A 144,179-nucleotide genomic window follows, 5' to 3' on the forward strand; every position below is an offset into this window, starting at 1 on the left:
GGAGACAGCTAAAATAGTACCATCTTCGTTCAAGTGTGTAGGAGCATTATCTAGAAGTGAAAGATAGATTAGATATATCACCAGTCACAGATAAGCAGCAAGACAAGGCTTGTATGACTTGCTGTGTAGGAATTTAGACACAGAACTCCTCATAAAATAAATGCAGCCTACCTAGGCTGTATTTATCCTGCCTTCGTTGAGTGACTATGTCAATGCCCAGGCTGCATGGCATGTCCCTGTCACATCCACACTGGAGGAGTCCCAGCCTCCTTTAGAGCACAATAGCTACATTCACACTACGTTTTGCAAGAGTATCTTGTGGTACAGCACTGCATGCTTTCATGTCTCAGGCATTCAGATATTATTATTCCAGCTGTCTTGAAATGAAGGGCCACAGCCAGTACAGTCTCATGGCTTCTCTCTGAATTTGCTGTGCAGTAATACTGCCTGCGCCGGACAACAGACATCCTGCCTCAGGGCCACTCACATCAACCACAAGACAGCCAAGTGTTTATAACTTAGCAGTTTCTTGTCATGTTAGGCAAATTCTGGAGTAGAGCTGTGTGAGGTGCTACTGTCATCACAACAAAATGTTCACAATGATTCAGAACTACTTGGAGCTGCCACTTTACAGAAGTTTGCTTACATTTCCTATTCAAAGCGGGCCCACACTGGCAGGGCAGCACTAAATAGAGGGTACAAGGAGGGCAGTGAAGTCCCACAGAGCCGCAAGACAGGTTGGTGGAGCAGGAGCTGCCCAGGTGCTCCTGTATGCAGCAGGTTATTGCTTCATTGTCAAAAGAAAGCTCATGTGAGAAAACAGTCATTCCCTATTTTGTCTACGTTTTCTAAAGAGAGGCCACCACTCTCTTCCTCCGCCCCCATGGCTTTCCTACAAGAGTGCCAGATATTCAGCAACTGTGGCCTGCCTTACAGTAGGTAGCAAGTTAGGTGGCTGCAACCTGTAAAATCAGTCAGTACACATCCAGAACTGCAGGCAGACACAGAAAATTAGGAATGAGAGAAGAGGAAATATGTCATTCCTAAGCAGTACAAGGGGGTAAATGAAAAGCTCAGTAGGATGCAATGAGAGGGTACTTGACACTACTATTTCACCTGGCTCATGCTATGCTAAAAGCAGGTACTTACAGACTTATATTGATGAGATCACATAGTTTTTGCAATTATCTTGAATTTGGTCCCCTTGGAAAATGCAACATTCAAAACTCAGCCTTAAGGAAAGGCACTTAAGGTGCACTAGTCAGCTGGGGATCAAGTCCCGTGTATGCAACTACTGTCAAAATAATGCATACTGTGTCTGGCCAGCAATGGTCTAGTTTGAGAAGTCACTTGCTTCCCAGAAAAACTGTTAGCTAGCCTATCAAGTCCAACAATATCATGTCCCTGTCAAAGCAAGTATCTCTTATTTGCTTCTCCTCTCCCTACCTACACTGCCAGGGGAAAAGTAAGAAAGTGTGAATTGCTGCTGGAAGACTGTCCCTGCCCTCAGCCTTCTCACTCCAATACAAAAATACCTAGATTAACACACTTGTCTGTCAAGCACTCTCCGTGGCATGCACTGACCCAAGTCCTACTTATAGAATAATTCACAGATTCACAGAATGGTTGAGGTTGGGAAGGACTTCTGGTGGCCACCTAGCCCAAGCTACCTGCTCAAGTAGGGTCACCTACAGCAGACATTTGCTCCTTTGGATTCCTACCAGGGCAGTTAGGAACTGGGGCTTGGTCTAAGTCAGTCCTCAAGTCTAAAAGGCAGGCCACTATTGAAATTGTTCATCTTAGGTTCCCACATTTAACTTCAGAGATGCAAGGCTAAAGGTTCTCTACTCCATTCATTAGCTGCTTCAGCCTTTCAGAAGAAAACAGAGCTGTTTCTTAGCAAGTTTGACATGCCTTCATGGCATGTCAATCCCAAAAGCAGATGGAGTTGCAGTATGATGATGTACAACATACAGTAGAATAGCTTTCTACTAAGACTCAAGATTATAGTCATTTCATTATTAAATTATTATATTCATTAATACAGTCTGTAAAATATACTCTTTTACTTACTACAGTTAGGATCATTCTCAAAGATTATGGTCACTGCTTGGCTAGCATTTTTTCCTGTGTCTTATTACTTCAGTTTTAGTTTCTTCACTCCAAGTTGCTCCTACTTCTTTTCAGATACTTGTTTTAATATCAAAACTGCATTTAGTTTATGCTTTTCCTCCACATTTTGCTGAAGCTTCCCCCTTTGAGGAAAGTATAAACGTAGCACAATTTATATTTTGAATTAGTATGTATTCAGTTATCAATAGGAAGTTTTTGACTTACCAAGGTATCATCAGTTGCTGGGTTTTTTCCTCCCCACACAATCTGTGAACTGTTTCCATGCTCCTCTGTCCACCTCTAACTGTTCACATGAAACAGCTTCAGGTGTATGTCACATAGGACAACCTAAACAACATTTACTAATTAAGGGGCAATATACTGTTCTTCCTTCATCCACTCCCAGTGGTACCAGTGTGACACTTTAGTAAGATGACTGAACTCTTTAAGCCAGTAAAGAACTCACCCCACAAAAAAAAGTGCAATTTCCTGTATTCTCAGCTTTCCAAAAAAACCACACAAAATTGCTACAAATTACTGGCCCGCAGAACAACCAGCCTCTGTGCCAGTCAGCAATACTCAGTTTTTGCACAAATACTGGTGCCAAATATTTAAGGGTTCTGTTTGAAATATGACAACTTGCTGATGACAAATGATCGTCAACATCAATTTATTCAAGTCTGGCACAGTTCTATTTGTTTTAAAAAAAAACAAAAACAAAGAAATTCCGCATTTTCTTCAACATCAAAGTGCTCTGAGTGACTTCAAATATATGGATAGAAGACACTGCTATCAGTGATCATCTTGTCCATCTCTTCAGGATTACAGCTGACATTCATAGGTAAATATGAGTGTTCTTGCTGTATAGCTGTGCAAAAGGAGCTGCAGTGTTTACATGTTTTCTTCCATTTTAAAGTGTTTCCACATATAAAGCGTGGCATCTTCTGCTTATAAATCTGTGTACCTCCAGAGATAAAAAAAAAAAAAAAAAATCATTAACCCTCATTTCAGTTGAATTCTACAACTTGAAAATACTTGTTACATAGATGGAAAATATACTTGGATGATAGCTGCCTATGTATAGCAAGTGCTCTTAGACCTTCAACGGCACTAGCTGCATAAGCTGCAACTTGGGCAGTCCTTCCTCAGAAACAAGTGACTAGATTTAAAAAAACACACAAATTCTCAAGTCATATCAAAGCAAAGACTAGACACACACACAGTCTATGGTGGCCTCCATCTCCATGTCACTCTGCTTATTCATCTACGAACTGATAGTTCTCCTGTCCTTATGATGCACAGGAGATGTAAGCTTAAAACCCCTCCGACCTGAGAATGGTACGGGCTCCAAGTGCTCATCCTCTTGGGGGAGTGTTCTTGGCCCCGGGCTATCACCTACAACACGGGTATCAGCACTTTGCTTAGAGCAGCCACAGCTGCCCTTTGAACAGGACCTGATCCAAGCAGTGCGTTAAACATGCTTCCAGAACAAATCCTTCAGCCAGAATATTTCCTAGGTCTTCCTAGACTCTGAGAAGCTAACTGATGGCTAGATCTAGCTGAACTTTTGCAATGAAAGCTGAATTACAGATGTGTAAACTATTTTTTATCTCCTGAGGTGTAGAATCCCAATAAATAGATATATCTCAATAAACATCAATAACATATATTTGCCATGATCTATCATAAGTCATTCTGATAGCCTCAATAAGCACATAAAAAGTTTCAGCTGCAATATTTTAGATGGCAACAAAATGGCTTGTTTGTTCCTGGTCTTGGCAAACAGTATCTTAAAAGACACATCTTTATGCTATATTTGACAACATACTTAGTAAGAAGATTCCTCTCGTTAACCCACAGGGAACAATGATAGGGATACAAATTTAATGTAAAGTTTGTACATCAACATCTTCACAATGCCTTAAAACAATAGGAATCTCTCTTTACTCTTTTTATTTCTTTTAAATCAAATCTAAGATTTCTGTGAGAGGAGTTTACAGGCCTATGTTTACAGGTAACATAGGAGATGAAATAGCTATTTTTACTGACACTTTTTCCTGTAATGCAATCAGAAATCTTGTGAATTAATGTTGCCAGCTAATGAAAAATTCTGCTCTACAGATAACAGGAACCCAGAAGGGAAATAAATCAAATTAAATACAACTACAAATGAAAATAGGATTGAAAGAACAGTGGATGTGATACAAGTGTATAACAAAATAGACAAATCAACTAAATACTTACACTGTGTTACTAGCATCAAGCATCTAAAAATGCTGCTCATGACACAGTTCAATATCTGCTAAGCAAATACTACCTGGTATTTTAGAAGACTGATGTAAAGGCAGATTGAAAGAATGCATGCTTGGAAAGGAAAGACTTGCTCGATGTATTTTCCAGAAGTTTGCATCTTTTCTTCCTTTGCTTTTATTTATAGGTGGCAAAAGTCTTTGATCTGGAATGCTTTGCATAGATTGCACGGGAGAGCTTGGGAAATCGGTGTACCCAAGGGATTTTGTCCTTACATCTTTTACTTTACTTTTTTTCCCTCGTTGCCTCTTGAGAAGCTCTGGTACTTTATAAAGAACATTTTTTTCTTTTTCAATTTTGAAATTTTGTTTGTCATAATCTAGAGGTACCATTGACTCTTCTTGCTTTTGGCAGCTGGTTGAAGGATTCTTAGCTGACTCTTGAGGTATCCTTGATCCTATAAAGTTAACATTCATGACAGGAGTAGCCTTCTGGCTTGATCTTTTAATACCAACTCCTTCTATTAAAAGATCTGTTACGTTAAATGGAGGCAGATCCAAAGGAGCCTTGAGAGAAACAGAGATATGTATCACATTCAGATAGATTCAAAATATTAAGTGATAAAGATCCTGCAGTCTTATATATTAATTCTAAATGTATAGCATAGAATATGGCAAAACCTATGAAGACCTTGAGTCATAAGTCTTAATGTGAGCTAGATCTTTTGTTTGACTTCCCAAGCAATGAAAAAAAATAAAAACAACTCATGTCTACAACAAGTAGAAAAAATATGTAAGGAAATTTTAAGAAAACCAAAAGGTACATTCTATTTTGCTCATTTGATATAGGATGATATGTCAAATATTAATAGGATACAGTGATTCCATCTATTTATTGCAACCTTCACTGGAGGAAGTACCCAGTATAGATCAGAACTTCAGTCCTGGGTTCACACGCAGCTGAATGCTTTATAGACAAGAGTCCAGTAAAACCACTAAGCTCCCCCCAACCCAGGATTTATACAAATATAATAAGCAATTATGCCATCTGATTTCCTCTAAATAAAGGCAGATTTCTCCTGCACTGCACTGATTCCTGATCTATATATAGTATATTCAGTTTTACAGACTGAATACAACTAAATTCCACACTTAAGTAAATTATATGAAATTACATGAATGCAGATATAAAATGCATACTAAAAATGTGATAAAACTAATAATATCTTCAGTAAGATTAAAAAGCACAAATACTTTTTCTTCCATTTTAACAGTGATTTGGGGCCCAACTACACACTAAACCATTCCCAAATGGCTGATCTGCTTGAAGTCATTGTCTTTAGACTTAAGAGTAAAAGAAGGAATATTTAAATTTTGCACAAAGTCATAGGAGTATTCTGTTACACATACAATTGATTTAAGTGCTCCATTTTAAACTGAATCTCCTATGTCAATAAAACATTACTTAAACTTCAAAACAAGTTTCAGAATAAATTATCCTTAGACTGAATGTAATGCTATATCCTCCATACCTCTTTCCAGAGAAGTTCAAATTTTCCTGTATCCTTGTTTTTGCCATTTGTTTTATTACTGAGAACTACTTTGATTGTGTCTTCTTGTACTTGGGTACATAGTTCTGCTGTGACTGGGGTTGAAGGAAGCATAGTTGGGCTAGTGTTGATTTCAATTAGCCACGGTTTAAAGTCCTGCCCAAGAATAAAATCTGCCCCATATAACTCAAAACTGTTCTTCCTGTGTTCAACACTCTCTTGAGCCATCTTCATCGTGTAGATGATGGCTTTTTTCATTGATGGACATATAAGGTTTTGCCACACAGTGCTGTGACCTTTCTTTTCTAAGTACTCCTGAAATTTAGTGCTGGACCACATATTGTGACAGGGCAACAGGGTATTCCTATTTGAGGCATTTTTGTAATGCTTCTGGATAGAGTTATTGCAGAGATGAATCGAACTGTAAAGGAAGCAGATACAAAGTATTGCCCAGATGCAAACAGTAGAAAACTCAAAAAATGCAGGTTAAGGAGAAATGCAGAACTGATCACACCAGAAGCAAAATCGTCTTTGCCCTAAAAGCCATAGAATTTGGAGAGTAAATCCATTTTCAGGTTCTTTAATTTCCTCACATTTGAAATAAAGGATAATTTTTTATTAAAATGTCAGAGTGAAGAGAACTGTATTCACTTCCTGGGTCTTAGATAAGAAACCAGGGTACAGAAAATTTACTCAGTGAATTAAGTCTGGCTATGCTTCCATCCTCACCACAGCATTATCAGGATACCCAGTAAAGGTTGTAAAAGATTCCTTGTGTTGAGCAATGCCAGATAATCAGTGGAAAACACTAACTGTGGACACACATTCGTGATTCACCTCATTAGGCGCCACGCTTGAGACAGAGTGTTAGAAAAATACCAATTTATAGAATAATGCAAATTTTCAAATAGAAATCATACAGAATTTTCTCAAACTGTAGCAGTGTCCATCTCTATCTATCTAAATATCTAAAGTATTTGACTTTAAAAGTGTCATATATTTAAGAGTGAATCATATAACACTGTATTTTTTTAGTGACAGCATTCTAAAATGCCGCTAAACTAAACTTCCTGTATTACTCAAAACAGGTTAAAGATTCTTAACGTGACATGTTATAAAACACAGCCCCAGACTGATTTAGCAATATATAGCATATTAGCACAGATTGTGTTGAAATGCAACTACAGAAACTCCATAATAGGTAAAATATTACAATATCTGAAAATAATCATAATGTTGTATCTGATATGCTACAGACATTTCAGTGTAATCTTGCTCATTCACTTCTGTGCACATAAATTTTGCTTATCCTTCCTTAGTTACCTGTCCAGATCATCTAAGGAGAAATGTTGTGTAGAAAACCTCAGGTAGCTCTCTTTATAAAACCATATGGTTAGAGGATTCCAGTTGGTGACAAGAAACCATTGCCTGATGTCAAATTTTGTGTCATAGATTAACAACGGTGTCTCAATATATTTCTGAGCAACCCATTCATTTTCCTTTACTGAACATCCCTCTGTCACCTCTACTAGCCTCAGGATATCATCCAGTCTATCTTTGCATACAATATCTGAAAGAGGAAAAAAAATAATGTAAGCACTAGTGTACTGACAGCTGTTGAATGAAAGGGGAGGCAATATACATGTAAAAATTTCCATTAATTTTACTCACTTGTAATATACGGTACCATTATACTTGCACAGTAGAAGAATATTAGGGATTATCAAAAAAAAGATGACTTGCAGGAGAACTGGACACAACAGCCCTATCTGCTTACATGGATTAGATGAAATAATAAATACAAAATGAAAATAATTTTTTTACATTATTTGACGTCAGACTTTTGACTCTGATCCTTAAACATTTAAGCACATTCTGGTTCTCAAGCATACAGCTGGCTCCATACTAACACACTGAAGTGAATGAGAACTTACATGTTTTCAGCTCAGTATACGCACAGTATTTTGCTGGAAAAAAGTATTCCCCCAGAATGGGAAGCTCCTCTCTCTCTTAAGTGCACTGGCACACTTCAACCAAAAGAAGTCAGAGTTTTATAATAACAAGTCCCCATCTCAAGAGTAAGAGAACTAGATTCTGCTCAAAACTAAAGAAAATAAATTCTCATTATCCTTGAACAAACATATAAAAATTTTACTTTAAATGTGAAATAAAAGATAATGGCAATTTATTAAGTTAAGAATTTACCAAGTTTTTTCCTTCAACATGCAGACTTCTCAGCATCTTGTAAGGTACTAAACAGGTTCTAATTATGAAAAAGGAGAAGATCTAAATAAAAAGAACTATATGAAGACTATTTGAAAAAGTGTCAATTTTACAACAGGTACAAATATTGCTTTGCGAACATTCTCCAAAAGTTGATTCTGTAATCAGCTAATGAACTTCTCCAGTGAAAGATAAAGAAGTTATTACCTCTGCCACGAGATTTTGCTCCAGGTTTAATAATCCATATGTTGCGATTACCATCTATAGCTTGCTGTGGATTTGCTGACCTGATTTTGGATAGAATAGTTTGACACTGGCTAATATAACTATATGCATTGCAAATGACAGCACCTTCACTGCAAACAGAACAGTATAAGGTATTAGTTTACACATCACTGCGCTAAAAGCAATTTATAAGGACTTAGTCACATTTAACTTTTTCCTAACAACACAAAAAGATACTACTTCTTGTATTACAAATAAATACATCCACCTAAAATGAAACAAGCATAGAAAAGCAAGGATTTAGGGCTTTTTCTACATTTATGCTTTCCTCATTCCAAAAGGACTAGAAGAGTAATCAGGTGAAAGTCAGGAGTACTGTGGGTGAGGTTTAATTTTAAGAAGCAAGCCTTCACTCACACATTTCAAATAGTGTTATGGCCACATGACAAACATACTGCTATTCTTGCTGTATGGTGTCTTCCTCAAATACAAACTTAAGATTAATTTCAAAAGCAATTTTGAAGTGTCTAGGAATTGGAAAATTTAGTGATATAATGAAACCAAGGATTAATAAATATAACAGTGTCGGTCTTCTTTCCAAATAATACAGCTCCTGACTACAGATAACTGGCATATGAAAATTTGCAATATGGGTAGCATATGAAGTAGGAACAGAGCCAGGGTAGCTACAGGAAAGAGAAAGGGAATCATTCCTTACGTCAGACCTAGCAGACCAGAAATATTAACACCTAGGGAAAAAACAAACAAGCACACTAAGCATTCTCCTTATTGAGAGCACCAACCCTTTTGCTTTGTGTGCAGGCCCAAGTTAAGAGGCAAATGAATGAGTGTATAATCTAGTGGATTAATTTTTTCTGCAATGGAGTAAGTATATCATTCAAGTTTATCTTAAGGCTATGGTCTAAATCCACATCTGTTATACTGCTGATGAGTAGCCATAAGGCTATTCAATATTTTTGACCTCTTCCTCTGCCTTCCAAAAGAACTTCAGGGACCACTGCATTGTACAAACCAACATCTCTGTGAAAAAAATCCCAAACTATTAAATCAAAAAAAAAATCCAGTAGCCATAGATAAAATAATGGTATCTATCTGAAAGAATTTCATACTACTAAAATAAACTCTATAGTTTGTCCTTTCCATTGTGCATTATGTGTATGCTTATTAGTTTCACAAAAGGGAATACATTCCCTCTAACAGGCTTAGATTTTCATCTTACATTGTTTTGCAAGTTTCTTTGAGATGAATGAAGCTCTGAATGGCCAAAATAATTTCTTTTTGGTTAAATTGAACATTAGAGTTACTTTTCTGACCAGCTAGTTTCAACATTTTGAATCAGACTGTCACACAGACAGTCACAGAATACCTTACAGTAGCATGGGGCTATTTGCCCTGTAATGTCCTATTCATTGTTCTAATCTAAACTTTTAGCCAGGACTTGAATTTAAAGTAGTTAATTGTAGCAATGAAAACTTACTGAACAAGACAATAGTAGTGATCAAGTAGTTCATTCCATTTCTCTTCACTGAGTATGGCAGAACCATCAGCTATTCTGTCAATGTCTTTATGTTGCATCTGCTCAAGGTAGGTCTCGCACACAAGGCAAGCCATGTCTACTAGTTTTCCAGGAAGCTGTTTGACATTCATTTCATTATAACATTCAGAACCTTAAAAAATCAACCAAAAAAAAAAATAGGCCAGGGGGTGTTAATGGTATCTCCTGACACTTTGTATAAGCACAGATATAATTACAACTGAAAATGTTCCAGAGCTTAAGAACTTATTAACTGTAAGAACTAACCTTATATCTGATAGCTATCTTCATATTAAGGAGAGGATTAGATTTTGATTGAAAAGTACTTTCTTTGCTTAGGTTGGGATATTTTCTTTTTTAAAAGAGAAATCAAGGTAAAAAAATTACTTATATTGGTGTTCGTAACATCATGCAGTGAAAGTCACAAGGAGACTTCCATATTTAAAATAGGATCAACACCAAATTTGAGAAAAACTTGTCACTTCCTTAGAAAACACTGTCCTTCAGCCAGAAAATGACCCCTTGTGTATGGCAGTATTTCACCATTCTTCAAACATTGGGAGTCTTGAGGTATGAACTGGAGTTTATTAACAGCATGAAAATATGTGCTGTAAATATGGAAAAATTCACTCAGCAGCTCCTGGCTCAGTGAAGCATGATTAGATGTACAATAGATTCTCCGTGCAAATTTCTAGCTCCTCTAGTGTAAGACAATATTCACATCTGGCAAGTCTTTCCCAATCATCCACTGAAAGACACGAGTCTAAAACGTAAAAATGCTGACATAAATATGCAAAGCGCCCAGGCAGTGGAATAGCCAGGAGCTCAGTAAATGCCTGACTATACCAGGATTGGTTTTTACTCAACTTTCTCATAGTTTTCTTCTGACAAATATCTCTTTAGAATTCTGTATGTCAGTCTGCCCTTACTTGGACTGACATCCCTCTCTCGAGTAGATTTTTGATTTATTTCTGCAGTTCCTCACAGTCCTCCTATCATTAACCTGCCACCAAGGAGTAACTCATGCCAGTATCCACTCATCCTATCATGATTATCTTCTCAGCTCCCACTTCCACAGAATTGAAAAATTTTTGAACGGTATGGTTATATCTTGCTTATATCCAAAATGTAAACTTTCATCTCACAGTATCCAGGCATTTGTAACTGGCTCATTTGTTTTTCAGGAAGTCACAGGGCCTACACCAACATCATGGACAGCTGATTAAGTTTGCAGATAACAAGCTTCTGTGCTTATCCAGCTCTGGAAAACACAGCCATCATCCCTGATCTAACTGAACTGGAGTGGACAGCAAGAATTTCTGCTGCTGTCAAGGGAGGCAAGTGTAATCCCCGTAAGTTTTTTAAGACTTCTTTGCTTATTTAGAAGCCATTTTTATATATAAGATCTCAAGAAGATTAAAGACAACAAAAGGGATGAGGTAGAACAACATCAGCTAGTAAGGGCTGTGAAAATGTAACTATATTATGTGACATAGCACCGTGTGCTAAACCAGTGTGCGCTAACAGTAGGTAAGAGGTAGACTATTCCTTTAAAACCTTCCTTTTCCTCCATCAGTAAAACACACTGTGGACTGCAGCAGAATGGAATAGAAGCGCTAAACAGAGTCAACTTGTCTGTTTTTAAAATGTGATTTGAGTTACACTAAGAATTTGGGGCCCTCAGTAGGCTTTTCTAATACTTTTTGTGTATAATAATTTTAAGTGATGGAGAAAATGTGATTTCTCTGCTATAACTGCAAGCAGCTGTGACAATAATAAATTTCAAATTCCAAGTTATGCCAATCCAAAAAAAAAAAAAAAAAAAAAAAAAGTATCCCTTAAAAATGTACACTCTACAAACTATTTCCAGGCCACTTTTAAAAATAAAACACAATATAATGATGCTCAAGAAATACCTTTATCTGAGTGTACATCTCTCTTGTTGCTTTTTATTTCAGCCTTCTGTGCTATTTTACTGCCAGTATTGAGATCAACAACCCACTTTAGTATGCCAGAAGCTGCTGTGTTCCGGAAGTCCTCTAAAACAAATCACATTATTACAAGTTCTATTTCACTAAATCTAATAAATCTATTAACAATTCTAAAGGTAGTTCACTACCTTTTGCCCTCTAAAAATCAAACATTGGTAAAACTCATAATCTCTTGACTAACCCTCAATCAATATATGAAAAAATAATTAGTTTAGACAGAGGACTGGCAGAACTTGACTGTTCAGTTGAATTCTGTCCAGCCTCCTTAGTCTGAAGCAGTTATCTGAACTATATCAAGCTCTAAAATTAAAACCATGCAAAGTTCCTTTTCCTCATACCACTAACCATTCACTCATTCGAAATATAATTAAAAAGCCAATGCTATTCATGTGTTACTTAAAAAACCTTAACATCCATAACATTCACAAAAAAGTTCTATATATTTAGGCATACATATTTGGGAGACATTAAATCAGTGCCCATACTTTTTGAATTGTTGCATAATATCTCTGTTTTTATGCTTAACAACAATCATCCTAATTAAAGGACTCTGGGGAAATGCAGTGAAATGACCTATTATCCGGTGTGGCAGTGAAAAAAGGGAGGAACTTTTTGAATAAAGATTATAGGGTATATATACCTCTAAGACCTTCCTACTGTGGCCATTTTCCACTTCACCATCACTGAAAATCTAACAACAATGTGTTTCCTCTGTACACCAAAGCCTTTTAGTGGTGCAGAATCAGCACTGGTGTCTTTGGCCAAAACTTTAAAAAACACTAGGTGCTTTACTGTTCCAGATGGCTGATTCATGGAGCACATGAGGTCAAACAGACCTAAGGCAAAAGTATGTATTTCATAAGATAGGCTTCAAGTGCAACACATGCCTTACAACTTGTCGGTGTGCTGCTTATTCCCAGCCAAGTATTAGGATCTGCCATGGCACAAAATAGCAGTAAGATAAGACTACTTTAAATTAGCTCCTCAATTATTAAACTAAAATACCTTTTTTCCCTCCAATGCCAATTATTTACTTGAAATATCTAGCATGCTACCAACACTTTTCACCGGCAAGGAGTCTCTCTTACCTTGAAAATTAAAAAAAAAAAAAAAAAGAAAAAAGAAAAAAAAAGGCCTCATTTTAGAGCATATTGCTACTTTCAGCTTTAGTACAAATTAGCAGCATAACACTTTTAGAAAAGTAAGAAAAAAACGATGCCTCCACTTTTCAAGTAAAAGATAGGTTATGATTATGACCCACTAGCTGATCTTTCTCAAAGGTTCTGTAAATATTATTACAGGCTTACAATTTGTGCATTAAAGCTCACTTTCAAAAGGTAGAAAATTTCATTCTTTTCTGTCATGTAATAGGAAAAAAAGAATTTGATTTTAAAGCCAATCTTCTCTCCCATACCATCACGACAGGCAAGCTCAGGAAGTATGGGATAGATAAGCAGACAGGGAGGTGGACTGAGATCTGGCTGAAAGGCAGAGCTCAGAGGGTTGTGATCAGTAGTGCAAAGTCTAGTTGGAGACCTGTAGCTAGCTGTGTCCCCCAAGGGTCAGTACTGAGTCCCATAAGGGTCCCATAAGTTCAACTTATTCGTCAGTGACCTGGATGAAGGGACAGAGTGTCTTCTGAGCAAATTTGCTGATAATACAAAACTGGGAGGACTGGCTGATACACCAGAGGATTGTGCTGCCATTCAGAGGGACCTTGACTGGCTGGAGAGATGGGCTGAGAGGAACCTCATGACACTCAACAAAGGCAAGTGCAGGGTCCTGCACCTAGGGAGGAATAACCCCACGCCTCAGTATAGGCTGGGGGCTGACCTGCTGGAAAGCAGCTCTGTGGAGAAGGACCTGGGAGTCCTGGTGGGCAACAAGTTGACCATAAGCCAGCAACGGGGTCTTGCGGCCAAGATGTCCAGTGATATCCTGGTCTGCATTAGGAAGAGCATTGCCTTAGGAAGGGCAAGGGTGGTGATCCTGCCCCTCTACTCAGCCCTGATGAGGCCACATCTAGAGTACTGTGACCAATACTGGGCTCCTCAACACAAGAGAGACATGGAGCTACTGGAGTCAGTCCAGCAAAGGGCTACTAAGTTGATTGAAGGACTTGAACATCTCTCATATGAGGAAAGGCTGAGAGAGCTGGGCCTGTTCAGTCTGGAAAAGAAAAGACTGAGAGAGGATCTTACCAATGGGTGCAAGTATTTGAAGGAAGTGTCAAGAAGATGGGGCCAGACTCTTTTCAGTGGTGCCCAGCAATAGGAGGAGGCACTGGGCACAAACTGAAATGCAGGAAGTCCTCCGCAAGACGAAAAACTTCTCTACTGTGAGGGCGACTAACCCCTGAAACAGGCTGCCAAGAGAGGTTGTAGAATCTCCTCCCTTGGAAATATTCAAAAGCTGTCTGCACACAATCCTGGGCAACGTGCCTTAGGTGACCCTGCCTGAGCAGTGGACTAGATGATCTCTAGACGTCCCTTCCAACCTCAGCCATTCTGTGATTCTTGTGATTCTGTGAAACTTCAGTTAAGTAAATTATGCTTACATGCTAGAATTAGATTGCTGAATGACTAATCAAGCTACTTCACCTTTCTGAAAGACTCTGGAGATAAATGAGGCATTTTTAAAATAAGCCTTTTTGTACTCTCCAGTTGCATGGTAAGAGTGTTATTTTGGATTTCACCAGCACATCTAAAACAATAGATACTGCTTTTACGTATTATCATGTTGAAGGTCTTGCAGGAGTGAGGATACACACACAGTGAAACAGCAGAATTTGGGAGAGTATATTTGATGCTGTAAGGTGCTGAGTGGACCTAGTTTAACACAGTATTTTAGCACTTGTTTTAATGGTAAGCATATGACTTAAATGGTGCCATCCAAGTCATTTTACTAGATATAGGCAAGTGTCCAGTATTTCCTGGATTAAATGTTAAGTATATTAAAATATCCATGGTTGAACACTGAAATTATGAGAAGTGACTTACCTATAAAATCTTGCTTTTCATCTTCCATGCAAATACCATAACAACGAGGAAAGAAGGTATGAGGATTTGCTTCAGCATACCATGGTAAATTTCTCAAATTTAAACAGAGTCCAATCTTTAAAAAAATAATAGTAATATTATGCACACACACGTTATATACACATATATTCAATTATACACATTTGCTCTGCCTTCACCATGATACCATAGTACTCCTGAATGAAAAAGGATATTCGAAATTGTTTGACATTCACCAAAACTAAAATGGACATTTTTACAAAGCATGCAGTTCCTCTGCTCTGCTAATACAATTATAACCATACAGGTTAGACAATTCTAACTGCTTGTGACTGCAAAAGAAATAGGTAGTTCTCCTCTTTCCTTCAATCTCAGGCTTGCTTATCAGACTACCTGTCAATCTAATTCAGTATGCCAATCTCTCAGAAAATGAATCCAACACAATAAAGTGAATAACTTTGGGTCACCTGGTAGTTTAGCTGAGAGGAGGGTCAAAAACATGTACAAGAGCCTTCAGGAAAAGACAGGAACACATATCTGGAAGCAAGTCAATTTGATTAACCCAAGAGAGAGAAAAAAGCTTTTTTATTTGCTGCTTTAGTGAGTTAAACCAAATCATAGGACCACCTAAGCTGGCTCAAGATAATTGGCACTAGTGTATGGCAGGGAGAAAGGCGGGATGATGGGTAGGTAAAACAGAGCTTTAAGGACTAGGCCAGCAGTTAATTCAGGTCAAATCATCTCATGAAACAGTAGAGCCTATCTCCTTAAACTCCCTCCATAGTCAATGGAAGAAGATTAGATCTGAAGCTCCCTGAAGGTCCTGTTCTCCCATCTCACCATCCAGAGACAGAGCCTAATTTCCAAACTTGGCTACTGATATCAAAGTAACCCAACAAGTTTGACAATACAACCCAAAGCCATACTGCAGCACTGAGGCAAGACGCACAGTTGGGAAGTCTATGGAGAGACTGCCTGCTGCCTAACCACCACTTGTAGAGTGAGGGATAATCAGTTCAAGCACTTCTGCTGGTTGAAAACATAGCAATTTGGCTGAAGGGTGACATACTTTCTCAAGAAACCAGGTTCTAAGCCAAGAGAGGATTTAAAACAAAAAAAACTAACCCCTGGAATTCCACTTACTATAGCTGCTCTCTTCCACTTGTCCTTATTTCTCTGCTGTTGCTACATAAAATAGTTCTTGAGGTATTAAAATTGCAAATTAGTTAACCAATTAAATGATTGTCTTTTATCTGAGTCAAATAATAAAGCCAAATTTGAATTCTGAAGTTAAATTCAAATAAGCTACCTGAAGCCTCACCAAATGTTTTAACATACTTTGTTTTGTGTAAATGGGAAGCTAGTTTAGATACATTTGCGATAACTCTGTGATATCTACATTCATGTTCAAATACAAAATAGTGACATAAGTATTTGAAGAAATGCTAGTGCCTTTGACAGAGGATTACATCTATAAATAAGAATAAGCAGTTAACTAACTTTCTTTCAATCTCTCCCCTCTTTCCAAAGATTAATTATGACAAGGTCATGAGCTTAGCAAAATACACAGTTTCATATGGACCCTATTTGTAATTGTATCTGCATGTGCTCCGTACCAATAAAAAGCTCTGATTACAGTCCAGGGCTCTGCATACAAAAGCTAAATAAATTGATGTTTCTCTTAGAAACTTAGAAACTGCAAAAATCTAGTACTCCTTTATAACAGTCACTATAGAGAAAAACAAAATCAATTTCATTGATGGAAATGTTGAGTATGATCCCATTTTCATAGACAGCCTAGTATTAATTTCTTATCTCACTTATTGGTGACCAAGTTTGCAAAGAAACCAGATCCTTGCATATGCCTCTATGAAACCTAGAAGCACAAGTAACTGCCATCTGCAACTTGGGGACCATATGACTTCAGTAAGCAACTTACTTTAGTTGTAAAGGAGCCAGTTTTTGAAAAATGATTCAACATTTGGTCACAATGCAAGCTATGGCAATTAATAGCATCCTTTCTTACAGTCCAGAACAAAGAGGCATCTTCATTTCTCACCATCCTAGACTGGTGTAAAAAAAGAATTGTATTATGTTCATATAGATTTAAGCCCTTGGAAATTGTTAACCACATAACAATATTAGACTCCAAAGAGATATATACACTTTTTTTTTTTTTTTTTTTTTTTACAAAGCCTCAGAAATTCATGCTACTGCAATCGCTTAGTCAGAACATGTATTTTGAAGGACCATTTGACTGTCTTTTTAATGTATTTTAAGGTATATAGGCACTCAGGTATATAGGCAACTCATTCCAGACTGTAGAGCAGGCAATGCCAGCAGCAGACATGCTCACCTTGCCAGATGTAGTATGTTCTCAGTTTACTCACATATCAGTACACACTTATAAGGACTGTCCAGATTTAGTCTATATACAAATCCTGTCTGCCTTTGAGCCACACAACATTAGAGTGCTCTCTAAAAGATGATCCCGAAGGCCAACTTGTCAAGTCATCATCATCCTCATAATATGGCAGACACTGAAAGTGGTAATCAGCTGGACTAAGTGCAGGTCAAATACACCTGAAGGACTCAAACCATCTCTCCTCCCTACTCCTCACGTGCTCTGAAGCTCATCCAAAACCTGTACATGAGCAGCAGTTTATTTTTACATATTGTGACAGTAAAGCAAGCCCAGGTACATTTTTGAAATATGATACAGCCTATAGTATTGTCTATATATTGTTTGTATTGTTGAAGGAACCCTTTCAGTTCTGCCTGATCTCCAAGCACAATAAATCTTCATTTCTAGATGTGCAAAGAACTTCTGTCTCCCATTGTGGACAACAAGGAGATTGACACTGGCTTCTGCAAGTATACAATAAGACAAAGCAAGAGCCACAAGTGTTGCTTTGGGTAGTATATAACATAAGTTAACTGTTTGGCTGATGCAAATTAGGCACAAATTTCACCATCAAATATTAACTCTGTACTTATCAATTCAATTCCATCTGATATGTACTAACTGATTCAACATAGGCTCCATGGTCTTATTAGTATGATTTTTTTATATGCAATTGCTGGACTGCAGCATTACATGTTATAGAGAAAAAATTCTTTCTAGAATAAATATAAATACTGGCATCTCTTTCTGCTAGCCTCAAGGCAAATACATGTGTCATGTTCTGTGTCATGTTTCTGATTCTCAGCAAAATTCGGCCCATTGTGACTGTAAAGCAGAAAAAATAACTTTTACAAAAAGAAGAAAATTAAATAAACCGTTGTCATGACAAATTTTACAAGAAATTTAAAAATATGCTTCAAAATAGAAAACCAATAGACAGGTCTATTATCTTACCATTAAATCATGAATGTCATCTGAATTGCTGATGCAAGTCACTTCTTCCCGTGAGGTATTTCTCTTTCCTTAAAAAGAAAAAAAAAAAAGTCCACAGAATTAAGAAATAGACAAGAGACTGACAGTTCCTGAAGTATATTACAACAGTAGCTATACGCCCCAAGGCTAGTTCAAAATACCTCAGAGCACAGACAAAACTGAGTTTTGTCACCTGGAGGATGAAGAACCAGGCTGCAGTTGCACTAGGAGGAGATGGAATGATAATACAGAAGCCATGGGCACACTGGTTCATCACTGCTCCAGCTGCCAGAGCGTAAAGGAAAAACCCACTATTTTAGAACCACTATCTGGAACTACCATCACCTGCAAGCAAGAGTTCCAGACACATTAAACTTTTTCAAGAGGGCAAGGATGGCATTACATGGCTCTGCAAGAAGCATAGGTACATCTGACTACTTTGCCTATGATTGGAACTAGCACTGTTTTGCTGTGAAGGAAATATTTCATATTTTATTTCATATTTTATTTTCTTTATGAGTTGTTCCTCCCACATCAAAATGTGAATAGAAGTTGCATTGAAGGAAAAGTCTGAGTTCTTTAACTTTTTAGGCTCAAGTTGCAAAGTTCTACTTTTAAGTCAGTGTGGGGATAATATATTTCACATACATATAGTCCTCAATCTCTCCTGGTTTTCCTAAGGAAAAGTATCAGGATTAATTTCTTCGCACAAAACAAAGAATTCAGAATTTTCTCTAAGGGGAGGCAGATGTTAAAAGTAATATTCACAGATCTTCCTAGCCACCTTTCCAAACAGTTGAAGACACATTCTATTTCTAGCCCATCACACCAAACCATCACAGTTTAACTTCGCAGAAATTACCATGGGATGGTGATGACGGGCTAAACTATTTTGTCACTCTTCTGCTCCTTATGTAATTTATACCTTCTGTTCTCCAAACAGGACCGTTTGGAATTTCTCATCAGCCCTCAACATTAAGTCCTTTAAATCAGGAAGGAAATGCCAAACAAGAAAGCTATAGTTAATCATTTCATGTTGATCACTGCTATGAGAACTATCAATACCAAGAACAGAACACTTTCCACATAGATCTATTTTCTCATCCAAATCAGAAACGTTTTTGAGGTACCTTACCATTCTTCCCAGCATCTTCATGACAACTACAAGATTGGTCAACTGTACCATCCCGCCAGCCACTTCTATGAGGAAGCCTTTTCTCCACCCAACCTTTTTTCCTTAAACTTTCACGAACTACCGGGTATGATCCACAGATGGTAAAGATTTTCTTTTCCTAAAAATATCAAAAAAGTAATAAACATGAGTGTTCAAAAATTATGATTTTTTATAGGAACATCTATATCAGAGTTAAATCAACATTAACTTCAAGGTCAACAGAATTCGAAATTGCAAGCATTTTCTGAAAATGAGAGACAAAAGGCTGAAGATTTATTAGTGATGTACCAATAAGACCTACAGCTGAACAGACACACCAAAAACACCTTCCCTTTTCTGACAGCTGTCCTGCTGACTATTCTCTGATAATCAGCATCAATCTCTTCCCCCAAAAATACTGTTGGATAATGCAATGGAATACAAGCTAGCTTGTTACATTCATTTAAAGCTGGGCTATATATACACACAACTAGATATAAGTACATTACTTAATAATGTCAATTACTATCTTTCTAAGGTGTCCAATTTATATAGTGATCTTCATTTATTCTTTAATACACAGTTGTTCCAGGACAGAAAAAAGCCACCACATAACTCAAAGGTTTTTGGCAGCTACTGTAGATAGAGTCCACTGAAAAAGTGTTTTTCACTTGAACAGAGATGGATCTTGGGGCAAACATTTCTAATAGCAACATGATCTCTCAAGATAAAAAAAAAACCCACACATATAGTTTTCCAAACTTTCTGGTAGACAACCTATACCTTTGAGAACTTAAAGCTCAGAGAAACAAGAGATATTAGCAAGTACATACTTTTCTGCAATTAAATCAACTACCAAATATTATGTACCTTGATGGCCTTTTTAGCTAGAATTCTTGCCAACTTATATTTGTCTTGTTTAGGGGTAGAAAGTAGTTCTTGCATATTTCTGGGGGTTATTCCTGTAGAAGAAACAAAAAGCAATCATAATCTAAGAAAAAATCAAAAATGCAGCATAGGAAAGTTTTCTCTTATTTCAGTATAGAAACTGTATATCTATTTATTTGCTTTAACTGCTTAAATTAATTATGATGTACTGAAAGGCTTAGAGAGTTGAAATTTTTCAGATTTGATACAAAATACTTTTGCTTGGCCTCTGAAGCTGCTGACTGTTAGGTAGGAAGGATAAACCTTGTGATTAATCAGTTTCATAAGATGTGATTGTGTTTAGATTAAATTGTCTCAAAATCTGTCAAATTATTACATTTCTTGAGTTCAGATATATATACAGATTTTGTTACCATCAGTTATTCCCACAAGTACATAATGTTACAATATTAAGGTCACTGGAATGTAAAAGAAGCAATACTAAAAAAATACAACACAGTATCCTGACTTTATTATGCATTTACATAAACCTACTTAGTTTCTTAGTGAAAATGAAATGAAATGAAAATCAGATGACCTGGGAAAAGAAGGCCATTTAAAGGCAAGTTCTTTGGAGCCAATTTCCCCGGTATGAACTTCAATGCATATCATTTATCTTGTTTTCACCAGCTCACAGTTATTAGTGCAACACAATTAAATTAAATTTAAACAGTAAACCCTCTTCAGTACAAGCAATTGTAATGAGTGACAACAAACATATCTAAATGAATTTGTGGAGAATAATGATATACCCAGTTTCAGGAAATCTCTTAGCTCTCTGTCTCATTGTATACTAAAAATAATTCACCTCTGCTACTTTTACTGAAAATACACTGCCAAAATCCTATTGGATTGTTTACCATAATATCTACTTAATTCTAGTGAACCTCAGGCTTTCTGGGTTGGAGGGTGGAATGCGGGGAGGGAACAGGAGGGTTGTTTGGTTTTAATTCCAGAATTTTCTTCTCTCAGTGAAAACCCCATGAGTAAGATTATGGCTCACCTCTGAAGTCCTGATACATCATTATTAGGATAGACCAAAATTTATAGTGAGAAATTAGATGCTCCGGGATACTCTTTCAGATTTTAGACTGTATTAACACCAGGACCAAATAAGTAAGTTGAGTTACAGAAAGAAGGAAAGCTGCCTATTATCATGTTCTCCTGTGTCTCCAAATTTAGGAAAACTTCTTCCTGTGAAAGCCCAGACCAGTAGATGACATTGCTGAGGGCATATGGGAAAGACTGGCAGAGTGGCAACTATAAACTGTAGGCAACTGCAGTGTAGCCTGAAAAACAGGAAGTCTAATTCTGCATCTGAAGAGATAAAAGGCTGAAATGTCGCCATTAAGCAAGTATACAATAAAGAAACATGATGTTCACAGTGCTTTAAAAGACTTTCCAACATCTAAAATCTGCAAAAAAGTTTAAAAAAACTTAAAGATTTGCAAAAGGTATAGGTAAGCATGAAAGTTTTCAAGTCTAGCACTTAAACATACAAATCATAAATATAATAATACAATGCAAATAGTTCAAATCTGAGTGAAAGCACAAAATATATAGTTAAAAAAAGGGGGGGATGAACAAGCAAAAAGACACAGAACTGAGAACTGATGAAATATGTTTAATGGAAGGCCAGGGTTTGCATTCTTTGGACAGCTGGAAGTCATTGTGTCTGCACAAGCAACAAGGTATAGTCAGAAAAAAGGAATTTGTGTGAGAAATCTCACCAAACTGAATCTATGATTAAAAGTAATCAAGGATAGGGTTTGAAAATATTGTAAGCAGCAGCAATGCTGGCTTAAGATACTACCTGATCTGTTGTCCTTTGCTGTAGCATCTTATCCTCTCAGTTGAACTGAAGGTTTGGAGCCGTATTTTAATCTCAATAAGGAAATCAATTTTTAGTTTTCGTTTAAAAAAAAAAAAAAAAAAAAAAAAAAAACACTTCTTCAGAACAAAGGTTTTATTTGGGGTTGGGTGGGGGCAGAGAGAATATATGTTTTTCTAAGGCAGATAAGTTTGAAGCATCAGAGGTGTGCTGCTGGAGCTCCAGCTGTAACAGCAGATGGTATGGAGCAGTTTTTATGCTATCGTTTTCTCCCCAATTCAGTCTTCAGTGTTTATATAACACAGACAAAATCATTCTGATTTTATATAACTTTTCATATAAATCAGATGTTGGAAAGAACATAAAAATAAGTACAAAGACTCCAAGGTCCTGAACCATATTGAATTAAATGAGAGTCTTTCCATAGACTTCAGTGGTGCTGAGTAAATGAGCAGCAGCAAAACATGAATAATTTAAACCAGGATTGCTGGCTAAGAGGATAGATCTTCAGATCTGAGCAGAGCCTGAGTGAGTCAACGCCTCTGTCTAGAAAAACAGATTTCAGAGCAGTTGATATTAATCCTGGGTAATTAATATTGGTTAAATGGCAAGCTCAGGAACAACCAAGAACAAGCCCTGATCCCTGCGCTCTCAATAGGGGCCAAGAGGAAAGAAGGGCTACACATTACTACAGACAACATACAAAACAGCACGGAGGTGGGGCGGGGGGCATCTCCCTTCTGCCGGCATTTCAGGAAACGACCACTACTGGGGCAAGCTCTAGCAATGCACTCCTGCAGAACCACGCCGGCCTGGAAAGCAGACCTCAAGGAGCTGGCAATGGAGAACCACAGCTCCAAGTGCCCAGGCAGGAGGGGGATTTGGATGCCCCGAGTTTGATAGTTCAGAGCACAAAACCAGGCAATACCAGCCGATCCTCCTGCGAATACCCTGCTTTAACACTCTCGCTTTCCAGAGCATACAGGTGGTCCGAATTCCTGCAAAGTCTGACTGTCAGGACATCCGCCACCGCAATTCACATCGAGCACAGCAGAGAACATGGTCTGCTTAAACCTAACGTTCTGCGCTGTTTGAGGCAGCAGGCGCTTGCAGATCTCTCTAACAGATGTTTCTGAAGTTCGATTAAGAAAATGTAGGCGTCAGTTTTGTCTTTTTTTCCCCCAAACTGTTTATCTTCATATGATTATAACCTGTTCACTAGAGAGGATATAAATTTTGTAAGAATCAACACTGACCTGTAAATAGAAATTTTAAATATGAAATAAACTTTGAAAAAATAAACTCTGGGGAGAGCTTCAATAATCATTAAATTGACTATTGATATTTCATACTGGGGGACCTTTGCTGTTTTGAAAAAGAAGGAAGCATGAACATGCAATTTTCGCTAAAATTTCATAGTCAAAACTTGAAATTAACAAAATTGATTAGAAATTAATTGGCCAATACAAACTATTTTCATCTTCACTTCTTTCTTCATCACTTAAAGATAGCAGGCTTGGTTTTCCTTCTGCATGAATCTGATCCATCATCACACGTTTAGCTCTATCATTGTTACTTCATGCTTTGGCTGATTTCCCTATAAATTTAGAGGAATAAAGAGTTTATTGTAAAATATCTCATATTAGCATTAAACAGGTAACACCAGCATAGAAGGAAAAAATAATCCAAAATTTACCTTTCAAAGATACTTTGCCTAATCATTTATCATTCATTTTACCAATAATAGCAACACTTTCTTCAGATAGTTTCTCCCTGAGGGACTTCCTGCTCAGTAACAAACAAAAAACACTTCTAACATTTGAAAAAAACAGGTAATTATTATAAAACCAAATCAGTTGCCAAGGAAGCTTTCTGAAATTGATTTGGCCTTTTTTTTATTATTTTGATCTGATGGAGTCTCTTCAAAAATAAAAAACCCAGATCACAAACCATGCAATCTTTATTTGAGAAATTCCTTTAACTCCAACCAGAAAGTGAAATACACACACAGCAATTGATTAGTCATTTAAACATTATAATACCTGGTATGAATCACATACAAGTCTGCTTTTTGCAACAAGGAATGGAGAAAAGAAGGGGCACTTGACAAAACGGGTAAGGAATAGAGAAAACATAGGGAAGGGACATGATGGAAAGGGAGAAATGGAAGAATAAAAGCCAAATGCTGCTCTGTTGATCTAACACCAGTAAAATCATATCCAACATCTTACAGAGGGCTTTTCAGTGCTAAACTAGCACTGAAACTAAATCAGCAGAAACCTATTCATTTTTTATTTTTGTTATTTTTTATTTGTATTAATTATCCACCAGTTTAATAAGCTACCAGTCACAGCTTGCACAAGGGAAGAGGAGGAGCGTGTTGGCCAGAACCCACAATCCCTTTCAGCCCAGGGTTAGATCAGCTCAGGTGTCTTGTAGAAATCTCACTTCTCAGCTGCTGGAGATAAAGAATAGGAAAAAATCTAGAAAATTCATAAAAACTCAAAAGTACCCATGCATAACACATATGTACATCTGAAAATGTGTATGCACCATCCTTTTACATGGAAGACCTCTGGGTACAAGAAGAGATGTGTTTTCATCTTGCAGTGTAGGCAGTGTGCTATTTCTTCCAGATCTCTCATTTTAACTGAGCATCTAAGGCATTTTAAACCCAGGTTTACAACAGGACTTAGATCCCCTGAAAGACTACAGAAATACTTTTCTAAATGTAACTAGGCACATGTCTTAAAACAGCAGATACAAGCATGAAAGGTGAGACTTGATAAACTCACTAACAGCAGAGTTTGCCTCCTTTCATGTCTGCTCTTATGAGGCAGGCTAAAACTAAATTTAAATATATAAACTGTTAACTGTCTGTTCTTGTCCCTGATGAACTTTTACAAGAAATCTACCTGCAGAAACACAGAGGACAAAAAATCCTCTTGAAGTGCAGAGGAATTTTCCTCTGTCGTTTTCAAAGCTTCTTCTAGCTAATTGGGTAGCTGGGGAGGGATTCACCCACCAGACTCTGGGCACTAACAGCTCCCATTTGTGCAATAGTCTCAGGTGAGAGGTGGATCCTAGACTAGGATCCATAGTATCACATGAAGCAGTTCCCGCTTGTCCCGTTGAGAGAGAATCATCACATTTTGTTTTCAGAAGATGCTTCAGCCAGGTTTACATTAATTTATGGATCTTAGTTGACCTATTTATTTATTTACACTAAGGCTCTAACTCCTGGTATTAGCCAAGCAGTAGCATAACCACCTTTCTGATTAAAATTGATGAGGCAGAAAAAGGAATTCTCCACTCTGCTCCAAACAGAAATACTCACAACGTGGTACATACACCGTTATCTCACAAACCTGATCCCTGAGAGGTCTGTGATTTTTGTCCCTTGGGGTAAGGGACACTCGTGCACGGGTTTAAGTTCCTGCCTAGTCTCAAACGTATTATAAACATACTGCAGGTCTGTAGCTAATAACAGAGTTGTTCAATCCAGCATTTTAGGCTTATGGCAAGGATTGAGTCTCTCAAGTCCAGAGACCACTTCAGTAATCTTACAATTCTGAGTCCAAGGTTTTTAGCTTTGGTAGGTCACATCACTTCTGGAATACACTTAGAAGAAACGACCCACTTAGTCCCGTGGGGAAGCGCATGATCTACCAGCACGCACTAATTAGTGATACAAGCAACCAGAGCAAAGTTGCTCTATGTCGAACACCAACATACAAAATCACTTGGCCAGGAAGCGTAAACAGTAGCAGGGGGCACAGGGAAAATCACTTTCAATTAAAAAAACATTTACTCAGAGAGTCAGATTTAGAGCCAAGCCTTCTCCAGCTGAGAAAGGGTTTTCAGGTAGGGCTGCCAACCCTACTTTGTTGTTTTAAAAGCCTCTCTCTTACTTCCAAGATTTTCTTTTTTGCATTGGACTAGAAAGTTCAGACTCTGAAGCAGCATCCATGACACGGCTCTTGGTTACCAGGGGTGTGGGAAAGAGGCCTTGCACCTCGCACAGTGTATGGTCCCCACCATGGCACAAGGGCCTGTGGTCAGGCTGGGAGCCCCAGAGGGGCCAAGCAGAACCTATGGCTGGTAGCTCTCTGGTGACTTCCTTCTAGTCTCCCCTATTCCTCCCCCTTATGAATCTAAAATGTCAGATATGGTGACATACTCAGGCTCAATCCAAATTCTAACTTATTATTCTGTTTAGCCTATTTTTCTTTTCCTTTTTGATGAATGCCATTTTCTTCACCTCTTATTAAAACACTAAGGAGTCTAATGTGATATTGTTCAGTGATGAGTAAACTGGCCCTTTAGTAGAAAATCTTTAGAGGTTCCCAAAGAAAGTTAAATAGTCCCCACTATACCCTGTTATTAGCTCCTTTCTGACCATCACTGACAGAAAAAACAAAAATAAGTAGCCGTATAAATAGTTCGTGCTGTTTGGAGGAGAACATTTCAAACTATTGGAGTCTAAGGACCTTAAAGACTCCCAACACCTTGTCAGTGTAGGCTTTCTGTGGAAAGGAAATTCCTTAAGAACATATCACATTCTGTTATAGTTTCTTTTCCAATCACCTCAGTATTAAAAGTAGTATCTATTTAGATCTAAACTTCTGGACAGCCAAAGCAATCATCATTTGACACAAAAGATATCTCTTGAAAATGCAGATACAGATTCAGCTTTACAAGGGCAGTACGTTATCACATAAAAGGAAATAAAGAGTTAAAATACATTGAAAATATTCTACAGATGATTCTCAATCTTTTCCCTCTACAAAGATTTGTGAAGAATCTTTACAATATCTACATCCAGAGATGGATCAATCCATCTCTGAGAATTAAAATGTTGTTTGATGTTATTTTTTATTCTTAGGTAGACTTGTCACCATTTCTTTGTGACTGTCAAAAGAATAATGTACTTCTGTGAATGTTTAAACAAGTGCCACTATTAAAGGCATGAGATCTGGCAATATTTAAGGAAACAGCAGGTGCATCTGTAGTTGACGTCCTATCAGCCTAGTCAAAACTACATAATGTTTTAGGCTTATGGAGAGGTGGCTGTATAAATGGTTTTAAGAGTTACTGCTCTAAACTTGGAAGATTATTTCACCACATATTAAAATGCCATAATAAGTGTCAGTTTTTCCAAAAACAACACATCCTAGCATACCTGAAGTGCTCCACCTCTTTCTCACTTGACTTCTCCCCAAAAGCCTACAAAAACAAATGAGCTTTGCAATATGCCCTGAAAAATGGTTTGGGTTATTTCAGATTAAAGAGTGAATTTCACAGTCCAGAATCTTTCAAAGATACACAACAAAAGAAACATCACTTTGTCAATGGCCATCCTTAGTTAAATTAAAAAGTCTGTTAACACAGAAATTCTTATATTGTCCTAAATCTACTCATTCATATAGGTAACTGAGATAGGAGGAAAAGATAATCTGTATGAGAGATATCCCTTGTTTAGGGCCGATACATTTTTAAGTTTTGAAGATAGTGAGGAAAATAAATACATTGAAAGTAACATACCTAAAACCACATTTTCGTGACTGAAAATACTTCCTTCAGATCAGTAGTATCTCTTATTATTTGGCAGATTGTTGGTTTGCTGCTATTTTTTCGCTTTAGCTGGCAGGTTCTCTGTCTGGCCACTTAGTTTTAGCTAACTTCACAACAGATGAAATCGAAAACCCCTTACCCCTTTAAACAGCCCAGAAATGGAAGCTTAATGGGAGAGAATTTTCTGTTTTTACCTCTCCAATTATGACGTCAACCCACATTCTGGGTTTCCACATAACAGTGTCTTTTATTTTATATAAAAGCAATGAGATGCAAAACAACTTTACAACTCCTACAAAAGTGAAGTATAAGCAAAAATATCAATTATGACTTGTACTCATAACTTTACAAAAGCATTTACCAGTTACACTGACTGTACAACTGCAGTTGTAACAATCTCTTGCAAATATTTTGAAGCCTACTGCATATTGTCATATTTATTTATTTGAACTTTGCTATCAGCATAAATCCATGTGATTCATTATCTTGTTTCCAAAGGAATCTTTTAAGCAACACTAAGATAAAGATATCAACAGCAATGAAGTCTTTTACAGGTAAGACAGAGGTGTTAAGAATGTTATCAATGTATTTCAAAATTATTAGGAAGATACACTATTTACTGTTTTATTCATTGACTCCTACTGCTGTAACTATATTGCTGTTTATAAACTGAAAAGTTTCAAAGACTTAATTCAAACAGTTGTATTACGGTATTGTATTGTATTGGCTGCATTTGTAAAATCCAAGCTACTGAGCCATCTGCACCACAACTGCTTTCCAGGCTTTGTCTTTGTCAAAATCCTTTAAGGTATTATTGGAAACCTAAAAGAAAACAAATTTCAGATAAATGGAAACATGAAACAACGCAAATATTGTAGTTCAAGCGAGTAAATACTTGAGAGAATCCATGGGAAGGTAAATAGGAATACCTATAGCCTGAGCTATTAGCATGTTATATTAATTGTAAACTGTGTAATTTTGTATATTGTGCAGTATACATTTATAATACACAGCTATAATAATATAATTTGCATTCAGATATTCAGGTCAGTAACATTTGTCCAAATCCCTATTTTAAACATGTTACTTACGTTTTTTCAAGATTTTTGTGAAAGTGTGACTCAAAGCCCTAGCACCTAAATCCCTAAATCCAAAATCAGAAACAATCACCTATAGTGCTACTGAAGCAGGATTTATCTGCGTACACACAAGCAAACTAGAGTCTTGCCTAGGAACAATGTCTGAGAAGCCATAGGAACCGAAGTCTTGACCTGTAACATTATTTATGTGTCTAAATGTTACAAAATACTCTAAAAAGATGTTGTCTTTCTGGACAAAGTCCTCATTTTAGCATTTAACTCGCATCTAGTTCCTCAGCAGGTCATAAGCTAGGCATTTTACTCATGTGAATCACCAGAAGAGAACAATTCAGCCATGCCGCCACCTATACTCAATAACATAACTGGTAGCTATGTTACCATAACTATGTTACCATATGGAGCTGCTATGCTCCATTTTTTATATAAAAAGTAATTCTTAAGACAAAGATCCAGAAAATCAATGACCTACACTAAATGCCCTTAGTAGGCTGAAGGGACTTAATCCACAGCTTCCACTTCTCATTACCAGAAGTAAAATGACTGAATTTCAGTCCCTGCTCCCAACGCTTTTTACCCGATATCCTTTCTGTAGAGATGTTGTTTCCAGAGCAGAAACTGAAGTTAGTACTCTCCCTTTCCAGTGCTGAGCCATACAGTAAGCCTCCAGCTCACTTACTCTCTCCCAGGCTTTAAGAATATAGCATTTTGTTCTGTATAGCAGAGATGAGGAGAGTCTAAAGACTACAGTGCTGTGATAAAAGTTGGATGTAGTTGACCTATGCAAGCTGAAGAAAGCACTGAAGATGTCGTTCCCCAGTCCCTGAATGCACACTTTAGCCCCGAACAACTATCAGTATCGGTAATACTAGTATCACCAGGCTCTTTTAAAAAGTATGTGTTGAAGCTGTATCTGAATGAATAGCTTGAAGACAGAAGTGCAGCAAGGAAATGCAGGATATGAGTTCTGATCTTCAAGATCACCAATTTCAGTAGTGTAGTTAGGACATGGAAAGACCTGGGAGTGCAGCAACCCTCCTCTGCTCACCGTTTCATACTACCTGGCACAGGCAGCCACTCACTCAGTTTGCTGATTGTCACTCCTATTCGCTGGGTTCCCAGCTCTTCTATTCATAGTTTAGGGAACTTACACAACTAACTTGGGTCAGTCACTCCCCCACAGCAGGTCTTGGAAAGGTACAATACTGAGCATTCTCATTTCATAGCTCAAAACTTCTGTTTACAATTTAAAGGTTAAGTCCATTCCTTTCTTGACAGATGCCTATCTCATTATCACAACACGGGAATGTAGGGTCCATCATTTTTATATAGCTCTACACTGATAAATAATAGCTATTATGGATCTGTACCCTGTGGGGCAGGACTATCTTAGTATAATAATGGTCTTCATCCATAATTGGGAGGCTATAATACAAATAATCAGAACAAAGGGAGCTTTACCCTTACAACTGTTTTTTTTCTCATAAAAGGACTTGTCATACATTTACAGACAATGAGTCTGTCATGCCCCAGTTAGCATATAAAATAAAATATTACTCTATTTATTATGAAATTCATCACTGTATTAACATCTTTACATTTTTACAAGGCAGATTTTAATCATGATCTGAATTAAGTAACACCAAACATTGCAAAAAAATGTTTTTTAAATAAGATTTGTTTTAGAGGGGATACAAATGTATACCTCTGTTGTTCTGTATTCCTGTTTTTTAATCTGTGAAGTTCTCCATGATGAATCATACAATTTCATTTTTGTCTTGTAATTCACACACTGTATGACAGTGCCAAGAGTAAGGCATGCCTGAATTAGTAGCATCAGCATCAGGAGCAACAACAGCACATCGTAAGATTGCTAAAAATAAATATACAGATACTTGTTAACCACTCAAATAAAATACTTTTTTGCCTTTCCCACTCCCATATTCTTGAGATTTGTATCTAGATTTCATTTTTTACCTGAAAATATAATCTAAACCTAACTTAAACACAAAGCTTCAGTTAAAAGTTATCTTGCAACTGTGCCTGTCTTTGGTCAGACTAGAACTGATTGGGAATTTTTAACTAAATATTAATTTATCAGATGATCTTTTCCTCTAGAAATAGAACAGAACTGAGGAAAACATCATCTAAAATATAGAATTTTGTTCAAAGCACAGAGATTCCTGTACCTCAAGGACTGGGAGATTCCCTAGAACACATGAAACTAGACGTATGTCCCACTTCCTAGATTACTGGACAGCCTGGTAAGTGTAATTGGGTATCTGTCTTTTTCTTTAAGGAAACAAGAAAAGGAAAAAGCAGCTTGTTTTCCCAACATTGAAAGGAAGATTCCTATAATCTGAAGAGTATGAGAAATCAAAGAACAACTTTCAATTCATACCACTGATATATTTACACACTTCTATGTACTTTTCAAAAAATCTGAGCTGAATTTTGAGTTTGAATTAAACTAGAAATTTGGGTTATCTTTTCATGTCAGAAGATTTCACATTAAAAGGCTGAAATAATCTTTATTGCTTGTTTTCCATCTCCTCACAACAGCTTTCAGTTAACTTCATACTTTGGCCTGTACCTTCTCTTTGAACAACTTACTGGTAAGTCTTTCCTCCTGCTCTCATTTATGAGAAAATTTAGTGTTCTAAAATGATGAATTGACTAGACATGCTCTTTTGGGTTTTCTTCACTGATCTAAGACTAATCTAAAAGTTCAGTCTCATTTTATGAAAAAACATTTCATTTCAAAAATAACATTTTCCCTCTCTTATTTTGCATATAGATATACTCCTGCTTCATGATATTTATTTAATATTTATGGTAAAAAGAATTACAGTAAAATTTGGCTGAAGCATTTTTAATAAAAATACCTCTGTCCTGTTTTGTGCAAGTAGTTCAGCTCATTACATCTGACTATCGCTACAATTAAGCTCCAAAATATAAACTGTTTTCTAACTAGTACAAGTTGAAAGAACTGTTCATGTTGTTCAGTCAGTCTCTTTAATACTTATGCTGAAAAGTCTTCTCCTCTTCTCAAGAATACTATGTGGTAATAATCAATTGATGTAGAGAAGCTTCAGATGAGGCTAGATTCCAGTGACCTTACTCAGATCAAATACATCAGATATCAGAGCCTTAGCAAAGACTAAGAGGAAAGCCTGACTTACCTATCCCATTGTGCAAGTGCCCCTGAATTGCTTCAAATACACTCAAACCTCATAGATTACTGCTGGCACTGCCCCAGAAAAGGGAATACAAACTGTCATTAGCTATTGGAAAGATCCCTGGGAAGACAGTCACAGCACCAAGGACCAAACAACTGATAAAACATCAAGTGCACTGAGCATCAGAATGATTTGCTATAGCTCTACCAATGCCACAGAAACTCCATAAGAGCCACAGAACCTCACAGAAATTTACGGAATAAGGTACTGTTCAATATGCTTGAACACCACAGCCTGAGATGCTATATTCAGAATTTTACATTTTGTAATCTGAATCACTGATCAAAGTATCCCTTTTGGCAAAGTAGTATCAATACTTTCACAATCAAACTTTTGCTATCAAAAGAATTATTATTTTGAATTTGCATTTTTCTTCCACATCCTAACACTCAGAGAGCCTGGGTCCTGAATGCACCCACCTCTTTTCCCCTTCCTGGGGGGTTTTGCTGCTGGGTTTTAAGGTCAGCTATGAACTATGGAAATCTGAATCAGACTGCTGTGAAAACAGTTAAACTGTAAAAAAGCTTTTAGAACCTTGTTTGGGGCCTCCATCCTTTGGCTTGGGAGCTGCATTTAAGCTAAGGCCCTTGCTGTTGGTCCCTGCCTAAGCTACACTGCAGCTATGCCTGTGCCTGGCTTGTTCTGTGCTGACTCTGACCTTGCCTTGCTGAGTTGACTTCCTAGTTGACCTCAAACCTACCTCATTACCATGGGCTTCTTTGGCAATCACTGGCCTGTTGGCTGAACCTGGTTAAAGTGGCCAGGTCTGCTTTACTCTTATTTTTCAGATACTATGGGACTGTGTCTCTTGTAAATAAGGTCCCTGCCCCTCTTTGCCCTGTGTGCACCATAGCTCCTTCAGGAGCTCCAGCTCCTGTGTGCATCCTCCTTTGCAGAGCTGCCCACTCTTCCTGCTCCCAGATACACAGTATTACAAGAATGCAAGAAATGCTTTACGAGATCATGCCAATAGTCTAGATGGTCCGGTCTTCTGTCTCCAACACTTGCAGCAAAAAAGAGACCATGTAATGCTTGGCCACCTCTTGCGGTCCAACAATGCCTGTCTCCAACACTGTCCAGTGTCAGAACAGCACCACATACTCAAACCTGGATTTTCAGTCCCTAAGACCTCAATTTAATCAACAGTTTCCCTCTCTTGTTCTAAAATTACAAGAGATCTTAGGGACTGTGGGCACAAATGGGTGAGTCAAGGCTCTTCTTCTAACACTATTTTAATCCCCATAGATGGTCCTCTTAACATCATCGCTGATCTCTAAATAGTGTGAGGCTAGAGGTCTAGAAAGCTCTTCTTACCAATGAACTGGTAACATTTCACATTGAAATGCCTAAGTTTTGCAATCTTTTTCTTCTCTGCCCAGGTTGTGGCTTTAAATAACTCCAGATGTAAGTTTATGATCCCATTATGCCACCTGTTAGTAGACATTCTAAGAAACAGAAAATTGTATTCTTCAAGTAAAGCTAGAACCCTGAATTTATATACTATAATCTTATAAAAACCTCAAGGAGTCCAAAATATTACACTTTTTTTTTTTTAACTGATTCTTTAGAATAATATCCCATTGTCTTCAAACTAGAATTCCAGTGTGGCAGCAGACTGAACATTCTTTAAAATGTTACCTATAATTAAATAAGAGGTTTTGAATAGTTGTTGCAACATTTTATTCAGTCTCTTTAATGCAGTACCTCGTCTTCTTATATTTCCTATTTCATTCTCGAGTTGCTCCCTGTAATCCTACTTTAATTGGTAGATGTTAATTTTGCAATTTCGTAAGAATACTTACTTTAACAGCAGGCGGATCATTTTTAAAGATGTCAACAACTTGCATGATACTGAAGGATAAGTATGCAGAAGCTGTGAACAACAATGGAGAGGTGACACTGCTAATGGCGATCAAGACCTCAACCTAATGAAAATAAGATAATAAATGTTAAACAGGAAAAAAAGCAATCAACATTTTTTGTCTGTGAGCCGTGTGTCCTTGAAGCAAACATAACAGAGTTGTGTAACTGAGATTACATGAGACAAATCTTAAGAGCTATCCACATTGTACAAAGATATAGAAGCAAAACTTTGAACAAATTAAAGTTTCCTAGCCAAAACATTGTTGTTTTGTAATTCATTTTCTATTTAACATAGATGAAGGGTTTTTTTGTTCATTTAAGTGTCTTTCATATGCAGATAGAGGAAACAATACCAAAGTCAGTGAGCTAGTACAGAAGGATCATTATTTTTCAGTTTGTATGAAATAATGAGAACTAACAGCAGATATTACAGGCTTACAACCTAAAATAACTATGCAAATAGATTTGAGTGCTTTGAGGCAAATTTATTACAATACAATAGCAACCTAGCTTTCATTCAAATAACATCCTACAGGATAAAATTCCGACTTCAGTTATGGTGATGCATCACTACTAACTTAAGTATGGTCGCATGACTGTAACTGAGAACAGATGTACTATGGAGTCTTAATTACACATCCAGGACTTAAGGGATAAATACACTATATTGAACATTCTTAGTTCTGGTTGCCAGTCATGCAGATCAGGATTTTGTCAGAATACGTTCCAGGTCTATTGCAGCCTGCACACTTGATTTTCTTCTTTTACAAAAGACCATGGCACGTAATAGCAGGAAAAGGGAAGAAATTTAGAGAGGGAGAAAGCAGATACGTACCTCAGTCTCACACTCGTATCATGTTGGAAGCCTTGCATGAACCTTTGTATTAGAAGGGTAGGCACCTCAGCTGAGGAGCATGAAAACACCTCCAGATGCACCCTATGAGTTATGTCCATTTCATACAATAATATATAAAACTTTACCAAGGAACCAATACAAAAGAAAGTCTTTTGACTTCTTTGCCAGAATTGAGGAACTAAGTTACTAAAGGACCTGCTGGATTCCTTTTTATCAGCTTATGCTTCTGCTATGTATTTCAAGGGGATGGGGCTAAACTCTTTCCAGTTGTCCCATGTGAAAGAACTAGAGGCAATGGGCAAAAACTGAACCACAGGAAGTTCCGCCTGAATACAAGGAGGAATTTCTTTACTGTGAGAGTGACAGAGCACTGGCACAGGTTGCCCAGAGAGGTTGTGGAGTCTCCTTCTCTGGAGATATTAAAACCCACCTGGACGCAGTCTAACATGCTCTAGATGACCCTGCTTGAGCAGGAGGGCTGAACTAGATGATCTCCAGAGGTCCCTTCCAACTTTATCCATTCTGTGATTCTCTTACAATTTGTAAAAGTAATTAAAAGCAAATGGACAAATATGATTAACGTCCACTACCAGAGAAAGGCTTTTATAGGATTATTCCACTCTAATGAGAAAATCCAAGGATTTGCACACTTACCAAACATTTACTTGGATATTCAGCAGCTACATGACTTGCAATAGCACTTGGAAAGCACTAAATATAAGACAAAAAAAAAAAGCATAAAAAGATGAATCTCTACCTAGTTAAAAAAAATACACAAATTACAACAGAATTACACAGATTCTCACTAGTCACAGATCACATCCTGACTTTCCTGAAAAGAAAAAAAAAGCATATATGATTTTTTGTGACAGTATTAGGAATCAATTAATTAAATAGAAAGAAAATGAATCTCCATTTAATTTGCATTTTATGAGTATCACGTATTAAACCTACGCATACTGAGATATGAGTATTATCCACATAACTTGATGCTTCTGCATGAAACCTTTGTGAATCCTACTGAACTTTATGAGTTCTGAATACTGAAGAACTTTGCTGTTATTTTGTCCACTTCATGTTAAGGGATTTTCTAGGCATAGGAGCCACACAAAGCCTAGTATTCACTGCCTTCTTTCTCAGCCAGTCTCATCTGTGGGAAGCAGGACAGCGTATCATGCTTTCTGAATCCATGGCTCTAAAGTACAAGCTCTTATTAGTGACAAGGAGTGGCCATCACAGTCTCAGGCTTTTAAGTAAAGGTTCACAGGCAGAAAGTGATTTCCTAAGAATTCTGTGATGTTATAACGCAATACAGCTTTCTATTTTGCAGCCAGACATATTCTAATAACTATGACTTGCTTGACAAAACACTTTTAATATTTTAATATCCTTATTATTCATCTCCATTTTACTGAACTGAGGATTGATAATTTATCAGAATATAAGGACCAAAGTATTATAAACTGAAATAGAACAAGAATATTGCATAATATATTAAGCATAAGCAAGTGTTAATTTATTTGTTAAGCAGCACTGTCAATTAATATTAGGGCCAAATAAATGTCATGCTAGAGAGAAAAAAAAATAAAATCTAAGTCATTCTTTTGTTCACTTTGCACTACTTACAGCAACTAAGATCCAAAAGAATGTTACTGAAAGATATGGACCTGAGACTAGAACATCCATATTCAAAGCAATTATTCCACCAAATACTGATGAAATTCCAATAATCACCTCAACCACCTGGAACAATGTAGAACACACAGATTATTAACAGTGCATCTGAACAGCAAATTTTCTATCTGTATATAGAAAGAGACTCACTGGAAGAAGAAAAAAATGCATTCATGATATTAGGTATGTATGAAGTCAATGTTTTGCTAACATAAATGTAAATATATTCATTAGCTCCACTGAAAAACAGTATTGTTTAAACTATTTATCCTCAAGTCATTAAATAGTCTCTTTCCTCCTGTACATGGTAGTTATTGTTTATTTTGCAACACTATAAAAGGAAATATTTTAGGATGTATCTCGTATTTCTGTCTCTAAATCTGTTTTTTTCCAGTTATTACCTACACTGATCTTTTCCTGGCTTAGAACTACTTCAGTATGTGGAAGGATGAAAAATGAAATAACATTTAATGAAAGAAGATAATTCTTTTCTTACAGAGTACGACTTCAGGATTCGAGTTGGAAAGGTGACATTGCTCAAAACAGTGGTATTGTCATACGCAGTATTCTAGATGGAAAAAAGATCATGATCAGAAGTATGCAAAGCAATGCATTTCTTCTAATATCTTGTACAATCTGTTTTAGCTCCTACTGATCGCATGCAACGTCTGGTTGACCCATCAGAGCTGACAGTGACACACCACAGTGTTCCTCAGTGTCAGACCGTATCAATCAGACTAAAAACAAATGACGCAGTCCCCATTTTGCTGTTACACAACCACCATTCTATAATGGAAATGTTCATCTTCTCTCCCTCTTCCACCTTCAAAATCTCAACACACACTGTATCCCTGAGCCTTCCAAAGTTATTCCAGATTTTGCTGGCACGAGTAAACAGTAATTGAAAGAGCGCAAAGCTTTCTACATGACTTTTTCTAGCAAACAGTATTTCTACTGGAACACATAATGCTATAGTACAAACATTTGCTTCAATAATAGGTAAAGCAAGTACTGTTGTGGAAAATAAAGGGTGGGATTTGGGAGAGCACTTCTGACTAAAGATAAACAGAAAATTTTATTTATAGCCCCAAATCCTGAAAACAATATTCGTTGCACAGACACCAGAAAATCTTCATATGCGAACAACACTTTTGCTACCTCAGGGTTCAAAATGTTATTACTTGCACACATACAATTTACAGTATTTTAGTATTTCATGAAGTTTTGCTCTACAAGATACAAATAAAACAGTTGCCATGGCTGTTCATACGATATTCACACAACCCTGTGCTGCATAATTGTAGCAACTGCACTTTGCAGAAGGCCCATTGCACTCCTGAAAAGAGTATTACTGTTTAGTATGATACTTTTATTTATTGGTTGAACCTAGTTTTACCATGAAATATGAAATTATATACTGGAGTAACCAGTAATTTGTCAACTTACAGAATAAAGGAGAAATATAGTTTTTTTAACAGTTACTTAGAAAAACAAGCAAAATGTTTTAATTCTTAAGGGTACCTACTTTCTTCCTCAGACAGCAGTCTTCAGTAGATCTAGCTGAAATGATCACAGTAGTTGCCATGAAGATTTCCAGCAGAATAAGTACAATCAAGTTGAAATTTATCTGTCAGCAGAATCCCAGACATAAATGTGTTATATCTTCTGCATTAAAAATATAAGAGGAGGTGGGATCCAGCTGGATCCAGTATTCTATCTACTTTCTGTGACATTTAGACACCTCTATTAATTAGGTATATTGCTCAACTGTTTTTTTGGTTCTTGGTAAATCCCTACGGCAATCCTTAGTTGTGCACAGAAATACTCAGAAGCCTAATCTGAAAAAGAGACATTCATTTCATTTCTAGAAATATTTTGGCTAAAGAAGATTAGATTACTGTCTTCCAGGAGAATATACATCTACCATGGGGATGGTTGCTTTGTACTCTTGCATTTTGCTGCAGAACATCCCATGTGAAACCAGAGCACAGAGCAAATCATGAACAATTCAGAGGACCAGAAAGAAGGCAAGTAAGAGAGAGTATAACAAGCCCAGCAGTTAAGCCAATTCACTGGGAGGGAAGGAGAGTCATAGGCTTCCAGCCCCTACAGTGCAATCCCAACGGTGTAAAGTAACAGCTACTGCTGAAATCAAACACATTCAGAAGAACTAGGTCAAAAATCCTAGCTACGTACTCTAGTAACACAGCACTAGTAGAGCACTGATGAACGCACTTTGCATAGTTTCACGATTCTCACAAGTCTGTAGAGATTTTTGTGCAAAAATGTGGGTCCAGACAGACTTCATGCCATTGTTTGTCTTTAATGGAGTACTTAATATTTCCTTTCAGTTCCTTATTGTCTCAAAGAAAAGATACAACTACTTTAAGTGGGCTGAATCATCTTCTAGAGGCACATAAATCAGGCAGATTGGACTTCCCACTGTAAGTCTTCAAAAGTACTATGTTTTCCCACTGGCAGCAGCAGGAGACATTTAGTGGCTAGATCAGGCTATCCGGCAAAGTACCAGAAGTTTAGGGAGACTGGATCTCCTTCAGAGCCTATACAATTATAGCAAGCAATTGCTCAATGACTTGGAACAGAATTATATTGTTCCCTCATGTCAGGCTTGCTTGGGGAAGATCAAAACTTCAGTTCTGCTCTGACATGTGTCTTGCAGCACAAATTCTTTGAAGGAGGTTGTAAGCGGCAGCTCTGAGAGCCTTTGGGGGCACTAAAATTAGTCCTTCTCAGCAATTCACCATTAGGATTACACACCTTGCAGCACATGATAGACTGTACGGTTTTGCTAGAGCCACAAACAGTAAAAATGTCATAGTGCTAAGTTTCTAGGGAAAGTGCTAGCCTGAAGAATAAAGACATTATTTGGCAAAAGAAAGGGTGTTAGGCATGTGGCCTGCAGAACAACTTGATCTAGCCTGAAAATTCCTAGGATTTGGATGTGTTTTGACACATAGTGCTGGTTCTGACGTGGGCTGGCAAGGCTACGCTGTACAGTGCAGTGCCAAGCAAACACACAAGTTTGGGTCCAAATATCTTTACAATACTTTTTTTCTAATGTGACATACCCAAAATATCAGATATAACCTTCCACTCATAAAATTACTTCAAGAGTCCCAAACCAAAGTGAAATGTTTATCTCCAGTTCTGGAGATTTTCTTTTTTTAAACAGAAATACAGCTTGAACTAGAAGTCAGCACCTTTTTAAATCATCTTTAGTAGAGGCAAACAGGTTAGACTTCTAATCAGTAAAGAAAATTTTCATTATAACTACCACTTACTTATATAAATTCTATCTCTGGATAAAGAGAAACAAGTAAGCTATGTTCCTAATCCTCCTCCATGACAATGAACACATTAAAAATGTGGTTCCTTGGAACTGTATGAAAAGCAGAATTTAATTCAAGATTAGATCTTTTCAGGTTCAATTTAGTTGCTTGAACGCATACATTAATACTATCTAAGACATGCTACAGATGTTCTAAGATATCTCCATGAGTCTGACAAATGACAGAGGACCTAGAGGAGACTGATGCCCTCCTGGACCAGTAGGTGGAGCCAGGCAGGATAAGCTAGGGTGTATCTAATGATGGCAGACACTTAATGTTAGCCACCTAAATCAGGTACATACATTATCTATATGCAGCCAAGATGTCTAAGCCACTATTCCAGTCAATAGAGATCTAGACAATACAGTCAGTGAAGGGAACCCCAAAAGCTTTTCAGCCAATCAGTCTCTAGGGATAGGATTACGTTTTATAAACGCAGGTTTCTAGGGTCATTTGAGATACTCAGGTATATCGTACATGCCTGTATGAACGGCACATATGACATGGGACTTACAGGAGACCCTCATGTGACCAGAGGCGCAACAGCAGGCACACCACATAAAATGATAAGAGGTGTCTGTGGCCACCAAATCCTGCCTTAGGCATCTACTTTGAGATGAACAAGAGTATGGATTTGGGTTTCAGAGTCACAGGCACAGGAACATTTCCACTACAGTGGGAGTACAGATGCTCAATTCACATGGAGACAATTGAAGTATGTACACATACTTAATTTGGAGTTAATCTGAATCCCCTTCAAGGTCTCAACTCTTTCAGCTGCAGTAGCTAGTTTGCATGAGGTTCAACTCATGCATGCTCTTTTTTGCCCAGCAGGCTTCTTAGTCTGAAAGCTGGGAAGGAACAGGGTGGCAGCAGCAGTCAGCTTACATCCTTTACACTTTGAAAGTTTTATATTGCTAGCACACTGACTACAGAACTTCTTCGCACTACTGGATTTGTGCAACACAGTAACAGTCTAGGATGTGGCTTGTATTTTAAATTCTGTTATCTGTTTAAAGACATTTTGTAAAGTTATCAATCAACATGAGTAAGACTGACCAAGAATCACCCAGGTCTTCTCTAACAGCATGGAGGGTTGGGTTTTTTTTTGTTGTTGTTGTTGTTGTTTTTTAAGTATTAACTGCCTTACTAAAATAGATTTTTTTTAAGTGAGCCTTACTGCTTCTAAATTGCTGGCAATGATTTTACATCAGAGCCAATATTGTTTTCTTATGCAGTTTTCCATGGGAAAGGAAAAAAATTTGATGATGAAAGAACATTTAAAGAGATAGTATTCTACATATTGTTCGCACCACATGGATAATGGAAAATAGCTGTACAAGTGAGCTGCCAAATAGTCAGACTGTCCCAGCATAATGGCATCCTTCAAAAAGGAAAATGAGTCAGCGCAATGAGTTGCTCTTATGATAGAAAAATACAAAAACGGTTCAAAGCCAGCTTTGCATACCTGGTTATTCTGATTTATCTTTATCCAGTGATCTAGAACATAGTAGTGAAATACAACAGGCACATGAAACGTAGGAAAATCACAAAAAACAAAGATGTCTTGTGGATATTGTTGTAGATCACCAGCATTTGACAAATACAGAATTTAATTCATCTTGCTATAAATTTAATGTTTGACACTTACACTTTTCTAGTCCTAATATAATCTCTTTTTCCAAATGGTTTGATCTGCTTTGAAAATACAAAAGTTTTTAATATTTAATAATCCAATAATACAAATCTTCAAGCAATCTAAAAATCTACTCTGAAGGGAAAACATTTCAAAAGTAGACAACTGAAGTTAAGTTCTTACACACAGGACCAGCTTAAAAGCTTCTTCAGAGCATAAACAAAACTAATTTTGTCACATAGGGGATCAAAACAAAACAACTCATTGCAGCAGTCAAATAACTCCCTTGGGCCCACCTTTCCTGGGCAAACATAGTTCTCCACTATCCTGACAGTGCTGTGATCATGTACATGCTTACTAAGGCAACAGAATGTAAAGAGAGTGATTTTTCTCTAGTCACACTTCTGTTTTCTCTCAGAATCTAGGACTGGTTTCCAATATTTGAATTCTCTACCCAGCAAAGAAAGGTAAAAGGGATAAAATCAATATCCCTGTGCCTGGTATATAATTAATTAGTATATAATCCTACCAGCCTAAGACACTTAGGGAGAAAAATGTATGAGGAAGCTGCTATACTAGCAATAAGCTAGCAAAGGCTGTGCAAAGAACTGTGGCTTGTGTAAAACAAGAAACACATAAAACCCAGGGAGGCATGACTGCATACAGGCCTCAAGACATTTCATCCTACTCAAAAACAAAGCTGTAGTTTTGCTGTTTGGCTCAGATTACCAAAAATTGATTTTAGAAGGTTGTGACTGAAAAATATAGACCTTTTCCCAGTATGGAATATGTCTTTTTTGCATTATTGTTGATGTAAGCGAGAAATGTTTGTCAAAAGTTTCTTTATTGGTGGCTTCCAAAGCAAAACTATCCCTTAAAGAAGATCCAAGAAAGAATTATCTTAATCAGAAGATGAAATGTCCTATAAGTAGCATTGTTCGTGACACCTCATTTCAACACAATTAAACCCTAACAATTGGCTAATCTAAATCTAAATCTAATCTAAAAAAAAAACGTTATTACAGCCAACAAAAAAAGAATTAGCCAATTGATCAAACTAGATCACATGTGAAGATCTAATTTATGTTTTGGATTTACAGACAACTTCTAGGAGAAGACATGAAATCAACTCTATATTAATCTCCTCTAAGCTAGCTAGGAAAATCATTTCCGTATCATCTCCTCTAAGTTAGCTGTACTTTGCATCTTTTACCCATATAAGGTTTCATCTCTGATCTCAATTTTCCAGCCTTACTCAGAAGAGACAATTACTGCTAGATAATCTCTTTGCGTTGCTGTATTGACAACAGTGTAATCACACATGATCTACACCTTTTCTGTAAAAACAAAAGGAGCATTACTTTGTAATTGTTTGAGTGACTTACATTTATAGCTGACGGATTGAGAACAAGTTTGCATCCAAACCAAATTAAACATGTTGTTGTAACAGCAAATGTAGAGACAAATAGAATCTGAAAATTGGGTATCTGAAAAACAATTTCAAAATATGTTTGTTTCTCATTTTAAGCACAGAAAAAAATATGTAATTGCCAAAAAATCTTAAACTTACCACATTGATTTTATTCCTCGCTATAGCAAAGCTCACAACAGCTGAAGGAACACACTAGAAAAATTAAGAGAAGACTAGTGGAATATTTTGCTGAAATAAATTTTTATATATTTCCACATACGCTTGTTATTGGGTATGGTTACATACTGTAGTTTAAAAACCTGAAGCGGAAGATCAGAAATTCTGAGCAGTTGTCACTACTGTCTGAGCTCATTAAATACATTTGAAGATTGCAGACATTTTAAAAGAGCTTGAGCTTTATAAGAGCTTATAAGGGATATCCCTTAGTTTTGGCTAGCTACCTTGCACAGTGTGGTAAGTAAAGGAAAGAAGCCTTTCATGAGGCATTTTATGTCTTTGTTTGTTAGTTCTATCAACTCTAGTAGGCCTGCAACCCAAAAGAAGAAAAAGAAAACAGACTATGACCATATTAGGCCTCCGTACTTTTTTTAAAAAAAAAAGGCAGGGTTATTTAAGCTAAATTTTGGGCAATTTCAACAATGGTACAGTTTGGAAGAACTTTGTAAAACTAATCTGTTGAGTCAAATTATGCTTTAAAAAATGTGCCTGGGAGCTTCTCTATCTTAACTGGGAATTGTTTTTCCATATCTAAGGGCAGAGCTAGATCTTCAGTAAGTTTTACTGTACAGACCCAACTCTACCTTATACAAGCATATAATATTGCAACATACTTTTAAATAAAACAAAAATACACTAAAAATATTTAAAATGTTTCCATGAACTAATCCTGTAACAAATCCTGCATTTCTTCACTGATTATTTTTTGCACATCTAAGCACTGGCAGCTTAACAACAGAACCACTATAATTAGATTAATATCTACATCTGAAATTCTTAGCAACATTTCCTCAACACCTAACTGACCTATATTTAACATCATTAAAACAATATATTAATGTCCTAGATATCCTACAGTATCTCTAACACAACATGACTATATTAGGCAACTGAATACTATCCACAGTGAACACAGTCAAAAAGCCTAGAGAGCAGTTCAGTCCATTCTAACTAGATGTTTAGTAGTCAGTCAGCCAAGCAGCTCTCTAGGCTCTTCTGATTATATTGACTCCCTTATCTTTTGTGGGAGTTGGAACACCTTGCTCACAGACAGACACTCAAATGTACACATCTTCACACAGAACTAAGTCCTGCCAATAGTGACCTATTCAAACCCACCGTGAAAGTGATTTGTTATCTACCCTTCTGCTCCTATCAGATCTTTGGAAATTCTGAAGGAATACAGAAAATTTGCAATGTTCAAAAAGCCAAGATTTTAGGGTAGAAAAGCATAATAGATCAGTGAAGATATTAATTTCACAAACTGCTTCAACTTTATTCATAACACCTCTAACAGAAACACAAGCAACAGTCCATTCATGGAGGAATTCCTGAGACATTGTTAAAAGTAAAGCACCACTCTAGTACCTAAGGTAAAGGAGACTTGCAAGTAGTGTTTCCAAAATAACAAAGAAACATCAGAATCTTGTCACAAACAAAGCAATTACACTAAATTTATCTTATCCACAGAGATCTTAAGTGTGAGTTAGGCATATGTAATAGAGTAAGATAAATAAATAGTACTATTTACTAAATAAATAGTAAAGATTATGAGACTTTGAAAAGTCTTTAGACATCTTTAAAAACATCTTTAATATATATTGTACTAATAAAACAGTATTTAAGATAACTTTTTCGGGTGTTGTTTAATACTTGGATATTATGGCAGAATACATTTATAAGCAGATATATTTGAAATATATTCTGACAGTATTTAGCCAAGAAATCCCACAAATATATAACAATGCAAATTTTGTAACAATCAAGTATAGAAAAGCTACTGAAAGCCACGGATAGATATCTGCCTATTGTGATCTGGTAAATAAACCACTGTCTATGACAACTGTTATTCCCTTAACAATGCAATGAAAATTCATTAGTGAATTGTTAAATAAAATTAAATCTTCCATGAAGAAAGTTGGCATTAAAAAGACAGACAGAATGAAAATATATCCACAAAAATGTTTACTACTGTTTTTGCTGTCAAACAGTCACAGCAAATAATTAAGAATGCTTACTGAACCTGCTGCACAACGTAAATAATCCATTTCAGATGGAAAAATGTTTCCCAGATATAATGAAAATCCAGAAGTAATAAGGAGGCAAGTCTGCAAAGCAACAAATAATGTAGATTAATATGAATAAAATGACTTTAAAAAGAGAGGCTATGGAAATCAGTAATTCTTTTCAAATCAGCTATATTCTCAATATTGAATGAGAAATACAGTCTACTAGAATGTTTTATTTCTGCTTGTTTTTTCTCAGAGTAGACATTCTTTGAAAGAGTTGAGAGAAGTGAGAAATAGAAGGTCTCTTGTTTTATTTAGGCTTTTTTCATGTTGTAACATTAGACAGGCCTTTTTAAAAGTCCTCTTCAAAAGAGGGACGAGAGAAAATTAAGATAGTGTATATGCATGTACAAACACACACATATACATATGCAGAATTCTTGTAACCCTGGAATAACAGTATTTATAGAACACAACTTGAAATTGTACTTAAAGCATATTGAACTATTCCTGCACAAGAATGCTCTGGTTCTGGAACACAAGTAGCAGATACTTTGATGTCACCCTATGACATCATCTCTGAACCACAACAGTTTTGTTCACTACATATCTTTTGTTCCTTAGCACATAGACTTTCCAGGAAACAAAGTCTGGACCTCTGTGCTTCAGATGAGTTGAGAGAGATTAACCACTTTTATATTTGAGATTTAAAAAAAATCTAATTGGAATTTATCAGGTTGGCGTGTTAATAAAATTGCATTTTGATTTATCCATAAAATTCATGCTTCTTGACAAACATGACTTCAGCAAATGAGCATTAATCACTAGTAATGTCCAATTATGCACAACTCAGTAAAAAAGAGTAATAAGAGAGAGTTACCCTTTTTGACAATTCAGTTCAACAGTCTCAGAAAAAATTAAAGCAAGGAAAGCCAACTGTTCTTTTGCTCTTTTTATATAATGGAATGTCTGAAAGGAAATTCCAGATTCTCAAGCAAATCAAATTGTCGGAAAGGAAAAAGAGTTCAGATGTTTCCATCAAAGTAAGACATTGCTTTCATACATTGTGCAGAAATAATTAATTATTGTAGTAATGCTGAAATAACCATTTTCAGCTCTTGTAAAAATTATTCCGTAAAAAACACAAGTTAAACAGAAAAAGGAAAAAGAAGACAGTCATAACTGCTATAATAAAGTGTAATTATCATGGGCCAGAATATGAAGAAGCACATGGTGCACACTGAAGATCATAATGTTCTATGATGCTAGCAATGACACAAAAAATTAAATCATTATGATGTTCATGAAAAAACAAAGTATATAACTCACTACACAAAGAGTCTACCAAAGAATCATATGACTATCAAACAGAAAGAAGCAGCAATTAAATATCATATATAATTTTAATGTCAAAATGTTATTAGGGTAAACAAACTACCTTTAATAGTTAAAAACATTTTAAAAGAAGAGTATGTATGATCAGCCTACTTTACAAAAAACTATTGCTTGTATGTGCATAAATACATACGTGGTAATATTTTAATCACTATGACACTTTGTTTACACTGTAGGATTAATAGCAAAGATAAATTCATCGTTCAGACATTTGACAAGTATCCAAAGTTTACCATTAGCCAAGAAGTCTTACATTCTATATTTGATAAACATGTTCTGTACCAATATTTATATCCAGTTATATCAATGATGAAATTGTGATTCCCCAAATGATTTGAAAGAGGACAGGTTCCTTGGTATTGAAACTTTTAAATTTAAAGTACTCACTCCCATCAGCAAAGAAAAGATCCATGTTCTATAATTAAAACAAGGATGTAGCCGCTGTGATAGCTGAAGGTCACTAGATTTAATATCAGGTATATAACTTCCATTCTCTTGTTTTCCACGCTCCAAAGTTGGCATCCTGTCATAGCTAAATTCTTCTCTGTAACCGTCTTCCCTGGTCATAACACTTCACAAAAGCAATTCAATGATAATAAAAATGGCAAAACAAATGATGCAGAAAAATCAAAAACACAATTTAGTTTTGTCATACACTTAGATTAATGCTAAACCATTTTTTAAGTCTATTTAGGACACGGTAAATAAAGTTAATAATTAGTATTGAACTGTATTTACATTTCAAAATAGATAAGCGTATTAACAGCTGACTTGAATACAGCGCACACTACATCCTATAGCCACTGTTCGTAACAACTTAGTATAAATACCAAAGTTTGCTATCTATGATACTTCAATAAATGAAGATTCAAGAAAAATCTTTGGAGGAGTATTTAAAAAAAAAAGTTAGCACTTATGATTAAAATACTTAATTTGAGAATTACTCTATAACCAAAGCATTTTTTTCTTGTTAGGATAGTAGATTTTTAAATGTCTTAATTTTAACTTGTATCTAACATTTGTTATCAGACATCTTCAATGATATACTTCATTATGACTCAAACTAATATACTCACAGTAACTGAGCTACTGAAGATTTCATTTCTTCTAAATCCCCTAGTATCAACCATTTTGCTTGTTCACTTAGCTGTTTTTACTCATCTCACTGCTTTCTAATCTGTTCAAATACCTTGAGGAATATGTTATATTAGAGTAAATTATAACACATTTTTCAACAGTCAAAAACCTTCATGCTTACCTTCAACTGAAAAGTTAACTGTCACTTTAAAATAAGTCTTGTGAAAACAGCTGTCTGTACACTTTGTGATATTCTCACCGTTCAGTGAGTCATGCAGTCTTTGAAAAGTTCTCCCTTACACTTTGGCTTCCAACAACATCTATTCATATCTTGAACAAAAGCAGAGCAAAAACTTCAGTTAAGCCAGGGAACAGGAAAATGCCCCCTGAATTTTAATTAACGGAATATACCAGAAAATGACTGTACTACATTCTCATAAGGCTGGTTCTAAATCAGACCAACAAATTAAAACTGCTTCAAAACTCTTTAACGGAGTGCTACCCTATAATTGGCTATTTAAATAAAATATTTCTCATCAGTTTTAGTTGTTATAGCAGTCACTGATGATATTCAACAATCTCATTCCTGTTTCAAAAGAGCAAAAAATATTTTAAAACACAGTATTTAAACTACAGTTTAAAAAGTTTCAAGTATCTGAACAAGTAAATTAGATACCTATAATGAATTATCTTTACTGTATAATTCTTATTTATTTTTTCTACTTAGTTTTCTAGAATGTTCAGATAAACCCTGCACACTTGAATTGTACTGACACTGACAGAACAACATGATTATTAAACAATGAATTTAAAATCTAGCAGGCAGCAGTGACATGCAATGGCCAGTGTATACTGGATCCAGCTCTCCTGCTTATTAGGCAATAAAAAATAAAAGAATGCTTGTATCTTGAAGATGTTGGCAACCTGACAACTACAGCAATGACAGAGTCTTTTGTATACACTTTAAAGGCTACTGTAATCAAGACACAATTAAATCTTCAATACTCTAAAGAGCATCACCTTTTAAAGTATGCCAGAAAAGCTTTTCAATTTGTACTGAGTGTAGATTTTGTTCTTTAAAAAAATATCAGCCAATACTGAAAAAAAAAATTAAAATGTTACACTTGTTTGAATAGACTGAGACATAGAAATTAATCATACATTATATACAGCTGTAGACCAGAAAAAAATTAGAAGAAACTGTGTATTCTTGCAAAACTTAGAGTAATTAAGACATTCTTATCTTCTTTGTTCATGGAAAAATATAATACACATATCTTCATGATCTGTATACTTTTAGAGATTACATTTTAATGGAAAATGAAATGGAAAATTCAAATCATTTTCAGTTAATGCTAGGCTTGCTCTAACATGAATTATCATAGATACAGAACAGAAACATATTTTATATTTTACCCCTTATGACTGTTTTAGTCAATTTAGCAACATCTTTTTTTTTTTTTTTTTTTTTTTTTTTTAAGAAACTGGTGAGATATTCAGGTATTAATTTGGTTTCACCTCTTTGAGTAAAAATAGAGTCCTGCTTCACCAAACAGAGCAGGGCTGAGACACCACGAGACACCTTTGCTCAGAGGTACACACATTTCAGCTGGCACGATACTTGAAAGCTCCCTCTCTCAATACTCATGCTGCAGTATTTTCTCTGCATATAGTGAGATTCCTTCTTCTCCCTTGCATCTGAACTTCTCAGTATTTTTTATTTTCCTTTTGCACAGAGGTTCACCCTATGATTATTGTGTCCGCTGTGTTTGGCATCAGTTTCGATAGAAACCACTCAAACCACACAGGTCAGTTTCCACTCAAAAACTCCTTTAGGGCCCTTATTTTAGGCTTCCTTAATTTTGTGTTTCTGAATCCTAAAAAGACTTCATCATTTCTGCATATACACAACTACACAGGAAGATTAGACAGTTAGGAGCCAAAGTCATCAGCTAAGACCCTGTAACGCTAGGTGCTATACAAACAGTAAAAAGATTCTTTCTAATACTAAAAGGCACATAGAAAACCTGCACAAAGAATGCAGCGAATAATGCAGTAATGCTAACAGAACATTACAGGCTTCTGAAAGAGTTCTACAAATGAAGTGGTTTTTATTTTAAGTTAGGTCAAAAGAAGATGTCAAGGGAAGACAAATCAAACAGGCTGTGAAGAGATGCTATGAAGAACTTCTTACCTTTAAGCAAGAACTGGCCACAAAACAAGCTCAGACAGCCTGAAGTAGCTGTAGCAGTCACTAGGTCATTTGCTAGCACTTGGCCATACAAGCATCCCCTGCAGTAGCCACAGAAGATAAAAACTGAAGGCTACATCTAATCTGCCAAGGGACAGCATGATAAAATAGGTACCTTAACTTATACTTGTAAGGTTTATATTAGTACTTAAAACAAAAGGACACTGTCCTGGAATATTTCCCCAGTATTAAACACAGGCTCATCCCAGTATTCCTGTAGCTAAATACAACAATACAAAGCACCTGAGCTCAGGTTAATTTATTTTTACCATGCTGACTGAACTTCCTTCTTCTGTTGAGTTTTTAATAGCTACACTACCAGTGCATTTTCTACAAAATCATATTACACCATTCTAATTCATTATCTGTATTCCCTTTGTAAAAAAATCAGCTCTTTAAAAACTTGGCTCTTTGAAGTATTTTTTCTGGAGCTGAGGAATCTCAAAACCCTTTTGTTCCCAGCTTACACCTTGGGGCCATCAACTAAACAAAGAGCAAAATGGAGACCCAATAGCTTCAAAGGGTTTTCTCTCCTTCACCTACTAAAATATAAACTGTTGGGGGGATTTACTGTCCTTTGCAGGAATCGCTATCTGAAGAGTTCAGAGGCTCAGTCAGTATCTGTCCTATCCATTTATTACTATTAAAATATAAAATATTTCTAACTTTATCGATGTAATAAACGAATGTATCATGTTAGTATTTTAAAGGGCAGCCAGATGAAATACTTGTCTTTCCTGCCTAAGCCATTTGCTGCCAGTAATGCTCCTGAGGAGTGCAGCCAGCCTGGGAAGGCTGTAATATATTATGAGCTCAGGGACAGGGTCTTCACACAGAATTGCTGCATGCCTACCTCTCTTCCCTGGCAAAACTATTTCTTCACTAGCTACACTCCTGCAGACCAACACTCATTCTTCTTTGGAGCTATACAGCTGGGACACCAATATTAAACATAAATCTGTTAGGCTTTTCCAAGTATTTTAAGAACACTGCCTTGAAAGCCTTTTAAATGTCACAGAGTATTTTGGAAAAGCCTAATTCGCTCCAGATTGGCTGGAACAGAATTGTACAACGTTTACTAGGTACAGACTGAATATCCAAGCGGCCCCCGGCTACGGCGGGGGGATGGGGAAGCGGGGAAAGGCTGACAGGAGCCCCGTGAGCGGGCGCCCTCACGGGAGCGCAGCCTCAATGCGGCGGACAGAGGAGGAGGAAGGGGCGATTCCGCGGCGACACATCGCAGCCGGCTCGCCCTTCGGCATGTTTAGCGCCGGACGAAGCGGTCCAGCCCTTCCCCTCAGCCCGCGAAGCCCACCCCTCACGTCCGCACGCCGGAGGCGGGAAAGGCGCCACATCAGCCGTTAGCACCGCCCTTCCTCGTCCTCGGCCACCTGGCCGCGGGGGGGGAAGGGCGGGCGCGCTCACGTGGCCAAGAGTGAGCCGCCTGATTGGCCGGCGGCTTCGCGGGGCTTGAGGCGCAGCCGTTAGGGGCGCGTTGGTGGGGGTCGGTTGTGAGGTGTTTGTGTTTCGAGATGCTTCGGCTGCTGTCTAAGACGCTCTCCTACTTCTGGAGGCGTGCGGGTGGTGAGGAAGGCCTAGATGGGAAGTGGGCGACCTCAGGTAGAAGTTCTCAGTGCTGTTGTGGGTTTGTGGGGCCTGTCTGTAGGTCCAAGCCAGTGGAATGTGGCTGTGGTGCTGAGGGCACTCGTGATCTAGCTGGGTGGGGCTTGGTCTAGGCCTGTCCTTGCTTAAGGAGAGAGTAGAAAAACAGGAAGAGAAGATTACTTTTTGACATCAAAGCATATGGCAGTGTTCCTAAAAGGAGTTTCTAATTGCATCTTCTGAGTAGTTCTGAGTGCTGTTACTGGTTTGATGTGAGGGGTTAAAGGAGTGTTTTGATAGTGGATGGCAGAGCTGGGTCATTTAGAACGCTGTCTTCACAAATAAGACTCTCTCACTTTGTTCCTATTGGATTGTAAAATGGTGTAACTGATGTTTTGAGGCTTCAAAATGATGCTCATTTGAGGTACTTTAAAAAGAACTAATTGTGAGCTTTCTTATAAAAAAGCAGCCCTACAATTAGATATGTGTATGAGAGAACAATAGACCTTTTTTTCTGTTCTTTTCCTAGGTCAAATTCTAAAAAGACTTTCAAAACACTTTCCCCTGGCTCAGGTCACTTACGCTGTTCTGAGCTTGAGTTCTGCATATTTGGTAATTGTGAGCAAGTTTCCATGTACAATTCACTTACCACAGGTCTTGTGATCAACTTGTTAGCTATTTTCAGGTGTCAAGTTTTGTTAGTATTCTGTGAATATTGTTATACAAGCACCCACAGGAATGTTTGTTTCTTAACGACTGCTTCTGTGAATTAGGTGTATCAATGTATGGAGGGCTGTGGTTTTTACAAGGCTGGAGACTTGCAATGTTTCTTACAGTGCTACTAATATTTTTAAAAAAAATGATTTTAGGTTTTAAAAAATCATGTTTTTCAGTGTTAAGATTTTTTTCATGTATAATGGTGGTGGGATGCAACCTAAACATACCTGTTAGGATAATGCTGACTGTTTGGATTGGACCAGGAGAGATGGTGAATATAGGGAGGTTTAAGTAATTTGGAGGAGCTTTCTAGACCACTTAAACACTAGGTTTCTTTGGTCAGCTGCAAGACAAACTCTAACTAGGATAAATGAAAAGGTATCCTACAAATAGCACATTATTCCAAGTAGGAGTACTGAAAGCAAGAGAGACAACTTGTATTAATAGCCTTGACTTTGAGTGTGGTTAATAACATCTGTTATATGTATAAACTAGCATACTTCAGTCTAATTTTAAGCCTGAAATAGTAGTACAGTGCTGCTGAGTAAAAGTTATGTGATGCGTAAGTAGATCATATTTTTAATCTGAAAGACTTGAAACTGGTGGCTCTCCAAAGGAACAGCACCACTTTTCTGTTTTGATGCGTATTAACTGATGTCGAATAAACTACTTTTAAGAGTTCTCTTTGTATAGCATCAGTGCCTATTTACTTCTCCCACTTTCTGCAATATGGAAACCTTAAATGTATTGCAAAAAATGCTGAGAAATGTTTATTTTGTGTTGGAAAGTATTGGAAATAATTGGGCCTTAGCTTTAGGTGGGGGGGGGGAGTTGTTTATAGGATGTTTTAAAATCTTCAGTTTTTAAAGGTGTGTTTTCATGTAGCTTAAAAAGAACGTTATAAAAACAAAATTGTTTGAATTTAACCAGCTTTCTTCATAAGTTGAAACCATAACCTTTTATGAGACTTAAATGTGAAAGAGATTAGTTGTGAATTGTTGGGAATGGGGTTCAAGCTTAACAAGAGAGACTTCTGTCAAAATGATAGCACTTAAATAGCATTCCTTACTTTTTATGTAGTTCAATAACCAGTGTATCATTATGCTAACACTTCTTCCTCTGGATTCAGGTGATAAAGAATTAAAAACTGTACAAGGAGTAGTGACAAGATTTTGCCATGATTATGGGATGATAGATGACTTGATAATCTTCACAAATGATGCTGTTGTGAACAGTGTATTGTTGACTGTTGGACAGAAAGTTATTGCTACTGTTGAAGAGGACAAGATATCAAGTGGCTTGAAGGCCATTAGGGTAAGAGATCAAGACAAGCAATAGTCTCACTGTCTCTGTAAAGTAATTCTTTCCATCTTTATTCTTGAAGTTACTGTAGTTTTACGCTTCTGAATGGTACAAAAATAGGAGAAATTGCTAGCCCTTCATCTAACAGAGGTGAGGTCGTTTTTGTTGTGTGTGTTTTTTGGGGTGGGTTTTTTTTTAGGCATTTCCTTCAGTATTATCTATTTTACTATTTATTCTCTGAATTTGAATCTAAATGCTGTGAGTATGAAACTATTGTCTGTGATAACTACATCAGAACTTGTTTAATCATACCTAGTTCAAGTCTATGTATACTATTTTTTTTTAAATTCATAGTCAATTTTATAAAGGTACTCTGAATGGATAGGAAAACAAGAGCAGTGATTGTGCAGAAAAGCAAGCCTATGGAAATGAATAAGAAGACAAATTACAGAACCCTTCATTTTCTAGGGGGGAAAAAAGGCAACTAGAGAATGTCAAAGAGATGTTTAAAAGATAGATTTCAGTGCTGGTTTTACTCAACACTACTGCAAACCTACTTCAAGCTTGATTATCTGTTGTGTCAACATCAAGCTATTGTATTTTTTCTAAAATTTCTGCACCTGATCCCCTGCAGTCTGTTCTATTTTCGTATTAAAACTTTTAGTAATATTTTTCTGTGTGTAATCTCACTATTCCATGTTTGAGTGCTGTAAGATCTAGATGCCAGCAACTGGAGAGACATGAGTGAATTCAAACCTTGGGCAATTGTGGTCTCTGTATCTATGGTACAAGCAATTGGGGTGAGAGGGTCTGAAGGACTGAACACAGTCTGGGACCAGGAATTGTGGGGACAGAGAGTCATAGAGTCTGTGTGTCCAGTGCCCCAGCTACTAGTGGGGTCAGTGAAAAGAAAGTAAGGTGCCTTCAGCACCTGCAGCAAGGACTGTGGGTCATAGCACCTGTGTGCCTGGGCAACATCTGCTAGCGGGGCTAGAATGTCTGTATTTTTTCCTCTAACCTGATGGATATGCAGGATGGAGTTGCAGTCAGCTAGCAAACCTCAAGCTGGACTAGTCTGTATAGTGGGCAGGGGGACTCAGGGTCTGGGCAGGGACGTCGGACAAAGGGGCTCATATTTGATGGATCTGCAATGGGTTTGTGATTGCGTACTGGAGAGCGAGGGCATGCATGCTTTCACTAGCGAGCTTCAATCTTTAGTAGCCTGAGCAGAGGAAGGGGACTCTCTCTATACTTGGAGTTTATGTGAGTTCAAGTAGTGTTGTATGTGGGTGATGTTGAAGGCAGCAGCTTGTCTGTGGCAGTTTGTGTAGCTGGCTGCATCAGTGTCCTCTATGTGTGTCTCTGGGATATGCTACTGGCTGAATTTGTGAATAGAAGAGTAGCTGCCACTGGCCTGTGAGAGGGAGACCCCTGGGTCCCAAGGTGCACTGTACCAGGTTCCTGGGGCTGGGGTGAAGGACTCTCTGGGTCCTGGAGCCTGCTGCAGGCAGCCCCATATAACCGCTGAAGTACATTTTTATGTAACACTGGTTTAACAAAAATACAAGTATGTAGTATTGACTGTTAATTTAATGGTCTGACTTGTGCATTTACACTGTGTATTTCATTCAAGGAAAAAGTTGTATGCAGGCATTTTATTCAGCACTTTTGTTTAATCACTGCTGAAAGACCTTGTGCTTCCCCCTCTCCCCGTCCTTTTCCCCAGGCTGCTTACATCCTTAGCTTTATTAGCTCCATAAATAAGAATTGGAGACCTCTTTTATCCCGCTTTATTACACAGTATGATTTCTCCACGCACCATCTGGAGTCAGTGATTCTCACCTGACAGTATTAAAGGTTTCTAGTCAGTGTCAATGGCAGTTGTTACTGGCTCCAGTGAGCATTGCCAAAAACAAAGAAGCTTTGAAGGACAAAAATTATTAATTTATAGAGAGATCAGGAACTCCTGATCCCATGATGGTGAAGGCTCCTTGAAAGCAGGGAAGAGACTTTAACAGCTCTAGGAATTCTTGCTGTGTTTATGGAATAATTAAGAGATGCTATAGCCTTGCCCCAGCACAGCTGGGAAAAATTGGTTTGATTACACTAATGATTTTTTTTCTGGCCTGTGTTCTGCATAGGGTTGCTTAAACAAGTAAACTTAGGAGGTAGCAATTTGGAGCGCTTGTAAGAAGCAGCTCTCTTATAGCATCTTGAACATGTACATTCTGTTTTCTGCAACAGTGATACTGTAGTTCTGCTATTGTAAAATCAGATTGTTGTGGTTTGGGAGAAAGTTCCTCTTGTCAGTGTTAAGATAAACTTTAGGATAGACCTAGAGCAAGAGAAGAAGACCTAGAAGCATATGAGAGATTTGACAAATCAACATGTAGTTCTAGTAGTTGCCAGTGCTGAAGCATATAGCATACTTAGAAGGCAAGGTACTTACTCTTTACTACCTGTGTCTTTGTCTACAAAGGGAACAGCTAAAGCGAGTTTAGAATTGTCTAATAAGAGGCTTAGCTTTCACAGTTGAAATTCTGGTGTTTGTAATAGTAATAAGTTAAACTTTGTGCTTCATAAAATAAACATACACAGTAACACCTGTTTGAATGTTTGTTGTTGTTGTTGGGTTTTCTTATATTAATAGGTAGAAGCAGTCCAGAACACATGGGGAGACTCCAGTCCTACTTACGATGCTTCTGAAATGAATACGAAGCTACTAATTGGTAATATTACTTTTCTCTCTAAGGATGGTGGCTATATTAATCAGAAAACCTTTTTTGCAATGGAAGAAGTTTGTGAAGGTATGTAGAGGTTTTCTTGTTTGTGTGCCAAGGGTATGTGTAATGTGAGAGCATCTGATAAAGGTGGGGATTTTTTTTTCCATATCTATGTATATAGGTATAGGGAACGTATATGAGAAATATATATATAATGGGAATATTCTGACAAATATGTAGTCTGCATCCCAAAAAAGTTCTGGTAGAATGGAGGGGAGACGCGAACGGAAGGGTTTGGATGGGAGAAGCTGCCTGTTTGTTCTCACTGAGCGTAATTTACATATCGTCCTAGTGTAAGCAAGTGTATTTTTATCCTGACATCTCTTATGTACTTTGGCATAACCAGAAAAGGAAGAGTAAAAAAGAGAAGTTTAAGCTCTCAGTGGATCTGAATAATGCATTGTTCTGGCTAGTCACTTTTTTAACTTAAGCTAGTTCCATATGGGAGTAATGTGAATGCCTTCAGTAGCAATTAAACTTGAAAAAATGTTCTATTTTATATAGGTTTTGAACCTTATAAAGGTGACTGGGTGCAAGCTAAATACTTTATTAACCCAACAACATGGAGCAGTGAAGCAGTTGCTGTAAAGCCTTTGAGATATAAGCGAGTGGACAAGGTAAATGTTTGTGTGATGGGTTTGGTAAGAAGAGTCTTGTGTGATGTGCAGGTTTTCTGGAGTGTTCCTAAGTTGCTGATATTGGGAGATCTTTTATAACACACCTTTAATTAAAAGACAAAACATACTGACTCACTTGTGTGTAGGATTACTTCTAAAATTACACAGCTATTTGAAAAAGCATACATGTTTGATTTAGAGCAGGATAAATAACTGCCACTTACTGGCTATGTTAATGTGGATGCTTACTGTTTTTAGTTACAGATTTTCAAGCTTTTTTTATATATATTTTTAAAGAAATATTGACTATTAGTGCCTAAAGATTGTGGAATGTTATGTTTAATTTATCCAAATATTTTAGCTTAAAAAGATAGTTGTACATCTTTTATTCTGCTGAAAATATTTGTTCCCTTATGTATACGTACATTGTTTCTATGACTTACTGTGTTTGGCAGTTTTATATATTGAATAATATATGCTTGACAAGCAGATAGCTTTTTTTTTCTTCCTATTGTGATTGCTAGAATTGAAGTGTAAATTAGGTAAGTTTCAAGATACATACCATAATGAAGTCAAATGTATATATTGTTAGCATATGCTTAAGTGGAACCTAATGCTTATCTGAAATGCTTCTGTTTGTTTTTTTTTTTTTTTTGGTTATTTTTGTTTTCTTTCTTTACCTAAAGACAGACACAGTGGTTACAGATCAGAGCTGTATATTCCTTTCTCTCGAATAACTTAAATTTAGATGGTAGTTCTGTTAACGCATGATAGTAGAATCACTGCAGAAAACAACATAGTACTAGTATGTCTGTTAGCTTAAGTAGTGATACCAAGCAAAATCAAATAACAAACTGTTACAGGTTCGTATTTCCAGCATCTGTGGAAGAAGTGGTATAATAGATGAGAGTATATTTTTCACTTTGGATTCAGTGAGACTTCCTGATGGTTATTCACCTTGTGTACATGATCTAGTGAATGCAATTGTGGTGGAAAGTAATCAGTCATGTTATATTTGGAGAGCGCTCTGTTTGGCTCCAGTTGACCAGAACAGGTAACATTTGTTCTCTTGTTCTCTTTCTACTTACTAACAGCTAGAGATGATCTGTAATTATACAGGTAAATTTTATAGTGTATGTTAAAAAGTAATACTGTGGTCTAGTGATTTCCACTACTTGGCTAGAAGGCATGACAAATCATGGGGAAGATTATAGAGCAATATGTTTGACCCCTGTTTTTTTTCCTGTTACTTCAAGGAGGTGGGAACATCCGTAATGCTTAGAAAAGCAAGACTAGTGTCAGTGGAGCTCAGTAATATAGCTAGGCAAGGAAGGAATTTTGTATTGCATTAGGAAAATGTCAAACCCATGATCCTTTATTGTGCTTCCTCTCATCTGTGTTATTCTGCTAGTGAGAACTTCACTACTTGAAAACTGAATGAAACTGTTGCAGTGAAAATACTATGAAATGGATGTTTCCTTTAATCTATTTTGCTTGAGTGCAGCTCTTCAGGAGGAAGCTTACTGAGTGATTCTTGGGATTTTCCTAAACAGAAGAGTTCAATGATCTTAAACAATAGATTTGTTAAGTTCGCAAATATCAAATTGAGAGGTTCTGCAAGCACCTCTGATGGCTAATTTGATCTGAGGAGGATCAAGGAAGATTGCAGAAGAGACTGGAAAAATAGATAGTAATCAGTATGGGAAAGAAGCAGAAACTTGTGCAGAAGTAGTAAACTGCACCAATGTAGAATGGGAAACAACTATTTGGTAGCAGTTTTGAAGGAAAGATCTGGAGTTTGTAACTTGAGTTCAAGTATCTGTCATTTTTGGAAAAAACAGAAATGCCACCCAAATCTGTGTTTATAGGAATACTACCTGTAAAATCTGACCTGAGTGCTGATAAGGTTTGGCGGGATTACGGATTCTGATACTGGAGACATCCCACCCCATCCCCTCAAAAAAAAAAAAGGGAGGGGGACCAATAGGAGAGTCTAAAGGAGAGCAGGACATACGTTCGCATATATAGAAACCACAGTCTTTGTGGGAGCTTGCTTTGTTCCATCTCTAAGAAAGATACCTCCTCATAAGATCCAGGTACTGTCTTTAGCCAGGAAGAATGGAATGAGCTCATTATTTTCACTGAAGATAATGTAGCATGTAATAGGCCTCAGTTGTATCTAGATATAAGTGTGCATGTTTAATGTCTAACCTGATCCTTTCTCATAGGAAGAAGAAATACTGAAATAGGTTCTGTTGTGTTGGAATTGAAAGGGAGCTATGAAATTACCTCTGAAGGTTAGAAACAGGTCAGATAGCTGCCCATCCCTTCCTCTGCCTTGTGCCAAGTCAGAAATTGGATGGCTTCTAAGGACTGCAAAAGACATGGAGTCTAACACTTGAGCAGTGTATTGTTACACGTAGTGCTTCACTAATGAAGGTCATTTACAGTGGCAGAACTTTATTGTAGCTTCAGATGTTTTTTCCTTTACACAACTGTGCAATTTGTTTACCTATTTTTGCAGTTGGACCTATTTTTAATTGTTAATGGACTAGCCACAGAAAATTATTACTGAAACCAAATTATAAAAATAGACCTTATGCTTGTTTTCTCAATTTTAGCGAATTTCATGGCATATGCCTCAACTGAGGCAGGGCGAACTGCAGTGGGAGACATCTACTGGACTTTCAGAGTAAACTCTGACATAGAGTCATAGAACCACTGCAGTAATTTTTTGTTACTTGCCTTACATAACTAAGGAGTATTTAGGGTATGTAAGTTTCTGAAAGAGCTTTAAAATATTTTGAAGTGTTTTAGTGCCATTATATTATCTGAGTAGCTTATCAACTGTGGGATAAAAACATTGTTCTTAAAGCAGGGTTCATTAGGTAGCTGAGACCGAGAGGTTAGCTACAATCACTGCCTCAAGGAAGACTGTGTGACTTCAATTTGGTAGGCTTCTTTGTTAGAAGTATGTGCAGTCTTTTAAGGATGCTTCTTGTTTTTCAGCTTTTTTCAGTTATTTTTCCTGAGTTTCCTGTTTCAGATTGTAACACTTAGACAAAAGACATGATAAGCAGGTGCTTTGGGTACCTGCTCAAATATCACAGAAAAAGGAAAATAGCCATCATTCTCCAGTCTAGTCGTTTTTACCTCCTAAGCGCCAGTTCTAAGCAGGACTTTTACTAAGGCCCTTGCTCTTCACGTTTTGGTTCAGCTCTGAAAGAGATCTGCAGGACTTCATTTGCCATTTGGCTCAGTGCCTCACAAAAGACCAGCTAGCTTCTGAATCATTTTAATCTTGTAATCAAAGTTGTGGTCCTGGTTTACTGTGTTGCTGCAGAAAGGTTTGGTTTTAAATCGCTGCTTAAACCAGTAAAGGTAACCTCATAGTTTTGGAAATATAAGTAGCTGAGCGTACTCTCTTACCTGCTTCCTCTTAAATACTGGGACAATGTTTTAGTCCAGTATCTTTAATTCAGCACAGATTTAGGAGTTATTTCCTGAGTCTGTTTCAGAATCACTGTATATAATTCTGTCTTCTTACAGACTGTCTCACTCTAATGGAGTGAATCTGGATGAGCCTTGTGAAGACTTAATGAGAGATAAAAGAGGGTTGGAGGTATCAAGAATGACTAATTTTGGAACTCTGAAGCAGGGGGAATCCAAAAGCATGATCATTTGGATCAAGTAAGCCCTTTCAGTTGTTCTAAGCTTTCTTCCATTCTACCATTCCATAGTCTGTACGCCTGTCTTTCATACAGAAGCATCCCATAGTTGGTCCTTGTGGTTTATAGCCTTCAAGTAACCCCCAAATATAATGTATCTGGCTTAATGATGTCAAGATAGTCTTTTATTGAGCAGACATCTTGCAGATAGTGCCCTGAGGTTCTCCCAAACCTAATAAAAATCCTTTCTGGGGTGAAGACTAAAGTAAATGCTTTTATTTGTGTAGGTATATTAAATTAAGCAACAGGTAAGCTGTGTTGCCCAGATCTTAGGATAAGGAGACTGCTGTGTACTTGCACGTTGAAAATGGAGCATTTTTTCATTTTTTATTTCTCCTCCCTTAAACTTGGGTACTAGAGACCTATTTTGGTGTATCGTTGGGGGTTTTTGTGTTTTTAGGGCGAAGGGATTGTTTTTTCTTTTGGTTCTCACTTCTGGGCATAGAGGCTTAAATGAGGTCAGACCTGAATGGCCTCCATTTTGCTGGGTTTTTTTTTTTTCCTAAAGGTTAGCTGTTTGTGGTTTATACGACCTGTAAGTAGTAACATTTAGCAGAGGTTTTAATTCTCATGAGTTAAAATTTGCCAGGCAATTCTCTTTTTTCTGAAAAGAACAGTGGTTATGAAATAATGGTGAGCTGAACTACTATAGACTGTTTTATTTTGCTTGAGGTAGAATTATGCTTCCCAAGAACATTAACTGTGCATTTAATTGTTTAACTGCATAACTGCTTATAGGAATAAAGGGAATGTACCACAGTCCTTAATCAGCTGCAGATTAGCTGGATGGGTAAAAGACAAGCAATTCCATTTTCAAATTCCTCAGAAATGGCAGAACAATTCAGGAGCATATCTATCATCTCCAATAAATCAAGAAAACATCTCAAAAGCTGCAATTAATTCATGTAGCAGAGAAACAACATATGAGTCATTGAATAATGCATCCATTACAAAGAATGGAGTCATTCCAGGTAGAGTGATATTTTAACATCTGAATACTGAGCATTTAACTCCTCAAAAGGAGTGTAGGGTGGGGTTTTTTTGTTTTGGGGTTTTTTTTAGTCTTTTTAAAGACTTGCTATGCCATCCAGAGCAATTGTGATAATAGAACTATTGTAATTTCTCTGCTACAGAAGGAGTTAATTCTCAGAATCTGAATTTATCAAGGAAAAAAGATGACTTTTCCTTGGTAGAAAATGAACATCTGCATAATGGAATAAATGAGCAAAAAGGTGTCTTGGAAGAACAATCAATAAATGAGACTCATACTACTAGAGAAATTGTCATACCACCAGGTGGGAAAACATTCGTGGTGATTGTATGCACTGCCACGTAAGTATTTCTTTTTTTTTTTTCTGACTTACATAATGGACACAAATCATAAAAACTGACTTTAATGTTTGCCTTATTTGTAGTACAGTTCCTCTTTGGTGTAATGTGAAGTAAATATTAGCAAATGATGTGGAGAGCTATCCTAGAGCTTGAAAGTAGTTAGCATTTTCAGAACTTGATTCTGATTTTTGTCCAAACAAAATAGTGGTAAGAGTAAATGAAGAAATACAGTAGGAGTAGATAACATTCGTAGAAATGGAAATAAGATGAAAAAAAATCACTACAGCTAGCTATATTCTACTTAGAAATCCACAGCAAATCTACACCAACTGTAGTGCTCATGGAGCAACTGCTTTTCCATGTTGTATAGTATTTTTTTCAGTCTCAGTACTCTGAAATCATCAAGTCCCTGTCCAAATTTCTTGACTTCTGTCCTGTGATATTGATCCCCAGTCAGCTATGCTGGGGAAAAAAGCTTCCTTCTACAACCGGTAACACTTCCATCAAAGTATTGTTTACAGGGAAAATATCTTTCAGATCTTAGAAAAGGCTTGAAAAGAAAAGTACTTTGCTGTACAAAACATATCTTGAAATTGTTAAGAGGTGAAAAGGCTTGGCATCAGCTGTGTGAGTTCCTTCAGAATTCAAGAAGAAACTTCATGCAGCAAAGCTTGCTTTCACATGCTTTGTAGGTACTTCGAGCTGTAGTGCTACAAACTCTGCATACGACATCTGTTGATCATCATTTAAAGGTTGGACAGGGAAAGGCAAAATCATTTTTTTCCATTCATTTAAGCCACTTTCAGATTATTTCTGCTCCATTATGAACGGTAACATAGAGGGTTGAAATTCATGTAGGAGAATTATTTAGCTCCAATTTCAAAGGTAAACTGTAGGCAGGGCCTGCCTTTGCAGAGAAGGGCATGCATGAAATGAACAATTCATTTCACCATAGAACTGTGAATGTCACAAAAATCTGAGAAACTTCTAATAATACAAAACCATCCACACAACTCCATAGAACGCAGCATGAAGATATGACAAGTGTTTGCTGATTTCTGCACTCTAGGAGACCACAGACCCTGAAAATCTAGACCAGTAGACCAGTTGTAGACAGTTCAGTTTCTGTACTGAGCTAGTGTACTGTAGATAAAATTAGGCTAGCTTTAACCTGAGTAGATTGTGTTAGCATGGAAAGTGGTATACCTGCCCAAAAAAGAAAATAAGCTGAAATCCTGTCAGGATACTGTTGTTGCAGGTACTTAGCGTGTTTCAGGCGTTGGACTATGTTGTTAGTGTTAAGGAGACAATTTGGCTCTAGGTTGTGCTAGGATTACTTCAGTAAGAGATGCCAGAGCAGATAGTGTGTACACAAGGACCTTTGGTCTTAAGTTCCTTAGACTCTAATTTGAAGAAACTGGTTACCTGTGATGTTTTCCATCTACCACTCCCTAAACCTTGCTTGCACGTACAAATTATCATTCTTCAGAAGATAAGGGATCCTTTCTTCCTTCACTAGGTATGTTTGCAGTTAGGTTCAGTTTTGAGTGGTCTTGAGCAAGGCAGAGGAAAGCTGCTGCAGCACACAGTGAGGAGATGTACTCTGGGTTCCTTTAATAGAAATATTTGGCTAACCTTTTTCAGTTACAGTAAAAACAAGATTTTCTTGTGACAAAATTATTATTTTTGTACATTCAGTGTTCAGGAGGCAATATTGTTCATTAATGTCTAGGCTTTTTTGATGAAATTGGGATTTTTGAGGTTTGATTTCACTGTGCAAGCTAAAAGGTGGACTGTACTCAAGGCAGGGAGTTACCCTAAATTATTCTCAGATGTTACTAAAAAGATAAACTATAATTTTGTTTAAAAATACTTAGAGCTGGGGGAGAGAGGGTGAATGTCATGATTTTAAGAACCTAAATTTTGCTTACTTGAAGAAATCCTGGATACAATAAAGAACTTCTGTTGCTTGGTTTTTCTGATTTTGTTATTGGACGCTATATTGAAACCACTGTAACAAATGAAGAAGAGTCAATAATAGCACCTGTGGAACCATTTTCTCCAAGAAAGCCTAAAATTATTTCCATACCTCAGCAAAGGAAGACCACAGTGGTTGCAACTAAATGCAGAAGGTACTGTGAATTAGAGCAAAAAATAACTTAGCAATGCTGAACACAATAGTTATGAATATCTCTGTCCTGTAGTGCTGACAAAGAAAATGGGAAGCTGGGAGTCTTTGTACATTATTTTATTTGCAGTGTACATATATAATAACTATGGACTTTACTGACAGAAAGCTTTTCTACTTTTTTTTTTTTTTTGCATACTTATGAATTTCTTTATAGATCTGTTTGTGTAGGAGCTCTTTCCACTGCATAATGTGGTGGTAAACTTTTTAGAGCTAGATTACTCTGCAACACTACAAGTAACTATTGTTAGTGTCATCAAAAAACAAGATGGAAAATCTGAAATAATTTTCTGAGAGTAATTTCTTATATAACTTCTCAAGCAACTTCAGAAGTGTATCCAGTTCGTTAGTTTGAGTGAACGGGAACATCTTTTATTCAGAAGAACTCTTCCTTTTGCAAGTGCACTTCCACAATACATATAGTATTTACTTAATTATAAAAATATCCCTAAACTGAGAAGAGCATTAAAATATCATGTACTCTGCTTTTCAAGTAATCTGTAACTGCAACACTTCATTTTCTTCCCGAAGTAGCAAGTTTCTAATTGTTGATTTGGAGCAATGACAAGGTTTGGTGTGTTTTTCATAGCTTTGATGATAGGACTTGCTAATTATCTGTCCTTCACATACAGTTTGAGAATACTAAATGATACGGCATATTACTTTTGTTTTAGAAATTGCAGAAGGCAGTTGCCAAGCTTTCTCCCGTATTATACCATACCAGATGGATTAAGAAAATGCGTGGAGCAGAAGTTAGACATACTGACTTTTCAGCCTCTCCTTGCAGAGGTATGCAAGTGTTATATATATCACAGTATGCAACTGTGATAGCAGTTTCAGAATATGTAACAAGAGAACGTGAAGTCTAATGATAACACTAGTGATTCTTTCTCCAAAGCATTATGATGTGATTTCTAGTAGGAAACACTGCAGCTACTCGCCTCTTTTTTTTTTTTTTTTCTTTCCTCCCCCAGCTTTCTAAGGACTGAGGCCAAATAAAAGGTAAAGGCCAAATGCTGTGGGGTTTTTTGTTTGTTTGTTTTTTCTAAACAGCTCACCAGAAAAAAAAAAGAAACAGAACTGAGATGCTGAGGTGAGAGCAGGGCAGTGATCCTGGGGCGTTTGTTTTCTTTTTTAAAAACTTGCAGGATTTTAAATAACTTTATACTGACAGCCTTCCAGTAATAGTAATCTTTTTTTTAAATGACACCTTAAATATAATCTGTTACTGGTGAGGGTTCAGGTACAGAAATCAATGCTCATTCCACTTGCAGTTGGGCAAGAATATATCTAATAGAAAACATTCTTTGGTAGTCGGTGTTTAGTTAGAGCTATGTTTATTCTCTGAGAGAAAAAGTTTAGGTACTTCCAGGTTTATCATAAATTGTGTAAGTGTGAGACAGACCAGAGACTAGCGTGACTTCATCCCTACACCCATATCTGCCCAGTGTACATAGATTTTATGTATCCTGTGATTACTGAGCACAGGATTCAGTTTGCAGACTAGCCCCTATATTTAAGTGTTGAAATGATAGTTGCAGGAGACCTGGTTAACTCTTCAGCTATTAGCTATCATATCTGACCTCCAACGTCTATACTAATTCTGCACTGACTACAGTGGGAGTTTAAAAGTTCAGCTGACATGTAGATACCTGTATTTTAGTACCTTTTTTGGTAAGCTGGTTGCTGCACAGTCTTCCGAAGAGCTATTTTGCAGAACATTGAGAATAGTGGGGCTCGTATCTGAGTAGAAGCTAAGTTGTAATGTGTGCTGTTTTGTTTTTCAGCATCTTAATCTAGATAATTATAAAGCATACTTTTCCACTCTCTTGTGGCTTGAAGAAATCCATGCAGAAATGGAGATAAAAGACTATAACATGAGTGGAATTACTTTGAAAAGGAATGGGAGCTCTTTGGTGTTGGAAGTGCCAGGAGTGGAAGAAGGCAAACCTTCCCTGAGTACAGGTAGTAATTAATGTGAAATAAAGCCAAATAGCATGTTGATCAGTACCTTAAATGCAGTACAAACTACAATGCATTGTTACTTGTTAAGTCTTTCACATGTTTGAACACAAAATTAATCCATGCTGCCAGATGCGTGAACTATGTTGTTGGTGTCTCACTGTTTGTCTTGCTCTCTGAGGAAGCATCGCATGTGTCTGTTACTAAGGTTGTTCTGATGTCTTCAATTTTTTCGTGTACAAGAATTGGTAGGGTTTTTCAAAGTTAAGCTGTGTAATACAATAATAACTAAGAGGCGATAGGTGTTTCAAAACTAAAAACAGGGAAAGGATGTGAAATTGAATTCAGAATCTCAAATATGATTTACAGGTATTGTTTTCAGTAAGTATTTAAGATCTGATGCCATCAATACTAAGTACCTTTTTAAAAGTAATACACAGTTCGTGTTCCTGTTCAGAACTTGGGCCTAAATGAAGTGCTGACATATTCATGGATATGGCAACTTTACAGAAATTAATGTTTGTTTGGCATCTGCCAATTCCTAACTTAACAATTTCTTCTTCTGCATGGTTAAGTGTTGCAGTGAGAATTTTGCTATTTCTTATAACTGTATTTTCCTTTTAACTTTGTTTATAATTAGGTGATAAGGTGATACTGAAAAGTCAGATCTACTCTGAGCATGTAATAGAGTATGTAGCCTATATTACTGAGGTAAGCAATCAGTGTCTTTTGTTGAAAATACTATAGTCAACATGATGCTAAAAGGAAGCTGACAGTTCAAGAAGGCCAGACTGAGGTCTTTTGGGGGTTTTGTTTGTTTGTTTTGTGAAGCTGGTTTTCTGGGGTGTGTTAGCTTGTGGGGGTCGGGGTGTTTTTGTTTGTTTTTTGTTTAATCTACACTCTAGTGGCTGGTAGGTTTCTACATTTATTATATGGTTGTGAATTAGGGTTTGTTTGTTTGGATTTGAGTTTTTATGGGGTTTTTTTTTGGGGGGGGGACACTTTGACTTCCCTTTTCTTTATGGGTTATAACTTCTATCTGCTCTGAAAGCACTGCACACATAATCTAGAAATGTATTGATAGTAAATATGGTTTTGTGGGGGATTTTAGATGTTTTCAGAGATACTTCTGTACATGTATAAACTACTAAATGCACTCACCAGTAAACTGACCTTTTTTTTGTTTTGTTTTATCTTTGCAATAGATTCATAATGAAGCTATTACTCTTAAATTTCATCCAGACTTTGAACAGGCTTACAACTCAGAACCCATGGATGTGGAATTTGTCCACTCTAGGTATTTTTATAGGTTTCTAAAGGCTTATTCTGATGGGTATAGACATGGGAAGGATACAAATAGGTTTTTTTCTCCCAGTTCTTTAATCTGTCTCCCCCAACACAGCTTTTTCACTAGGTGCGTTGTACAGAGTGACAACAATTGCAGTCTTGTATGAAAGAACTTGTGTCTTATATCTCCTTTTTAAGGTATAAATGATTACTGCGGTGCCAGGAAGTGAGATAGCTGATTTTTTTTGAAGAAGAAGAAACATGCCAATATGTCTTCAAGATTATGAAAAAAATTACTGATGTTAACCACCTATACTCTTTTTTTAATACTAGCAATATCATATTTTATTTTTAGAATGTTATTTGTATTTAATTGCTTAATCATCTCTGTAAAATTAGTTTTGTGTGAAACTTACTGAAAGACTTTACCTAATTCTGGAGCACGAGGTTCTCTAGCTGTCCGCTGAGAAAAAGAGGATAAACACATCAGAATGTTATTCATAGCAAAGCTTTTGATTAACACTTCTGCAGCATATTTCTCAATAAATACTTAAATATTCCTATATAAAATTCTTCTTTATAAGCACTAGTGAATAGAAACCACTGGATGGCTTGTACGTATATACTGTTGTAACTTACAGAACTTGAAGCTTTTACTCTAATCTACAAATCACTATTCTAATAACAGGATCACCAGCAGGCGATGCCAGTTGGCCGTTGAGCAAGCTATCTATCTGGGTGAAAAAGGTATCTTTAAGTAGATATAAACTGCCTAGAGGTGTTTGGTTGTGGGGAGTCTGTTTTTTCATTACTTTCACATCTAAGAAGTGATTCTTCTCAGTTGAATTCAGTATCTGAGAAGAATGCACTGAAGTCCACTTCTGGAGGCGTTTCCTAATTATACGTATATAGAGATAGATTTTTAAACAGGAACTTCTAGATGTAGAGTGTATATTATTGGAATGATTTCATGTGTTCCCTATCACAAGGGAGAGGGCTTTACGCTGTTTTTATAAGCAGTTTGAACCAATAACTGTATAAATTGTACTGTTGTAACAATGTTACATGAAATGCCACTGTTTTCTGTTACCTCAAAACATACTAAAGTGTGCTGATTCAATTATATGGATCGTTCTGCTGAACTATAGTAGAATCACACAGATCTTTCCCACTAGTATGTTAGTTCTCGTAAACCTACTTGGCAACTTAGGGCAAGCAAATGTATCAGCAGCAATGTAGTTAACAGAACGTACATAAAGCGTTTGTGTCTTTCAGATTTCTTTCTCTTTTTCCTCTAAATTTAAAGTGTTGTTTCCAGAAAGGCTCCTTTTACAACCACCACAAGTGGAATGTTCTATTGATAATGGCCTTGAACAAAGTTCCAAGCAGGAAAGTAAGGTAAATGTTTCTTAAAGTACTTAGAGCATTCAGATTAGTAAGATATCTACTATAAGGCTATTGTTAAAAAGGACTTCTGTAATACAGCACTGAAGAATCAAAGTTGTTCTGCTTTCTGATGATGGAAGTATTTGTTTATTGCTGGGGGAAGAGGGGACTCTATGATAACTGATGATTATTAGGCTAACACTCCCATCTAAAATAGAAAATGCTTATAAGAATCCTAATGGATTAGAACTGGAATTTTCAGATTTGTTCTAGGCCTAGTTTTAATAGTTGATTTTTTTAAAAAAAACAGATATATTAAATTTCATCACTATGGCAGGGAATACTTTTATGATAAAACGTAATCATCCTGTTCCGAAGAGATTTATCCAGGTTTCTTAACTGCTAGTTAAATTGTAAAAAGAAATTGTAGAAATCTTGCTTAGAAGGGACTTCAGAAGGTCACCTAGTGCATCTTCTCTTTGAAGCAGGACTGTCACCACCACTAGATCAGGTCAGCTGTGGGGTGTGGGAGGGTTCTGTGTAGAGTTTTGGAGCATGTGTTTGTTTTCGGGGGGGATTTTTGTCTGTCAAAGTCTTTGAAACCTCTGAAGATGGAGATTCCATAACCCTTTGATAACCTGTTCAGTGCTTCACTACCTGACCATTGATTCCCCTCCTCCCTTGCTGCTGCTTCAAATGCTCAGTCTGAATTATCTAGCTGAAAGTTGTGAAAGTTCTCCTCTTAATATCATATGCTGCTATTAAGAAGAGTTTGGTTCTATTGTTTTTTGTAACTCAGATTTAAATTGCTGTAGGTTATTAGACTACCTTTTCAACTTCTCACCAAACTAGAAAAGCCAAGGTCTCTCAAACTGTCCAGTTTCTACCAAGAACATGCAGTTGGCACGTATATAGTGCTATTATCTACAGTGGGGATTATTAGTATCCTGTAATTCCCAGGCCCTGAAAAGGGGCTGAGGGTTACTATGTGGTCAGTGGATACCCAGACTATATTGATTCATGCAGTTACTCAATTTTATTTCTTCTGCTCTGACTACTCATAATTTTTTTTTGTGCATAAAAAGCAGAAGCTTCATCTTGGCAAATTGTGTCTGACCCTATGAATTTGAATACATTTATGTCTCCAGGCAGTTCCTAGCTTGTTCTTCCCTTCCTGTTACTGGTCCCTTTTTATTTTCAAAGATGGTGCATACAGGGGTCTAGAGGTCTGCTTGTGAGGCAGAAAGCACATCAGATTATTCAGCCTTATCCATACCATCCATCAATAAGCTGTCTTCTCCCATGAGTCTACAGACCTACATTTTCTTTGTGTTTTTTCCTCTGCAACATTTGCAGAAACTGTTCTTGCTCTGATCCTGCCTAGTTTTAGCTTAAGTTGGACTTAAATGTGTTTGACCTTTCTGATTTTGTCCCCATGTGCTTTTTTGCTTTGCTTGTTCTTGTTTCTATTTCTGATAGCTGCTTTATGAATTCAGGCAGCTCCATTTATAGCTAAGTAGGCCTTTTGCTAAAATTCACAATTACCTTGTGCAACAGGATGGCTTGTTTATGAGTCTTAATAAGCAGATCTTAAACAAAACCATCTAGTTCTCTTGGGCACCTATTTCCCCACGTGGTAGCTTCTCAGAAGATTTGGCTTAGTGATTTGCTGAAGAAACCAGAGTCCACTCTTGAAAATCCAGTATTCTGACTCTGCAGCTGCTTAGGCTTCCTCTATATCCTGAACCCACTCAACTTTGCAATCTCTGCAACCCAAACTGCTATATATGAACACATTTGCTATTTCCTTTGTGTGAGCAGCAGGTCAAATAAAGCATTATTCCTGGTCAGTACCTCTGCCATTTATGTTAGGAAGCTGTCACCAACTCTGCCTAGAAATTCTAGAAGTATTCTAGATTATTTGCAACAGGTGTGGGAATGATTAGAATATTCCATGAATACCATGACCTGTGATCGTAAGACTATGCTAGTTGTTGTGGAAAGTCTCATTCATGTTGTCCTTCTTGTCTGGTCTGTAACAACTGTTACCACCATAACATAATCACTGTTCAATCTTCCTTTGATAACATCTCAGCCACATCTCTGGTTTTGCAACACAAAATGTCCTGTCTAGGAGCTCTTTCAGATGGACCTAGAGCCATGCTGGTAACAACTCCTCACTGTGCCATTGCTGTTACGCAAGATGCCTGCTTCTCCTAGGGCCTTTCTGTTTTCCCAGAGGAGAGCATTTCCTCCTGGACCCCTCATGCTTACTGTCGAACTATATCATTGCAACTTTGATTTACTCAAGGTGGTGTTAGTATCTGCATAGATAAGCAGCAAAGGGAAGCAATCAGAAGACCAAATGAGCCTTGCAGTCTTTCCAAGACATTGTGGTTCTGGGCAAGTAGCAGACAGTTCCTGGATGGTATGTTTGCCAGCAAGCCAATAAGCACCTGTGTCCTGTACAAGGAGTAATCAACCGCTAACCCTTATCACCTCACTGGATTAGGATCAGTATTAAGAAAACTGAAGCATCTGGCCCAGAGTCTTTTCCCCCAGGAGAACTCGGTTCCCTGTTGCCAGGACCCTGAACCTGTTTCAGAAGCTTTAAATATAAATTGGGAACTCCTAGAATCCTTTCCTTCTCTATTGCATCTTTCTCTCTTTCCAGTAGATACTATATTTAATGAGATAGCACTACTGGAAAAATAAAAAATCCAAAACTTTGAAAGTATTAGTGGCTTGTCGCCTTAAGATTATAAATGCATTTACCTTAGCTTGATGATGTTTTCAGGTCAAAAATCTACAGAACAGACCAACAAAACGCATGGCATCAAGGGAGATGAACATACCAGATGTGGTGACGGTTCCTCCCCAAACAAATCAACCTGGTATATTTTAATACTTCTTCATATTCAAGTATAACAAGCTCAGGATTGCGGTTACTTTGGTAAATCAGGGCTGATTAGGTGCTTTTTAGATGCTCTCCAGTGTTGTCTTTTTAAGAAACTATAGGATAGTAATAACACGAAATTTCCTGCTTAGAAACATCTTCAGTTCAACAAATAACTAATGTAATATTTTGTGGTCAGTAAATTACTATTTCCCAGTCAATACTTTACTGGAAAACCGATCACACACAGATTTGTTGCTGTGATGCTGTCTCATCTTTGGGGTAGATTTTTTGAAAAGATACTAAAAACTTGACAAAGCATACAAACGACCTGCACTATCTGGAACGTATGACTTGAAATACTAGTATACTTAATTTGATGGAATGAGTAATTCTATCACATTGTAGCAATAGGATCCCTAAACGAATAGGGAATATCTAGAGGCCCTTCTATAGCAGGTTTGGTAAGGAACTGTCCTAGAAAGCTAAAGTCCACTTTAGTCAGACAGGAGCAGTTCTCATACCATTTACCACTTGTCTTTAGTACTGGTATTATCCCTGAAAAGCTGCTTTTTAGCTGTTCTAGGAAAAATAAATGTGGGTTTAATGTTTAAATTATTGAATACATTTTTATAGGATGTTAGAGTGGATAATCCTTTTCTGGCCTTTGATGTTATAAAATAAAATGCACTTTTGAAATCTTAATGGCCAATTTCTACATGCTGTGAAATTAGAATTTTTGAGGGCTTCACTAACTGTTACCACTTGAAAAGTGAACTTCTGTCCTTTAAATCCTGATATGAACTTGAAATTGCATTAATGTATGTATGTTAAAATATTTGTGTAGTTTTAATGTATACTTATTGGATTACAGTCAGTGAAACGGTGACAATTGAACAGAGAGCTGGCAACTTTTTTAATCCTATGCTGAATGAGCACCAGAAGCTGGCAGTGAAAAGGATCCTGACTGGTGAATGTCGTCCAACTCCTTATGTCCTCTTTGGACCACCAGGAACAGGAAAAACATTAACAATAATTGAAGCTATTTTACAGGTAATAGTGGATGACAAATCTGTCATCTTTCATCTTTTCAATATTAGAACGCTACAGTAATTCTGCAAGTACAATTACGATTTGCTTCCAAATACCAAGAGTCTTTGAAATACTCATTTCAAAAATCTTTCTTATAATTCAGTGAAAAAAAAAGTTTTTAGATAGGAATTTGTTAACAAATTCCTAAATGATTTATTTTCAAGGCTTCATATTTTTGTGTCTTTAAAGCTTTAATAAATAGTATCTAACCAATGATTCTAATACTGCATAATAGATTTATGAAGCACAGGTATATTTTAATATGATGACTGTGAATTAATTCCAACATCAGTACACTCAACTTGCAAATACTAAACAGTCTTGACTTTCAAGACTGGTGTTCTTGAACTGCAAAGGGTGGATGAATATTGTGTGTATTTGGAACTCTTCTGAATTTTATATTCAGTGGCAATAAAATGACATGGGCATATTGCTAAGTAGCTGTTGCTACTAATCCAAATACCTTTCTTTTAAATGGCTTTCTTCTTAAATGTAGATACATTATACTTTACCAGACAGTCGAATTTTGGTCTGTGCACCATCAAATACAGCAACAGATCTGATTTGCTTGCGGCTACATGAAAGCAATCTGTTAAAACCAGGAACCATGGTCCGAGTTAATGCTAGCTGCAGGTCTACAGAGGTAAGTATATAGATATCTGCCAGTTAGTATTTCCATTTTCACATGTTGATCTTAAAATACTGTTTTAATAACATATCATTGGATCCTAAAAAGCATAATCAGCCTAAGAGACAGCAAAGTAATTAACTGTTCATTGTAGCTCTTAATATGATTGTATGAGCATTGAATCTGAGCCTATTTCCTGGAGCGTGTAACTCTACTTAGTAGCACGTAATGTGTCAGTGGGAATTTTTAATGTGATAAGATTCTTTCAATCATGAAATGATCCCAGAACATGTTATTCAAGTCAAACCTTTACTACTCCAAATTAAGACCACTTACATAAAGAAGTGAACAAGTAGGAGAGTTGTCTGTGTATCCAGATTTCGTGTGTGTGTGTGTGTGTGTATCTGTACACACACATGTTCAGTTTTGTTCTTAAAGGAAAGGCACGTTGCATAGGTGCTATTTTATCCAGGCAAATTTGCAAAGAGTTCATTTCAGTGAATGTGAATGGGTCCAAATCTAAGCATTTCTTAGCTTCTAGAATTAAGTGTTTAGTGGATGCTTTTTGATTCATATTAAAATATTTAGTTTGAGTGGCATCTTGTTTTACAAAATACTTGTTTTTGCAGCAAATTGATGACATAGTGAAGCCTTACTGCAAAGATGGCGATGATATTTGGAAAGCGTTATGGTTCAGGATAATAATCACTACATGCAGCAGCGCAGGACTGTTTTATCAAACAGGAATACGGTACAGTACTTCAGATGTGAATATCACTGAGATAAACTTTGGATTTTATAATATCCAGCTTAAGTTACAGTATGGAGGAAATCTAAGCTATTTTAGTAGTTTATTGCATGTACCTCTATTTAGACATTTGTTGAGTCTCAGTAGTTAACTAAAGACTGCTGTGTGATTCTGCTTCTGACTCTGTAAAATGACGCTTTTGAAGTCTAACTCACTTGAGTTGTTTTGCAGTAACAGAGCTTAAGGGATTGTCCATGCTAAACCAAGGGTGTTATTCCAAATAAATAGCCAGAGGAAATTTAGAACAAGGAAGAATCTCCTGAATGTCATTAAAGTATTGTTTATGGCAAGATTAAGATAAGCAGTGGTTGTGTATATCAGACTATGTAAGTGAAATCACAGATGAGGACTTAAATTTAACTAGGTTGCTTCTTCTACCTTTTGTGTTGAAATGCCTTGTGTATGTGGAGTTGTATGTATATATGTGTATGTGCCTGGCACATTTGAGCCAAGAAATTTATATAATTGCTGAGGCCAACCACAGGGTGGCAGAGTGAACTAATCTGAGAGCGTCTGGGTTTGGGTCATGTTATTTAAATCTAGGCTTGGACACTTCACACATGTGATTTTGGATGAGGCAGGACAAGCAAGTGAACCGGAGAGCCTGATTCCTCTTGGGTTGATTTCAGAAGCTAATGGACAGGTATTTCTCTTAACATCATTTTCTGAAAGCATGAAAGTCTTGTCTGCCTTTTTATCACTATGAATGATGTCAAATGACTACTTACCACTTCGTAATCTACAATGATGAATGCTTGTAATAGATCTGTATTAATACATGATTTTACTAATTTAGTTTTAAATTTTGGATACTGTCCATTTTCCCACATATAAAATAGTTGCCTTAAGTCTACTTCTGTAGTGCATGATTCAGAGCATGTAATGTGTAAAAATATAACTGCACTTTGTTTTAGAGCTTAATACAATAATATGTTGCTATTCTGGGTTTAGACCATCTTCACAAAAAATACTTGGCAGGAAAGAAGAAAACTTAATACAAATTGACTTTTAAGTTCTGAAGTTGTTTAATCCCTGTTTTAATTTAAGATTTCCTTAACTGCACATACAGATAGTTCTTGTTGGAGATCCAAAGCAGTTAGGGCCAGTAATAAAATCTAAAGTTGCAGTGGCTTTTGGATTGAACATATCCTTGCTGGAAAGACTGATGTCACGATCTATGTACCTGAGAGATGAGGATGCTTTTAGTGCCTGTGGATCGTACAATCCTTTGCTGGTGAGTGTACCTTTTTGCTCCCGTAGGCATAATAGTAAGTCTAGCTTAAGCACTATTTTTTCAGGAAGACTTGAGTTCATTTCAGATATATACTGTGAATGGCAAGGATGCTTACTCCTTTAGCATGTTAATATCCTTCTTTGAAAGGGTTCTCTATTTTAAAGCAGAATAAGCCAAATATGGCACAAAGCATAATTGTAAATACTGGCTGAAATTTCCCTTGCATCTCTATTGTCTGGACTTACCATAACTTGCAATTTAATCCTCCACAGAAGAGGCAGCACAACTTCCACCTTTAACATAAAAAGCCAAAAAACCTCTCTTTCTTAAACATACAAAGATAATTTTGCAAGAATCATATTTTGGAAAGGAAGAAAAAGCACACTTATCCATATCCCATTTCTTTATCCTTATTTATATTTTCTCTGAGGGACTGCTTTCTGATTTTTTTTTTTTTTTCCTCCGCACAAGCATGAGAAAACAGTGTTTGCCAAGTGGCTGGAAATAACTGATACGTATTTTTGTGAGATAGAAAGATAAAAAGCTTTCTTCCATCTCTGAGCTGCAACTATGTCTAGCAGCCCAGAACATCAACTGAAATATCAGAAGACTTCAGAAGCTAATTACCATTAGTGAAATCTGTTCAGGATTGTAGGTTTAACACATTTTAGTGAGCACAAGAATATTTAAAAATCTTGATCTGGTAACCTGTTGAAATATTTTTGACTAAAGTAATCCCTTAATGCCATTCAGAATTATAAATTTGAATTGATTCTCTTAAGTGGGTTTGTTGTGACTCTCCAGAACCATTTCCCTTTAACTGACAAATGGTCTAGCCTAATCTTGCATTGTGCCCCTGCTTAACTCTAAAGGCTGATATGAGGGAAAGGAGTGAAAATCTAGGGGCAAGAGCACTATTTTGTCTTCATCCAAGTTTTGACTGTCCAACTCTGCACAGGGACATTGCACATTTCTTCCTTGACCCATGTGGAATATTAATAGTACTGTTTTTGTTTTAGCAAATATTAGGGAGATTGTTCAGAATCTGTCATTACAACCCACCAATACTCTTGTATGATAAAGCACCTAAAGTACCGGTGAAGTTTCAGAGGCGGCATAATTCATAAAGTACCGGTGAAGTTTCAGAGGCGGCATAACTCAAACAAGCATAGATGTTCCAGCTGCCTTCAGTTCTTGCCTGAATCTGAAATACAGGGATAAAGTTACTTACCTGTACTAAGATGCCTTTCTATTCTTGCAGTGCTATAGTTCGAAGTATTAAACTAAAAGCAAAAGATGGCCAAGTGGGCAGAGGAGAAAGCCTGGTGGCAGGCTTAAGAGAAGAGGAGGACCAAAAAAAACTTGTCATGTCTCCTCCTAAAATTTTATTGTAGCAAACTTCCATTCTTGTGTATCTTATACAATACCAAAGGAGAACTAGCGTTTTTGAGAGTTAGACAGCAGAAAGTGGAGGCTTTAAGGATCTTATTGGACTTAGGTGTCGTATGTCAGTCCTTTTATCAGATGTAATTTTGTGGAGCTAACTATTATTGACTAGGATGCTTAGTAAAATTCTTAATGCCTCCTCTTTCATTTAAAGACAAATAAATTAGCTCTGGTTTCCGAGGTCAGCTTCTGGTAACTGTTCAAGCTCTGGCTTACCTACAGGACTACAAATATAAGACCCTAGTTGTAGGGGCAATCAGATGTGCTCTGTACTGTCTGAGGCCTATGCTGCACACTAGGTCAAGGTTTTCTCTGCATGCAGCCTCCCTGCCTGTCCAGATTTCTCCCAGAAAACAGGTTACTTCATTAGAAACCCAATAGGAAGAATCTGATTTGCATAAAAGAGGATGGGCCTATAGATAAAGTGTCAAAGAAACTGGAGAATGGCCACTTCATCTTTCAGACTCTCTTTTTTTCTCTTTTTTTGAAGAGTAAGTGATAGTAGTACTGATGTGGTATTTGCTTATAGAAGATTACAGCTGCAATTTTTGCTTTCAATACAATTCTCTGGAACCTTATAAAAAGGAAAAAAAATAATAGAGGATGGTAGGATAGTGTCTCTTAGAGCCACATACTGTGAAGCCTGATGAATAATTGTGCGTTTCAGTTACGGATTTGGGGGTTTGTCTTTGCAGATCACAAAACTTGTGAAGAACTACAGATCACACTCTGCATTGCTTACCTTACCATCTAAATTGTTTTATCATAAAGAGCTAGAAGTTTGTGCAGACACTTCAGTAGTAACTTCTTTGTTGCATTGGGAAAAATTGCCCAGGAAGGGGTTTCCATTTATTTTTCATGGAATACGGGTATGTAAAATATTCAAGTAGTTGAGTTAGGTATGAATAGTAAGGCCTGATAGAAATTTGCTGATGACGTAGACAATTTTCTTTAGAGTAAATTTTAAAAAGTACACATAAGAAAAAAGAAATAAACTACTTCTTGCAATAAGTATGACTTTGACTACTTGATCATCTGTGGGTTTGGAGGTGTTTTTTTCTTTTTTGGGTTTTTTTTTGTTTTTGTTTTTTTTTTGTGGGGTGGGGTGTTGTTTGTTTTAGTTTTTTGTTTGTGTTTTAGTTTTTTTTAACAACAAATGTATGCTAAGAACCTGAGCATATGCCCATTACAGCATGTTGTAGAGACATTTTGGTAAAATTTTAAGTTCTTAATAGTAAATTAATCAAGATGGAGTTACAGGCAGCTCTCTTTATATTGCCTTTTCATACAAGTACGCCACATCAGAATGAATATAGGCCACTAAAACTAGAGGATTATAGCAGTTAGAGAATTAAACCTGAAAGCAAGCAGGAAAAAATACTAGTTTGAAATTATTTAGTCTTCCAAGAAGCTAGTAAAATAAAATCTGATCTACCTTCTGCTTGCAGAGGCTTATTTCTGGACTCTTCTGCCTTGCACAGAAGCAGGTATGAGCCTGCTTAACTGCCTGTTTTTTCTGAGTAGACATTTAATACCTGTGTCCACATTTAGAGCACTGATGTCTTACAAACTCACCCAAAAAACAATTTTAGGTGAGGCATGTTTATTGGAAAGAATATATGGCAGAGAAATTGTGTAACACTACATCACAGCATCAAGCTTCTTTACCAAGCCTATGTTTATGGTGTGAAAGATGTATAATTAAGTTGTCACTTGTCATACCTGGTCTTCATCTTCTAACTTTCTGTCTTGGAATGCAGGGCAATGAAACACGTGAAGGTCACAGTCCCTCCTGGTTTAATCCAACTGAAGCAGTTCAAGTAATGCGGTACTGTTGCCACCTTGCTAAAAATGAAAACAGTGCAGTGCCAGTAACTGACATTGGAGTGATTACACCGTATCGTAAGCAGGTATACCTGGTTTTTAAAGGCTTAAAAGTTGCTGGATTTTTATCCTGTGGCTTTGCATAATTACTGTGGTTTGTAAGGCAGGGAGGCGTACCTCAAACTTCACTGTATGTCATATTATGTAGTGTTCTATCAATCCATTAATGATACTTCTATTTAATCTAAACCTAGAGAAAGTAATGGTATTCTTTTCTTGATTTTATAAATCAGAAATTGATTAGTGGGAGATCTGCTTGCAATGTTGGAGACAAACAAACATCTCAGTAATTAGGAGTAAAGGGTGTAACTCAGTTTGGCGTCCAACAGTTGATACAAATAGAATGTGTCTAACTAGTGATCTGATTCTATCAGTCACTTTACACTGAGGAGCAGAATGAAGAGGAAATGTAGTAAAGTAGATGGCATGTCACTTTGTGGCTTTGAGAGAGCTAAAGGGATTGGGACTTCATAGCTGTCCACAGGTTAGACTGTAAAAGCTTGTGGTGCTATTTAGACCTGTGAACAATGTTGAATATCAACTTCAAGTGCAATACTTTATTTATTTATTTTTAAGAATTGTTTATTGTGATGTGTGCTTTCACTTTTAAAATAGAGCTAAATCTCCTTATGTTTCCATAGCAAGCTCTCAACAGAGTGGATATTGTTTTTCTTGATGTTCACTTGCTGTTCACTTTTCGGTATCTGTGGCCTTGCATGCTGTGGATTAGGGGAGACATGAGGCATGTCGAAAAGACCATTTTGAAGAAATCTTACTTGCAGATTAGAGCTCTGTCCATGCTGATTCCATTCTTTCAATGTATGCACCTGCCCGTGTTTATAGTTCACTAATTATTTTTTAAACATTAATATATTATTTGTGTGACTGAATGTTTTACACTCACTAAGACAGTTCACACCTTAAATACAAATGAAGTTTTAATCTGCCTCAGATGCAGGGCAAAGGATAGTAAAGTCTGCTTCAAAATGTTGCGCGCAGATCAGACAGTAGTCATTCTCTGTAATCCTTAGCTTTCCCAGACTTGATGATAGATTTCTTGGAGCATTTAAAGTACAGTCTTCAGGCAGCTCTTAGCAACTGGTAATATGCTGGTCCCAGCCATCCTCTTACACACTGGAATACAGATGATTTATGCTCCTTCCCTTTTCTGGAGGGTACTTGAGGTTCCCATCTCAAGATCTCTTAAGACAGGTCTTGAGAGGCATGGAGCTACTAGGGAGAGTGTCCAGCATAGGGGTACAAAGATGATCGAAGGACTGGAGCATCTGCCCTATGAGAAATGACTGTGAGAGCTGGGCCTGTTTAGCCTGGAGAAGAGAAGACTGGGGGTAGATCTTATCAATGTGTATAAGTACCTGAAGGGAGGGTGTCAAGGGGATGGAGCCAAACTCTTTTCAGTTGTCCCATGCAACAGGACAAGAGGCAACGGGAATAAACTGAACCACAGGAAGTTCCGCCTGAATGTGAGGAGGAATTTCTTCACTGTGAGGGTGATGGAGCACTGGACCAGGTTGCCCAGAGAGGTTGTGGAGTCTCCTTCTCTGGAGATACTCAAGGCCCACCTGGATGCAACCCTGTCTAACATGCTCTAGGTGACCCTGCTTGAGCAGGGGAGGGGTTGGACTAGATGATCTCCAGAGGTCGCTTCCAACCTTACTGATTCTATGATCTTACCTTATGCAACTGGCAAGCAAAGGTAAACTCGCTCCACAGCCTTCTTGAGGATGTTGGGAAAGGTACTTGCTTACCACATCTGTGGTAAGACACAGTTGTGGACACACTGCACATTAGAAGAAAAATTCATGTGGATAATCTAGATTTTAAAGAAAACTTAGATCCTGGAGATTATTAACAAACTATGATTTCTATTTAAATGATGATGATCAGTACTTCACTTTTTAAGTCCTATAATAAATATGATACTTTTATATTTGAGAGTAGATTACTAAAAAGGTACGTTTTTAGTTTTGAAATAAGTTTGGTTTTTTCTTTTTTTTTTTTTTTTTTTTTTTTTTTTTTTTTAATGAAGCATAAAATTTACCTGAGAAGTAAGTTACTTCCTACACTTTTGGTAGGTGGAAAAAATAAGATTTCTTCTGAGAAGTATTGATTTGGAAGATGTTAAAGTTGGCTCAGTTGAAGAGTTCCAAGGGCAAGAGTACTTGGTTATCATCTTATCAACGGTATGTATTCTGTTGTGGTTCTGTATAGAGTTTTTGTTAGTTTCTAATTCCTTATGGTTCTTTTTTGATGTGGAGCTTACCAAAAATAAAGCCTGTATTTTTATCAGTAATCTATTACAGTATTTGAAAAATACTTGCTTACTTTTAGGCATAGGGAAGCATTGCAACATCACTAATATTTAGGTAATTTTTTTTAAACCTTTGAAGATATTTACACTAAATTATTTTACATCTAGAGTTTCATGCAGGTAATACACCTTTTGCTTTAGGGCATGTAGGGAGAATGGAAACTGTCTGCATTTTAAATAACGCAGAGAAAAAGGTGTAAATCATAATAATCACCAGTAGTCCTTTAACACCATTTATTTTGCCTTAGGTTGAGAGCGTCTGATAGTCCTTCAGGATCATCCTAATGATGTGCTGTTGAGGTGTTCTACTGATTTTATTAGAGGGATACTAGTAAACATCTAGGTTGCTAGTTTTTGAATCTCAAGCTGGCAGCTGCCTTGAAGAAAGTGTCAGGAAAAACTTCTGTACAGTTGGTATGCTATAGTGGCATTTCAGCAGCACAATAGTCATTTCAGCAGCACAGTGGTCATGGACCATTTTAACAACACATGTCCTTCATTCAGGGCTGCTTTAGGAGGACTAAATGTATGTAAATATGGAGATACAAGGGCACAAATTACCTCACTAGAAACTTTCAGACAACTGTGAAAATGCAGAAGTGGTTTTTTTTTCTCTCCTTGCAATGTATAGATCTTTGAGAACTGTGCATTCTGCAAACATGAGAAGATGCAATGGCATCTTAAATTTTGGGACAGTGATATTTGGAGATTCATGTTGAACTCATCCCCTGCCATTTGAGAAGGGAAGAAAGAGGAATGTGTTTTTGAGTATTGGAAGTTGTTACTATTTGGATACTGATAGCCCTTACCTTTCACTATTCCTTTGCAAGCAGATGACCAACGTGCTTTAGTAGATGTCTGCTCTTTGGAAATACTTCATATTAATAAGAATTCATTATATATGTGGTGGAAAGCTGCTTACATTGAAGATGGGCACACACATAAAGGAAACAAACAAACTTCAATGCACAGTAGTCATAGTGCACTAGTTGTTTCAGTGGCAGTTTCTTCTAAGCTGTGTCAAGCACCAGACTATTGAAGAAGGCTTGCAAAAAGACATTCCTTGAATTCTGGTTCAGCTATAGGACTTGCAAGATCAGCAGCTCTAGCATTACTTTTACAGAAAAGGTAGCTTCAGTGTCTGATTCTTCTCATTAGGAAGTAGTGTTGATATCTTGTATTTCTAAATTGGAGTGGGTAGTACTGACTCTACTGTAGCATCAGGACATACTTACCCTGAAGTGACTGGAGTTGCATTAGCAGACTGTTGGAGAATAGACCTTTCATGGGAGGATCAGTAGTGAGAATTCAGTTAGCTGCTTGAAAGCTGGATCATGAAGCTGAATGCCTGATGATGCTGACACTGAGCAATGGTTTGCTGCAGTAATCTAATAATGTTAAAACTACACTATGGATAGGTAAGTTGCTTTCTCATTATTACGCTTCTAAAATTATCCATAATTAATTTTAGGTACGATCTAATGAAGGCTCATTTGGTGATGAGAAGTACTGTTTGGGCTTTCTCTCCAACCCAAAACGATTTAATGTAGCAGTTACCAGAGCAAAAGCTTTGCTGATCGTGGTAGGAAATCCTCATGTTCTTGTAAAAGTAAGTAGCTTCTACATCTTTGAGCTGCATAAGGTATTTGCCACAGTAAATGATTGATTTGGGTTTATTTGATGGAGCATCTTTCATGTTTTCAGAAGTGCTGTACTGTCCTAACTCTGCATTTGGAGTATCTGATCTCCATAGGCTTCTCTAAATGTTGGTGATTTAGGCACTCGTACAGTAAAATTGCAGGCAAAAAAGAAATTTCATTGCTGACTTGTGCGTGGTCAGAAACCTCAGTGCTGCACTTCTCCACTTCTCAATGTTCAAGACGTATGTTCTGAATATCCTTATGCGGTGCTAGCCTACACTCCTGGTACTAGGTTTCACAAAACGTAGTTACCTCATTTTTAAAGTAAAGAAAGATAAAAGTAATTGCTCTTCGTTAATGTAACAGCTTGCCAGGTTAGTGATCTGTGTCTTGAACCTGTGCATAGCCTTTCTTAGGCTCTGTACTTTAAGCTACGTGTTTCATACTTGCATCCAACAGTTAATAAGATAGGTATACTTGTCGTTCTCGAAGTGTGTGGGGATGTGTGGATATCTTAGCTATGGGGCCAGCAAAAAAATATGAAATCTACACTAGATACTAAGGTAGTAAAAAAGCAATGAAAGTCTAGAGGTTTGTTTTCTTCCATTAGGACTTCCTTATACACCTTGTAGCAAGCAGTCACTGAACAAATAAGAAGACAGTGTGATACAGCCTTGAGCAGAACACTGGGACAAACGTGCTCAGTGTGTGAGCCATCATCTAATACGTTGTAATTTCAGATGTGATTTTGGATGAAGTTGTAAAGACTGTGGCTTCTGTGCTAGATGTACTGCTGTTCATGAGTCAAGGGGTCCAAGTCCATCATATTTAAGTGATACAGCTCTAGGAATGTAGGAATCCTAGTTAGGAATCCAAACTAGGATTACTGGTGGCAGAATCTTAACCAAGATGTACTGCTGAACACATACAGCTAACAAACTTTATCAGAAAAACACTTCAGATAATTAACTGTTCTTTCCCTCCTTCTGGATATGAAGGAGGAAAGCAGTATTCTAGAAATGGTCTGAATAGGAAGTTTTCTTTCCCCCACTCTCACACAGCACATGTAACCTAAAGCAACTGTATTTCTTCTTCACGTGTAACTTCATGGTTGTACAATTTGCAGCATTGTATTGCTAAAAAAGGTCCTTTTAAATTTCCTCTGTTTTTGTGCCCCATTAATCTGTTAGAAGATTGATTATGCAGAGCAGCATGAGTTGAATAAACATTAATCTTTTCTTGTAGGATCCCTGTTTTTGTGCACTGTTAGAGTACAGTTTAAAGAATAGAGTTTATATAGGCTGTGACCTGCCTTCAGAGCTGGAGTGCCTGCATCAGTGAGTGTCTGTTCTTCAGTTTAACGATATTAGATACAGAGCAGTGTGGATATGTCTAAAGCTAGCATCTTGTGAAAGAATGCTAAATACAAAAATCTGTGCTACACTATCAGCAAGATTTGATTTTTGTATTTTTAAATACTAGAATAACTTTTCCCCCTCACCACATAAGAAGAGTCTGAGCATTGAATACTGGGTGTTGTTGACTTTGATCTTTTGCATATCCCTAAATGATGCATTATTGGGGAACATACTGATTTGGCTTGTAGGGTTTCTTGCAGAGTTAAATGTTTAAAGTGACATTACTATAGTCAAACTATCTGAAATTTGATTTAGACATGTCCCTTCTAGCAGCACATAATACAGTGCTAAATGGGTGTGGTCTTCTAGATATACTATTTTTAATCTAAATTGTTGTTCATGGAAAGGTAATCAAGACTTATGTTTACTTTATTCCCTTTAATTTACAGATGTGACTGATTTTTTTTCAGTGTTAAAAATGAATTCAGTTCTCTTCTGTTTAAAAATGAAGAACACCTGACAGGATTTTTGTCTTCAGCAAATCCAGCAACTTTTGGCCTCAGGAAAAGGCATATGTTTGGAAATCACTGGAAGTTTATACAAATTTTTATCTTTTCTTTAGAAATAAGAGTTTCAGTTTGATAGTATAAAATTATAGCAGTAATTCTTGCTTTATTGTTTAAAAAGTTGATGAATATTTGATGCTTCTGGATAGAACTGTATGCCTTAGTCCTTCAAGCTGCTTAAAAAGGAAAATGTTGAGATACTTTTATGTTAATTTTTCCTTATTTTATAATTTTTTCAGATTCTAATTCAGATTATAAATTTTTCAGATTTTCTCAGTTTTTTTATCAGCTCCTAAAACAGAACTGTTCCAAGAATATGCATTTGTCTTGTGATTTTGTTATATGTTGTTACAATCATATATCCACAATGTGAAATGATTCATGAAGACTTCCACTTGGCTAATGTTGAGTATCTTAAGCCAACCATGTTAAAAACTCTACTTTCCAGACTCTAAGGCCTTTATATATATAAATATATAGCTTAGATCACACAGGCTTTTCTCTCTCTCTCTCTATCTTTTCTTTTTTTTTTTTTTCTTTTTCTTCTAAACTGCCATCTAGCAGTCCACTACGGTGTATGTCAAAGCAATGCCTCAAATAGTAGGGTTTAAAAAAAAAGTTCTGGGTTTGCACAGATGCACTGTAGAATAAAGTACCGTGTTTTACTTGGTTTACTCTATCAGTGTAATTAATTCTACGAAACTAAAAACAGCAAAACTCCTGCTAACTTGGGAATTACCAGGCTCATTCTGCACTTTGCTGTCCCCTTAAACTGAGTATTTTTGTTGTCCTTTCCATGACTAAGTCTTTCCACAAAATAGAAATAAGATGGGCATTTAGCCACTGTGTTTAGGAACCTGCCAACTTTGTTGCACAAACAGAAGGATTTTGGGCAAGACTCTAGCCCACAGAAAAACAAAAGTAGAGGAAAGGGAAAACAAGGCAAGACTTCTTTTTTTTTTCTTTTTTTTTTTTTTTTTAAACTGTCCCTTCATATCACTAATTCCTGGTATGCTCTATATTTCTTTCCACTGCAGTACACAATGTACATGCACTGCAACTGGTAAGATGGCAGCCATGTGGTAAAATATCAAAGCCAAGTTCTACTTAAGGGGTATGTTGTACAAATACAGTATGGAGAACCCAGAATTACCACTCACCTAAACTCTACTGTGAGTTTATTGAATCTGGGTCCAGGATCACAGCCAAATTTGGGCAGTGCTGCAGATTAATCAGCTCTGGCTCTCAGGTATTATATTATACTGCCTAAATTGCTTTCACTTCTAAACATATCAGAACAGATTTTTTTTTTTGCAATATTATGTCAAAAATGTCAACATCTATGATGCTATGACCATATTCTACTTCAAACTGAGAAAATCATTTTTATAAAGAACTTGTTACTGTGTATTAAATTTTTGCATATCTTGCTTCAAAATTGTTTTATGAAATACTAGATCTCATAAATGATGTTTTGATCTATAACACACAGACCTGGTGCCAGACTTGCTTTTCTTTAGCAAGATCATGCTCTTTTCAAGGGACAGTGAGGAGAAATACTACAGCGAGATAAATCTTGCAGCAAAGTAAGCATGATCTAATCTAGGACTTCTGATTAGGATTTCCATGACCCATGGCTACTTCTGGAGAAATGCTTAAGTCTCACTGAGATAGCTGTGCAAACTAAGCTTGCACTCCATTTTGTTGAAGATAGGGAGAAGGGGAATTTCTATTTCTGCTTCTATTGTTACACATTTAAAACTTTCTTCTCTCTCCCCCTCTCTCTCTCTCTCTCCCCCTCTCTCTCTCTCTCTCCCCCTCTCTCTCTCTCTCTCCCCCTCTCTCTCTCTCTCTCCCCCTCCCCCTCTCCCTCCCTCTCTCTCTCCCTCTCTCTCTCTCCCCCCCTTCCCTCTCTCCCTCTCTCTCTCTCCCCCCCTTCCCTCTCTCCCTCTCTCTCTCTCCCCCCCTTCCCTCTCTCCCTCTCTCTCTCTCTCTCTCTCTCTCCCCCCCTCTCCCTTTTTTTTTTCCCTCCAAATCACTGCGTGCTGCTTCCCATTAATGACAGACCCCTTCTCTAGCATTGTTTCTCATCTTTCTGCCTACCCACCTACTGTAGTAAGCTGCCCCTACAGAGAATCTTTTTTGAAAAAAAGACCTAATCATCTGCACTGTACAGTATTAAGCAGTGTTAACAACAGTTTCTTTCGGCAGTTTGAGGTGCAGGTGGATTGTTCCAGAGGTTTTAGCGTCAATGTTCTAGTGATCTTTTATCATGAGGATATTTTGTCTGTTAAGATGGAATGAGGAAAAGGGGGAGAAAACAATTTGAGTTTTTCACTCTTGGTTAAAATATTTTTTCATATCTTCTTTCCATATGTACATAACTTCTTTGGGGATTTGCAAAAGAAGAGATGGATCAGACACTGCATGCAAGAATAGTAATGACCAAGGGCCAGTTAAGGAGTCAGAGTCTAACACACACATACAGTGCAGCCTTACTTGCTGCACTGGTACCACAAATACTGTAGCTGAAGAAGTTTTTCAGTATTCATGAAAACAATATTCCAGTTAATCAGTTCTGTTTACAAGTCATCTTTCAAAAAGAAAAAAAATTCTTTGCTGTGTGGCTATTTCTAATTTATTGATCCCTTTCCTTATTTTTAAAAAAAAAGTAGAAGCTAGAGAGAGGGGGTTTTAACATGTCTTGAAGAGCAAATTATGGGTACATCTATGATGTAGATATGTCACATAGTGTCATGGTACATACATGCTACCTCAGATAGCATTGGAACACTTGGAGATTTCTTTCCACCACCAGCCTTCAAAGAATATTGAATTAAACATTGCTAAGTTAAGAAAAGCAAAAGACCATTAAAGAGACGATAAAGCAGCCAGTTCCAGAGCCATTTACCATAAGTAGTTATGAGTTGAGAGTTAAAAAAAAATAAAAAAAAAAAAAAAAACTTTGAGAGACCAGTCAAGACATAAGAGAAATCCAGAAAACCTCTGGTCAATCAAAGCATACATATGTACTAAGTATTGAGCAGGTTATTGTTGATTTCTCAGTATGTTTGGAACGTTGGTGAAGTTCTGAGAAGTACGTTCTACTTTGTAGCTGTTGCAATTTTACTAGTAGCCCAACTGTTAAATTCTACAGCATGGCAATAAGAGTTCACTTAATGGATGGTCTTTGCTTTTGAATGTAATTCCTTAGCCTATTACTATCTGCATTTAGATCACAACTAAAATAAAAAGCATGCACTTCCAGTAGTAATTTAAAAATATGAAAGCTTTATCAGGGTAGCGGTCAATCCCAAATAGTGCTTATTAGAGTCTTCCACTAAATATTTTAAATGTTTTTAAGTTCCTGTGAAAGTACTACCATCCATCTGTTCACATTATCATGGGTTAGGTGAGGGCAGACCAAACATACACATTAGTTACTATGCAGCTTAGATCTACATGAAGGAGTCTGGATATTTTTTGCCCCTGTGAAAGACTGATTATTAATATGTAGAACATGACAAAATTACAGAAACATGGTTATTGCTACTTCTTGTTTCCTTGCTGACAGGAGTGACAGTGGTCAGTGGTCAGGAGGAGCAGGGTGTGTGAAGTGGGTGGTTCTGGCTGTGTGAGCTTGGTCCCGGGCATCCCTGAAGGTAGAATCAGGCCACCCCCTCTTCAGGCAGAAGCAGATGAGTTTTATGAAGTGGAGAGCATCTTCCAGACTTAGGTTTACAGGTTGGCGGACTACTGCAAGCTAGTGCTTATTGATTGCTATAGGAGTTGCTGGGCAAATGTTTCTATTAAAGTTCCCTTCTGCTCTTTCTGCTAGTTATGCCTTTTTTTTTCCCCCGTAACAACTGTAATTGTGCTTATCAAACAAAAGTTAAATCCATAACAACTACACAGCAAGGTACTGAAGGGCAAAGTGTGGACCTCTGATGTGAACCTATGGATTCCAGTTAAGGCGCATGTGCATGGCTGGATGCTGCAGTAGACAGGCTTCACAGCTATGTTATTGTGTATTGTACCAGATAATGGGATGTCTGGAGAGCTGTTCATGCTCTACCCTTCACCCCCCTGAAAACTGGTCAATCTACACTTGAAAGGAAAAAAAAATCAAGTTGTAATTGAAACTTGAGTTACCCATTTTGTGTGATCTCATTTTTTATCCATGGAACCCATATCTTAGTAAGGACAGTAGATGAAAAGGGCAAGGAATAGAATCCACAGTATGCAGATGACTGCATCTGGTATTTATCATCTCCCAGAACCTTGACTTTATAATGTAACAAATATTTAATACACTTTTTTCTTTAAATAGAATAGCTTTAAGGTGTCAGAAGTGTTGTGCTGCTGAAGCTCAGATAAGAAGAGAATGAGTATTCTAACTCTTAATAACAAAGACACTTTTAGAAAGCAATACTGCTTTTTTCCAGCTGAAAAAGGGGGAACGTTAACATTCATTCACAGAATCGGAAACAATTCATTTGTCTCAGTTTTATCAAACTGGCTAAAATGTATATATTATGATTATTTTTTTCAATAGTAATGATAAGGAACATAGAATAAACATGTGAGCTAGAAGGGGAAGGGTGTTCTTCCAGCACATGGTAAAAATTAGGAGTGTAAAATAATCCTTTTGAACCGTTTAAATTTCATTATAGCTTTAACGTTATTACATTTTAATATCTCTTTTAAGACATTTTAGAATCATTTGCTTAAGAATTACTCTATAAGGTCAAAAGGAAATGCTTCTATTGCAATGTTTCACAAAAGTGCTGTAAGTGAGGATGTGATGTGCTATAGAAGGAGCATAAATCAAAGTGCAGACAGTGGAATGAACAACTGTATACAAACAGAGGACAGTGTTGTGCAAAAGTTGAACTTGAAACGGCCTGGAATTTGACCAAAAGGCACAACTGAATATAATAGTTCTTTTAACAGTTAATAGTTATTTTAAGGAATGTTAACAGGAAATAAAAATCAGGAATCAGAAAAGAGGATTGATAATGAAAGGATATAGTCATCAAAGGAAAAATGGAGAAATGATTTATTTTCTTAAAAGAGAAAAGCCTCCTAAAAACAGAATGAGTCACTTTTTCTAACCTTAATTCAGTTTAATACTCTTTTCTTGTGATTTCTCTTCCTCTTGCCTAACTGGAAGGTCTAGACTATATGGAAGTGCTAGAACTAAACAGAAGATCCTCATCTGTCATCTGGTATATATACATCTGCAAACTTAAATGTCTGAAAAGTATATTTGGTCTAGATTCTCCAGGCTACCTTTCTAACCAATGGAGAGTGTTTTCTAACTAATGGGGGGTGTTTTAGTTCATCCTAAAACGTATCTAGAATATGTGAATGAATCTCCAAAGATGCTCCTCTCTGCTCCTCTGACTGTAGAGGGTGCCTAGGCACTAACTGAAATGAGCCATCTACGTTCTGAGGGTAGGTGAGAGAAAACCTGCCTTAACTGCTCTGTCACCTTTCCTACAAGCACAGGAAGTTCTTTTCCTTGAAATTAATGAAAAGCAGTACAGCTAAGAGGTGATATGGATGCCGTTTGGAAAAATGACACAATTTAATTTTTCTGATCTTGCTCAGAAAGTAGAGGTTGCTGATGTGGAGGTAAAACTGGTTTACCTCTGTGAAGAATACAGTACTGCAAAATCAAATGTTCCAGTGATCATTACCTACTGAAAAGCTGCATTGGTGATAGAAGAAAAATTTTGAGTCATGATCCTGATGGAAAAGCTCAGTATGTTTTGACTTGAGAAAGGATTCTCCAATATCATGAAAAAGGTGATTGAAAAATTAACATGCAATTGATAACAGTGACTGCATGAAAAATAAGGTCTACTTAAGGACATTCTTACTAGGTTTACTCATACATTTGCAAAGAGCTTGTATTGAGGAACTTGGTTTATTGAGAACTGCAGGGAGCTACTGGCTATGATAGCACTTCCCAAATAAAAAAATCCACGCTGTCAGTCGTGTCCGAATTAGCTTCGATCACTTTAAAATGAATGAATGATTCAGAATAAAATACGTGTAGTGTAGAATAAAAATAAGGGAGATGATCAGTTTTTTAGATGCATAGCCTTTCTAATGTGAAATAATGCTCCCATGTAGACAAGTCCTGGATATAATTTGGATCATTTTTATTTGTCTTTGATATCCTGCAATATGACTGAATTTGGTTACGCTCTTAAAAAAAAAAAAAAACTTTTTTTTGCATCTTGGAGGACATACAGTATAAATAATAAAAGTGTGTAAATGCTCCAGTTCATGGTTCACTCTTTGTATTTCTGTTAGCTTGGAAAAAAGTGACGATGAGTAGTATCAAAATTAAGGGTTGGGGGGGAGAATTAGGGGATATTCAGAGCAGGAAAGATGGCAGTGGATCAGGCTGGACTTTGTAGCGGAATGAATAGAGCTGATTTTCCAGGATCACTGTTTTGTACAGGTATATTGAGATCAAAGCTACAGAAACAACTAATACATTTTTTTCCCTTGAGAAGCCATGTGCAAACATAGGAGACAGTCAGCCATTACACAGTCTTCGCTCCCTGCAAGAGCCTTTTATTAGGGTTCCAAAAATACCTTACGCAGTTGTTCACTAGACTAAACAGCAGAAATCTTTTACTTTCTGTAAACTGCCTCTAGGTCATGTGCTATTAGAATTCATTTGCTCCACAGCACAGCAATAGTGTATGTGTAAAAAGGACACAATTCAAGATTTTGAATGTTTTCACTGATGGGGGAATATTCAGTGTGAAGCATTTTTCCTGCAGTAAGGAAGATTTAGTGGGTGGCAGAACAAGATCCATTTTTTCAGTTGTGCCTCATGATTTCATGAAGGCAGTGTTTGTGAACTCCTTCCATGTGCACCGTCCTTACGGAAGGATCTGGATGGCATGAGTGTCCAGCAGCAGTGCTGTATCCGCACACAGGTATCTGGAGATGCAGCTGCTTCTATTCTAGCTGGTGGGCAGGGGGACTTGGGCATCTTTATTGGCATACATTAAGGTTGCGGTAAATGCTTTGGTTCTGTAAAAGCTGTGTTCTTTGGCTGCTCTTTGTGAATGGAAAGCTCTCCCCGATGCACTTTTCACTACATTGATACTTAACAAAAGCGTGTGTTTTTCACAGATCAGTGTAGTCCTAATATTTTGTCTGAGAAGCAACAAAATGTGTCCCCATATGAATAACGGGAAGAGCCTAGTCTCTATCTATCAGCCGGGTCCGTCACTCTCAGAATATCTGAGTTGCTTAGAGGGGTCACAGCAGCCAGAAAGAGCTGCCACGTTCATGTAAGTGGCAAGCAGGAAGCAAGGTCGTCCCTAAGACCCTGATGGGTAAGCACTTCCACGTATGGTGTTGATGGAAGGACAGAAATGCGCTCCAGAGGAAGAGCCCTAACGCTGAGGTGGTTGTGATTTCTGCTGGCGGTGGTCAGCAGGCCTGCTGGGCCTCCCACCGCCCTGGGGCCGGCCCCGGGGCAGGCGCTGCTCCCGTGGGGCCAGGGGGCACGTGCCCGGGATGCACCCATGCAGGTCCCCTGGGGCGTACCAGGAGCTTACGTGCGCAGGCAGCTCTTGGTGATTTCCCAAAAGAGAAGTGAAGGGACCTGATGCAGTGTTTTCTGTTGTGTTGCTAATAGCCATTCCCTGGAGCAATGAAGAGGAAAGAACAGGGAGGACAGAAGGGAGAGTAAAAATTTCCCTTTTGGCTTCCCTTAAATTAATGAGTGAAGAGCACAGATGGGATACACGAGGCAGAAGAAATCCAGGGTAAATGTTCCTCGCAGAGTAGCCAAAATGAAGACATAACTTGTATGGAACAGGGCAGTGAGCAAAAGGCATTTCAACCATTGCCATTTTGGGAAGAACTGTCTGAAGACTGTTCAGGTGTTCACTATACAATGGAAAAGCAATTGTAATTACCAGCCCTCAAACCTTACTGATGTGTATCTCTATCCACAAAAAGTGTATTTTTTAATAGCATGCCGCCTCTGCCGTCAGCCACACCAGCTGTGCAGAAAGCAATAGTCATACTGGTGGGGACAGAGCCAGGGAAGTTCAGCACCCGCTGCGGTAAAGCGTACTTCAAGCTGGCAGGTGAGGGACTTCATTCAACCTGTCCAAAATATTCCCAGAGTCTGGAGGCTGTGCTGGAGTCGCCTGGTTGAACACCTGATGTTTGTCAGATGTGGCGATTTTCAGCCTGAGACCCAAGGAGCAAGTATGACGGAATTGCTGTAATAGGATAGTAAATAACGAGCAAATAACTTTGAGGCTGTTCATCAGTTTTACTTAAGCCACTTTTAAAAGCAGCTTGTTTGCCCTTTTTTTAGCAGTATATTGAAACAGCAAAATCAAAAGAAAGTTGGACTTTTTTTTCCCCCAAAGAGCAAAGATAATAAGAAACTGGAAATAATGTAACATTAAAGGACACGAATTTGTTAAGGCACAGGCCAGATTTGTTCATTCAGTATAATACTACCAAATTATTCTCAGTGTGTTGTATAGATACTAACTGGGTAATGGTACATCTTTCAAAATACATTCCAGGCAAATGTTACTGTCTCATTTGCACTGAAAATAGCAACTGTAGTATTATTCCTTTATACTTCAGAATGTTCTGAAATTCAGTCTTAAAATTATTGTGTATTATGAGCATATGTAGCCTTTTATGGCAGTGCCCTTTACATTAACCTCATTTGTGTGTGAAGTCATTGCTACCACACCGTGGAAAAATCTAGTCAGAGTAAATTTAAAGAGCAGATCTTTTAAAACAGTGAGTCATCATAGAAATACACCTGGGAAGAAACAGAAGATAGTAGGAGAGCTGAATTAATGTTTTCGTATTTTTAAGAATAGAAATGAAAGTAAGTTATTACAAGCAGCTGAATGCTGCCATATGTAAATTATTGTGTAATCTTTATCCAGATTAATCTGCAGATTTGCCTGGGAAAAAATGATTTGGGCTTGAAGTCAGCAAGATTAGGTCCAGACTGAAAAGTCAATCTTCATTGTCCTGTATATCTGCTTTTAGAGATATCTTGAAATAAAATAAACTAACCTTTCTGGGGTGGTGGTAGGGGAACAGTTCACAACGCTTCTTTCTCTTGTTTTTCATTCTTGCATCCAAGCATTTGGAGGAAGACTAATGCGTATCGAACAAGAATTGTCCCTGCATATACCACCACTGAAGATGTGATAGCAAACAGTTTGATGACAGTGGTCAGAATTGCTCATTAGTGTGGTTTCAAATATCTTGTTCCTTGTATAAATGATGCCTTGGGCCTTTTAAGAATAAATTATTCAAAGAACTAGCTGGAAATAAACTTTTATCTCACATTGTAGATTCATTTTAAACATCTCTTTTAAAGATGATAAAAGTGCTTTAAAAGTACATGCTCCACTCTTCCTTCTGTTACAGTCCCCAGTGCATCAAGCTCATCATTATTTCCTTCAAAGTAAAATTGTGTTTGTGATCTTGGAGCAATTGTGTTTTGAAAATGTCAATGTTAGTAGTTCTAGACTCCTAATGTAGAAAGAATTTGCCATTTCCGCATTTTCATGTGAGTATTCACACTAGGCTTGTGGCTAGAAAGCCAAAGCAAGCCACGTTTTGTAATCCACAAGCCTGATTTAGCAGGTACCTGTATTCAGATAAAATTCCAAATAAAATTTGTTTGTCTCAACAAGCCTGCAGCTGAATGACAGAAGAACTTGGGATTACTCAATGGAATCTGAAAGCAAGGCCTAGAAACAAAAAAGTATAATTTGCTTATGTGAGCAGTGCCATTGAAATTCAGGGAGGGTTCTGGACAGCGCGGCGCACTCCATCCCCAAAGGGTGACATAATGGGAGCTTGTAACTAACCTCAGTGACTTACCAGCCTCCTGAACATGGTTTTGAGAAGCAAAGGGAGACTGTAGAATTACTTCTTTCAAGAGTTTAAATGTTTCCCCCCCACACACGTCTCCTCTTTGTGCAGTAGTTTAGGGATTTATGCAAAATGCTTGCTGATGTTTGAAGAAGAAATTCTCTCGTGTCCTAAGTGTCTGAATGCAAATGTAGACAATTAGTGCTATGCAAAAAGTGAGAACAAAACTACAATTTGCATGCAGTCAGACCTGGGGGGCATTCTGTTTACCTAATTCATTTTAGAGGAAAAAGGAACTGCAGAAATTGATTTAGAAAATGAAAAATGAAGCCATCCCAGTTTTCCAGTTAAAGATTATCCCAAACATTAATTTTTAAAGAGTCAGAAATCTTGGAAGGATCTCAGGATCTGCATATCCTTTTTATTAGTTCTATGCACTGTTTGCATCTGGAAGGTCATATTAATTATCTTTCATGCTTTGAAAAGTTTATTTTGAAAAACAGCAGTTGCTTTACATAGTGCAGATACAAGCTCTATATAAAGACCTCATCCACTCCCTACCGACAGCAAAGGAAGGAATCCCATTATAGGCTTTGGAACAGAAAGTAATATAATAAAAAAGGTACAAGTAAATTTTTCAGAAAGTGCATTTTCTTCACACTAGTATGAATTCCCATGCATTGTGACTGAAAACTTTTAAAGGATGGTCTTTTGTCAGCTTATCGTAGAATCTCTCCCCCTTTGATCAGAATATTACAGATTTAATACAAAATTTTGAACAGCTGTCCAGGTGTTTTGTGGTCGAGGTATACAGTTTAATAATGCATTAACACCTGAGCAATTCCATTACCACAGACAGGACGTGACAGGTACCTAAGCAATTCTTCCAGCTCACTGACATCTGCGTCAGCAGTGCCTAGGGAGACGTATGCCTCCTTTTCACAGCAAAGTAAGAAATGACTGCACGCCCTCTGCAGTGCATCAATCTGATCAAATTCATTGCATTTAAAGAAATTGTAGAGTAACTTACCTCCCACTGCCACCAGTTTCATGCTGTCGATCTCAGACTTGGTAGAACTTTCTATTAGCTGATGTAGACCAAGATTTACACAGGTATCAGGTTTCTCCATCTATTATATCAGGTTTTTTTGCTGATTTGAACAGGATAACTGGGAAAGATTGTTGCTACTGTGACATTCCTTTAATAATTTTTTCCAGTTTATTTTACTAATGAAAAAATATCTATTATACCTCTAGACAAGAAAATATATTACAGTTCAACATTACAAAGACTAATTTATATTTGTGACTTTGGGATAATGAGGAACAACTACAGCCCACAGATACTAATCTGAATGCCCTAAAAGCAGCATCAGAATTTTTTAAAGCTATTATTATTTGTCTTGCTTTGGACTTTTTTATTCTAATGTGAAACATTATTAATTTAATCCTTCTCCAGCAGAAGCTTGACTGAATAACCTAACCCTATAAGCTTTGTCCATCAAATAGCCATGCTGTTTATTTAGCAGCTTGTGAATCAGCATGAAACATGTTATTTTTACTCTGTAATTTTCTGTACTGAAAAGTCATATGGGATATATTTAATATCTTATGCCTTCAAGAACTATTGCATCAAATAATTATTTCAGAGTGTATCAACAAAAATTTGTAATTTTATTCAAATATTTTTCACAGATTTTGCTTCAGGTTGTGGATTGCTGGATTCCTAGTAAAACACCTGGTCTTCTCTTTTTAGCTTCTCAACAAAATATATGTTATAAGAATCTATAGAGAAATTACAGCACTGTGCAGAGCTAGAAAGCACATGATTCCTGCCAGCAGAAAACATGACATGACCTGATGTTAGAAGGGTTAGGGAGAAGCCTCAGCCATTGCAGTTATGCCCTCCACACCTCCATGCTGGTGCAGTATGCCCTGATCTTGTTGCTTGACATTAATTAAGATACTGTCTACAGCATACTCTCTACAATTTTTCCTGAGGGCAGACTACATGGCCTGCAGCTCCCTGTGTCATGGCAGTCACCCATTTTAATTAGGGGCAAAACAATATATTTTTTGCAGACTTAGAGAATTTCCTCAAGATTCAAGCAGTTGTTCAAAATTATTCATATTGTTTTTAATTAACTCCTTACTAAGCTGGCTAAAAACTGGTTCTCTTGATTTATCTTTTTTTTTTTTTTTTCACGAGATTAGTTATTTTTAGCAAGGGCTAGTAGATAATGATGGAATACAAAACATTTCCCTATTACTGCAACAGATAAATCTATCTTCCTGCTACTTTCCAAAGAAAATGCTAATCCAGTATAACACTATTTTCTGCATAGTGACTCACAAATTTACTCTCCTTGCCCACTGTTTGGTCTGTTTGGTTGTTAAGGTTTCATTTGTTCCAAGTCTGTGTAAAGGATTTCTCTGAAGTCCTCATCCCTACAAACAAAAGTGTTTTAATCAACAATTTTAGCACTGCTTTACTCTTTTACTTCAGCAGGATCTGCTTATACCAACACTACTATTTTATAACACAAATCCAGCACGATCAGAAACAATTCAACCACTGATGTTCTATGTTCAGAATGAATAGCTCAGAACAATTAAGTTTTAATATTGGAGACCTCCACATTATTACACCTACAATAAAGTAAGTATACATTAGCGCCTCAAGAGAGCTCAGCCACGCTGGAGTTAGCCTTTGCTGAACAACGTACAGATGTAGACCATTTGTAAGCACATGTGCAATGGCTTAACCTCACTAATGTGAATATTTCCACTGTTTTCCATGCAATTGACTGTGTCAGACAATTAAATTAAGAAAGTGCATCAGCATTTACAGGACGAGGGACATGCTCATCAGCATATGCCCGTTTGCCAATACTAATAGAACTACATGAAGTTAAAATGGTTTGCCCAAGGCTATGGGACTACATTCAAAGGCCCACAAGAATCGCAGTAAAATTGTATTTAGAGATGAGAATCCAGCTCTTCAAGAGATGCATATTGCATGGACTCTTACCCGAATAGCTCTTGGGGGTGACACCACATACAAAGGAAAATGTTTGCAGCTGTGAACAGAAGGACAATTTGCAACAGCTAAACAGCACTTAACATCACAGTAGCTCTCAAAGGCAAATTTGCTTTCTGAGTTTGGGCATCTTTCCAGATGTCACAGGGAGGTAGATGCTAGCCGTATAACATAAGGTCACAGAATAGTTTTTAGGTTGGAAGGGGCCTCTAGAGATTCTCTAGCCCAGCATCCTGCTCAGAGCAGATCCAACCAGGTCAGGTTGCTCAAGGGCATGTCCAGTCGGGTTTTGCATATATGCAGGGATGGGCACTCTGCAACTTATCTGGGCAACCTGTTTCACTGTTCCATCTCCCTTTTGGTAAATTCTCTCTTTTTTTTTTTTTTTTTTTAGATCTAATTAGAATTGCTATCATGCCAACTTGTGTCCACCGACTCTTGAGCTATCACTTCTCTATACGCTCCCATTAAGACGGTGAAGTGAAGAATGTTCCTTCAATAATGTTCTGAAATAAGCCAAATAAAATAAAGCCAAAAATTAAAACCTGTCTGAACTTAGTTTGTCTTGTGACAATTTAAGACCCCAAATTTGCTTATGCTTCTTTTTAATCTTAATCAATAGGACTACTCAGAGACCGTAAATTTGAGAAAGTGTATTTATTATTCAGGTTTTGAACTGTAGTTCCCCTTAGTTCCAAGACACCAGAGGATAGGATACTCCAGCAGTATCCTAACTCCCAATTTTACGCCAGGAGTAATACCTAGATAACACACATGCAGACAACAAAAACTACAGCCACACTAATGACTTTGCATGGCATTGCCCAGCACTCCAGATTCCTGGGGAAGCAGTTTCAATACTTCCCCAGCCCAGGCAGGTTTCTTGCCTTTGTCCTGCACTGCACCTGAGCTAATAAACTCCACAGACAGGGGCTACCGTATGGACTGGAAGGACTTTCAGTGTTTGCCTTTTTTTTTTTTTTCAGATGCTGGGCAGTTTTGCTGGAGCAAAGGTTCAAATCAAGTTGCTGGAAATTCTGGATACAGGACTATAGTGCATGTGTAGATCACTGTAACGGGAACATCATGACTTTGTGGATGCAAACACTACCCAGTAGTACCCACACAGCCTCGTTGTACATAGCAAACCTGGTGTCTTTGGGACATACAGGACCAGCTACATACAGGCAATAGGTGTGACATGCATGCAGAAGTTGTGAGGGGTCCCATCTGTGACAGATGTCATCTGCTTCTGTCAAGGATACCACAAGCAGGAACATGGCAGTTCTACCATAAGGGGCAATACTTACTGCTTCCAGACTCAAGCTGATTCTGACAGGAGTAAAAATATGTTTTCACTGTGCTACCTAAGACAGTATCTGTGGCACGGGTATTTCTGACTTCAATCATTCCTGTTGAGAACTGACTGTATTTCTCATAAACTTTTGGATTCCATTTTTTTGAGAAACGTTGCATGAATGTTTTCTTTAGCCACTTCTAACTCTCTCATCTGAATATAATCCAAAATACTCATGTATAGGCTACAGTTAAAGCTATTTTGTGTAGTTTAAGGGGAAAAGATGATCACAAGTTCTTGACTAATGAAAATAGTACAGTTTCTATTTTGTCATTCTTATTATCTTTGTTGCTATATTATTATTTAAAATGGCTATAATATTAGCTAAGCTAGTACTAAGTACTGGTTTTATTAGGAGCTTTCCTCCAGTCTCATTGTTTCAGGAACATATGTTTTGACATCCATGAGAAAATTTGCCCACATCTGGAAGTAAATACCAAGACTCCATTTGTACGTGCTCATCTGCAAATATCAGACAGCAAAAGCCATTACGATTATATTATGGTTCTGCATTACCTTTTCTGTGATATTTTCTTCTAACAATGAAGAAGGTAATCAGTTGAAATCTTCTGGACACTGAGCCCTTCCAGTGTCTGGCTGTTTGTGCTGGAACTTCTCTGAGGCTGAGCTGCCGCGCACAGCAATTCATACCCAGCAGCACCTACCAAAGGATGTGACAAAAGCTGTCCAACCCCTATAACTCAAAGTACGACAACCAATTATTGACCTTATGCGGCAAGTCCATAAGGGAAGTATACATACATTTGCACATGATGCCAAACTTAAGGCAGGTGAACTCCCTTCACTCCTATAGGCACTGTCTTGCCTAACAGGCTCTAATGAATGTTATCAGTGCTCATGCTGTGCCTAACAGCTCTTAGGACAACTGGTAGGGGCAAATTCCACCCTCTCCATGAGAATGCAGACCTGTTCCCAAGAGGACTCTTTCCTGCGGTGTATTGTGTGACTTGCCTCTTCCTAAGAGGCTCAAGGGCAGCTGCTGTGTTAGTCTGCCAAGGCATATGGCTTTGCTAGGCCCACCTTTCTCTGTATTCACTGGCAGTTGAGGTCTGGGACACTAGATCAGATCTAGAGAGACAATTCAGAATTATGGGAAGGCGTTGAGTATGGAGACTGAACACAGAGCATATGATAAATCTGGCAAAGATGAATGCTGTCATGCATCCACTGCTTTCTCATCCATCAGCACTTAAGGAGCAACAGAACAAGACACAGCATGGTAAGTGCCTTGCAGTCATGGGATGACCAATAATGGCTCCACAATGTCTGCAAAAAGAGACATATCCTCATGGATGTCGATAAGGAAGGTACTCTGGTCTTCTAAGGCCACTGTACATGACAGGAGAAATCCATTCAACTACAAAAACAGGCTCTCAGCAATTTTCATTTGCAGTTCCAGTTCACTTAGCAGTTTCAGGGTGGAGTCGGCCTGAGCATCTGGAACACAAAGGCAAAATGGCACTGGCCTGAAAATCACCTGGATGCAAAGACTGCATAAAGAATTGTGACTTGTTTTGTCATGATCTGTATCTAGAAAACTAGACGTGAGTATTTTGCATGGAGCATACCTCAATACTGAGGGATCCCTTAACCAAGAATGCTCCCTCGTAAGAACTATACACTTAAGGTTAAAGCACAAAAGTAAAATTAGGGATGCCATGTGTGCTCAAATTCATGCCATGCCACGCATGACAATTTTAATGGATTTGCAAATGTGTCTTCTGCTTTGTGGATTGTGAACGGCTGTCAGGCATACTATAGTCATTGGTTACAGATTCTATAGTACTTGTTTTGCCTTTTGGGGGTAGTTTTTTTTTTTAAGCTCCTGGAATGAGGTCACCGCTAATCTTTATGGAGTACTTTGTACCTAATTAATTGTAAGAACTTAGGTAGCTGAGTGCTTTTATTTTCCTTTACTGAATAAAATATCAATTAAAATGTAAATCTCAGCGATTGTTGGCTTGGGGACATGGGGCTGCCTATAATTGAACTCTGTAGATTACTCACTGTTTTTAATAATAAAATGTTGGCATAGCTGCTGCTTCTCATTTCCGTACAATTAAATGGACAATATCAAGTGTTAAACACAAACAGTGACCTATATTAATCTTGCCAATGTAGCCAAGGGGGAAAAATGGTTATGCAGTCAGAGCAGCTGATTGATAATAACAGTTAATGATCCCTATCAAAAAAAGTGCAATGTGCAACAACAAAACTCATGAAACATGCAGATAATTTCACTTATCTCCTTGCCTCCCCTCATTTCCCCTTCACATCTTTACTTGGACATGTGATACAGATGGACATGTGCTGCCCATCTCCCTGGAATTGTCTTCACTCTGTGGTAGCAGGAATGGAAAGGCTACATTAACTGTTAAAACACTTGCAGAGGAACCTTTGCACTGAAAAGCATAGAACATACCTAAGTCAGACCCTTTGGGGAAAGAGGTGGGGCTGCATACTCAGAATCACAGACCCTCAAGAATATACATGCTGGAAGTTGTTTGAATTGCTGTAGGGTTGCTGTGAAGCAGCACTACCATCCCTCAGTTTTGCTCTGCCCTCCCTCTTCTTGTTCTCTGAACCTGTGCAAAATCCTCTGCTCTGTTACTCCTGTGCTCTGCACCTCCTTGAACATGGCCTCTCTCTTCTGCCTCTGCCGCATTATCTTCTGCAACCCTCTTCCTATGCTCCCTTCCCTGTAACAGCAGTGTGCTCAGGCTCTTGGCAGCACAGATTGTCTTTTAGATCTCAGAGCTCCCTGGAAAAGCCACTCAGCTAGAATTGCCTAGCAAATATGCAAGAAAAGGTATCTGCCGGTCGTTTTTATCTCCCTTGCCATTTCTGCATGACAACAGTTAACACTATCCTCATTTTTAATACACCATTTGTTTGAAGGCTGATGTACAAAAATAGCAAGACAGCAGTAAAGCATAACTCCGAGCAACTGTAAGACCACAAGGTAAATGTTTGCCTTTTCTTTTTCTTTAATGTCTTTCTGACATCCTCTACCAGAGGAGACAGAACACGTACCTGAGAAGCATGAAATTTTGAGTTTTAGGCCTTCTTCAGACTGAAGGATTTGAATCTGTACTTCTCAATAAAATGCCTAATCATGCTACAAAATAGGCTAGAACAGTGTTGTTCTCTATCCCTCCTGCTGAAGCTGAGCCAATGTGCAGCAAAGAGTGTAAGATTAACAGGGCTATAGAGAGAGGATAAGGAAAAGGAGAACGGCGTGTAGCACAGTGAGATGGGGACTCCCAGGGATTTACGAGTCCTGGAGAGTTTCACTTCTTGCTCCAATGGATGTTCATATATTTCAGCCAGGGATATTGAACAAGCAAGACAGCAGCAGGGATCAAGTCTCTTACCCCTACTTATGGCTTAATGAAAAAAGCCATCATCATCGTCTCATCTGTATGTCTTTACTCATTTGCATTATAAGTTCACTTCAACTTTAAATGCTCCTTGCTACACTGCACTGGAATTATGACCGCTTTCCATGTGATACTTAATACCACTGCCTGGCAGGATGAAGCCTTTTACTTTGCAAACTTCAGCCTGGAGTTTGAACAAATACTGCTGATTTCAACACCTATTAAGCAAAACAGTTAAGCATGCGCTTTAATTTCTTTTCAGAAATTGGAATTTTCAAGCAGCAGAAGACAAAAGGAACATCCTATCTTCTGGCAACGGAAAGAAACAAGTATAAAGACACTATCAACTACAATCTCACATTTTACACTTGTGTATTCAGTCTCCTTTGGCAGTCTCCTGCCAAATTAAATTCAAATAAAATTTTTAAATGCTATTTTTTCTTGGCATTATTTCATATACTTCACTGGCTCTGTCTAAAGCCATCTTCAGTGCCACACTGGTAATTTCATTTCCAAGTTACATGCATTAATGTGCCCAAACTTGGTAATACTTTAAACATTTCCTAACACAAGCAATCTGTATAGAGCTATGGTCCCTACTACAGAAGCGTTTCAGCATCTTGTCTCATTGTCTTCAGCTGCAGTATTGAGCCTCCACAAAATATCTACAGCTGTACTCTATGTAGCTTGTTGGCTAGCACTTCAGGAAGCACTTTTAACTCCACAGTGATCAACCCCATAAAAACATAGGAATAAAAACACTAGGTGAACGCTGCATGAAGTCTCATATCACAGAACATAAATGTAATCGTTTCATTTTCTTGGTTGCTGTTGAAAACTAGGTGGGAAGTCTTTGGGAAATTAAGTATTTGTAGCTTCATGCATGTAAAATAGCTTTAAAAATAATGATCATAGTGTATGTGTTACTGCCTTAGTCTGACTCTTCCCATTTAGATTGGAGACTTCAAATGTAACCAGTTGAGACAGTTACAATGTTTATTGATTAAGCAACACAACACTAAGAAATTAGTAATATCTTAATTGGCTAACAAATAAAATACTGTTATTAGCAGTATTCATTCGCAACCACTTCACTACAAACAATATTGAATTATAATTCTATTGCCTATTATTATTAGCAATATTAATTCACCATTATATTACTGTAAAGTCTTATAAATCACATGCAAGCTCTGTTTAGTGACAATTTCACTGCCTTCCCTTCTCTACTTAGTATTAGGTACAAGCCTATCCCTTCTTATTGCACCCTTCTGCACCCAGTCTTTTGGACATAAACTTGATGAGAGTCCACTGGGTGTACCAAGGGGGTTCCCTCCAGCAACCTAGGTGACTTGGGACTAAGCATCCACAATCCTAATCAGAAGGACCCTTCTTTGTTCTCCACCTAATTACACCTTAGTTTCATGTACTCACCTTTTCACCACCCCTTAACCTCCTTTTCTCTGCCCAAACTCCTCCCAGATAAATGATCTGCCTCTATTTTTTTCCTCATTGATTCCAATTCTGCTATAGCCATACCCAGATTTGGTGTTTCTAACACTGTTACCTAGGCAATTTCGACCCAACATTGCATGATACAGTTATCTAGACAAGGGCAACCTTGTGTTCCAGGACTCCCTTCCAATCCTTTGGTTTATGCTGGTTACATTTCATCTGTATCGTATGCTATTTGGCCAGTATTCTACTTTAGCCTTGATTCTCCTAACTCTAATTAAGCACAAGTAGTTTCTCATCTCATGCACAGCTTGCATACCAGAGCAACAGAATAACCCATTTTGTGCTCACACACTATCTTTGCCCTTGAATAGTTTCCATCACTCTCTTCATTCCCATCAGAGGCTTTAGCTAGTTGAGACACTCTTGTGCTGCAGCAGGACCTCTTGCTCACTGCACATGCCAGTGCTTCCACCCAAGTGAATCCCTTCACATGACAAGGGGACACTGCAGAAGTAGCTAAGAGAACATCTTGCTACTTTAAAGCCTCATCATAGGCCTTTCTCAGCACAAGACGACACAGGAAAGAAAGGAGGTGAAGAGGAAGGCAGAAACTGCTCCTTTACAACCTGCATTGCTGACAGGCCAGCAGATGAAAAGGCAAAAGATGTAGGCAGTGGGGGAGAACCCAGGGCAGATAATTTCTGCCTGCAGCGATACAAAGGCAGAGATCAGGTGCCTTCCCTAGAGAAATCTTTTATGTAGAAGAGCAAAACTGAAGTAGAAGCAGCACAAGAGAGACAGAGCAGCCAATCAGCCTAGCACTGGTGTCACCTGCCAGACCTGCAGGGTCAGCACGATCTCCTGTCACTCACATGATTCTCTTTTGTTTGAATATTATACCAACACTCAATAGACAGGAAAGGGAAAGGGACCTGGAATCAGTACTCCTTCTCCAGATATTTTAACAAGGCTGCTTATATGATCTCTTTATGCCTTCTTATTTCATCTGAATGGAATGGATCAAAATTTGCTTTTGATCACTCACCTCTGCTTGAGAGACAACATACAGCACAGTGAAGAGTAACTTTTAAGGCCCAGTTGAACAGGACTACCCAGGGAACTGTGGGATTGAGAGGATGAAGGACATCATAATCCTCAGAAGTTGAAGTCTATTAGCAAGTGCACTGCTGCAAAAAATACTTCAGCTCTGTCAGCAACAGAAACATATCTTACTGCGAAGAGTCACATTTTCTGGACAGGGAGCAGAGAGTCTCCTTTTCCTGCCAAAGCCTCAACTCAATGCCAACAGCAAAGCCAGGCTGCACTGCCAGTTGCCATTTCCCTCTGTCGCTGGCATCTCACTTTATTTTACTTCCCAAACCCTCACCTCACTGCTTACACCCACTGCCACAGTCACTGCCAGCCACCAATTCCCACTGCCAACAGACGCAGTCTTGTCTGACTGGCTACATCTACACCGCAACCAAGGGCACAAACGCTGCTTACGCAAACACAGAGCAGTACCTGCAGAGCTGCAGTTGCACTGACTGCACACCCTGCCCAGCAGGAGCATCACTACAGCCACAGCAGTAACTGGCCAGCATCAAGCCACACGGCTCCCATGCTGCTGCCCAGTGAGCTATGCAATTCCAGAGGTGGGCTGGCAGAGTTAAGTCTACAAAAATTAGTCACGGCCTTGACTGGAGATAAGAAAACATTCTATAGCCACTTCCTAACCCTTCTGTACATTCCAACCTCTCCAAAACAATATGTTCTGGGGACCTGCATGAGGTAGGCATGGTACTGTGATTGATGTTCGAACACCATAAAAAGGCATAAATTTGCAAAGTTTTTCCTTTATTTCCATGTGTATTTAATAGACAGTAGAAATATTAACCTGTGTTTTTACTGTGTAACTCATAAAATGACAAAGCATTGAATTTAGCTAAATAGCAATTAAACTGTAAAGCTGAGTTATATATTCAAATATGCAGTATGAGTATCTATGATTTGAATAAAATCACTCAGCATAGCTATGTGCAAGGTTATATTCTTTTCTATTGGTTAGGGTTTCTCGACTTTCCCTTCAGAAAGCAAGACACCCAGGCTCACCTCCTATAAAAAATAACACCTTTAGGAAGCAATGTATTTTTAAATGATAATAGCAAATGATTTATCAAAGTGTATTTATCAAATAATTATCCTTTTTTATCTTTTGTTAGAATTCATTCACAAGGTTTTCCGCTTTGATCTATAAATCAAATTTGACCCTAGCAGCAGCTTGTGAAATATTTATTAGCACAGGATTATTATCACAGCCTGATTATTGTCTAGATTATCCAGTAGCATATATTCCTGCACGTTATTGCCAAGAAACTTGGCTTTGGTGTTGGACTATATATTATGACAGTAATTTCCCTTCTATGGGTTTCTATTTACCTACATTTTGGCTTCACATTATTGTTCCATCTTGACTGTCTCATTGGCTTGCTACAGAGACATAAATTCTCCAAGTAAGATTATAAAATCAATATGACTAAATCAAATAATGATATTATAATGAAGAAAGCTTCAAAAAGATATATTTAAGTTACTCACGGATGTCATATTTATTTTCAAAATTGAGTGACTGATTTATGGTTATTTTTCTTTGGTAGTGGAACTAGATGCAATTCAGGGGGAGGATTTAATACATGACAGCACAGCTGTTCTTATGTTCCTAAACTTCTCAGACATTAACACTGAACCTCCCAGAAGTGCGTACTAGAGCCTGGCACTACTTCCTCACAGGAAGAGAGAGTCAACACCTAGATAGTGAACAAGATTTGGACAGGGGAAAACAGAAGGAGAAATACCAAAAAGGCTCTGAGACCAAAAAAAACCATGCAGCTTATTTTTAATGAGGTAACTGGATGAGCAAAGGAGAGGATTCAAAAAGGAGACAACAAAGTGAGGATTAGAAAAATGGTCTTTACAGCAACATTCTCAATACACAGGGCAAAAATGTCAACAGCAAAGAAAAGCATGATGAAATGATTAAGATGCTTCAAGTCTGAACAAAAGCTTTGCAGCAGTTCAGCCATACTTGCTCAGGGCATCAACCCACCTTGCTCAATATCCTCCCTCTGGCAGCAGCAGTGACAAAGGCATAAAAAATAAGTTTGTTTTTATAAAGGAAAACCTGTCTTCGAGAACTAGTAAGATTTATACACAGCCCAGACAAAGTCATTGCAAGGGAATTTGGCACATCAATCCTGCACCCGAGGTAAAAAGGACCAGGGTGCAGACACATAGAGGGATTTGGTATAGTTTGCAAGGTCTGCTAAGACCCTTGAGAGAGCCTGAGCCAGGCCCCCTCACCCTCCACATGTGGCAATGACACAGGATGGACTCTCTTTCTGAGTTCACTACACCAAACTCCTCACTGCTCGGCCTCCTACTGAGCCCTGCCTACCCTGCTGCCAGGATGCAGCTGGACGAAGAACTCTCTGCTATGCCATGTCTTGGGCACACAGCTGACAAAGCAGCCCTTTTCTCCGTCTTCTGAGCCTTCCTTCAGCTCATGAGGTAGACACTTCCTGTGGGTTACCTAACGGTTCTCTCATGCAGCAGAATCACAGCTCTACAGCCAGTCACTATGTCCTTACAGCCACATCTGCGCACTGCCGCCACTAAGTCTATGAAGGGTAAAAAGAGGGAAAAGGAAGTAAGTAATGGTGACAGCTTTCAGATTTAGGTTATCCTACCTTCCCACTCTCACTGCTATTCAGGAGCAAGTGGCAATGATAGTTCTATGTCTGCTACCTGGGCTTCTTGTCAGCAAGACACCCCTCTTGCCTTGCTCATTACATGCCTGTCTGGATGGAAGAACCCCTAGAAAGAAATATGATTTGAAGTATGCATGCAACAGTTAAACCTGAATAACAAACAGGGTCATAGTATTCACGATGACTGGGGAAATGCAGATTTCAAGGCAAAGATGAGAATCTGCCTCAGTCATGCTGCGTTGCAGGTGACAACCAAAGACCTCTGAGAAAAATGTCACAGATACTTATTTAGGAGCATATTTGGTTTTCATCTAAGTACTGCTAAATATAGAGCCTATAAACTTGACAACAAGAGACTAGGGCCTGGAGTTGCTGTCTGACTGCTATCATAGCTGCTGGCTATGATGCGGCATGCAAGCCCTTTGATGCACTGTGGTCCAGCTTTTGCTGAGGGGATAATACGTACTTTGCTTACCCCACTCCAGAGACAGACAGTGAGGTCAGGCTCTACGAAGATACAGGTCTGACTCCCTTTAGGCCGAGGCAAGCTGAGAGCAGTCCTCCTGATTTCTAGGCAAGCTGTCTAACCCTTAGGCTGTTAAACAGGAATAAAATAACTAACCCTACATAAGTTTTAAAAAGCGAGCAGCTGGAAAGGTTTCTGATAGGAGCACCCTCAGCATCCACCAGTCCTCCCTTCAGGGTGCTCGGCTGAAGGGCTCTGCTCCTCCCCACCACCACCCGGCTCAGCCCAGCCACTGCGCTCCGCACCGGGGCCCGGGCTCCCCCGTGTGCGCACCGCGGCAGCCCGGGGAAGGAGACGGCAGCCCCGGGCTCCTCCTGCCGGCATCACCGCCCGCCCCTCCCCGCTCCTCCAGGCACCCGCAGACCCCCTCCCCTCCGGCATTCCCCTTCCCCAACCCTGCCCCCCGCCCCTCCGCCTCCTTGCCCGCCTCAGCGCCCCTCTCCCTACAGAGACCCGCCGCGACGCGACGCCCCCTCCCCTCACGCCAGGGCCGCGCGCCCCCGCCCCCGCCGGGGCCCGGCGCCCGCGCGTGCGCAGTGCGGCCGCGCGGCACCTCCTGCGGGGACGCTGCTGCCGTCGCCGCCGCCGCCGGGGCCGCCGTGAGCCGCGCTGCCGCCGCCGCAACGTGTTGCGCGCCCCGCGCCGCAGCCCCTCCGTGTATCGCGCCTGCACAGCTGCCTCCGGCCGGCCGCGCACCGCCCAGCTGCAGCTTCTAGCTGAGCGGGCTCCAGATGTTCTCTCTAAAACCTTAAAGGACCTCTGCGTTCAGGCAGTTCATTCCGGTGCTGCTCTCGCCACCTCCTCCCCACGGCTGCTGCTGCAAGCCCCTTCTTGAATTGCTCTGCACGTTAGTGCCGCTTGGTGCAGACAGACATTTCCATGCAAGCGCCAGCCACCCGCTGCAATAACAAGCATCAATACATCATTCGCCTCCCTCCCCAAACCCGGAGCTATTTTATTACTTGGGGAGGTGCAGGGACCTTTTTCCGGCAGGGAGGTCCAGTATAAGTTTTTTTTTTTGCAGCTTCCGCTATTATTTACAAGTCATCGTTTTGCTCACCATCCCCTGGGAACGGAGGAAACCAAAGTTACCAGGTAAATGCCCTTTTCCTTGTCTGCAGCACTTTTACCAGAGGCAGCTCCAGTTTGTCTTTACTGCATGAGTGTTTCACTCCTGTTATATAGCATGAATTGTAAAACGGAGGCTGCATTTAATTGCATAGCTGTCACTGGTTAATTCCTTTTATTGCCCGCCTCTCATGACATTTCTTTGCAGAGCTCTTTAGAGACTGCATTTTATCGCACAGCTGCCACTGCATAGCTCGGGCTGCGTTTGCCCGCACGATTTCCTACTGCACCGCTCTGACTGCATCATTATTCCGGCCTGTTTGCACTGCTCTCCCGGGGGCGGCGGGGCGGCGGGGGAGGGGTCGGGACATGCCCTCGAAAGGCAGCTGCCGGCGGCAGAGCTGCGCGCGGGAGCGTGCAGGATGCCGGCGATAACTGCAGTCTCAGCAGGGGCAGCATCCCGGCCACCTAAAGATGGTGCCGTTGTCGCAGACCGCGGGCCGGCCGCGGCCCTGCGGTTACGACTGTCGGTGTTGTCCCCGCAGGCCGGGCGGCCGGTGCCCGCAGCAAGCCGCCCACCCCGGGGAGGCCCGGCGGCCTGAGGCCGCCCGCCGCCGCTTATGCAACACATCATCGATAACCACCCCGACATGGCCACCGCGCTGCTGGCGGGCGAGAAGCTGAAGGAGCTCATCCTGCCGGGGCAGCAGGATGACAAGGCGGGCGCGCTGGCGGCTCTGCTCCTCCAGCTGAAGCTGGAGCTGCCATTCGACCGCGTGGTCACCATCGGCACCGTCCTCATCCCCATCCTCCTCGTGACCCTCGTCTTCACCAAGAACTTCGCCGGTAAGGGCAGCGGGGCTGCCGCCAGGCCCGGCCCGGCTCGGCGGCGCCGCCCCTCGGCAGCCGCGGGCGGGCGGGGCGGCGACACTCCCTAACGGCCGCCGGCGCGGAGCGGCTGCGGCGACCGCCCGTTTTCACGGGCGCGGCGGGGCCCCGCCGCGGGGGGCCGCGCCCTAACGGCCGCCGGCGCCGAGGGGCCCGGCCGCGCGGGGGGCCGCGCCCTAACGGCCGCCGGCGCCGAGGGGCCCGGCCGCGCGGGGGGCCGCGCCCTAACGCCGCGGGGAGCGGTGCGGGCGGTGGGCACCTTTGTTCGCAGCGCTGTGTTTAGTGGCAGGGACCCTTTGCCCCTTTGACTCGGCGGGGGCAGCCCAGAATTTTCTGCAGGGAGCTCTGTGGAGCCGAGGGGTTTTTCACTCGCCTGCGGCAGCTGGGAAGCCAGTGTGAATGGCCCTCTGTGTATTTATGTACTCGATCAATTGGATCTTGGATGGATCCAGAGCTGATCCAAGGAGGACTTTAAGCATTTTTCCTAATGTTAGTTCAGACATGCACAACGTGTTTAACTAGCTTTCTAGGTAGAAGAGGATGCTTTTGTATATACATGAAATGATTATGTACAGGCACATGCATACTGTCATATTGGGATAATGGTAATCACTGGTGTTTGTCCCAGTTAAAGGCCTACATACTGCATTCAGGCTTTTTTATGCTTAAAAAAGCCTAGTTTGATCGCATGTCCCAGCCAGCGTAGAGGCCTTCCAGTCTAGGGAGGAAGCTTTAAGTCTTGATGAGCTTTGAGAGTGAGTGACCCAGTAAATTGTTAGGTCTATTTTGAGGTCATTAGCACAGAGAATGTGAAGTATTAACCTGAGGAATAGAGCTACTAGGTTGCAACTCCATGGATTGGATTACCAGCAGGTGCCCTAAAGCTCCATCCTGAAGATTGTTGTGAAATTGGTAGCATTTAAATACACAGGACTGACCTTATATATGCCTATACAGTTAGTGGGAACTGGCAGTATTTAGTAAGAATTCTATTGGACTAAGCATGTCAAAGTTGGACTTTTCCCCATGCTTTGGGATCAGCTTCTAACACTTGCCTATCCTTGTTCTTCTAACACTTGTGTATCCTTGTTTTCATTATTAGATACGGTTAAACTACCTGGAGGAATGCATGCTTATATAGGCTTGGTGGAAATTTTTCTTAATTTTAGTTAAAACATTTTAAATATGAACCTCATTTTTTAAACTTAGCATTTATAGCTCAAAATCTTCAGCCACAATTGATGGTAAGAACCTCATTCTGTGGATAGTTCTGGAGATGACTTAAAGAGGGCAGATTTTCAGGGCATGCAGATCTTGCTGAATCTGTGAAGCTATCTCCTAATAGTGACTTAAAGTCAGAATACAAAGTTACTTTTACAAATCTTCAATGCAGAATGCAAAAGTGTTTGGTTTCCTTCTTTTATTTGGTTTGTAGAGGGGTAAGCTGTAATGAAAAGGCAATCCATCAGGTCATGAGGGTGTGTACTTCCGTACTGTGTGAGGTTTGCAGGTTTGAATCTAATCATGGATGTGCCCTTTCTTTGGCACAAGAAAGGGCTGCCGTTCGTGTATGTGCCTTTCTGTAGTGTGGGTTTCAGGACTCACAGCTTGTGTAGACGGTGGTAACACGCTCCATATGAACAAATCCTGACCAGGTTGTGGAAGAAACAACAGGTCTAAGGGAGACCAAGTTTCATAGAATAGATGTTCCCATGCAAGTTTCAGGTATAGCCCACACAGGTATATACAAGTCTGCTGATTTTTCTTGCTACTCTCATCTGCTCATATTTCTACAATTACATTTATATTATGCTGTGGAATACTGCCGTCTAGGATAATGGTTGTGACTTTAAATGTTCCAAATTTATTTTTCAGAAGTACCAAAAGCAAAATCATTTAAGCCTAGTCACAGACTTTGCATGTTAATTTGACCCTAGATTTATGGAGTAGTAACCTATGCTATCATGATGGGAAAAGCTTTTGGAAAGCTGCCATTGGAAGACTTTAGGACAACATTCTTCTCTCATATGATATCATGTGGTTGTTCAGATAATCTACAGTTAGAAAACAAATAGGACAAAACAAAAAAAAAAATCAAAGATACTCTGCAATAGAAAAATGGAGTGGACAAGAGAATGTAATACAAGCACTTAAGGGACTGATGAAACTATGTAGATTCCTTGTTGGGGTGAAGTCAAAGAGCCCAGGATTATCAGACTCAATCCTGCTTTTTCTGAGTTCAAGAGCAAAACTCCTAATTTTAACATGACCTGAATCAAGTCATAATTTCTCTGTTACCAAGATAATATTTACTCAGGCTTCTTTGCTGACCTAAGCTTGTCCAGAGTCACTGTTAAGTATAGCAATAATAATTAGTCCTGCTGAATATATGCTTATTCTTGATCTGCAGTTTATGTTGTGTTTCACCTATGCACTGCCACTAATCATTAAAGAATCTAATTTTGTTTTCTTGTCTTGGATACAGCTCCCTCTGTGCAATTTAAGTGATACGTGTGAAAAGTGTGAACTTTGCTGGCAAAATTGAGTGCTTTTCCTACTGTCCCTTGATTGTGAATACTATAGTAGCTTCCTTGGCTTTGCTTTTTGCATGTGCACCAGTTATTGCTTTGGAATAGAAAGTAAAAACTAATGCTTACTTTATTGCTATTTCTATTAATGATATCCAGTGTGAGCCATTTAAGCCAGGAGCATGCCTCTGAACTGAAAACAACACCTCTTTCTGGGTTCTATCCCATCTTATGTAAACTTTGATAAAGCTCTAACAATAATGTGTGAGTTCAAGACTTAAAGGTAGTGATCAAAAAGCATTGGTTTCTCACAAGACATCAAAAGAGTCTGCATGATTAGTGTGTAGAAGATATAAAGCCTTCTATACTTATAATCTACCTTGGAGTTCATGTAGTAAGATCTAGCTGAGTTTAAAGAGTAGTCAAAAACACCTGTACAGCACAGTACAGAGAATAAGTGTAGTAAAATCTGCTTGACTCTGTCTTGCACTATTGGTGTGCAGAAGGAACCCTATCACAGTAAGCCTGGATATCCCGATGCAAGGCCTAGAGACTATCCCAATCCTTCTGGCCTAGAGACTATTACAGAACATATGAAAGCACAGTTCAGTCTCAGAATACAAGAAAAAGAAAGAATGTGCTATGAAAGAGTATACATATATTTAAAAGATGGTAATCCATTAACAGTCATGAAGATTCTTGTCTGTTGTATAATTTATTATATGCTATAGTTCACCTGTGGGGGAAGATGAGGTTGTTTAATTACATTGTTTTAATTTCATGGGCTAAGTGCTTGTTTATGTTAACATGTTTGCTGTTCATTTAAGTGATTTGTTTGTACTCACATTTGAGTGTTACAATTTTTACATGACCTTTGAGAAATCATGATTTTTTGTTTTAATAATTTTAGTAGCGCAAAAGGCGAGACTTACTGTGTTTTAGCAGGTACTGATCTGAGGCAAATGTTGATTTCCTGAACAAATCACAATCTAGCATTCATACATCATAATCATGCATTACAATTTCTTTAAATTAGATACAGGATTTTTCTTCCATTACATGTATCATCATGGTCTGACTTGATGTAAAAAAGCAGACTGTAATCCTTGGTTCATTTTTGTTGGATAAAAGAATCTGTAACATAATCAAAAGTTTATCAGGAGCTGAAATCTTGTTTCCAAACTTCACTACGAGATGGCAGTGCATTAGGGGTGAAATGCATCTCTCTGCAGAAAGAAAGTATAAGTCATACACATCACTTGCTCCTGAGAGGGAAATTCAGGCTGCACAGGAGTTGGTAGGAGTTTTGCTATTGATTTCAGTGGGGCCAGGATTTAACTCTAATGGCTGAAGTGAAGTTCTTTCTTGCGTAGGCACTTCTGCAAGGGAATGAATACTGCCTCACGGACAGTGAGGTGGACTTAGAACTGGCTGAAAGGCAGAGATCAGGGTTGTCATCAGCAGCACAGAGTCTAGTTGAAGGCCTGTAGCTAGCAGTGTCCCCCAAGGGTCAATACTCGGTCCAGTCTTGTTCATCTTACTCATCAGTGACGTGGATGAAGAGACAGAGTGCCTCCTCAGCAAGTTTGCTGATGATCCCAAGCTGGGAGGAGTGGCTGAGAGCCAGAGGGCTGTGCTGCCATTTGGAGAGACCTGGACAGGCTGGAGAGTTGGGCAGAGAGGAACCTCACGAAGTTCAACAAAGCAAGTACAGGGTCCTGCACCTAGGGAGAAATAACCCCATAAACCAGTACAGGCTGGGGGCTGACCTTCTGGAGAGCAGCTCTGCAGAGAAAGACCTGGGAGTGCTGGTGGACAGCAAGCTGACTATGAGCCAGCAATGTGCCCTTGTGGCCAAGAAGGCCAATGGTATCCTGGGAAGACTGTTGCCAGCAGGTCAAGGGTGGTGATCCGGCCCTTCTACTCAGCCCTGGAGTACTGCATCCAGTTCTGGGCTCCCCAGTACAAGAGAGACCTGGAGCTACTAGAGAGAGTCCAGCGTAGGGGTACAAAGACGATCAAAGGACTGGAGCATCTGCCCTATTATTAACGGCTGTGAGAGCTGGGCCTCTTCAGCCTGGGGAAGAAAAGACTGAGGGGGGATCTTATCAATGTGTATAAGTACCTGAAGGAAGGGTGTCAAGGGGATGGGGACAAACTCTTTTCTGTTGTCCCATGTGACAGGACAGGAGGCAGTGGGCAAAAACTGAAACACAGGAAGTTCTGCCTGAGTATGAAGAACTTTTTCTGGGAGGGTGACGGAGCACTGGCACAGGTTGCCCAGAGAGGTTGTGGAGTCTCCTTCCCTGGAGATCTTCAAGGCCTGCCTGGATGCAACCCTGTCTAACATGCGCTAGGTGACCCTGCTTGAGCAGGGGGCTTGGACTAGATGATCTGCAGAGGTTCCTTACAACCTCAACCATTCTGTGATTCTTCGCACTCTCTAGACTTGTTTTCACAAGAGGAAGTCCCTCAGCTAACCTCTTACTCTACCATTACTGAGTCTTTTATTTCCCTTTTAATGTTTTTCAGGCAAACCAGCATGATTCCTAGAAATAAAGGTCCCAGAATGATAATTAAAATAGATCCATCTGCCATATACTGAGTATAAGATATTCATAAAGTCATTTGGAAACAATAGTCAGCTTCCTACACAGAGAAATTTGCATGTTTTCCAAAAGGGCACCCACAAGAGAAGAAAGAATATTATCTTCCTTTCTCTCCACTCCAACGTCCTGGACAGACTTCATACAAATCTAGGACATCTTGTGTTTAAGGGCCGGTGTGTGTCGGCGTTTACTTCAATGAGGAAAGCTTTTGACACATGATTCTCTGACTCAGTGGATGGATCTGTATTTAAATGGAATCAGTTTTCCAAAATTACAGGGCTCGAAGTCCTGATCAGAAGGATGTCTACAACAGCCAGTAAGGACTCAAAGAAACCTCTCCAGCAGGGGTGTCCTTGTGCACACAGTTGGTAGACCCAAGGGAATTTACTTGATTTTGTTACATTTTCTTTCAGAAACTACTACTTTAAAGTTAAGGATACCTTTTGTTTAATTAAATATAAATAACAATTGGACTCTTTCAAATGCTTGAATTTCTATCAGAAGAGTCACGTGATCCTAGTCATAGCATATATAATTTTAACCATCTTCCTGCAGCACTCATGCAAATTCATATGCAGTCCTTTTAAAAGGTCTGTGCTTGTATCTGACTCCCCAGAGGCTTGATTTGTCATATCTGAAGATTTTAGATACAGAAGCTTTGTTGTTCCTAGGCACCTTGAGTGGTTATCTATACCTGTGCAAATCAAGACTAAAATCAAGAGTAAAATAAAACCAATAATTTATCAATGTAGAGTTTTGATTTTGTATTGTCACTTTTGTTCTTATATTTTAGCTGGGTTGGAGTCTGCTGGATTGTTTTCTTCACTTGATAAAGGGTTTGGTTTTTTTAAATTTTTTTTAAAGAAGTTATTTAAAGCGTTTCCTTGCTAAAGCAGATTTTTTCCATAAAGTTCATATTTACTGCACAATGATAAAATACTAAATTTTAATTAAACGTTAGTAGTTGAGGCTCTAAGATATGTAGTTCCAGTCCAGCTGTAGTCTAAAGCAAAGTTCAGCAATTGTTCTTAGATTTGTTGTTACAGTATCTCCTATCAAGAGATGGTCCTCTTGGGGAAGTTTGGATCTAGATCAGAAGAGGCAGTTATTTTAAGATAGAGCACATCTGTTTTCACTTCCTTTCTGAAAGGCCTAGAACGCAGAGTATTAGATGAATCTAATCTTAGATCTTAGAACTAAGGTTCATTCTTAGTTTGAAGTGAATCTGTTTTGTGTCCCATGTTTCTATTCATCCTTTCATCTGCTGTGCCTGTTCTTACCATGGAACCAGTACACCAAACTACAGCCACGAGTAGGACATTGTTGAGTATTCAATATTAGTCTTTATCAGCAAGTGCTGCTTTCTATCCTCTATGACCAGCAGCGGTGTTACTGACAGCAAGTGGCAGCCTTGCATAGTGAAACTTCTCGTGGTGTTTGCTGAAATTCCAAGAGACTATTCTACAGCCTACTGGAGTAAGACATACTTGGCCTTCATGATGAGCTACTTAGTTTGTTTTGCATTGTTTAATATTTTTACTAAGTGTTTTAAATATTATTGCTCAGTATTGTGCTGCATTCAAAAACATTATCAGTGATGTCTGTGGGAGGTTTTCTGCATAAGGGAGCAAAGAGAGGTGGGCCCCAAAGGAGAATATGTTTTGATCTTCACAGTATTGAAGTATGTTGTTACCCAAACTTTCAAAAGCTTTGGGATTGGTGTACTCAATTACAGGGATTGCTAAATCATATTCATCTTGTGCAGTGCCTTGTGCTTGTACTTCCTAGTCACAGTGAACTGTTCTTTCTATATTGCAGTCGTGTTTGCCTTTCCCTCAGAAGCTGTTAAATATCAGTACCTCATTAGGTAGAGCAAAGCAGTCAAGATTTTATACTTTAGTCAAAAGCCAAGCTTTGGCATAGGTTTTCTTGCTACGTTTATAAAACAGTTCCTACAAAATACCAGAAAGTTGCTCATAAATACTGTATTTCTATGTCTCTTAGCAGTTACGTAGCTCAGCCCTCTACCACCCTTCTGCTAGAAAAGTCTCATGAGGAAGTAATGGAAGGAGACAGTAAGTTGAATGACTGATGAGTCAGTTCAAGTTTTATGTTTTATTTCCTGATTTGTAATCATTGTGCATAAGCAATGCTTATTTCACTGTGTAGTACAGTATATGCGTGCATTCAATGTCTTTTTATGCATTTCACCTTACAATATGTTTAAAGCAGTACATATCGAGGGTTTCTGTATTATAAAATGGAGTTTTAGCTTGTATTTCTGGACTATTTTTCTAATTCATATTTTTGTTTCAAGTTGTAGGCAGCATGTTTATATATACTCAGTTACCTGACTGAGCTTATTTTGAGCTTATTTTCCATTTTTTTCTTTCTAACTGCATTAAAGTAGCCTGTAGTATATTTTCCAAATGATTATGGTTAGTGCTAAGAGTAGAGGGCCAGATTCTGTTATATTTACATGAGATCAGAGCTAGGTGCAGAAATTGGTTCTGGAGCGATATTACTTATGATAAGAGAATTTAAGGAGTCTCTCAGTGTTATATGTGTTAAGTGCTTTCTAATCATGCCTTCTTTAAAAGGAGTGAAATTGTACAAGTAGTCACAGTGCGCAGGCGCACAATACACACACATGCGTACACACACTAGGTTGTCAGGAGCTTGACTAGGTTAAAGACGTGCAGTTATCCAGTTGAGTGTTAAATAAAAAGGTAATCTTGAGGAAACACGTGAACCTCACATCTGAAATAATTCAACTGTAATTTCTGAAGGCTGCAGACATTTTTTGTCTTGAAAAGACAAAAAAGTTCTTTTCTCAAAAACTTCATTGATACATATACGTCATCTTCTTTTCATACAGATTTTGGTGACCCTGTTTGCACTATTAACACGTCGTCTACTCCAGTGTCTGGCTTCTGAAGAGATCCAAAACGTGAATGAGGTTTAGCTTAACACATATTTTCAAATAACTTAATTTGAATAGATGATCAGAAAAATTTTTGTTTGAACACTGCTAAATTCATTCATCTTAGTCAAGAGGATCTTTGTGTAGTAAGTTTGAGGCTGCTTTTTCAGTTACCCAGAAGGATTTTGAGGCCTTTTGTCTAAAATAGATAGAAAAATACGCTTTCATATTCAAGAAAAAATCTCAGCTTGTATTGTTTCTTAGAGCTGTGAAACACTTCAAGAATCAATACCATCATGGAGTTTCTTGGGTTTTCTCAGCATTAGAAATGACTGCAATGAGCACTTTCAGTAGGGATACACAATTAATTACAAAACCAAATTATTTCACAGTAGACTGGCATGATTCTTCTAAAGGTTCCCTTTGTTTCACATGATGGTATAGTATTTATTATAAGAAAAATGCTGAAATGAATGCAGGTATTTCCATCATAACGGATTTTGTCCCAGTCCTATATTATACTCTTGCATTAGAACTAGGAAATACAAAATTCATTATGATAGCAGGTTTTGGGGGCTGGTTTGGTTTTGACTGGAACCATACCTATCATATAAACTCAGGAAGTAAACAAGAGCAGCAGTGCAGCTAAGATACATGACGTGTATTTGCAGCTTGGAGTTCAGTTATATGCTTACATAATTATTTTTGTGTTTTGGAGTTGAGGTACCTTGTCTTCTGCAGGATTTTTGACCTCTTTCAGGAGGATAGGAAACCTCCACAATGGAACTATCAAGAGTCCCTGGAACCCTTGGCAGGCTGATTCTGACGGCTAGATCAAGCATAGCTCTGATACTTTACAAAATTCATTATCTTCTTACATGGAAGAACAAGTTTTCCAAAGAACAGTAGACCAGCCATCTCTGATTCAAAATTACTATGCTGTTAAAATAATATAATTACTTAATGAGCTAATTATTTGCATTTTTCTTGTTTTTTAATATGAAGTTTTTGGAGTACTATATTTATGCCAAGAGGTACTTAACACAAGCCATCTTCATCATTTCTAATCATTAAATAACAATAATGCCGTAGAACAAACCTGCTATTTCCTGTTTGCATTTTTCACTTGACCCTTGAATTAAAAAGCCGCACTTGTCTATGTATCATTAGTATCACTGAATTTTCATAATTCATTTCACTTTGGCACTTACATGCTTTTGCAGTTTGCTTTAGGTGTTACTCTGGTCTGCATTATCATACTATCTGAGTGCCTGTGTAGTTACTCTGAGGTTCCATTACTGTAAGGGAATTTTTGAATTGCCCAAAAATACTGTTTTCATCTTTTGATGACATTAAAACATTTATTTTCATACAGTATTGCTTTTACCCTTATAAAGAAGATCTGTGTATCACCAAGATTCCACTTACCTCCTCTTACTAGAACTATTAATTTTAGAAGTAATTATTATGCAGATCTCTTTTATAGGGCTACCTGCATAACTGAATTTCATTCATTAGATTTTGATGAATGCATTCTTTCTAGCCTTCCCTTTATCTTAACATAATACAAAGCAATGCTATATTACAGAAACATACCCCAAGATATTGCAATATCATTCCAGGTGTTTTCTGTTTTCTCACAGAGCTCTGTTTAGCAGAGGAAGAAATGCTTGTAATGAGATTCAACAGTACAGTCACTATAAATGAACACTCTTTCCAATGATGTTATCACCATATTGCATGGCCATCACACGATGAATGTTAGCTCATTGTTGAGGAAACATTCTTGGATAGGAGCAGCCTGAGGGATTTCATTTGGGTGTTTCTGCACCTTCTGCGTAACAGTTGCAATTTCTGAAATAATCTCCAATAGACTTTGACATAATCAACTAAGAAGGAGTAGGTATCATTCTTTCCTGAATTAGGCTGGCAGGCACTTCAGCATACCAGCTAATTTTAAAAGAGCTAATATCAATTACATACAATTAACATAGTCCTGTAAATTTATGTATCTGTTAGGAAAGTGATAATATAGTAACTCTGCAGATCCAAAATACATGCAGTTCAAGCAGCAATCCTGCAAGGAAAAAAAAAAAAAAAAACAAATCGTAAATATGAGGACATCTACTGCTGCCCTTACATTGCAGTTACCCATGAGGGTAACCAGTTACCTATCAGTCATTGAAATTGCTTATATACATTTCAGCCATTATGACTAAGCCTTATTGAATATGGGCCATTAAAACCATGGAGCAGCAGTGGTTTCCTGTCTCATTTTTTAGGGATTTTCTTTTTAAGATTTTTTTCTTAAACAGGACAAGTGGTTTCAGAAAGTGAGCAAAAAAGGCTATACCTTACCTTGTTGATCATGGAGAAATTTGTGCCTTAGGAGGACTTCATGGGCATGGAACGTATATTCAGATTTGGAAAGAATATTCCCTAACAAAGGTAAAGGTATTGTCTTTTTATTCTGATAACAGTAATAATAATAATTAGATTGCTAACTTAAGGCTTAGTTCTGTGAATGCTTTATTTTCTTACTCATATGAGTAAACTCAGTTAAATAGGACTGTATGACTACAGTTGATGTATACAATTAATTTCAGGAATCCATCCTCATGCTGTACTAATACTCTAACCTTTAAATACTCTTTAAATAAAGTAGTTGAAATAAACCCATTAAATTAAGGGAGTTTTTCCTTTGTCTTTGAACTAATTTGGATATTAGTGGGCATTTGTTAAAATCACCATTTGTTAAAATCACACCCAAAGGAGCGAGTTGCATATTTTTATGGAAGTTTCTGGCTGGGATGGAAAATCTGGTTACTCTTTAGACAACATTACACTTTGTTAGGCTACATTTTCAACCTTAATAACATAAGTGTTCTTGTTCTGTTTTTACAGAGAGAAGAGGATCCAGGACATTCTTCTTTTCCCTTCAAAAATACTGAAAACTACTAAATGAATTACTTCTTTTTCTCCAAATAAACACTTTTTGCTACCTACTTTCTTGTGCATTCTCTTTAGTACTAAAGGTGAATGAAGTGTGTATGTCTGATTGCACGTATGTAACACAGTGTAGGGAAGGGCAGTATGATAGGACTGTTCTTGACAAATACCATTGTTTATTAATTCAAAGAGGTTCTCATTTATCTTGCTATTAGAAACTTGTGCTCAAGAGTTAAACACTCTGCATTTCAGTTTTAGCCACTGCATGTATGTACACCCAAATAAAAGAAAGCATCTTTGTGGTAGTGCCCCACACTTAAGGGAATTACACTTTACTATTGCCCAGTAAGGGCTTGAGCGTATAGGAAGCTGAATGCCTTTGTTTCTTTCTGACTGCACTCGTTGCTCAATACTAGCAAGTTTAGTAGAAGTATTTACATACACCCATAGTGTTGATTTGTGGTTCTAGTCTGAGTGCCTGCTTTAGGGGTCAAACTTTGGCACTGCTACGCCCAAATAGTAGGCATCTGATCAGCAGAGAAGTTCAGATAATCCTACTTAAGTGCTGAATTTCTCCTTATGATTAGCAGAGAGGACCTTCCAAAGAATGCTTTAGAGGACTTGACTGAAATGCTTGTCTTCATAGGCAGCGTGGGCATATTCATGAGCATAATTTAGTAGTACTGCTAAAGAGGGTAGAAAGCTGATTGGTGGGAAGCACTAGACTCAGGATCTCTGTAGGCATTTAAGTGAGGTCTCTAGAGTCAGTATCTCTTCCCCACTGGAGTCCCCCGTGAGCCCGACTGACAAAGTCAGGGCACAAGGGTTAAAGCACTCGCTCAGGAATTGGGAGATGTAGGAAGTTTGGCAGCCTGTTTTTCAGAACCTAAGCCCCATCTCTACTGCCTGCACCCAGTCTAGTGCCATAGTGCTCAGGCTGATTACTTCCATATCTTAAAGAAGTATCTGCACAAGCAACATACATACTGCTATCTCGGTACAGTCTGCACAAGGATTTTTAGCTTTTTCATTTTTTTCTGAAAACTGAGTTCCTTTTTTCGCTGTTAGAAAATAGTTCTATTACTCCTACATCATTGACTCATTACTGAAGAATACTGAGTTCATGTAATTTAGCCAGAAGATTAATGAGGTGTGCTTTCTTTTTCCAGGGTAAATGCTAAAAGCTGGAGGTCACAGGAGATACACACAATTCATTATTATGCTTTATAGTTTGCTTTTGGTGAATGTACTTTATTTCACAGGGAATATGGTAGGTGTTAATGGTTATTTGCCCTTTTACGTAGGCCATTGTCTATTACTAATATATTTTTTTACTTTTCAAGGTCTACTGAAAGCCTTTCAAATATATTTTCCACATTTGTTCAAATAGTTTTTGACTACTACTTGTAATAATATCTTAGAAGCCTGAAATTGAACCCCATGCAGCACCAGTCCTTCAAAGAGAAATGCGTATGCTTGATTTTATGCGCTGTGAGTAATCCCATTGGCTTTAATGAGCCTGCCCGATGTATAAAGTCACTTAAGTCTTTCAGGAGCAAGGCCTAGTTCTTTTACATTATTGAACACTAAAAGATGGATACTGTTATATTCTGTTTAAAAGGATATGTGAATGTTTGTGCTAGATGAAATTAACTCTCCTTTCCAGGAAGACCTGTAAAAAATGAACTTTGTAAAGACAGAATAAAGGAGAAGGATAGACATTTACCAGCTAGCCCATGTTCTGGCAGTGCCTTCTCAATGATCTGTACACCATTTCACTTTTGCTGGTCAGGTTAATTTTTTTTTTAATATAGGCAAATACATGCACACACACACACCCTCCTTGATGGACTGTGCTGTTGATTCCTCTTCCTTCAGATGAGATGTAATACTGAGACCAGAACTCCAGCTATTTATATTGCGATGCTAGCCTTCTAGCTATATTTTACCTAAAGTCTTCCTGATGGCAGTGGCCATTGCATTCATTCTTGGTAATGGCCACTTCTCAGAAGTGAAAGAAGTAACTCCTACATGAATCAGAACCATCCTTGCCAGATGTAACCTAAAAAAGAAAATTCATCTTGAGGACAGTCAAACATTGCAAATGATTGCCTAGAGAGTTTATGCAGGCCCCATCTATGGAAGTTCAGAGAGTTGGGTCACCCTGCTTTGAGCAGAAGGTGGGATCTAAGGTTCCCTCCAACCTGAATAGTTACGTAATTCTGCATTGGAGTAAAACTTGAGGAAGTGGTCTAGAACAGCATTTATCAGTTTTTTCTGCTGTTTACTCCATTTCCAGGTCTGAGATTGATTTTTGCAGTTGAAGTTTCACAGGAGTTCCAGCCCCAAACGTCAGCACTACAGCCCCTTGTTCTGCTAAGGTACATGGAGCTTGGAGTTTCAGTGGAAGAAGGTGACTGATCTTAGGATGGGAACAGAGAGTAGGCAAGAGCGCATATGCCTACTGAAAGCACACAAATATATCCCAGAGCCTTTACTACAAGTCAGCAGGTTGGGCAGCTTCTAGTTTCCATGATTTGCTTTCACTCCTTCCTCCCATACTGTGTGTTTAGATTTTTTCCAGGCTAGAGTTTCTTGAACAGAGTTTTTTGAACCCTTCATTCATTACTGACCTTACCTCACCAATCTTCTCCCAACCATTTCCTCTATTCATTTCCATTAGGTGTGCCCTTTGTGCCACAACGTTTCCTGCAAGTCATTCTTCCTCCACTTAAGTACTTCTTAAACTGATGGGTTGAGATGGTATGGTACATATTTTGGTAGAGTAGGTGAGAAAGCTTAGCTGTCACAGGATTTTAACTTTTTAAATGACATATTGCACAACTGACTGAATAATTCTACTTTGACTATTTCATCTTGTTGGTATGTCCCCCAAAAAATTGGATGAGATCTCCTCCATACTTTATTCATGAGACTAGTATTGAGGACTTGTAGAAGTTACTTATTTGCACAGTGAGCAGGATAACATGTATTCATGTATAACTGCTGAAAACATCTGATGTAGTGCCATTGAGATGGGCTCATAGTATCTAAAATGGCAAGCTAAGCTTCCTAGTATGCGTCTTTATATCCAAGTCAGTATCAGATAAAGTATAATACACTTTTAAAATATATTAATATCAATAATCTTTTTTTCCAAATGAAGTAGTTAGTTATATTTGCACAGCATTAACACAGAGTTGCTTAGTGTCTTAAAAATTGTTCAAATGGAACATTCCTGGGAATGATAGCGACTGTAGGTAGGTATTACTAAAGGCAGGATTTGGCCTTAGCTATTATAAGTGATTTTTTTCTGAACAGTTGTGGTGAGCTTGATCTATTGGTATGTAGTAAGTGCATTTGTGTAGGTAGACCTAAGGGCAGACTTTCAGACTTTGAACTTAATGAGATTTTACTCTAATATCAACATGGATAATCTTGCAGTATGCCATTACATTTAATACAGAAATGTTTGTCTCCTTAGCTTTCCAGCCCCCATTAAGAATGGCAGGTTAGTTAGGCAGTATCTTGTTATTTTCTGTCTGGGTTGCAGATGTACACATGCATAAGTCACAGATACATCTATGCCCTGAACCATCCTTTCATTATTTTTTGGAACTAGCAAAAGATTATTTTGGAAATGATGACCTTGCTCTCTATTTTGCTGTAGGAATTTCTGTCTAGGTTCACAAGAATGTACCCCTCGAGGAGACTGGAGGGATGGATGATACTTATGTGCTCAAATGTAGGCAACACTCAGAAGGAGACTAAACCCCTCAGCTGTAATAACGTCCCCATAGTTTTGCAAAAATTTTCCTTACAGCATCTTATTCTATTGTCTTTTCCTATACAGTTGAGTATTTATGCAGTTAAATCTACCAAATGCAGTAGATTTGGTAGATATACTGCCAAATGCAGTTAATCTACCAGTCTTGCATGGAGGATAGCTGCATTTCATGGTGGCTGGAGTGATTATATGAAAAAGAAAGTTCTCAAATTGTTTTTAGGATTTTCAGGGTCAAATATGAGTGTCCATATAAACACTCTATATTCATGAATATAAAATTAAAAGCAATCTTTTTTTTGTATGTCATGATCCAGCATCAGCACTATGATCGTAACACTCTTAGGTTACATATCTGTCAACATAGATGTCACCTACCTATCAAGAGAACATTGTAAAAGAAAAAAATATATCTGCTGTGTCTTTTTCAAACTGAATGTGGGTTAAGTAGGGCCCTCACCTAAGTGAGAGTTGCATGTGTGAGAACAACTTAAGAATTACTCCTCCGTCCTCATCAGATCTTCATGTTGAGATCCAGCTATAAGTTACTGCTGTCTTTCATAACAAACAAGATTAATTATTGACATAGCGCTTTTCTTTTTCATTTATTCCTGACTGATACAGATTGCAGTAGAGGAAAAACAAGTCCATACCCTACTATGATAGGATTACACACCTTCATGGTGTTAAATGCTTGGTTAAATGCATTGTAAAATGCTACCATCACCTGGGAAGGAATATTCACAAAAACTCGATGTTTTAGTTGGCAGTTTAAACTAGGTTTAACCTTTCAACTAGGTTTAAGTGGCAGTTTGGCTTGACAGCCTCCGTAGTCAATGGAAAGAGAGGTGACAGCTAAACTGGGCTCTTTCTCTGAATCATTTACTGGAAGGGCCTCCCCTTCCTCTTCATTGTCTACATGATTGTCCAAATAGCTTCCCAAGGCTGATGCTGTTTTGTGAGTCATGTCCTATGCTGAAAAGGTTGAGCTAAACTCAACTGTGAAGTAACTTTACCAGCATCGGTAACACTAACTGACAGTGAGCTTGGCTCAAACTTTTAGAAAATGTTGTTTAAATAAAATTGCCTTGTAACCCTGCCTCCATCTCAGTCAGTTCCACAGGCTTCACTGTGGAAAGAGTTTCACCTGAAGGATCTTAGGATTTACATGGCCCTTAAAGAGAATCATCAAAGTAAATAAATATGCAAAGAAAACATTAGCCTAGCATCAGAAAACATTAGATTAGCATCAGTAAATAATAAAACATTGAATAAGAATGGGACACTGTGCTTATAATAAGAATGGGACACTGTGCCCAATAAACTACAGATTTCTCACAACTTAACAGGCAATTGAAACAGCTAACAAAAACACTTAAAACAGAAAAAGTGAACAAATTATTATAAAATGGCATTTGCTTTCTTTACTGGGCTGAACAATCCCATTTTTGAAGTGGCCTCTAATTAACCTGTTCAGTCCAAACCAGAGCTGTGTTTTTCACAGAAGCAGTGGAAAGGGGCAGAGTGCAGAGTTAGTCTCTAAGTGATCAGTCCAACATAAATATAAATGCTAAGTTAAAATATTTTGATTTGTGTCCTTTATTTATTTATGAGTTAAATAATTTTTGGATTGTTAATATATATTTAAAATTTTTGCAGAAATCACCTTAGCTTTTCAGGCCTCAGTGAAGAGAACTGATCAGTTATTTGGTGGTAGCAAGTGATACATGAATCCCAAATTAATCCATATTAATGATTTATATGAACACTTAAATACAATCTTCCCAAGTATTTCTGAGTCTGAAATCTAGGAGAAATGAACCCATGTATTCCACAGGAAATTTATTTTCATGTCAGCAGGCTCTGGTAGGCATAAGGACCCAATTCAAACTATTCCTGCTTATCAGAAACACTCCAAACTTATTTACCTTTTTTTCCCCATGAGAACATTTTCACATAGGAATCTACTCTGTCTCCTGGAAAACTGTATAGTAACTCTTTGACAGCAGGAGTTGAAATTTTTTGTGTGCATCCCTTCATGGCCAGGAATGGGACAGCATGTAATTACTGAAAACAATGAGTGTTTTTCTTGTAACAGATGGCTATAAATATACAAAAATTATACTAAATGGGAAGTTGTATAACATTAGAGTGCTTTAAGCACTTCTCCGAGAAAAGTCAAAGCTAGATAACTTTGAACAAGTCTTCAGAAGTGATTTTAAAGAATTTATGGGGCTTACTTTACATCTTGTCTTGGATAGTATCATTTATTCTAACAACTCTGTCCAGGTTGTTTATGTCTTTAGAAAAGAATCTTCATTGAATCACTCAAAAGGAAAAGCAATTTTTTTTTTTTTTTTTTTGGCAGAGGTAGTGGCTCAGCACGTAAGTAGATCAGGGAATACCTTTCCTGATCTTACCAGGATTACCATCTTAACATTTCACCAAAGCACTAGTAAATGTTTTAGTTTTGCTTGAAATTGAGAAGTAGTTAGTCCAGGAGGGAGTTCTCTATTATACCAAAAGGACTAGGGCTTTTTTACCGTTAGTTAATTTTTAATATTTTATTTATTTTTATCAAATGACTTTTTATTATTTCTCTTAATGATTTGTATTATTAAGAGAATAGTACCACCACTTTCTTCAGACAAGCTGTTCTTGATCTGAATTGTAGACTGCATTCAGAACTGTATCAGGCTTGGTGTTCTTGGGCCATTCGAAATTCAGAAAGGAACATATCTCTTCCTGTGGATCTCATATTAGGAAAAATTTTAAAGGTATACTAGAACACTATAAAATCTGTTCCCCTTTTTCTACCTACCATTAAAATGCAGTCTTCCTGTTTGGAAAGCATGTTTTGGTAACAGTCATTGTTATTTGTGCAGTTAATACCACTCTAGCTTTCACAAGTTTTTCCACATTATGTTCATGTCTACTGCTAGAAAAATACAATTACATAAGAACATAATATATCTATTGGGTCAAGGCAAAAATCCTTTTTGCTCAATATCCTGTCTCTGATGGTAGCAAATAGCAAATGCTTGGAAAGAGTATAAAAGTAGACAAGCATATGGTATTACTTACTTTGATAATCCCTCCCACCCTTCAGCAGCCTGTGGCTTGAAGATGTCCTTAGTGAAAGGTTGCATCACTATCTGTGTATTTAATAATCATTGCTATGCTTTTCCTTCCATTATTTTGCCTGATCACTTCCTGATTGATAATATTTTATGACAGTAATTATGACAGCAATTTCCATCATTTAATTGCACATTGTGTAAAAAGTGTCACATATTTAAATGTAAAATTAAATATTCACAGTGATAAATACAGTTAACAGACCAGATTCTGAGAATGTGAAAGTGTTAGCTGGGTACAGTTGACAAAATGCATATGAGTCTTTAAGTTGCAATTTTTCCTACCTTATCCAATGAACAGACTTTGTTAATAAGGATTAAACATATTGCCTGCAGCTGTAGTTAACCATTTAGAAGAGCATTTAGCTGCGAGGAGTCTTGAATTTCACTTAAATGAGCCTTTCAGTATTTGCACATATTCTAACATAAGATTCTCAGCTATTGTGTAGTATCAAGACTCTTAGCTTTCCAGAGTTAGGCTGCAGTTTCTTAGCATATTGTTCTAGGAGAGGTAACTTACCCAAAATACATAATTTTCACTAACATTTCTAGCTAAGGTTCATTACAAAACTTCAGGTTCATTACAAAACTTCAGGTAAATAGTTTTGCCTGGAGGCAAAGGCAGTTGTATACAGACTGAGCTGTCTAATAGACGTTGTGGGCTTAATAGTCATGTAAAGATACAGTAAAATAAAATTGATATAATTTAAAATGTTTATTTTCCAGAGCTCCTTTTGTAGATTAAATGCACAGCAGTGACTTTTCTCTCTGTTATACAGAGGAGCCAATATACTGTTACACACCACACAACTTCACCCGCGATCAAGCCTTGTATGCCAGAGGATACTGTTGGACAGAACTAAAAGATGCCTTGCCAGGAGTTGATGCCAGCCACTGGCCCTCCTTGTTTGAGCATAAGTTCCTGCCTTATGCACTACTGGCTTTTGCTGGGATCATGTACATTCCGGCTCTGGGCTGGGAATTTCTGGCCTCCACTCGACTCACTTCCGAACTTAATTTTTTGCTTCAGGAGATTGACAATTGTTACCACCGTGCAGCTGAAGGGCGGGCACCAAAAATAGAGAAACAAATTCAGTCCAAAGGCCCAGGGATCACTGAGAGAGAGAAGAGAGAAATTATTGAGAATGCAGAGAAAGAGAAAAGCCCTGAACAAAATTTGTTTGAGAAATACCTGGAGAGAAGAGGACGAAGTAACTTTTTAGCTAAGCTTTATCTTGCAAGACATTTATTCATCATCTTTTTAAGCATCATACCAATTACATACTTATCCACCTACTACGCTACACAGAAGCAAAATGAATTTACGTGTGCACTAGGAGAGCCTCCAGATAAAACAAGCAGCTCCAAGTTGCACATCAGAGTGAACTGTAAACTGCCATCTGTCCAGCTCCAACGGATTATTGCTGGCGTAGATATTGTTCTCCTTTGCTTTATGAACTTGATAATCCTCATCAATTTAATTCATCTCTTTATATTTCGCAAGTCCAACTTCATATTTGATAAACTAAACAAAGTTGGAATAAAGACCAAGAAACAGTGGCAGAAGTCCCAGTTTTGTGACATCAATATTTTGGCTATGTTTTGTAATGAAAATCGGGACCACATAAAATCATTAAACCGTCTGGATTTCATTACAAATGAAAGTGATCTGATGTATGACAATGTGGTGCGCCAGCTGCTTGCAGCATTGGCCCAGTCCAATCATGACGCCACACCAACCATGCGTGATTCAGGGATCCAAACAATAGACCCAAGTGTTGATCCAGCAGACATTGATGCTAATGAACAGCTCATCATTAAGAGACCGAGAAAGAAGATGAAATGGATCCCAACTACCAATCCGCTTCCTCAGCCATTCAAGGAGCAGCTAGCCATTATGAAAGTTGAAAACCATAAACCTGAAAAACCTAAGCCTGTGCGGAGAAAAACAGCAACTGATAGCCTTATAGCTCCTCTGTTAGAGTCCACTGCAAAAACCTCACAGCAATCATCAGCCCATAAAACCGAGTCAAATGCCATCCAAAGTACAAGTACTGAAAAAAAACACACACGACACTTTTCCTTGGATGTTCATCCATATATACTTAGTAGTAAAAAACCCAAGCCAGAGATTCAAGCCATCCCCTCAATGCCTACATCAAAAAGCCAAGAGGGTGGATTTTTAAATCAGGAAGAGAATGTCATAGTACACGTCACCTCCTCTCTCAAAGGTACAGTATGTCACTCCAGTATGACCTCCACAGACCATAATTTGCATAGCAGTCTGAACTCAAAGCTTATCTGAACTGTTTGACCTGCCTTACTAGATTTTAGAACAGCTAATAATATTAGGGCGGGTAAGACTCAGAAGTAGTGGTTCTCTCTTCTCTCTATCTGAATACACTTTTATAAAGTATAAGCAGTATTACAGGTAGAGCTGTAGAAAAAGAATGTGGTTGTGCCTTTGCCAAGGAAATAAGGAGAGTTTGGCCTCCATGATACCCTTCCTGCTCTACCAGCACCTGGAATATTTCAAATGCATCTTAATTTCAAGTCATACAGAAAAGGCCGTGGTAGATCAAACTAGGAATCCCAGTACTCAGACCAGCAATAGCCACTTCTTAGGAATGTGCTATTAAGAACTGCTAAAGATAGTTAAAGCTGCTTGTAAAAAAATTCCTCCTTTACTACCAGTACAAAGGGGTTGGCCTGTATTTGTCACCTGAGGAATTAAAACTCAGATAATTTATATTGCTTTTCATCCAAGAGACATTTTAAATTGCCCTTTGTCCTTTATATGGACCAGAGAGTGGATAGTCCAAAATGTGGGTGCTGGTCTGGGATTCAGAACTTCTACTATTCACTTCCTGTGGGGCCTCACAGGAGACACTGATTCTGTGCTTCAGTTCTCTATGTGTGTCTTGGAAATCCTTTTCTACCTCAAAGGAGCGTTCCAAATATATAGAAGATTGTGAGGTGCTAGGTGATGGGTTAAGCCATGTAAGCACTAAGAACAGCAACAGATCAGAAGCTAAATTGATAGAGAGATATCTTACTGTTTATTATTGTAAGTTACTGACATAAGAAAGAAGAACTATGCAGTTGAAGTTACAGAAAATTTGTACATACTTAAAGCAATGGCTCTCATCTCATTACAAGCTAAGACCTCCCTCTGGGCCTCGACAGACTGACAGCTACCGTCACCCCACTGCCCAGCAAAGAAGTGATTTGAGGTATAAAAGTTTCTGTCACTTCCAAATCTTTATGCTCCCTTAGAGCCCTCCAACTCCCCGATGTGCATGTGAGCTATTCTACAGCGTTCCTTATCCAGTCACCTGCTCTGATTTCAACTCCTCAAAACTACTGGGGTTTTCTAGTCTCAATTACCTTGATCTAAATTAGTTCTTGAATATTTTACATTAACAGCAGAAAATAATTACTGTAGTTTTGGGGCTCTGTTAAACTCCCCATTCCCATTAAAAATATTCAGCTTTGCTTTTGAGTTAGACCAACATTACAGTCCATCAGGTAAGGTAGAGCTCTAAATTCTACAAAGAGACATCAGTTAACTACAAATTGCTGAGTTCTTTCTAAAGACAAGTGGCTTACGATATGTAACCACTATTTTTTCCCATTTAAAATGACAGTTTTTTGTATTATATCTTGTGGATTTCAGCATTCATATTGTTTGTCAAAACATTAAATCGTAACATTTATAAGACACCTGCCAGAATATAGAGGAGGAAAGAAACTTTTCAGTTGCTTGTTGTTCATGATATGAAAATACCATTCATATAAGGAAGCATGAGCATGCATAAAAAGAGAGTGAGATTTACCTAACCTGTATGTTGTTTGCCCTATTTCCCTGAGTTTACAATCCTATTGTTATGAAACAGTCCTGTTGGATTTTTCAAAGGCCCCAGGAAAATTCCTTTTTTGGATCTGTGCCTGCTCCCATTGAAATCAATGGCAAAACTGCCAGTGACTTACTGGTTCAGGACACTACTCTGTGATAGATTGGAAATGATTATGAAAGACTACTCATCTTTTCACTGGCTTTTTTGTTTTCTTTTAGACACCCCTCTTCCAGCGAAGGAGATCCTATACTCATCTGAGACATGCAGAACTGTGCCTGCTGCTGGAGCTTTTGTCACATGTAACCACAACCATATAGCCACAACTGCTGCTACAACAAGTATGACTTTGCATCAGGTCAAGCCAGAACCAACACCTGCACTGAACTGCAACCCAACCCACCCGTTGCTGCACATCAATACATTGTATGAAGATCACGAGGAAGAAGTTTCAAACATAATAGACAATGGTATCCACTCACCTACTGACACAGGGGAAATCCTCTCCATCACTACCCCAAAGCAGATAAGGTTGGCCACATTTGATGAACCAATGGCAATAGTGAGCTCTGTGGAGTACTGAAGATTGGGGCTGTCCAGCTGTGCCCTCGTGGCCAGGCTCAAGACTGCTGCAGTGCGAACCATGGTTACCCCAGCAATGCAAATCACTGCATGAGAGCATGGAGAATTTTACATACGGACTATAGCTCTTGGTAATAATACCAAACAGTTTTTCAGGATCACATCATGAGCACTGTCAGTCATTTGCAAAATAGATTAAAGAAAATCTGGTGGACATACACCTACAACACCAAGATAACCCTTAGTTCTAACTATAAACTATAGCTTCCTGATTTAAATGGGAGTTAGCACAACCTCTGAACATTAAGAGTCTGATGGCATGCCACAGTAATTTTAGTGAGCGTTTAAATCCTTTGTATTCAGAATCACTGATCAAAGTTGAAACAACATGGAGGTGAGGTATCTTCTGTTGTAAAGGCAGCAGTTAAATAAGAGTTTTTTTCTAAGCAGAGGGGATTTTTTTTAATTCAACATTATGAAAAAGTTTTATGCAAGCAAAATTTTTGTTTGTTTCTTTAGCTCACTACTGTTGGGCTTGATGGAGACTTAGCTTAAAGGGCCTTACTACCACCAGCATTTAAGTGCAAAAAGAGTTGATATATATCAATCTCTTGCATTTATAAATGAGAATACCTGAGGTATACCCTGCCCTTTAACAGGCTTATATGTTTGATGGAAGATGATGAAATGAAGAGTTTATTTTTTTAAATATATTTTACCATGGGAAAAAATTACTTTAATAAACTTTTCAAATCAGGTGTTGCTTTTAACAAAATGGGTAGAAGAGAGTCATTGTAGCTGCTTATTTTTTCATAGTGTATTTATGAACCAGGTTAGAAACTTTCATGGGTGCTTCACTGATACGAAAAATCTTACAAAGGTTGTTACAAAATACCTTACAAATGTAAAACCAGCAAAACTCTTCAGATAACACACAGTTGAAGAAGTCTATGAATTTCGGTCTGCAGACTTGGCTAGTCCCTGATCCAGCAAACACTTAAGGCCATGGATGTCACTGAATCGACTCATATGTCTAAAGTTAAGCACATACTGAAATGGCTTTGCTGGACCCAGACTCTAGTGCAGGCAGACAATAATCCTGCAGAATGTGCTGTCACTCTGATTCAATATTTGCCTTCCTTGGCTCAAAGCACATCTTCATGCCCATCTTCCTATAACTTCAATATTTGTGATTTAATAGAAAACTCTAGTATAAATAAAACATCTATTAAAAGTGTATCATGCAATAACCATTCTCAGCAAAAATATAGTGAAACAAAAAGTGATTGTGTTAAAATAATATTCCTAGCTGCATTCAAAATTATGAACCATGTGTGTTTGCTTCAAAATTATGTATAATGGTAGAAAAAATATGCAGCACAAATATGGGACAGAAATCTTGAATTTATTTTTAATTTATTACCTCAGACCTGGATATATGATACCAGTATTTAATGAAAATAGCACTGAAAATAAATACATATTATTCTGACTATTTTAATGTGTACTACTTCCTAACTTAATTATCTACAGCAAGTGGAATTCTATTAGTAGTAGTAGATGGGACATATAAAACCACTATTCCCCCATATATTATTTCAGTTATGCCCAATATTTTGGCCTGAAAAGCCAAGTACCATAAGGACAGCAATGCACAGGAGATGTACCACAGCTCTGAGAGGGAGCTCTGGGAAAAACAGACATGACTATCTTCCAGAGGTCTCAGTGGTGCGTGGGTGGGTAGTAGTGATAGGGGCTGGGAAGCTCTGCCCGGGGCAACTGGGAGACACTTGCTGCATAACCCTTGCTGCTGTGTTCGCTTGCAGTGTCCAGGACTTTGACATACTCAGCAGCCCTCACACCGGCAGAGCCCTCTAAGTGACACATCCCTGGGATGGGCAAGCTTTTGCTTACAAGCTAACCTGTGGCTCAAGGGCTGCAGATCAATCTCCTCTCTTCTAATCCATTAAGAGTATAAATTCCAGGATGTTTGGCATCACTGTCCTCACAGTACACAACTTCCTTAGTAGTTGATAAAGCAGCATGAAGTTTTTAAACTACAAATACGCACTTGTATAGTCAGGGCCTAATTCTACCCCTTGTACACTAGTTTTCTCTAGCTAGAGACCCCAAGAGTGGAGCTTGACCCATGAAACTACTGCAAGCAAGGTCTCTGCTCTGCCTGATGAGTAACTCACTCATTCAGATTCATTTGAAACCAACAGCACATCAAGACTTCAGAGGTAAGTTGAACGTACTACTATATTATATCCACACAGACATGCAATTCTGTAGCTAGAACTAGTTTCTCAAGTAATTAAAACCATTACAGTTCAGTACTTCTTAAATGTTTGTAAAAATTTAGAAAAATTACGGAAAATTGTCTCAAGAAAATTAGGAACCCATTAATAAAAACAGTGAAATAATAGGACCCTGAGACCAGATTTAAAGACATGCAAATCTTTTATGCCATTGAGTTTCAAGTGTCTGCAGTCATTGTGGTGAATTATGTCCTGTTTGCAATAGCTCAAATGACAGTGTTACATATGCATGAAGCAATTTAGGAGACTGCCTGTCTGCTCTCCACCTGGTATTTTATATGGAGCAAAAAGTCAACCATGTTGGCCTGTAGCTAAAGTTGCATACCAATGTATGTATATGCCATTAAGTCTAAGAAAGGTAAGGATGCAAACCTGCATTTATAGTACATTAAAAAATAGCTACATTCAGTAGGGACCTTCATGATGCAAAAAATGCAGGGCTGGATTCTTCGGCAGTTATACATACCAACAAAATAAGAGTGTTTCCTAGGAATAATTGTCCAGTAAAGTTGTACATGCCCCTGGTTCATTCAAGATCAAAGCTGTGCGGACATACTGTCATTCTTGGTGATATTGCTGAATTCTATTGATTTAGGATCTTTTGGTATTCTTTTAGAAGTCAGTATCACACTAGACCGGACTGATTTAAAAAAAGAAAGAAAAACATATAGTTCCTCAGCCCCAGGAACAAACCAGAGAACAAACTGAAGTCAGAAAATTACCATCTTACTTACCTTTTCCTGCTGTGTTGGATTGATGCACCATCATCTTTCACAAGTTGGAATCTGCGGATATACGGCATACAAAGTTGTGAATGCTTACGCACTATCTAGTTCATAAATGCAGGATGGTGGTCCAGACACGACACTAAATAGAGGAAGCAAGCAGAGAGTGAGTGTAACTCAGTTTTGGTTGGTGTGAGGTGGATATCACTGATGAAGGCATTCAGCAAATGTCATCTTGCTGGAGGACTGAAAGGATAATGTCTATGTCCTACTCAGAGGAAATTATCTGAACTAATGACCAAAATAATGGAAAGATGCAGTTCCATTTTAAAGTATCTCTTTAAATCCGAATCACATTATTAACTCCATCTGCCTATTCTCTGCTCCGGTGGTTTCAATCTGATAAATCAGATGACTCATGCTCTTCGAGGACCTGCTGTCCCACTCAGATTAATGGCTACTTTCCCATTTACTTCACTGGGACAAGTACTGGATCTTGAGACCACAGAAATCCCTTTCTTCCTTCTATTCAGAGTATATTTGATAACCAAGAGAAGAGACAAGTGTGTCAGAAGCATCTTTTAAGCTATTTTTAGACTGCCCAAACCCAGTAGGACATCAGCACTTTCTATCTCACAGTCAAAGTGCTTCTTTTGGAATTTCTGTTAGTACAGCAACACTTTTTAGTGTAGATTTACCAACATTTAGCTGTATTGAGTAAATGTGCACGTACATGTACACATGCAGATTTTTATATATCAGTTATATACTTCCAAATTCTACATATATGTGTAAATATGAATCTATTTCATAGAAAATGTTCATCATCTCTGCTTTGTAAATACGCTATACAAACAAGTCTATTCATTTCCCATTATCAAGCTTTAAGCCCAATACAGCAGTATGTTATACATCTCTCTTGACTCCACTGGGATTTTCTGATGCTCAGTGTCTTAGTGAAGATGCTCAATTCCCAGCAGAATTAGGTCTACTGGGGTTTTTTAATATGTTTTGGTACTGACAGTGAATCAGACCCTGACCTTGAGAATCCTTTTGTGCACTGTGGCTCCTTGGCACCAAAATACAGAACAAAATTTATCCCTGAGCTGGGGATGTGGTCAGTAAAGCACAGAGCTGTTTTGCACATCCTTTGTAACTCCAGTGCAGTGTCTTCCAAAGCCAGTGTTGAACCCTGATGCAAGCAAGCAGACTTGAAGTTGCTTTTGCTTACCATGGTTACCAGTCACGAGGTTGTCTGATTATTGGAACTACACCAGGGATAGCACTCGCAGGCTCTAGGTCTGTAAGAGTTGCTGCACTGAGCAACTGTAGCTTTGAGCTTCATCTGAAGCTTTAAGAAAGCTTATCATACTACCCTGTCATACTTTCATCCAAAAGAGCACTAATGCATGCACCCATGCTCCTGATGCCAGTGACTTAGGGAAAACTAAAGCAAGCACTTCATCCAGTGCTGCATAGAGTAAAAATAAGACTTCTCCCTCTACATCACAGGGATAGAGAACATCCAACTTCAACTTTTCAGTCAGAGAGCTCAAGAAGCTTTAGAAGACTTGCATCATCCCTATCCTCTGCTTACAGATAAAGACACTGAGGCATACAGAAGTGAAACAATTTATCCCAAAGTTACTTAGGTGTGTACAAACTGTCCAATCTAGAGCTGAGAATACACCCAAGGTATGACACTGGGCTTACACTGGGTTATATTCCAGTGTAAGCAAGCGAGGATATATTTGGGTGTTGCAATAAAGCTCTGTGAATTCCTTTCCTACCTGATCACAGAATGTTTTGCTTTAAAAAAGCAATATTTTTCTCCTAAAATCATTCTGCTAAAATACAAGACACAGAACATACTGGGAGTTTTACACAGGACAATTATTTTTCAGACACGTTCCAATATTTTTTGGCTTCTAATGAGGAATGTTCCACTCAGCCTATAAACAGACTGCAGCTAACAGGAAAACACTCTATGGATGTTATTTACAAGCAACAACCTTTTAACTTTTACTATTCTCAGAATAGTTTTAAAGCATTTCTTAGCTATACGAAGAACCTTTGTATAATGTTCTTGCAACATTATACAAATATAAAAATATTATGAAAGACATGAAAGACTGCTACACCAATGAGAATCTCTATGCTCTACTGATCCGATTCAAGGAAACACTAGTCCACCAATCTTGTTGCCCGCAGTGGTTGTTGATGTTTCTGACTTCATATTTCACTGCATTGCTATTAGTTCAAAAACTGAATTTACCCAGAGTCAGAGCCTCTGGGTTACTGTGAAAGAAGAAATTGTTGGGCCTCCTGCTGGGCTTCAGAGCAAAGAAGTTTATTGATTTTTTTATGATTATCATTTGACTATCATTCCTATCATACGAATCATTTTGGTGTGTGATCTCAGAGCTCACAGAGTTCACCAGTCTATCTTTCCAAACACATACCCAGGGAGTGTGCTGAATGCACAGTAAATCCATGGAAGAAGAATGTGTGATTCATGAGTGAAATGTGATGTCTTACATAAAAAAGATAGAAAACTATTCTACACCCTCCGCTGCAAATGCCTGCCTGTAAAGAAAATATGCTTAAAAGATTTTACTGGTTTCTGTTCCAGTAGCTTTTATACTAGGTCAATGAAGCCGTGACAGTTTACCACAATTGTTAGTCTGGGTTAACAGCCCGGTGCCAAGGCCCAAGGGTGCACAGCAGAGGAAATAGATGGGTGCATTTCGTTGCTGAGAGAAAGAGTTTTTGAGAGCTGTTCAGGATATGTTCTCATCCAAGAAAAGCTGGAAAAATGCTTAACCAGAATGAAGGCTAAGAAAGCTCTATGCTCTTTGTCCTATATATACAGCCCTGCTGACTTTACAAGGACAAATTTATTCTGTTATTGGAAAGGCCTAAATGGTGTAAAGGAGTGACTACAAGTATAGAAGAAATGAGCTGGAAAACAAAGCTGTCTACTCCATTAGCACTGCCTAGTACAGCATGTGCTGACTGGCTCTAGTCATGTAAATGTGCAGTCCTTACCTCTCATGAAGCAAGACCTTGGCTTTTGGGGTTTTTCGTACCCAATCTACTCAACATTAACTGAATTTGCTGGCATGGGCTGTGTGTTCTCTCCCGTTTCTGAGTAATCATTGAACTGTTTCACCTAATGTGTCTCCCAGGTTTTCCAGGCTGACTGACTAAACAATACTAGTAAGAAATACATATTTCTGAATAACGATCATTATGAGAAAAGAAAAAGCCCTCCAGAATCATCTGTAACATTGCTATATTACAGTGTGTGTCCCATTTGTACAGTCTTGCTGACTATACGTTGACAGATTTATTCCGCTACTGGAAAGGCCTGAAAGATGTGAAGGAGTTACTACAAGTACAGAAGAAATGAGCTGGAAAGCAAAGGAAATAGTCCGAGAGGGCAGAGGTAAGAGCCCGAGGACTAGAAGGATCACAGCAAAGCAGAGGGGTGCTTCAGCTGACCCCAAGAGCTGAAAAAGAGTGAAAGATGCTTTGAGGGACATCAGGAGCCCTTTGGGGGCTGGAGGCACCCCTGGAGCACAGACGGCCGAAGGGCAGAGCCCCCTTGCCCTGTGGCAGTCCAGCTATCCCTGGTGAGTGTGCTCAGACTGCATGAAAACAAGGAACTCTTTACTGCAGAAAGGGAGCACAGTTGTCAGCCTGGAAAAAACAGCAGTAAAACACATATGCAAATATGTACTTTTTCTTCCATATTCCAGTATCTTTGCTATCCAGTCTGCTTAACTCTTTTTCCCCACATATTAGTAAGAATGTCCCACAGCAGCTGTCAAAGTATTTCTCTGCAAGGCTGACTTGATTTATAAGAATTGCTGGCTTGGCCTGCCCCTGCTTAATTTGATCTAAATCATCAGTTTTTACTCAAGTACTAAGGAGGCCTGGTATTTCACCATAATTCCTTTTATTTAAACGAAGTCCCATATTAAACTAACCACTGCATAGGAACTAAGGGCAGATCCAAGAGCAAAGTCTTGGAAAGAAATGCTTGGCAATAAAGCAAGTGCTATTGCTTTTCCTTCTTTTCCCTTTTACCATCTAAATGCAGGTTTATGTCATGCTGAATCTCTGGGAATCACTAGAGGAAATGTGAGCAGGCAAGTGAAATGCCCTCTGGAGGCATGCTCTGAAGGCTCATGCAGAGCGAGTACTTCTGGAGATCCTGGCCCTAGGCTTTACAGTCATATTTGAAAGTTTAGGTTAAAACTTTAGATTTGTAAAATGTACTGACTTCCTCAGCAAATACTTACTAAAATAGAAATGTCATTTTCAGTGCAGAAGGGAATTTGCTTTTTGATTTTTGCCCTAAGCATTGAAACCAAAATCCATAAAAGATAATCCAATTTCTGCAAGTTTTGTATATTGTATAATTAAGCTGTGTAAGTTGCGTAATGAATTAAGATGTGTACATTGCTGCTACTTTTTATATATTTCTTTCTCTGGCTAACAATAAATTGCAACATAGCTGATGACAGGTTACATGTGCAAAATCAAGGCAGGAGACTTTCAGCATTCTGGAGAGATAACTTGCTAATTTATTATGTGTTATTACTTAGTGTTTGGTTAGGAGTAACACTTGGGGGCTGCTGTCATGGACTGGGAATACAGTAGCAGCTCAGGCCAAGACAACAGCAGATCTATAGCCTTTGTATCACTCCTGAGCCGTCAGCATTGCCTGTTTGCCTCTCCCTAGAGTGGCCCTTCTTGGAGGACTCCTAGGTAAGCATTGATCAGTCTCAGCTTTGTAGATTATAAACTCACCCGCTGTTTCTGGAGGGCTGCCTATTTCTTTATTTCTGTGGGCCAAGTATTATCCATTGAGAAGTGAAAGCCCATGATTCTGCTACCTCTGGAATATATGTATGCAAGGGCACCAAAGAGATTGCTTGGCCTGCTGGCATTTGGAAGGCAGCAAGCAGTGCCTAGAAGGCACATGGCTCAGGGCCCAGAGCGGAGGATAGGCCAAAGTCATGTGCAGGGAGATTAGACACGGCCAAAGGCTGTGCAGCCAGTACTTGGCCTGAATTGGACAAGCCACTTATTTACACTCCCTTTCACCTTCACCCAAAGTCCACATTCTTCTCCCAGAATTATGACCTCCCAGTGTATTGAGCCCTCTGCTGAAATCCTATGCTCTTTCTCCAGTACATATCTCTCTCTCCACAAGAAAGCTCTTCTGAAGCCAGTTCTTACACACACTGTGTCTAGGTTTAACTGGCTACATCTTCCTTAACTAGTAATTCAGTGCAATAGGAGCAGATTAGTAGATTAAAGCAATTGATGTTAGTGCCCTTAGTGCTCCAGTATGTGCAGTCTGGAAGTTTGCCATCAGACTACATGTAGTTTGCTTCCCTGGATCAAATATTCCTACCAGTCACTTCTTTGGACCCTTGTTTCTTTATTAGAGGTTTGTGTGCACCTGGAGTGGAGTTTCCAGGGGTTATTTCTCCTGGAGGAGCTGAATTCACACCAGAACCACTCTGCAAACTGAACCAGTGCATAGCTGCTAGGTCCGTGAAGGAATGTTCAAACATCATTGTTCCTCCAAACCAAAATGCTAAAGTTGATGCTACTTTTATAATCTCTTCTCTAGTACTTTCCCTTCCCCAGTTATCCTCATGGCATTTTATTCCTAGAGCTACAAATCATATATTAGCTGTGCAGCACCTTACTCTGTCTTTGACTCCCCTGCCTGCCTACCCAGCTGCAGTACATCAGCACAGCTGACACAGGGAGGTTGCAGAGCTGTTTTCCTTAGAGGGAATGAAGACACTCTGGAGGACTGGCACATGCAAATAACATGAACCAAGCTGGCAGAACTGAACCCAGTGGAATTATGTTAGTTCCTGGGCAAGGTGAATTCTACCTGCAAGGTAAGATTATGCGTATGAACCATCATAATTTTCGGCTTTGCATGTCAAACATGGCAATGTTCAATTTCCACAAAGTTAAATTAGATTGTGGATTTATGGTATATTAACTATCTCTATGTGATAACTGCCCATGTGTGTATTTTAGCCCCATAGTAAATGTTAAATAATTCCGTCGTTCTCACTGAAGAGCAAGTCTATCCATGAGATAGACACATGTACATGAGTGACTACCACAGAGTATCTAATACCCCCTAAATCCATGTCCTAACCTTCACCCCAAGTTTTCTTACTAGAAGCCATGCTCTCATTTTCTAGCTAAAAGATACCGCTCTTTAAAGTTCTTTTTAAAGGCAAAACTTGTATTCTATGGATTTTAGCCACTGTGAAATTCCTCAGAGACAGGAACACTAATGTCTCCATTGCAATGTTATTTGCTAGATTTGATTAGGAAGCCAACAACCATGTGATAAGGGATACTAAATGTATCCAAATAAACAATGATCATGCTAAGCAGCCTATTTACTACCTTGTGTAGTAAATGACTACACAAACAAGTAGCTTTAATGATGTTTAAAAATATCTCTGCAGATTTACAACAGAAATAAAACTCCAAAACATTTGGCTCTCGAGAAACATTGATAAGACTTGCTTAGCATGGATGGCTGATACATAAAGATTTTATGGCATAGAGGTTACTATATCTGAAAGAAAATGGAGGATTTATGGCATCATTTCATTTTTGTTCCCCTAGAATGCTAATTAGGCAGCAAATGTGTGAATAAGATAACATTGATTCTTTTAGCAGGTTGGCAATCAGCTAATTCACTTTTTCTGTCTGCTAGGTAACGTGTATACGCTGGTCCAGTTATCTCTTTCATCCTTGGAGAAACATCCATACTATTTAGCAAAAGCATCATTCCAATGATACATTAGCTCCAAATGTTCCTGTTAAAATTTCTTCCTCCTGATAGCTGCCTTAATTGCCTTGTGAAATGTTAACATGTATCTGTTCTTATATTGATATATTAAATGCTTTTCTTTTAATTGGAGAGTTCAAAGACAAAAGCTTTGCAAAAGAAATGGAGTCAACTTCTCTAGATTAACCTGGACTATTTATATGGAGATCAGCTGGGTTGGACCAGGAGCTGTTCCCTGCTGCCTTGCCAAGTACAAATCCTGCTGGTCAGACAGGATGGGCTCCTGCGGGTTCAGTGAGACGAGGCAGCAAATGTCTGTTTGCCCTTAGCCCTCAGGAAGGCTGTGATCATTAACCTGCCACTGAGTGCCCTTCGCCAGAGCAAACTTGTTGAGCTGAAGTTTGTACTTCAGTGGCATAACTGAACCATAAATTTTAAGCCACAGAAATTCAGATGGGTGTAACGATGATGTTAAGATGGACTCCTGTGGATATAAACTGCTTTTCTTTTTTTCACACAGAATCCACATAGGACATATTTCATAATCTATAAATAATTTTTAAGGTTAGCCAGAGAAATGTGGAAGCAAATTAACCTAATACGTTTGGTTTTGGCAGGAGAATAAGAAAAAAAGTAGAAACACACTTGTGAAATATTTTGCGAGGTAGTACTCTTTTTTCATTTTCTACAAAAATGCTGTGGTCATGGGAGTGAAAACATTTGACCCAAACAGTGCAGAACTGAAAGAGACAGGACAGCAGGTACATGCATGAAATTACTAAATGAAAACTCAGTAAAAACATGACAAAAACAGCTTGCATTCTCCAGTCATTAATGCAAGTGGTGCAAAACTGTGTGTTTGCTTATCCTGTTAGAGGGTGCAAGTAAAAGAAAGAAATGCTATATGCCATGCCTAAACTAAATGTCAAAATCAAGTGCCAGACTGCTAAGTATTCAACACTCCTCTGTGAAATAAGTTTTTATTGATCCTGTATCATTCCTCCTTTCTTTCCCCCTTCAACTCTCCAAAACACTTCTAAACAGTGTGGCAAGCTGGTGCTGATTTGGGGAAAGAGGGGTTTGGTGGGCTGGGCCCTTAGTGGGTTTTGATGGGTTAAGAGGTGAGGACTGTCACCTGGCTGGTTTTACCACGGACATGTCTGTTGCTGTTTGAGTTATCATGCACAAAGACATTCACCTGGGCAGGCCTAACTGCCCTTTCTCTGAGGGGCTCAGCATTTTTTACCTTGGAGGTAGCAAGACAAGCTGAGGCATCCCTTAGGCTGCGGTCTGCTAGGGCTGCTCGCTCAGAGTCTGAGTGACCAGTGCTGTGTGCATGTGGAAAGTATGTATATATAAAGTTTCTATGTACAATACCTAACAAGTATTTCCGATTTCTGATGCCATCTCCTCCTTTTCCCTCTGTCTCTCCAGGAGAGCTAAATAGTGGTGACAATTGCTGATGATACCAAGCTGGGAGGAGTGGCTGATACACTAGAGGACTGTGCTGCCATTCAGAGAGACCTGGACAGGCCGGAGAGTTGGGCGGAGAGGAACCTCATGAAGTTCAATAAAGGCAAGTGCAGGGTCCTGCACCTAGGGAGAAATAACCTCAGGCACTAGTACAGGCTGGAGGCTGACCTGCTGGGAAGTAGCTCTGTGGAGAAGGTCTTGAGGGTCCTGGTGGACAGCAAATTGACCATGAGCCAGCAATGTGCCCTTGAGGCCAAGATGTACAATGGTATCCTGGTCTGCATTAGGAAGAGCCTTGCCAGCAGGTCAAGGGAGCTAATCCTCCCCCTCTACTCAGCCCTGGTGAGGCCACATCTGGAGTATGGTGTCCAGT

At 38.3% G+C, this 144,179-nt stretch overlaps 4 protein-coding genes across 8 annotated transcripts; 2 read left to right on the top strand and 2 right to left on the bottom strand.

Moving 5' to 3' along the window:
- Positions 1 to 4,379: 4,379 nt before the first annotated feature.
- TTLL8 (tubulin tyrosine ligase like 8) lies at positions 4,380 to 23,759 on the bottom strand. The gene is made up of 12 exons (XM_062587806.1): positions 23,681 to 23,759; positions 20,322 to 20,413; positions 19,434 to 19,590; positions 18,281 to 18,348; positions 16,862 to 16,990; positions 14,905 to 15,019; positions 11,831 to 11,953; positions 9,858 to 10,047; positions 8,342 to 8,490; positions 7,235 to 7,481; positions 5,894 to 6,332; positions 4,380 to 4,928 (listed from the first exon to the last, which is right to left on the bottom strand). The coding sequence occupies exons 1-12, from the start codon at positions 23,757 to 23,759 to the stop codon at positions 4,380 to 4,382; spliced, it is 2,337 nt and encodes a 778-aa protein (XP_062443790.1).
- A 4,771-nt stretch (positions 23,760 to 28,530) lies between these two features.
- Positions 28,531 to 47,117, bottom strand: MLC1 (modulator of VRAC current 1). 5 transcript variants are annotated; one of them, XM_062600170.1, is made up of 11 exons: positions 46,938 to 47,117; positions 45,165 to 45,254; positions 43,069 to 43,122; positions 42,884 to 42,985; positions 38,038 to 38,139; positions 37,009 to 37,080; positions 36,465 to 36,581; positions 35,493 to 35,549; positions 33,922 to 34,044; positions 30,586 to 30,753; positions 28,531 to 28,605 (listed from the first exon to the last, which is right to left on the bottom strand). In XM_062600170.1, exons 1-11 carry the CDS (start codon positions 47,115 to 47,117, stop codon positions 28,531 to 28,533), a joined length of 1,140 nt encoding a protein of 379 aa, XP_062456154.1. The 5 variants fall into 5 exon arrangements, with proteins under 5 accessions (XP_062456154.1, XP_062456311.1, XP_062456388.1 ...); XM_062600327.1 differs by lacking the exon at positions 45,165 to 45,254; XM_062600404.1 differs by lacking the exon at positions 42,884 to 42,985.
- Positions 47,118 to 53,334: 6,217 nt separating this feature from the next.
- MOV10L1 (Mov10 like RNA helicase 1) lies at positions 53,335 to 84,083 on the top strand. The gene is made up of 25 exons (XM_062588146.1): positions 53,335 to 53,511; positions 56,150 to 56,306; positions 56,787 to 56,899; positions 57,763 to 57,953; positions 60,449 to 60,589; positions 61,366 to 61,598; positions 61,761 to 61,959; positions 63,897 to 64,091; positions 64,822 to 64,936; positions 65,935 to 66,112; positions 66,750 to 66,820; positions 67,315 to 67,406; positions 68,085 to 68,143; positions 68,703 to 68,789; positions 71,094 to 71,210; positions 72,553 to 72,731; positions 73,267 to 73,413; positions 74,028 to 74,149; positions 74,750 to 74,849; positions 75,276 to 75,440; positions 77,582 to 77,755; positions 78,647 to 78,796; positions 80,867 to 80,974; positions 82,574 to 82,711; positions 83,988 to 84,083. Exons 1-25 carry the CDS (start codon positions 53,386 to 53,388, stop codon positions 84,081 to 84,083), a joined length of 3,453 nt encoding a protein of 1,150 aa, XP_062444130.1. The 5' UTR covers positions 53,335 to 53,385.
- Positions 84,084 to 109,184: 25,101 nt separating this feature from the next.
- On the top strand, positions 109,185 to 132,441 carry PANX2 (pannexin 2). The gene is made up of 4 exons (XM_062600602.1): positions 109,185 to 109,213; positions 109,732 to 110,032; positions 128,784 to 130,235; positions 132,080 to 132,441. The coding sequence occupies exons 2-4, from the start codon at positions 109,807 to 109,809 to the stop codon at positions 132,439 to 132,441; spliced, it is 2,040 nt and encodes a 679-aa protein (XP_062456586.1). The 5' UTR covers positions 109,185 to 109,213; positions 109,732 to 109,806.
- The last annotated feature ends 11,738 nt before the right edge of the window (positions 132,442 to 144,179 follow it).

This window comes from Rhea pennata, chromosome 1 (assembly GCF_028389875.1).
Source record: "Rhea pennata isolate bPtePen1 chromosome 1, bPtePen1.pri, whole genome shotgun sequence".
Classification (NCBI taxonomy): domain Eukaryota; kingdom Metazoa; phylum Chordata; class Aves; order Rheiformes; family Rheidae; genus Rhea; species Rhea pennata.

Bases quoted from the DNA above. Each gene is read 5' to 3' on its own strand.
- TTLL8 (XM_062587806.1), bottom strand. From the start codon at position 23,759: ATGATGGATCAGATTCATGCAGAAGGAAAACCAAGCCTGCTATCTTTA. The intron at 19,591-20,321 runs GTACATAATATT...TGATATTTTTAG, and splicing joins TAGCTAAAAAGGCCATCAAG to GAAAAGAAAATCTTTACCAT. The intron at 18,349-19,433 runs GTAAGGTACCTC...TTTCTTTTTAAG, and splicing joins TGAAGATGCTGGGAAGAATG to GAAAGAGAAATACCTCACGG.
- MLC1 (XM_062600170.1), bottom strand. From the start codon at position 47,117: ATGACCAGGGAAGACGGTTACAGAGAAGAATTTAGCTATGACAGGATG. The intron at 37,081-38,037 runs GTAGGTACCCTT...TTTTCCATCTAG, and splicing joins ACTGCTGTCTGAGGAAGAAA to AATACTGCGTATGACAATAC. The intron at 34,045-35,492 runs GTAAGTGTGCAA...TATTTTCATTAG, and splicing joins AATATCCAAGTAAATGTTTG to GTTGAGGTCTTGATCGCCAT.
- MOV10L1 (XM_062588146.1), top strand. From the start codon at position 53,386: ATGATAGATGACTTGATAATCTTCACAAATGATGCTGTTGTGAACAGT. The intron at 71,211-72,552 runs GTATGTTTGCCA...ATTGGATTACAG, and splicing joins TAGCAGACAGTTCCTGGATG to TCAGTGAAACGGTGACAATT. The intron at 82,712-83,987 runs GTAAGTAGCTTC...CTTTTCTTGTAG, and splicing joins ATCCTCATGTTCTTGTAAAA to GATCCCTGTTTTTGTGCACT.
- PANX2 (XM_062600602.1), top strand. From the start codon at position 109,807: ATGCAACACATCATCGATAACCACCCCGACATGGCCACCGCGCTGCTG. The intron at 110,033-128,783 runs GTAAGGGCAGCG...TCTGTTATACAG, and splicing joins CTTCACCAAGAACTTCGCCG to AGGAGCCAATATACTGTTAC. The intron at 130,236-132,079 runs GTACAGTATGTC...GTTTTCTTTTAG, and splicing joins CGTCACCTCCTCTCTCAAAG to ACACCCCTCTTCCAGCGAAG.